We start from the raw sequence: 123217 nt of genomic DNA on the forward strand, positions 1-123217 counted from the left end.
TTAAATTTTCAAGTATTTATTATTCTTTTATTTTATTTTAAAATTATTCTCCTTTTAAGATTTACATTGTTTGAATATAAAGAAAAAGTGAAAAAAATAGAGAAAATTTTAAAACTTAAATGGAAAGAAAAAACGAAGAAGTAAAGTTGCATATAATAATTCAAATATAAACTCGGTCATCAAAGTAAAAAAAAAATAGTGCTAGTATTTACCTCTTTTATTATTTGCTATTTCTTTTAATTAAATTTTCATTAGTTAATTTAGTGTAATGATAATTAAAGTGTTATTTTTCTGTTTATTGCTAGAGAAAAAAAATCAATTTAATTTTTACAAGACGTTTATGTTTTTTGTTTAATTATCGTTGTTGGCCTATATTTTAGACTTTGATTTGTTTTTGGTTTAATATTTTTTTCAATTAAGTTTTATTATATGTTAAATTAATGTTAATGTTGTTTGAAAAATAATAATATTGAAGTAAAATAAAAGGTTTAACTAGTATTTTGGTCCTATATTTTTTATATTAAGACAATTTGATCCATTTTTTGTCAATCTTGTATTTTATAGATCTTGGGAACGGATCAAAAGTCATAAATGAGTTTATGTGTTCATTTTCGATGAAAATATTATATTTGTGATTTTAAATCTAAAGAAATCAATCATGGATATGAAAGAGATAATTTAGGTGAGATTGTATCAACAGAAAAAAAGGAGTTAGAGATGGAGAAGATAATTTAGACTCAAACTTTTTAAGATTGTTAACATTGATTTTACCAAACTAACCACAATATCTTTTTCTAACCAATTTTGGAACTCAATTGAGTCCAAAAAAAAATATAGCCTAATTAATGACTAAATTTTTTATGGACACATGGTCATTTTTTGAATGACTTAAAGAAAAGAAGTTACATCGAGTCGATTTAACACATAAAAGATTTAATCGAACAAAAATAAATATTAGCATAAAAAATAATAATCAAGCTTTTTTTTTTAACTGTATTTCAAAGTTTATTTTAGACCTAAATGTATGTTAACTTTCTTTTGTTTTCACTTTATTCTCCCTCTTCCTTGTATATTGTTTTCTCCAAACAAACAAAAGAAAATGTATATTTATTAGTAGTTTCTTTGGTTTATATTTTTCCCTCCCGATTAAGCGTACCATAAGTCATATCTTAAATATTTGATACTGAACGTTTTTTTTCTTAATAAATCATAAGATAAAGTTTACCAAACGTGTTTCTACCTTGCTTTATAAAGTTTCCTGGAGTTTATGATTATGTTCTTATATGATGAGAGTTTATTACTAATTAAACTACTTATTTAAACAAGCTCTTATGTTATTTACCCAACCTGAAGAGGGAGATGTTTTTCTTTAATCATAGTTGCCTCCGATACCCGGTGCATATGGTTCATTTTAATGTCAATTACCTCAACTAAAAGCAAGGTTTAAACAGACACCAGTATTGCTTTTCTGTTCATATTAAGATGACATGTTCAATATAATCGAAGAAGTCATTTTATTTTTATTTCTTAAAAATTAAAGATATTATTTCATCAAAATAAACTTATCTTAACAACTAAGCTCTGCACCATGTATAACGAAATTACTTTTCGACCAGAACAATTCCCATGTTGAAGACCGCAGATGCCAAACGTTAAACGTAACTACGATTTATATGCCTACAATTGAATCAAAACGGAAGTCAAGAACATCTCCTGAGTACTATTTTAATTAATAAAGCCCAACAAAACGAAGTTTTTTCAGTTAAATAGGCTGACCAAGTTATTATCAAAATATTAAAATGATAAACATAAACAGTGACTACGTTTAAATTAAATCCTCAATTTACCTAGCACCAAATCTCATTAAATAGTATTTGTTTGATTTATTTGACGTGAAAACGGTACCATTTATTCACTTTATCAAATTAAGCAATACAACTCTCTTTAGCTAAATTAGAACGTCACTTCAATGTTATTCTATTTCACTTTACAAATATTTTATTTTTAAAATTATTATACATTTTCCTCGGTGACATCTAGAAATTACCAAAAGTGGCAATTAGGGGATTAAAGTTAGTCTATTAGAGTTATCAAAATCAAATGACGGTTTCAATTTTTTTTTGTTCTTAAAAGTATTTGTTCACATATCGTGTTGTGAAAAGTACTCAAACGAAAGACACTTTCTAAAAAGAAGAAAAAACAAGAAAACTTTATCTACTAAGTGAGGCTACGATATATGACCAATCACTAGGGACTAGTTCACAAACACTGATCTTCTGTAATTAGTGCTAAACACCAGTAATGTAGCCATGCCCACGAGTCTCGAATTGGTTATTGCGAGCAACCGCCCTCTCTAAGTAGATCACCCCACGCCTAAAAACAACTCTATATAATTTGCCTAACCTCTTCGTATATCTACTTTTCCCTATGATCCTATACATATTACTAATGTAAAAATTAATTTTGGTGAAAAATTTCTCACGTATCTTTGTTAAATTCTTATCTGTAACTCGAGCACAAATTATTTTTTATACTTTCTCTTAGAAATATTTTTAGAGAAGTTCGTTAAAACATATCCAAAAGTTAAAATTATAAGATAGTTTTCTGAAAAGAGACTCGCGAAGATTCCGGTTAAACTCTAACAAAGCAACTATGTTCCAAGACTGGTACTGGGACCCCATTAAATATGGGTATCGTACTGATAGATAATGGGTATGAAACATCGATGGCAGTGCATCCGCAGAACGAACAAAAAAAAAAAAAAACTCAGTGCACTTACACTCAGTAAAGGACCACAGGATGGGCAACAAAATTCTGCTGGATTTATAAAACATAGGTATAGTGCATATGTACTTTAGCAGTGCAGTTTGCACTTCTTTCCTTTTTACATTCTTTCTCCACACCCCTTTGTCTCCCCTATTATACAGTTCCCATGGGGTAGTATAGAAGAAAGAAAATTTTGATATACCTTTTGAACGGCTTTACGTACAAGCAAACTAATAAAAGAATTACACCCATTATAGCATGGAGTATATTAACTCAATGGGATACCTGCAAAGATTAGAAAACCGAAAAGGGGAATAGTTAATATTTTACTCATTTTGATGCAGTTCACAATAATATTGTAAAAGATAAATGGTAGGACCTCTGTTATGTAAAAGCAAAAATCCTATCTGTAATATTTGTGCGGCATATTGGACACTCAGAACATGCAAGTGAACAAGATTTACACACTGCAAGATCAAACGAGAGGCTATAAGTATTCTGACAAAAATTGTATACACAAAATAAAATCACCAACAAAAGTTAGACTAACAGATTCAGACAAGATAGGAAAAGACTTACAACAAAAATGTCGGCATGGAAGTAGAATTGCTGCAGTTGGGGATTCAAAACATACTTTACAAACATGGGAATTGGCGTCGCCATTCCCATGGTACTTGAGTTCTTTTTCCTTCATTTCTTGCATGCGCGCCTGAAATCATAAATTCTACCAACCTTATTAACATAACTCATTTAAGTCTCAGAAATGAGTTGCATAACAAATTTTAGAAAATGAAAATCTCTCAAATGATGTCCACGTGCACTAAGAATACAACTAATATTGAGTTAGTGTTTTTATCATTATTTTTGTTCAATTATAATTTGTTTTCTTTTAGTCATGCATTACAAAAATAAAAGAGAACAAACAAGCTATGATCAGAAGTCATATTTGAATAATTTCTCAATCAAGAAATATAGTAAAATCTATTCAACAAGATCTTACTCATTTTCACGATGAAGGTCCAATGCATTGATTATTAAGAACTAAAATAAATGTGGTTGACTTTCTGTAAGTTACAGAAAGTAGTTCATTGCAGATCGCAATTTAAATACTGAGAAATTTCGTTTCTTTTTATAACTACAAGTTTGCAAGAGATATTCTTTCATTTGGCTTTCTCGAGACGATCATTATGATATATAAACAAAATAAGTTATTTAATTAAATATAAAATTACAGACAATTTTCTTTTGTCAGATTTGTATGTCTTCCTACATAAGATTAGGCCTACTTAATGGACTGTTTCGGTGTATTTTCAACGAAAGAATAGAAGTATAATAATGCTCAGTTAAGCTTGCTACTCTGAACTAATAGAAGGAGAAAGTTGTAACCCCTAATCAAATTTATGGTAATCACTCTATAGACTCGGAAGAGATAAATATTAATGAGAATGGTCTATATAAAGACAGCACATACAAGTTAGTTTGCAAAAATAGTGTTGAAATTTAAACCGATAAACTATAAATAGATACATAAAAATATTGGGTCCGTATTTTTTTTTATCAAAATCAAATCAAATTTGATTTAATATCCATTATTCATTGTCTTTATTCTTTATTTTCCTTATTCCCGACCAGACTCAATAATTTCAAAACTAACTGAAAATCAGTTCAAAATTTTCTGAGACGAAGAAAAATTTAAATAATTCCATAATAGGGTTACCTTGAGGCGAACAACCAATGGCTCTTCTTTGGGAATTTCATCATCTGTTTTTGGTGCATCAAAAAGCTGCTCCTTGGGAAATATATTACTTTCAATGTCATTAACTTTTGTACCATTTAAGTGTTGCGCACCATCATTTTCTTTATCCATGTTCGATTCTGGAACAGCATCCCCTTCTTTTTTCAACTTGGCAACAAGGATCCACATATTTGCTAGATCATTCTCCAAGGCCTCTTCTCTTTTCTTGGCCTCTTCAGCTTTTTTCCTGTACTGTTCCTCTACAAATTCCTTCTCGGCTAATGCAGCCTCCAGAGCTGCCTCTCTTTGTTTCCTAGCCTGTAGTTCCAACTTCAAATCATCAGCATCAAGATTCCATGACTCAAAATCATCCACAATAGCTCCTGAAATTTCATTAGCACGGCTCGAAATCCTCCCCTTTCTTCCAGATCTTGCATCACCGAACTTGCGGTTAATACCGTTAACTGTTTGCACAACAGCACCACGAGAGTTGACCAGATCTCGCGTAGCCATCAATTCTTTTTCCAACTTTGCATTCTGCAATGAAAGTTTTGTCACTTCCCCAGCCAAATTTTTCAGCTCCACAGCAGCAGCAGAGGCCAGTTCTTTGGCATAAGAAGCTTCTTCAGAGAGTTTCTGATTCTGAACACGCAACCCACTATTATCTTCTGACAAGTGAACTTGCTCTAGTTTTAGCTTTTCATTTTCAATTTCCTGAAAATAGGGAAGAGAAATGGCCATTTAGTATAGGATGAAACACTGAAGCCTTAAATTACTTTAAATATCAATCTTCACACGGAATTTCATTAATAAGATGGGAATACAAAATTATATAAAACGAAGGAAAAAACAACAAAAACAAAGTAAATAGAATATCGGTGGGACATAATTTTATCAAATAACACTCATACACATACAGTGGAAACAAGAGGAAGAGAGTGCTTCTACTCAATATATTTCAATCTAAAATTGATGCATTACTCTTGGTTCAAGATTAGCCTTTTATAGGCTTTACAAAACATTATAATATTAATTTTTTTAGACAATCCACTCAAGAAGGAATTGTCAATAAATATCCTTTCAACTTATGACTCTAATTGAATGGTGCTTACAATTTTGTGCAATTTTGTGCGGTGCCTACAATTAACTTTACTAGTGTAACTACCTTTATGCTTTCCAATAAAGTTACATAGCTTTCTATAAGGTAAGTTTTGGTCCAATCAATCATTTTCTATCCGGTCAAAGTTTTCAACTTTTGCAGCTTGATTTAATTACTGACAAAAAAGCATATAAAATATTCAACTATACTACTACAAAAGAAAAGCTACCTGGGATTGTATTTTCTTTTTCAACTCATCAGCGTGTTCTCCTGATGCACACTGTTCAGAAGACGTTAACAATGTACCACTAGGAGCTGTTGCAAGTTGCTGCTCTAGCTGCTTCACCTTTTCTTGCAGCTCTCGGTTTTCAGAACACTGTTAAGAAAAGAAAAAACTGAAGAGGAAGACTACCAACACAAACTTGTATTCTGATAAAGTTATATCATCCTTAATTTCAGGTAGGGAAAAAAAAAAGGTTTGGCATAAGGATCCAAGTAGCTTAGCTCAAAAGTGGAAAGAAAAGGCCAAAAAGTAAGAAAGCAGTAAGACTAATAAAAGCAAGTACCTTATCATTTAGCTGTTCCTGAAGGACACGGTTGTCTGCAGATTTTAGCTACAGATATTTTAAAAACACATTAATTTTTTGAAAGAGTGGCCATCGTTGATCACAGACTATGCTAAAACGTATAATGCAATTGCTAAATACTCGAGGGAGGGGGGACACAATATTGGAAATAAAATGACAGCTCAATAACACCCGAACAAAGCTAAAATACTACTCACCTCCAACTCAAAGGCCTTTTCATTACATTGAGTCATTAACCTTGTCACTGTCTGTAACAACAAAACCATGAAGAAAAAGCATATATGACCTTTTTCATAGCATTTACATAAATTTCCAGGCTTCAAATCTATATTTGTTAAATTTCAATACCAACAATATCTCTAACCTGCTGCATTTCAACTAGTGACGAATTAGACACTGGAGAATCTCCGGTCTCAATTTCAATTAATCTTTGCTCTAACACCTTCATTTGCTTCCTTTTTTCTTGGATCTCACGTTCCAAGTTCTCAATCTGTAATTGAGACAGCATTTTAAAGAACACAAGCATTTCAGTTAGGAATGAAGATAGTAACTTTTGTTATAATTTTATCAATCGATTAAAAATGGCATGTCAAGTACTAAGGATTACAGAAAAATGTGAGGGGAATCAAAACAATACCAGAGTGTTGTTTGGCATCAGTAAATGCATCAAACAAACTCGATTGATATTGTTAGAACGTGTATTTGGAGACATCATTATTGACGAATAAAAAATATTAGAGAGAAAGTTAATGCGACATTGTCTGAAAACAAAGCAAAATACCTGAATTTTGGAGCCTTCAGGGTCATTTACAGATTGCTCCATCAACCGCTTCAGAGTGCTAGTACTTAAAGCAACATCTCCAGCTAGCATTTTGACTTGTTCAACCAGAAGATCCTTCTGATCTGACGCTGTCATCCCACCCTACAATTCAATTAGCAGTCCCGAGTCACAATTTTAAAGCATACAGCAACAAACTACTTAAATAATGATTGCATAAATAAGAAAGAAAAAGGTAAAAGAAGTTTAGGACCATGGGACCCAATTGAACACATTCTGTCATGAATAAAGCTATGGAGATCATTGGCCTAAATTATTAATTTTTAATTTTGAAAAATTTGTTCTAGAATTAGAGAGGAAAATTCAAGTAGAAATTTGTTCTAGACACGTTTTACATCTTATTTTAGAATTCCAAAATAGCACCCAAAAGCAAGAATGTTAATAGAAATCCATCATAGACTATATACAAGACCAATTATAGTATATAAATGGAGACAATCCTCACCTTAAAACTTCTTAATATGAATATCAAAATTTGTCCTAAAAAGGATCGTTGAGCTATCATGCCATCTACTATTGGACCGCTTACCCATAAGTATCCAACCCCACGCATAAAATGTCCTAGTTAGATAAATGCCCTCCCAAGGATGCTCTAGTACACGCCTCAATCACTCTGGCCATTGACATCGGAAAAAAAAAAAAAAAAAAAAAAAACTTGTCCTAGATATATACTTTTTTAAGTTTCTGATCCCATCCTAATACCGCATCATCTATCTGAAAAACTTATTTAAAAGCATAAATTGAAGTGTGAAAAAATAAAAAATAACACGTTGTTACAGACAAATTTTTAGTTTACCATTGTCAATTTTGTTCTACTGATCAGTTCACCAGCCTGTGTTGATTCAGTTATAGTACTGCTAGCTGGGGAGAACTCTTCATTCCATCTACTAGAAGATCTTTTATGTCTAACGTCATGAAACAGATCAGATGACACCACAGAAATATCTTTCTGACTCTCATTTTCAATCAACACACCATCAGGCGAGGCATCAACTTTCTGAAAAATAAAAGAAAAAAAAAACACGTTGTAGGGTCTTTGCCACCTGGTCCATAAAGTCCATAATGAAAGTCTAATTTTAACATAAGGGCTTTCAGGAATGGTTTACATGAAAGCCCCTGTGCATGTCCAACAAGGAATGATTTATTAAATTAGTGACAGAAGAAACAATCACTTGAAATTAAAATTGAAAACGAAATTTTAAAGAAAAAAAAAATTGCTGTAATTAACTGAAGTATGCTCACATCATCCTCGCCAACAGAATGACTTCGTTGATGGTTGGGAACATCAGTTAGATATCCAGGAATTGCATTCTTTGACGAAACCAGAATGAGTTTGGTTAGCCTCTGGATCCTACTCATAAGAGCAGCTTTGGCTTCCTCCTCTTCCTCCAATCTTGATTGCATTTTCACTTGACCTTCTTCCAACTACGCATATAACAGTACAAAATAATTAAAAAAGCAAAGATGGTTACAAATCACATGTAGCGTGTGTAAAAAGTAAAAACTAACAGTAGAAATGAATATCAGGAAAGCTAAAAACCTTTTGCTTTAAGGTCAAAATTTCCTCATGATTGACACCAACTAGCATCCCCTTCTTTAGTTGATCGAGTTCTAGTTTCAGGACAGAAATTTCTCTCTGGTACTTCTTAATTAGAGATTTCTCATCAATAATCTGTTAACAAATAATTCCACAATGAATAAGAAAACTTTCATGCTTAAGGCATGCATAGATATCACAAGCTTGAGCCAACCTTATTGCGGGAAGCATATATTTCTACTCGTTTTGCCCTGCTGGCAAACTTCAAGGTATTATGAGTTTCCTCCATATTGCTGGACGCCGGAGTTACTGTGCATATAAGCTGAAATTTTCACATTACAAGAAATTTTAATGCGGTGACTATACACAGACAATCTAACAGTGCAGGGACAAAATGCAAGAAAGAAACCAGAATACCCATCCCTAACTAAAGAATCACATTCAAATAGAATAATAACTCTACGGAATACAAGAGACAGAAAATATACTTAAAGCATATAATAATTGAAAATGCTGTAGAACCCAAAACTCACTGAAACATGCCCATGTCCACTAAGAGAAGATTGCAAGAGGCGGGTCAGCTTTGAATCTCGATAAGGAACATGAGATGCCTTCCCCTCGCTCAATTTTCCGATAACCTTCACAATGAAATCACAAAATCAAGACAAAACCTAAGACCCCCCACCCACTCCCAAAAACAATACAAAAATAATATATAAGATTTCATCTATTCCTGCTAAAACAAAAAGTGAAGCCTTGGCACGGCCTAATAGATACTTGTTTTTTATCAAGATATAACAGAATTAGATATATTGCTAATAAAATAATTTCTAGCTGCTTCATTACCCAATAAAATTTTCAAAAAAGAATTCATTTCAACCAGTTATAACCATATCTTTTAACAAAGATATTGCAAGTCAGCTCACGTACAAACAAATTCTCACAGCTGCTCCCTTGTAATAAAAACATAGAGATTATAAACAGTGATCTGACGTACAAAAATAATGCATAACCAACTACTACATTGACAAACAAATTTTGTAACACCTACAGTTCCAAGTGTCAGAAGACTTTTGTTGATGTAAGATCCTTCCTTTCTTCTTAATCCAGTTGTTTCAGTTTTTGAGCTCTCAGATCCAGCCAAATCAATCAAGTTCTGAAGAAGAAAACGGGAAAAAAAAAAGTTAAAAAACAATGTCCGATCAGTAGTATAAACTGAAATATTTTGGGAAGCCATAAAAAAGTTTTACGTACTAGCTGAGAGAAGATGACTCCATCATAATCATCACCATGGGCACTGCTCTCTATCATCTGCAAATGTATTGGAAAACATTAACAAGAGAGCTCGGTTGTTTTTTTTAAAAATAAAAATAATAATAAAAAAAAAAAAAACTGGCCTAAAGAGATTCATGTCAGACAGAAAGCAAAAATACATTACCTATATAATCACTAAACATATTTTCAGCAATCATCAATCAGGTTTAAGATGTATGCAGAAAAGACAAGTACAGCAATCCGCACAAGTATATACATTTGGCAAGTTAGCATTTTTTGAAACTACAAAGCCTCAGGCCTGAGTCAGGTATTTTTTATACAATTGCAGCAACTACCATATCAAGCATGCTTACCAGTGTAAATATTGTGTGACTCCGGCTGCTAAAGAGATTAAAATTGTTCGATCCAACATGACGGTGCTCTGCCGTGTTAAAAAAAAAAATTGTCAACAAATGTTTCTGAACCAACCATTAGTCAAGATTCTGGTAATATATGACACATACAATTTTGAAAAGGAATGGGCAGAATCGTGCCACTATCATTCTCAAGATAATTACCTTCTCCAGCAGCAATAAAGGAAAGTGCATGTCCAGGAGATAAAACAACTTCTTCCTTTATACCCTCCACATAAGTTCCCTGGAAAACAAATCACAATAAAAAATAAAGTACGTTCCAATTAGACTAGAGAAAGAAAACATAACGTATCAAGTTCAAATTTAATTCCTAAATTTTCCTTGAATTACAAATGCTGTCATTTTATTTCTTTAATGGAAAGTATAATACATGATTCCAACTTAGAAGCTAATCCTTTAATATACAAACATAAAAACAACAAAAACATAGATATTCTTACATGAACATGGTCAAAATTACATTGTAATACATTGTAAGTGTAGCAAAAAAAAAAAAAAAAAGTGGAAAAAATAATAATACTCAAATATCAGAATTCACCAGAGAACCAATTTAGTATCAACAACAGCACCAAAGTAGTTTTACTCTCAGATTAAAAGTTCATACATAATACATGCACTTCATTCCAAGATGACTAGAAATATCAGTATTGATGTATATGAAAGCCAAATGAAAACAGATCAAGAGACCTGTCATTTACAGATAGAATAAAAATAGTAGATCAAGTACTCTAAACAGAATTCAATTGAGAAGAAATAGTAACACAAGAAACCTGTGCATCTTCTCTAACTCGTAAATTTTGGCCAGTTGGATCAAGTAAATCATTTATCACCTGATACCAAAAAGAAACAACCAAAATATTTTCATTATACCAAACATTAACGCACAAACAATATAACAAGCAAGAAGGAGACAATCAATGACAGAGGCAGGATGGAAAATTTAAGGCAAGAAAAAAAGCGTAACTGTACAAGGGCTGAATTGTGTTCAGCACAAAAATGATGGTACAAGGGATGTTTTGTCATTTACCTCGTTGTATATTTCTAGATATGACACTCGGAGTAAGAATTCTCTTCCCGGGGTCTGCAGTAAAAATACAGTTAGGCACTCCAAGCAAGATGAGAGTAAAATAAAATTAAGATGGAATACTTTGGTAATCAATTCAAGTCAAGTTGAATTAGCAACTATTAACTATTATGAATCAGAACCTAGAGCTCAAGTAGTCTTGCAGGTAATCCTTTGAAAGTAACTACAAGGAGCACCTAGATGACTATGTAGAGAACAAAGCAAGAGACTGACACACATGATAGATACAGACACAAATAACAAAAGATATAGCCGCCACACATGATTTAAAAGCATAAACTATAATGAACAACGACGGCATGATGCGGAATGTGTGGTTTAAATAATCAACAACTACTGAGCTAGGAAAATAATCTTACATCTTGGATCATACTGAATACATCCTTTATAGCCAGGGGTATAATACCAGGTGAATTTTGGTCTCCCTGCACATTGTTATTGGAAACAAAATCATAGCTTAGAGACATAACTGGAGAGATCATGTCTATACAGAAAAGAATATATTACAAAATGCATTTCAAAGGCATTAAATACTTTGAAAACGAAGCAAGAAACATGACAACGTCAAATGTGGTAAGAACTACAAGTTAATCAAGCATTGGCAAGCCAAAGCAAGCTACAACCAAATTTTAAACTTCTACAGTGGACATGCTAATAGGATCGTTATACAAATGGCTGCAACTTACAATAAGTAAGCATAACATGTTACCATCTTTTATATGCCCGATATAAAATGCATATAAGGAGCAGTATCAGTCACCCAAGAAGATTTCTTATTGTTACTTTTGCATAAAGGACATAGTAGATCAGATCATGGTTACAAACTTTCACAGAGACCAAATCACTTGATAATGTCATACTTTCTATAATTCAACCAGTGGGAGAGAAATTGACGGTCTGAACGTAAGGCTATGTTAAATGGGTAGCAAGCATATGCTATCAAAACTACTTTTAGTGGATGGAAATAAAAAGCTTCAACGACTGCATTAATGTATGTGATTTTCATAACTAAATCACATTAGACTACAAAACTCCTATACTTAGCTTAGTTCTTTTAAAGTAATCTTGATATGTATGCGTGCACACATACCTTTTGAACTTGAACTGAACCATAGTTTCATGTATGCATTGTCAGCACTGCCTATATAAAGTTTTCCATTTTCCACCGAAAATGACCCTAACCCTAAAAGTTGTTTCATGTGTAATTGATCGTCCTACATCAGTCATAAAAGTGCTCATCGGTAGTTTACCAGATTCTGCTACACAAAAATACTAGTTAACTGTTTATCCTGTCCAGAAAATTAAGTCAACCATAAGTGGATCAAAACCCCCCTTTAAACACAACCCAGAAAATAATCTTCTAAGAAATTATTCATTAGTTGTACAACAGATATATATAAGCCACACTTCAAGAATTGAAACAAGCAGTACGGCACTTCTAAACAGTCCTTAGCCACCGGAATGTCTAAGAACAGCAGGAATAATATTACATTCTATATTTTTCACAAAAAAAAAAGTATACCACGTGAATGTTTACACGTACTACATATCATATGGCATATGTGCTGCCGTGTTCAAAAATATAAACCAATACAGCATCACTATCTTGTTAACACGGACCTTGTCTGACAATAACCAACTCTAAGAAAAAGAAAACTGCAAAATATGGACGACACGCAAGTTGCAAATTTGGGACATGGTGATTGACGAAAGGCGATACACGAAACATGGATTTGAAGAAAAAAAGCGTAAAATGAAAACAAAAAGGAAAATCAAATCAGTAATTTAAAAAATGACACTTACATGCATAGTATGTGTCTTACCACTACTTGTCACTCCATAGGCAAACACAGTTCCTGCAATATGCAGAAAAAAAAAAATCATCTTCAAGCAACCAATTGATGAACAACAAAGAAGACGACTTCGAAATTTAACACTATACCAGAATACAATTAACCGGTTCCACCTAGTCATTCAAGGAGACACTAAACCAGTATACAACCATAACAGTTTTCCTCAATCCATTAAAATAACTTGATAGTACCAAAATTAGACTCTGCTCGTATCACATTGTCATTTTGTATCGAATCCAAAATTAACACTCCATACCGTTCACGCCCTCCATGGCAGCCTTCACCACAGGTTTTGCCGCTACTTCATACACTTCATCAGAATTTGTATGAGGTCCAAAAACTCTATCTGCCACAAATTAAAACAGAATTCTAAATTTAGCATCCGCAGTTTCTCCTCTGGCATCAAAATCAAAGTCAATTTTCCAGTAGAAGCCTCATTGACTGATAAAAAATCAATCAACACGAATAACCACAACACGCACGAGGAAGACATAAAGCAATACCAAATGCATAGGCAGTAGCTAGATTATACTCGTTTCTGACAATCTTCTCGCCATCCGCATACCACGCGATCTCGTCCCCTCTCTGATACTCCCTTTCACTGCAACCGAAAATTCAATCTCAGATAACACAAATGGAAAAACCGGACGATTCAATCGCGCAGCGAATGGATCTGAAACCACAACCTCAGATCTAAGCATTACCTCAACGGCCTAAACCGAATCGTGACCGAAATACTATCGCCGGACTTTGACGAATCCACCGGCTCCGCAATCAGGTCCTCCTCCCCGAACGCCACCGGAGAACGGCCGGCGTAACCTCGAGAGCCGTTGTACGTTGACTCGCTGCGACCACGATTCGGCGTCATGGATCGGCCACCGGAGTTGAAAAACGAGGACGTAGAGGAAGAGCCGGAGCGCGGCATTAACCTTCCGTTGGTGAAGGAAGAGGAGGAAGAAGTGGATGAATAAGGAGTGGAAGGTTTACGGTAAGAAAACGGCGAGCTACTCCTTCCGCGCGAGGAGGAAGCCATTGATTTCACTCTCACCGAGCTGGTGACACAGTAGAAACCAATGACGCAGCGAGGGGAAGAGAATGTGTCACAAGTCTCACATGGATATGCAGAGAAAAGGGATCAGAATTTGGTTCTCCTGGCTTTTCATTTTCTTTTCTCCGTTGCTTCCTTTAGATGGTTTGGGATATTATTGTATGAGACAAACAAAGAGAGGAAAACACGCAAGCACGCATGCAGCACGCGCACGGAGACACAGATTGTTTCGTCTTCTTTAGTACAGAGGAAGTAGCTCTAGCCGTGAGTGAAGATGAATGGGAGCAGAGAAAACGGAGAAGATGCTCATCGTTGTCACAGTTCAAATTTAATTTCCTTTTTTAATATTTTAGTTTTGAATGAGAAAAGTTTAAATTGAATTTTTTATTTTATTATGAAATTTAAATTTAATTTTTAATTTAAGTTTACCAGGACAATAATGAAGTGGGTGAAACGAAAGGGTTTAAATTGAATTAAAGTGTTTGGAAGGACCCGCGCCGCGCACGATAAAATAGAGTGCTGACGGAATGAATGACTTTCAAAAATAGGATGCGAAGTTGAGCGGGAATAACTGCGCCCGCCGATCACCAATAATTCTATTTCATTCCATCATCAATAATAAGACAACATTGTAATTTTATTTTATAATAATTATTATTATTTTAGACTTTTTATTCATCTCATAAAGAATGAACGAAACGAATCTCCTAAAACAAGACTTTTTATTTAAACTTTTAAGCATTTACTAAATCAACTATATGGAAAGTAAGCTTTAATTTAATCCAATGGTTCCTTCTACCGTGTTTGAATTTTATTTCTATAAATAAAAACCTAATATATGTAAAATAAAAATCTAGTTAGGAAATATTTAGTTAATAAGTGTGTTGTTAACACTAGTCAATGCATTTCTTGAAAAACATGAATAATACGATGTAATAAATGGGAGTTGTTAACATTAATCAATCCACAAAAGGTAAAGGTTCTGAATTTTCAAAGACAAGTATGTAATAAACGGCATTGTTAACATTAACAACTAATGAATGCATCACAAGAAAATAATTTGAATTTTGGATTCTACGTTTTGGGGGGCATTATGGTAATCTGACGTTTGAATTCAATTTGTTTACTTTGTGACTTTTTTTTTACATTGTGAAGCTTTTGGGATGAATTGCGTTGAAATTGGGAACACGTTCCGTTGGCTTTTGGGTGCTGACGTTACGTTTTGCTGTGTTGGCAGAACCACAAAATGCTCAAACGCAAAAGGAAGAGAGACTCTTGACCAGTAAAACAATATGAATAAAATAATTTAGTAATGAGTGGTTATTATTAGGGTTAGCGCTACAAAACAAATAAGGCATGATAAAAATAAGACAAAAAGTATAAGGATAATTAAGAATGACTAAAGAGAAGAAGAAATTAAGAATAATTGTCATATCAATTTAGACAATAACATAAAAAATTAAAATCTTATAAGAATTAAAATCTTTGATTAAGACTCTTATAAATTAATAAGTGATATAATTGAAAGTATTTAGTTCATAGTTATAATTTTGTTTAGAGTATAATTTTTTTATACTTGCTTTGGTTCATTAAATAGCGTGTTCATCGAAAATGAGTTTCATGCTCATTCTTGTAATCCAACCTTAACACATTTATGAAATTAAATGTTATAAGACTAGTTTAAATTGAATGTGATATATATATGAAATTGAAATATGATGTTTTGAATTTATATACAAAATTTTAAATTGGTTCCAACTTGTTGGAATTATGGAGGAGGTTACTGGGAAAATAAACATCAATGAGACCTGAGTCCAACCACACAAGGTATTGACACCGCTTTCAACCAAAAACCTTAAAACGATAGGTTTATGAGTCTTTATTGTTATATAATACTCTACTTTCTCATCTCTAATCAATGTGAGACTTAGAATCACACATGAATTTCTATCATAACCCAATCTAATGTTATGCATTTATCGAAAGATGGGTTGAAAGACAAAGATGAGATGGAGTAAATTAAAAACAAAGAAAAGAAAATAAAAGGGTAAAAAAAGGTGTGTGATGGGGATTGCAAGTACTGAGAAATTATTAGGTTTTGCTTCCAAATTAAAAGACTATCTATCCCAATCGAAACCTAAAAAAGTTTTTTGAGTGATGGTGATTTGTAAACTTGAAATTAAGAGAAAAGGAGTAAGATATAATTGTGGGGTCGTCTTAGAGGAAAACAAGCCTGAAAGATGTGTTAGTTCCAACTAACCAACAACAATGGAAGCATTAGAACCAAAACAAAAAAAGAAAAACATGTAAAAACAAATCCATCTATCAGGATTTGTTGCTATTGTGTTGTAAGATTAATGGGAATTGTTCCAAATTTGTGAGTAAAAATTTATACAGAATTTTGTAAAGGTTAAATATGTGGTTTTCTTATGCACTATTTTTTTAATTTATTTATTTTTTTGATGTAACAATAAAAATACATTTATTTATATTTATATGAATATGCAATGAAATATAAAATATGTAGTGTGGTCCATGGTTGTAAGTGTGATGAGAAGTTAGCTATAGAAGGTGTCACCTCCACACTCAACCGTTCTAGTGGCTCACGTGTAAATGGGGCACTTTTGTTGTGTGGGTTCCAATTTTTATTTCGAGGGTTGGAATTAGAAGGCAACGCTCCACCACATTTCAGAATACGGATCCTTTACCTCCCTCAATCTTATAAAAATCTAAAATAAAAATGTCTTTAATTTTGGTAGGAGCGAAAATATTTAAAGAAAAACGTATTTAATATTTTAATAATTTTATTTAAAATTTAAATCAATACATATTTTACTCTTTCGTTTAAATCAATACATTGTCATCGAGCGTTTCTTTATTGTTGAAAGGTTAAATATGTTTTTTATTACTTAAGTTGAAATTTAGAATTAGTCTTTTTTCAAAAATTTTAATCAATTTAGTCATTTATCTTTAAAAATGCATGAATTTAGTTCTTTTAACAAAATTTTGTTAAGTTTATATGACGTTTCAAACGTATCTCATAATAGTATTTGAATTATTTACACCGTTTGACACATTTTTTGCTTCAATATTAACTCAAATATTATTATAAAATGCGTTTAAAATATCAAATAAACTTAATAACATTTGATAAGAAGGACTAAATCCACATATTTCTAAAGATGAAGAACTAAATTAATATAAAGTTTCGAAGAATAAATAATTCCAAAATTTACTGAAATTTGAAAGATCACAAACATATTTAACTTTATTAAAATTAATTTTGTGTAGACCCACCAAAATAAACAAATAAATAATTTAGGGTATGACTTCTAAATTTCACATCTTTACCTTTCTCCCCAATTAAAATAATAAACACCAAAAGAAATAAAAAATAAATAAAAATTAACAAGTTGAGGTCCTCATTAGGTCGCAGTCCATGATCTGTGGAAAGTTGACAAAGAAAAAAAGTTTGTGAAGGCATATTGTATCATGGTTGGCACAACTTCAGTAGTTCACCTACCATACTTTGTCCTTCTAGCATAGTTATCATAAAATTTGTATGTTTTACTATTAATAGCAATTCAATGTGAAATCATAATATTTTATTCACAGTTAATATATTTAAATAATTTTTGAAAAAATATTTCTCCGAGTGTGGACAAAAGATTGGGTTATATCGTAAAAGACAATGATTGGCAAGATAACCCGTTGTGATACTGTTAAATAATTTAAATTAATGTTTTGTGTTTTACAGAAAAATATAACTCAGTTCAATTTTCTTAATTTTTACTATTTTAACATCTGTCTTCTTAATTATTTTATTTAAATTGTCTTTAATGTATAATTATTCAAAGGAGAAATGGTGTATAACATTAATATAGCATTGTTTCTATATTTTATGAAACCTGAATTTTGATTTATATTCCTTTTCGTAATTTAATCTCTTAATATTTAGCTATCTGTACTTTTTATCAGCAATTTTGTTATACAATTGTGATTTTTTTTAATATCGAATTCTTCATTTTTAACTTAATTATTCTCAAATTTTTTGTTACTTCTAACATGATATGGTGATATCAAGAAAAATGCACAATATTCTAGATTAAAAATAAAACTAAGACTTTTACTAAATATGTTTAGGGTTTACTAAACAGTGATTCAATATATTTTTAAAACTATAAAAAAAACACAGTTATGGATAATTAAATATTAAGAGATTACAAATTACACATGAAAAACAAGAACAAAAATCAGGACTCTTAAAAAATTAAAGGAATAAAATCACAAATAAAAATTGATAACTAAAATTTCATATTTTGTTGAATATTGAAGCAAAAATAATCTTAAACTATACTTTTCTCTAGACAAAATCAATGAAAGATTCAACATTGAGAAACATTTAAACTTGAGAAATAGGTGTGTGTGTGTGTGTATATATATATATATATATATATATATATATATATATATATATATTGTAGAATACACAATGAGTTCAAATAGGATCTGATCGAAAAAAAATTGAAAAACTATTCGGTATGACTTCAAATCAACCCAATTGACTTATTCTATAAGTCACATGACTTTAAATAGAATTATAGGCATGCTGATCCTTTCCACAGTAAAAAAAAAAGTTAAATACAACTTAAAAATGAAAGTTATAAAACTCAGTAATAAAGTTAAAAGAAAGTGGGAGAAGTTGTGAATTGAACTTCCTCCACTGACACTTGGAGTTATTCATTCAAACATGGATTTAACTACGAATCTTTTTCCCTAAACAGGGGTGAGAGCATAAATATTTTAATACTTAAATGAAATCATAGCTACAAATGATTTTAATACTACATAAATAATCTGATAATCAGAAGAAAAGAAGTTGTCATCATCTCTATATCACAAATCGATTGGTGTATCCATGAAGCACAAACCAAAACATACACACATACAAAACCCTTGGGGGAAGAAACCACCAATTCAACCTTGCTCAGCAGAAAAATAATCAAAACACTTCAGCCACCTTGCTTGCAAGGACTCGCTCCCTTCTTTCAATGTAACCAAATGGAAACCAACCTGCTTTCCCTTTGCATTCGCCCTCAGCCCATCCATTGTTGGTCACCTGTCAATCAGAGTCATATTAGGAACAATTTAAAGTGATTTTAGGGAAATCTGTCCCTACCAGCACCACAACCAAAGTTTCTTTTAAATATAACGGGAATGTTATAAATAAGAGATACAAGCTCTTTCAGGACCGTAATTCCTTTATAGCCAAGACAAGTATGTCATGACATAAGGTACAAGCAAATGACCAAATAATCATTGTAGTGTTGAATCATTCATTCATAACTGACAACTTAAACAACTGCTTTCCGATATCATATTAGATTGACTGTTACACTTTGGTATACATGTAGTTTACTGCCTTTTTCACTAGTCAAATTTCAAAATTTTGATTTTACAGGTTTGTAAATACCAAAACAAGCCAAATATAAAGCACCCTCCCCCCAGGAAAAAAAAAATCCAAATCAGATCTTCTGCAGCAAGTTGTCTACAGCCAAATCTCAGCCGTTGATCAGTTGGTATATAGTACTTAAAGAAACAGAGAAAATGTAAATAAATGGTTCAGATTTTGGCCGCAGAGAACATGGTGCTGGAGATATGAGGTAGAGGATCCTGGTTTGATTCCTTCAAATAAAATGACATCCTTTGGTTCACCAAAAGATGTAATGATAGACTTGGTAAGTGACAAACCTTTCTAACAACGATATAATCCCCAACTGAGAGATTCAATTCAACTTCTGACTCCGCATGGTAGGGAAACAAAACCTGCATGAGTAAACAGCAGAAAATAAAGTAAGCAATCACTTATTTTTTAACAGAATATCTAATTTTTGTTCGAGAAAAAATCTAACCTCTCCTAAGAAGTAACCCATACTATCTGTTGAGCCATTATGTGCTTGAGAAGCATATACACCATTTACTTCTTCATATGATGGAGGTGGTGGCATATTATCCACACTCGGTGGAGGAGGGGCTTCAATCCGCTGTCGTTCTGATATCATCTATTATTCAAATATTAAGTATGTCATACAATCATATGATGATACTGAAAGAGAATGATGTAACTTTTTGATGGCATATTTGACTTATATATTGAGAGTATGATGAAAAAATGACCAACGGATACAGTAGCTGACCTCTCCCTCTAGCTGATCAAGTATTTGGAGTACTCTTTGATGATAGGCTCGCTCTGCTTCAACCTTAATATTAGAAATAGAACATTGAATTTAAGCAGGAATAATAATTTGTGATAACTCAGATCCAAGGTTTTAAAACACAAAAACTGCAGCATCATCATATGGTAAAACTGCAATACCATAGCTATAAGACGCTGGAGGGTTAACCTCTGTTGCTGCGCTTCAACAGCGGCCATTGCAGCAGCTGCTTCTTTTCCCAATATGGCCATGTTTGTCTTCAGGTCTTGCAGCTTAACTTCAGCTGCTTCCAGTTTCATTGCATTCTCAGTATTGCCTGGTGTTTCTCTTACTTTTGCCTGGCGTTTGGAAACTTCAATAGCCTGTCTAGGTTTAAAAGAAATTGTGATAACAAAGTACACAGAAAAAACCATTGATGAAATATTTACTTATTTGGACATTTACCAAAATGTAAGCTGGTGACAAATGAAACATAAATTTACAGGTACCTGGGCTTCGGCTTCCTGCCGCATTCTGTCATATCGTTGAGCAAGATGCCGGGCATCCTCCAACGGTGCTCCCATCACCATTGCTCTTAAGGGCTCCGCAACCTAAGCATCAACCAAAACTGAAAATGTTGAGTCTCCGAGAGATTAGGTCAATAAGCAACAAAGACTAACGTGGTGAATGTATGTGTCAACCATTAAATTCAATTAAAGGTAGGACTAGACCTAGCCTAGATTAAATAAATTTTAACATTTGTGGCCATTCAAAATCAATAAAATAGTTCAGTAATACGGAATCCAAGCATTAAATCAGTGATGCTGAATCTAAACATCTACAAAAATGTATGAGACTCCCAACTAACATGGTTTGCCAGGGAAGGATATATGTACATAATTTATCGTTGCAATTGGAGATGGGGCTTCCTTGGATTTGAACCTGTAGCCTAGGTCACAAAGCCTCAATGTTATTGCAGTAACAAGGCTCTCTCTCTCTCATTTAAAAATCTATAACTCTGTATCTTAATCATTTTAGATAAAAATTAAAATAGTTCAGATACGGGTAAATCCAAGAATTACAAGTACATGTACGAAGCCAAATCAGAACCCTTCATCATAAAATTATCAATGGCTGTATGATGGACTCATGCATAAACTGAAGACGTCGGTGAATGTCATAAAGCCCTATTATTACTACTCATCTTTATCAGGCACAATAATGGTGTGCAACATGTATAATATAACAGAAGCTAAAAGATATAATATCTCGAAAGGAAAATGGTAGAAATGTATACAGTAAAAAATAAATATCAATATTTAAATTTCAAGTTAATAAACTACTTAGAGGATTCAAGAAACTGCTTGATATTAAACAGCTTCGCCAGGGACAGTGGAGCCCGGATATAAAATAAGGCAGCAAAACCGGAAAATATGTAGTATCCATCCAAACAGTGCCAATATATAACTAGGCTTGTGTTTTAAGATCCTTTGGTCCACAATACTTTAGCACAAAAATCACATGTACCGGCACGAAACATTTTAATGTATGAGTGTGCATGTGCTAGGGAATCTTTTACCTGCGTTCCAAGTGCTTTTAGTAAGCTCCCACGCTCCTTCTCCATTTGTGCACGGGCACGTGAATAGTTTAGTGCTGCTCTTGATAAGGTACTACCACTGGTACATGTATTATCTGCACCATATTTCCTGCTATCTTCTGATAACTTCGTTCCTGTTAGATAACAAGTATGGTGGTAACTCAATAACAATACTCATAGGAGGTGGTATTTAAATTGAACTACAGTTGAACTCATGAAGAAAATCTCCATTACAGGGATAAACAGCTCAACATATGGAAACTCATGCCAGGAAAAAAAAATGCAGAAATATGAGATAACAACCATAGCTGATTATACCCTCCCTAGACTAAGCTACCAACTTACTCCCAAAAATTATGTTCTGCCTTGCCATTATTTCCCACTCCTGCTCATTCACATTTTCATTCCTCTCCCATTATTGCACAGTTATCCTCTTCAATAGCTTTAGTCTAGTATACATTATATTACCTCTCCTATCATTGTTCTCTCATTCCTTCTAGCAGCACTCCAATTTCTCTAATTATAAACACAAAATTTCCATCCCACCCTCTTCTTTCTTCTCTTACACAATGTCATACACTCTGTTCCAAAAACAAATACAAACAAAATTTCACCAACCAAACTTACAGACCTATTTCAACTTGTTTGGATCCAGTTACAATATAACCTTCCACACCACGGACAATATCCCTTTGATAATGCTGAAAAACAATATATTTCATATCAGCCAATGTGGGAGCGTATAAGTGGAGATAAGAAAATGAACAAAAATAAAGTATTGGTACAGAAAAACCAAGTAACCTTTCCAGCCCGTGTTGATATGTAAAGCTTCTCAAGTTTCTGATGTTGTTGAAGTTCAACCTCATCGGTAACCATATTATCTGAGCCTCCATATCCCCCAGCCCCAAACTGTTTAAGCACAGCCTAAATAGCAATAATTGTGGTTAAAACCTAAATAGCGGAAGAAAGCAAAACTAAGGAACATTGGTGAGCAGGTAAACAAAAAGGAGCTAGAGATTAATCAAATCTTAGTATAAAAAACAACACAAGAAAATTCATGATAGAAAGGAGAATAAGAACAACCATGAGGGAGGATATGGTATTATCTAAAGAAAAAAATCAACTGTTTTCTAATATATATGTGTGTGTGCACACAAACACATACACACACTCACCTCGTGGTAATCGTCATATTTCAGACCACCACAGCCAAATAAATGAAACCACTTTAATTAAGTGTTCCAATGTCTAACAGGGACAGGTTTCTGATATTGTAAAACAGTATTGGGTGTAAACTATTTTTCTTTATTTCAAACTTTACTTCCTTTTACTTTCCTGTTTGGGGTAGGAGGAGCCAAGGCCATATCTATGGATCCAATTAATATTCATCCCAGCATCATGACTTAAGAGGGCAGTAAATTGCATGGCAGTGTACCTTTGTTGGATTAATCTCTGCGTAGGATACAAATAGTAGTGCATCAAAGATTATCTAATATTTTCTAGATTTTTGCTGAGAAATGCATTCAGTCAGATGCTAATACATAACAAATTGGCCTTTAAACACAAGGACATGTTTGTACCCTTCTACCTTTTGGAATGAACATAATATAGAATTAAAATATAACACTGATTTTTTACATTACATGTGTATAATTAATAGGCTCAAATACAGCACTTAGTATAGTAGAATTGCTAGACACGTCTACCGGCACCATCATATTAGCAAGTGACCATCCTGCGGTGGATGCTTGTCACATAATCACTAGTAACTAACAACAACTTTTTAGACCACTAAATCCAAATTAAACCATATATTTAGGGATTAAAATGCATTTTACCCTAAACAACGTACTTGATTACCAAGCTCGTAGCCAATCAAAAACCATTGCAATTCCAAGCAACTTACCAAATATTCAAGCCACCTTCCCTTCGGAACATCACCAGATCAATACAAAAAAAATCTCTAAGTTCAGTTATTTCAAAAAGCTTATTTCACGTAGAAACTTAAAGTAACTGAATGAATTGCTAATTCACCAACTGAGTTCTAATCTATGCAGTGTCTCCGAAATCGGCGACCGAGCAGCTTATTATTTTAAGAATTTGGTGAATCAAACATTACAAGACTTCTTAACCATTTCCGCAAAGCAAGTGTACAACAAGGTTGGTCAGAACTCGGAATTATAGATGCGAAGTAAATTATAATCCTAATCGAATTTAAGAGGAGTGTATTCGTATTGATCTCTGGGCAGAGATGCATTTGCGGTGATCGGAGAAAGATCTGGCAATTGAAATAGGTTTATTCAGAGAGAGAAAGAGAGAGGAAACCTGTTGCTGGCGAGCGACCTGTTCTCGAAGTTTGGAGGCTTGCTTTCTGATAGCTTCCATTCAGAATCCCTTTTTGATCGAACCTTCCACCGCCGCGTACACTGCTGATTTGTTTTCAACCGAAACAGCAGCAACGGTGTTTGAATATCACACAGAACAAAGAAAAGGGAGAGACTCAGAGACACAGACAGAGGTTTTTCAAATTGCGTTGGAAATTATTATTACATTCTATATGTCATACACAGGGGCTTTGGTTGTTCCTTCCCCTGGACACCTTGCTTGCATTTTTATATATTATAAATTATATTTTGATTAAATAGCTATTTTAATTTTTTTCAAATTTTCTGTAATTTTGGTCTGAGATTCTTAAAATTCTACATGTTTGATTCATTTGTCAAATTTACATGCTTGTTTTTATTGTGTAAATTTAATTCGTTAGATTCTTTCTTTTTAGTATTTAAAATAAATATGTTAAACAAAACATATACAAAATTTGTATTTTTTTTAAACATATAAGCTTAAACTGTAAAAGAAAAATTCGTATTACAAATTAAGAAAATATAATTTAAACCTTTTTTTTCTCTTACTTTTCTCCCTTTCTCAAAGTGGTACAAAATAATAACTGCATTTGAATGAGTGAACGTGTCAACCTACTACAAGCCTCTTCACGCTTTCACGTGTTTACAATTTATTGAATTTGTAATAAATATTATATACATATTTTTAAGAATAGTTATGATTTAATTAGTGTATTTTGACATTTAATCGTATTTTTGGAACGATTTTTGGAACGATATTTTTAGTTAAATTAATAAATTTCCTATGAATGATGCAAATTTAAGTCCAATTTTATTAAGTTTGAAATAATTTATTAGGATCAATCAGCAATTATTTGTTTCATTAGTTGTGTAATTTTCCGCGAGGATGTATTTCTTTAAATACTTACAAGTAATGTTTTTTATGATTAGTAAATATATCTTTGAACTCAATGATCACTAACATTATAAGATTTTTGTCAATTCAAAAAAATAATGACATCAGAGAATTTAATACTCAGTATTTTTTTTCCAAAATTAAAAATAATAATAAATATCTATAACAAGTTATATTACACAAGTGTTAGTGGAATAGAGTACTTGGAAGGAGGTGTAGAGAGAAAAGCATAAATACAGAAAATAAAAGGAAAATAAAGGAATGGGCCTGTTGGGCCGGGCTCTCACACTATAACCCGTCCAATAATAGCAATCATCTTACGAAGTCTTGAGATATCTTGCATTCATCAATGATGGCTTCAGATTTGAAGGTACAACATGACATGGTCCTCGAGTTTCACCAAAGTCTGTGCAAGAAGAAAACTGAAGTCATTATCAAAATCCTCGAGTTTGGCCCCATCTTTCTAATGTCATCAGATTTAGTTAAGTTCAATGTTCTTTAAGCTACTTTTACGTCAGAACCAAGCCTACAAATTAAATACTTACCAATCAAATCTACCACAGAACTTGACAACTAGGCCTTCATCATAACTTAATTACTTTATTTTATTCATCAATATACATTTATTTTATTTCAAATCAATATAAAATCATTAAAAATATAACGAAATATCATTAGAGAGAACAAACATCAATAAATTTAAATTCAACCAGTTATCGATATCATTTTCGATCTAAAACGTTAAAGTAATGAATTGATAAATTTCAATTTTTATATAATACTTAACTTTCTATTTTCACTCAATGTAAAATTTAAAATCAGATTACATTTCAAGGACTGCATCATCTCTTATTTCCACGTAGCATTATTCAAAAAAGCCGTAAACTCGGCTTACCAATTTAATAGACCAAGAGTTGAATATTGTTGATAGTAGGAGACAGTGTACAGCATAAATACTGAAATTGAAATTCATTTGAAGTTCCTACGACACTATATTGGGACTGTCTTGTCGTTTGTTCATTTTTTTTTTTTCTTTTTGTTTCTTCCTGTTCCTATTAAACCTTTGTCTGACTTTAGCCTTTCTTGGTAAGCTATATAATAAATTTAGCAGAAAAAAAATATATAGTGGAATTAATGAGGCCAAAATGAAAAAAAAAATATGTATATATATTTTCATTTACCAGTTCAAATTTTAATTATAAATCAATCATGCTGTTCTAAGTTGTTTACTGTATTCATATTGAATTGTTTCGGTGCATTTATTAAAGATCAAAATAAATAGAAAATAAGGCGATGATTTGTTATTAGAAAATGAAAACAACCAAAATGTTTTTTAGAAAAATAATTCGATTTCGAATTATAAATAATCTTTTTATTAAATGACGTTATAAAAACTTTCTTTACATTAGCTATGCGTAGCAATTAAATTCAACCAAACTTACAATTAATGCAGCGGTGTCTATAAAGTAAAATCTAATTTCATAACTTTTATGAAGTGGTGTTTAAGGTTTTACTTTTTTGTATATTTTTGGTTTTGTTTTAAAAATGCTCACACCATTGCATGTGTTATTATTTGTTTATAAAGCCCAATTCAAAATGTTGTTCTTGCACCCGTGCAAAGATATATGGTAAGTGTATCGTTACATTGTCGACTTAATATTTATAAAAAAATAATAATGGTTTTGTTACTTGTAAAAAAATGAAAAAAAAAATGTATAATCTGAAAGACAGTGTGATTACAAGCAAATTATCACATACATTGTTAATTATTACATCTAAAAATATCCGAAGAGTCAAACAAATCATTAACCATAACAAACATTTATAATGTGGTTACTTGTGTAGTTTAGAAGAAAAGTGTTTATTGTTCGGGGGGAGATGGATAGAGAAGAAAATAAGTTCATTAAATATATTTGTAAATTTTACTTACAAGGTTTTATTAAATATTTTGATGGATATAATTCATTAATATTAGAAAATTTATGAGTTTACATATAGATTATTAACAAGAATCACATGATAAAGTTATTGACAAATCGCAAAAACCGATAATAATTGTCGACAACTACAAATATTTAGGAAATGTATTCTTTTTCATCCACGACTGACAATTTATCAATAAAATATTTATGAGGAATACAAATTTTAATTTACTAATGAATTTGGTCAATAAATCTTACTAACAATTTAATTACTTATAAAAATATGTGTTAATAATTTAAATAATAAAATTTGTCAAAAAAAATTGGATTTACCAATGAAATTATATCTAAACCAACCCAAAAATATATTTTTTATACTTTTTATAAATATATTTACATCTAAGACGACTCAAAAATATTATAATATATATATATATATATATATATTAAATATTTACGGTTTCTATTCTTGACCATTGTTTGTAGACCCTACAAAATTTAATTGTTATTTAATTATTAAAAATACGAAAACTATTTAGTATTGTTTAATGGGAAAATTTTGAATTGTTATTAAATGACTTCTATTGAGCAATCATAATCTTATTAGTTTTGTACAGTTCTCACAAAACCTGTTAGGATCATTTTGCGCCATAAATTCGAACAATCAATGGTACGATATTTTGAAAATCTCATATTCTTACAACAATATTTATTTGAATATAATTCCATTAATTTGAAATGCGATACCAGAATAAAATATAAAATAAAGCCTCCCAAACGAGCAGCACCATCCACGTATCAATGTTGTTTACACGCGTTTGCTTGCCACTTTCCCTCGTCATTGCCGCCATCTGACGCTATTGTGTTTCGTCTCAACATCTGTTTCTTCAAATCAAAATTAAAATCACTATTTTACTTCAAGATCAGGTATGACCAGTCTGAATTTTATTATTTCCCCCAAAATTATTTATTTTTATCTTTATCTCAAATTTAATGATGATAAATTTTCTTTTTACTATTTTAAATATTAATTAATTAAATAAATTTATTTGTTATCTTTAATTCAAATAAACTTAACTCTAATGTATTACTAGTTTTCATTTTTCTTACATGGATATGCATTACTTAATAAGATACAGAGATTGAAATTCTGTTATATTTAAAATTTAAATTATTTTTTATTCTCAAATTTCAAAAATAAATGAATGTAACTATTTTAGTATAATTATGTTAAATTTTATTTACATATTAAATATGTTTTACGTTAACATCTAAGTATTTATATTATTTTATACTAGAGCGGTCAAAATGGATGATCTGGTCTGACTGGCTAAACTCATCACAGGTTGATAATTTAGTAAGTCAATCTAACCCGACTCATTTTTTAGCGAGTCAAAAAATTCGAATCTGACTCGACTCACCACGGGTTGGCAGGTTAAATGGGTTGGCTTACGGATTCACTTAATTAAAAAAATACATTTTTTTCAGTCAAAACTAAATTATAATTCTAATTAAAATCTAAATAAATTTTAATACAATCCAAATACAAATTAAAATAAAAAAATACAAATTATTTGTGTTGACTAAAAAAATAACCTAACATGACCCAAATGTAAAACTCAACTTAATAAAAAACACTTGTGTGACCCTTTTATTTGTGAGTTTGTGAGCCAACCACCCGACTCACCATGGGTTCAATCCAGATGAGCCGGGTCAAACATCAACCTGTATTGAAATTTGTAAAAAAATTTTAACCGAATCAGTGATAAGCCAAGTTGATTCGCAGATTCCAACTTATTTTAACAGCTCTATTTGGTATATTTTAAGTTAAAATAATTATATATATTAATTTAAATATTAAAATATATTAAAGTTTTGATATAGACAAATTCTAATTTTTTTTATACAAATGGTAAGGAAGGAAAATTATATTTAATACTCGTATCTTTTTCTGTTATCAACCAAGTATTCTGAGTCTCCGTTGTTAGACGTGTGGACAGATTTGTAGTTGATGAAAAGGTTTATTGAAACTAAGAAAATGAAATAATGATCCACAATCGATTGAAAGTAAACTAAGCTTTATGATATTGTGGAAGTGGACAAAGAAGGTGACTCGAAAAATGTAAAATAGTTAATATTTTGAAATGAGATAGTGTGGGTATAAAATAAAGAGTGGTTAGAATTTTGATACCAAGTAGAACACAAGATGGTGCCAAAAAAACGGATTGTTAACTTTTTTTTATTAGAATTATTAATTTAAACATAAAATGTAATGATTAAACTAACGTGACTAATTTTCAGTTTGGGGTGTTTTAAATTCAACTTTGTTTTATTTATCTTTGTTCTTTACCACACAAACAGAACACAAATGTTTTACCACGTCTTTTACATTTGTAAAAAGGTTCAATTCCTCGAAATAGGACATGACAAACAAAAACATTGACAGCAGCACAAATAAATCATATATTATTTTATTTCAAGAACAAAACTAAAGTATTTTCTTTGCGTAATTAATATATATTCTGCTAAATAAGACTTGTTATTTCATAAACTACAAAGAAGCCACTTTATCTTTTATTTAAAGAAGAAATCAAAAGTGTTTTATTTATGTAATTAATATGTTCAAACATTCTGCAAATAAGATTCATAATTTCTTATACAGAATTCACAACTTGTTATCTCCTTTCAAGCTATATAAAAGGTCTAAATCCATAAATTTTGAAAAAAGATATAAATCATGTAATGTGTAACTTGATATCTTGTGAAATATTTAAATTACAATAGTTAGAGTGACTTTGAATGTTACATCATTTTACGAGGCAACAACATGAGTAATATATGAGAAAATAATAGCTATAAATATACTATTTTGATGTTTTGAATCTTAAGTGACGGTTTTACTTATTTTTTATATAATTTATTCGTAGTTTATTATTGACGATTCTCTTCCAAGTTTAAGAACTCAACAAATAACGTGATAAACACATAAAAAAATGTAGAATCATTAAATTAACTTGGTTATAGAATTTAAATAATATAAATAAGATGCTGATGTCAAAATTTACAATTGACATGTTGTAAGAAAATAGTTTTTTGATTAATTAACTTAATTGTTGGAAATTTTGGATATATATATATATATATATACATATATATATATATATATATATATATATATATATATATATATATATATATATATATATATAACGTGCCAAAAAGAGTCCTTCGATTAGTTATGATATCATAAATAAAATTTGTAATAATTCAGCGTATTAAAAAAAATACTGGTCTCATGTATAGAACAAAATGTGACTACTTTAAAATTTTTAGATTCAACTATTAATAAGAAGAGTTAAAAAAAAATACAGTTGAGTTTATGTGATGAAAGTGAGACTTGAAGCAAGAGATCTATAAATTTATATTTATTCAAGAAAAAGTAGATTTATTAATGCACGTTAAATAATAAATATAAGTATAAATTGATATTTATAAATATAAATATATTTATTCAAGAAAAGTACATTAATATAAATATAAACATATATTCATAAAATTTCGACTAATGTACATTAAATAATTATATTAAGAAAAACAATTAGTTGCGAAACAAGTTCAAATATACTAGAGTAAAAGTTAAGTATTATTTAGAAAATATGTAACAATGTACTATACAAATTATCATATATGAAGTATATAAATATTTTCGTATTTTATTTTTAACATCCCGCTAACTCATAATAATAATAAATACTAAAACTATAAAATAAATTTAAATAATAGTAAAGGAAAAAATAGTAAACAAACTGTACCACAAAAAAAAAGCTACTATTCTATTTAGAGATAAATAAAATATAATATAAAATTAAAATTAATATACAATATGAAAATTTAACTCATTAAAATAAAATAATGCAATAAAAAGAATATCAAACACGTAAAAATGACAACACTGATTAGTTTGTCAATCTCATATCATTAATGTGTCATAATTTAACTATTAAATGAACGTATCAAACTTATAAATTCATATCACTCTATTTAGTTTAGTGTTGAAGAATTAATTATAGGAAAATTGATTATAGGTGAATCCATTTTCCAATGCAAAAGAGACAATTTAACATACATTTTTTACCTTTTAATTTAATTGATTTTTGAAAACTAAATACATAGTTGAGGAATTGATTCTAAGTGAATTAATTTTTTAATGCAAAAACAACAATTTAACGTGAATTTTTTAGTCTTTAATTAATTTTAGAAACTAACACGTACTAATTAGGTATTAGAAAGTCAATTCTAACCATTCCTATATCACTTTGATGCAAAACTGAACACTTAATTAATTAAATGTTTAAATTAACATAATTAATCCACTATCTATTCTTAAAATTATTTACCTTAAAAGTTTATAGTAACATATTCTTGTAATAGATTGACAATGTAAAAAATTTATTACCAATAACGTATGGAAATTAAACTTTATGTAATTGATATTATTATTAAAATTTAAACATTGGGTGTGGTGGTGGTATTTATGTGAAGAAGAGATTGGGATTGAAATTGAATTGTAATAATTGGGTTAATAATTGAGAAGAAAACAATATTTGGGTTTGGGATGACAGCTAAGAGGGGATAATTGAGAAAAGAAACGCGCGTTTGGATGTTGAAGACAGTAAGTAATGCGTAAAGTTGAGGTATGAATCAAAGCGCCTCATCACACTGTTAAAAGTCAATACACAATCTAAACCTTCACGCGCCTCTCTGACGTGGCGCATCCTTCGTCTGCATGTCTTTCATTCCACCAATCACACGCTCGCGAACAACAAAGCATGCGATGTGAACTAAGGAAGAAAAATAACATCTATTATCCACGGTGTTAAGTAACCACGCCACGTCACTGCCCGAGATCAACGCGCCCAACCAAACCAATTACACTCCCTCTCATTTTTTCAAAACGCGCTTCCGCGCACCGTTAACGGAACACCCTCAGCCTGCCCTGCGATTGTAACAGTCAAAACCGGCGTTTGATTTTAACGTTTTTGTTTTTATGCGGTTACATTGGACCAGTTTCGGTTTTTTTTTTTTTAATCCTAGGTTCGGTCAAAAATAAGAATCATCGAGGGCACAGCTTTTGAATTTACGGAGCCATCAAAGAACGATCCATTCAAATTTATTTAAAAGAAAATTAAAATTAAAAGGAGGGAGAAGAAGTAATAATAGTGAAGCCCCACCACGTGACCAAATATCACACGCTTGCCACTATCACACCCTCTCCTCCAAACTCTTACAACCAAGATTTGGTACTCTGAACATATATTTCTATTTTTTTTATTATTTATTTATTCAAATTGAAAAAGGGTGCAGGAACAGAGATCCTGATAAGAGAGAGAGGACGGAAAGAGAGATAAAGTTAAAGAAATTAAATAGCACCAATTTCACCGAGAAACCCTCTCTCTCTCTCTTCATCTCGTTTCTTGTTCCTTCAAAGTTCAAACCTTCAAAACCCTCTCTTCAGTTTTCCCCTTCCCTCTCCCTTGTTCCTCTTCTTTACAGGTAACTTAAACTATAATAATTAATTAGCGACCAAATAAAATAAAAAAGTAAACTTTCACGTTCTTTCCCCTTTAACACAGTTGAGCTCTGGTTCAGTTTGTCGTAGAAATGGAGGTAGCTGTGGCCAAAGCGTTGAAACCGAGTTTAAGGAGGGAGTTCATCGTTCAGCAAACGCACTGCGAGGATTTTTTTTGCCTCAACGCCAACAACGTTGCCGGCGGCGACGATTTCTTCGTCGACGACCTATTTGACTTTTCAGACGGCTCTCTTCACCACGAACCACAAGAATACGTGGAAGAAAAAAAGAGTTTATCGGCCTCGTCGCAGTCAAAGGACCGTGGAGAAGACGATAGCAACTCTAATTCCACCGGAGTTTCTTATGACTCACTTTTCTCCGCCGAACTCGCCGTTCCGGTAACTCTCTCTCTCTCTGTGTTTTTTGTTTGTTACCTGTTTTTCTAACCCTGCTTTAGCTTTTTATTGTTAACTTATGTTTTCTGATAATTGAAATTGTGTAGGCCGGTGATTTGGAGGACCTAGAGTGGGTTTCACACTTTGTTGACGATTCTCTCCCGGAGCTGTCTCTTTTATACCCGGTTCGTCCGGAGGAGGTGAACCGGCGAGTCGAACCGGAACCCTCAGCGAAGAAAACGCCTCGTTTTCCGTGTGAAATGAAGATAGCGACCAAGACGAGAACGGTAAGGAATAGAAAACCCAACGCTCGCGTGTGGTCGTTGGGCCCGTTGCTCTCCCTCCCGTCCTCGCCGTCTTCGTGCTCTTCTTCCGCGACGGAGCCGCCCGCGAAGAAGCAGAAGAAGCGGGCCGAGGCCCAGCCCGTTGGGGCCCAGGTTCAGCGGCGGTGCAGTCACTGTCAGGTGCAGAAGACGCCGCAGTGGAGGACGGGCCCACTGGGCGCAAAAACCCTCTGCAACGCGTGCGGGGTCCGCTACAAATCGGGTCGGCTTTTTTCGGAGTACAGACCGGCCTGTAGCCCAACCTTCTGCAGCGATATTCACTCCAATAGCCACCGGAAAGTGTTGGAGATTCGCAAGAAGAAAGGGGTGTCTGGGCCGGACACCGGTCCGGCCCATCCCCAGGCCCAAATGGTTCCCACCTGCTGATATTTTTAGACTAGGAAGAGACATGGCAGATTAGGTATACAGAAACCGGTTTGAACCGGTTTGATTTTTTTTTTTTTGTATGATATTTATTTAGTGTTTTTTTCGTTATAGTTAGTGGTAGGGCTTAGTTAGGTGAGGGATATTACTATGAGAAATAGGAATTAGGCATTGATTGTTTGTAGCAGCGATGTATCCCATTTTCCTTAGCATCTTGATTTTATTTAAAGTTCAGTGAATTGTGAAGATAAACAAAGTTTTTTGTTTTATTATTATATATTTGAGTGAGTGTTAGTGGGAAATAGAGGTGGATTTGGTTTTCCATTATTATTAGAAGAAGATAGAGAGTGGTGGTGGTAGTGCAGTGGAGAATTGTTTTTAAGTGTGTGTTTATTGCAATATATGTAACGTGCGTGCATGTGGGTGAAGTTGTAGTTGGTGGTGGGACACGTAATTATTTGCAACAACCATTCCATCGATAACGTGCATCCCATGGAGGAGGATCTTTCCACTCAACAAGTGGAACAAAACCAAAACCCTTCACACCACTCATAATGTTTAATAAATACTTATTTTTAGGTCTTATAATAATAATAATACCTCTCTTCTAAAAAATAAATCTACAAACTCATGAGTTCTTATGAACTTCTTCACAAGTTGACCTTTGTGACTTTAGATATTATGAGTCAAGTGATTATTATAGCTTCTCGGTCAAATAAAAAGAAAGAAACCAAACCTTTTCAATGGTCCTCACTCACTGCGTAACTCTCTCCGCAATTTATTTATAATCAATGCGTTTGCAAGGTGCAAGGAATAATGGTGCTACAAGTACCAAAACGCTATTACGATCTTCACCTAAAATAACAATTCTAGTATCTCACTCCATTACCCTTCTTCACCCAAATCCAAAAACTATACAAGTAAAGCCTTTTCTTCAAATGTGGGTTAGTTTTAGATGTAAATTATAAAATAAAAAAGGGTTGATTGATGCTTAAACTATAGATATAGATGAAGTCGTGCTGATGTACGACAACTTTTGAAGTAATTGTAAAATCGTTACATATCTGATTAATTTCTTTGAACATTTTTTCTATAAGACAAAGTCGTCATCTATCATGACTAACTTCATATTCTTAACCGTTTGAGTTTGTTTAGTTAAAAGTTATTACATTAAAATCGTCATGATACATAATAACTTCACTTTTTTAAAAAATTATAATGAAACTGTTATTATACCTTACAATTTTATTCTATATATTATCATGGATCAGTACCACTTCATCCATATTTATAATTTAATGGTCAATTAACCCTTTTGTGTAATTTAAGCCTCAAAGTAACCCACATTTGAAAAAAAGCCTAAAACAATTTAATTATGTTTCGAATCCAAATGAACTTTCAACTAATTCTCTAATAATTTTTTGTAGTATATTAAGTTTTCAAAATATTAAAAATTTTCAATTATATTTTACTATCAACTATTTGATACGATAGTTCACTCTTAATCGTCCTGCCAACAACATAAACAAAATCAAAAAGTATCGTCCAAGAGACAAAGCACGAGACGAGGAAGTGCGAACAGTGAATAGCAAGTAAATTTGGTGGAAATAGTTTGAAGCACTCAACATTGGCTCCTAAAAAAGCAAAAGGTATCCTCAAAACAAATAGTGACGTTGAAACGGTTTGTGGCTTGCATCACTGACTCATATTCACAAGATTTTGGTGGATAAGGACCCAGTCTAACTCTGGTTAACTTCAATCACTGAAATCACCATACTTTTTTTTCTTTTCTTTTGGCAAATTTTAAGAAAAAAAAAAAAAGAAGATCCGGCCCTCCTTCTTGTTGGGTTATGTTTCATATGTTATGGTTATACCTTAGACACCACTTTTACACAAAAACCTTAAGATAATATTGTTATGGGTCTTTATTCTTATATAGCGTTTAACTTTGTCTATTATATCCAATGTGGGACTTTGACTCACACTTGGACTATTCTCAACACTTCTATACGTATAAATAAAAATCTCATTTCATGGAATTTGATATGAAGACTTTTACAGAACTATTCAAAACCTTCAAATTGAAACACTCAATGTTTGATTAGTAGGTTGAATCTTTAGACTATTCCATGCTTTGCTTACAACAGACTCAACAACACGACTTGGCTCAAACTTACAACACAAAGGGCCCTCCACCATTATAATATCTTGGTTTTAACATGGTGTACAAAACTTGCCAACTGCAAATATTATAAAAATATATATTTTGTGCAACTTAAAAAAAAAACAATTGTTTTACAATTAATTTAAATAATATAATAATATACATTTGTAATTTAGGTTAAAGATTACAAAAATACATAATATGTGAATTTTTAAGTGGTTGTTTTAAATTAGTCCTTTGTTAAAATATCACTTCCACCGGTTATTAGAAAAACTATATTATTGTGTCCAACCTTTCAAGAACTTCCACATGCCAATGGCTGCTACAAGAATTTGGTTCTACTTGATTTAATTTGATAAAACTGGTACAATTCAAAGCTTCACTAATATAAACCACTTTTTTTTAACTTGTACTTGGTTTTATTTAAGTTTCAAATAAGTCAGTAAGTATCGATTTATTCAATTCCATGAACTAGTCAAAATAATTTACATTTACAACCTTCAAATTCACTATTAGTAGCTTCTAGATAATGAATATTATATATATAGTAGTATTAAATCATTTTCACAATTGTTTTAAGTGTTATTTTTTAATTAAATATCTTTATTTTTTAGTAAATTGTAGTAATGTTATCGATGTTCAAATAATGGTAGTTTTTTATTGGTTGATGTCAAAATATTACCTTTTTTTCCCTTCACTTTGTAAATAGCTAGAAAATAGAAGGTTGCGTAGTTTAGTTTTATTGTCAACTGGGTTTTTTCTACCCCAAACTTGAATCCATTATTCTCTCTTACAGAAACCCACATAATCTTTTTTTGGATATAAAATGAGAATCACACGCGGAGCATTTAGATATAATCATCACTATATTTGTTTGCTCTTAAAAAAGTGATTGCTAAAAAAATGTTTATTTTTGAATGAATTTGATATAAATAGTATATATAATATATTTATGATAAAAAAATATTTTAATTCAAAGTTTTTCTTTGTGTTTCTTATGAGAAGCAACTACAGGTTGTTAAGAAAAAAAAAATCAGAAAACTACTTTTATCCCTCTACTGTTTCCCTAATAATAAGTGATCATTTTTTATTAGGAATATTTATTTTTATATTAATTCTAAAAAAACTCAATCCAACACACAAAAAATAAAAAATAAAGAATTCTAGGTTGACCCTGACTATAGTGGAGAAATCCTTGATTGAAACAGCAATAACAATTAACTTCCGTTTACTTTTAATCTTTTAGAATTAATATACGGTATTAACTCCCATGTCATAATTATACTCGTTTATTTAATTTTGATATTTCACTCTATATTTTTTTAGTTGTCTTTAATCGTTTTGCAAGACCAAAGAAATGCTTTAAATTGATTGATTTCAGTAAAATAAAGTAAAATAATTACGTTATCTCTTTTTCTGTTCAATAAACACACACGCACATACATATAATTTAAAAATGGACAGATACATAATTAATCTAACGTTGAACTTCACACTGATAAATAATTATATTTATAAGTATAAGCATTGGAAAAATGAAATTCTACATTAATGATGTTGAGATATAACGAAGACTTAATTCATTACGTAAATATGGAGTCTTACCAAACAAATAAAAGTGGTTATAATCTAACTCGAGTTGGTCAATTTACGACGGCAAAGAAGTCATTGCTCAATTTGCTTCTGACGACAAATCTAGAATTTTGGTTGTTTCAGAAAGCTGAGATATTGTGATAACACAATCTCTCATAAGAGGCTTGGCCATGGAAATAGTAGGAATGAAAGCTAAAACAAAAGCAGAAAAGGAGAACCACATGCAGAAACAAAAGGAGCAAAATGAACATGAAGACAAATGTTTAAAGCAACAAGAAAAAGAAAAAAAAAAAAAACCACTTCTTTTCTTTCTGATATATAAAAAAGGTTCATTCTTTTAGAACGGACCAGCCTAAGAAAGCATCGAAAGCAACACAAAGGAGGCACTTATTCTAATATTTTGTTCAAGAGTGAAACAAATTGCAATTGCTAAAAAATCCTTCCATTGTTTTGGCCCATCATCACAAAAAGGATCAGCCTTGGTCAAAAGTGGAGTCCAGTTCCCGGTAATATATATATATATATATATATATATATATATATATATATATATATATATATAGAAAGAGAGAGAGCTGGACCCGGTTCGGCCCACCACGGGTTGATGATTTAGTGAGTCAACCCAACCCGACTCACTTTTTAGCGAGCCAAAAAAATTCGAACCCGGCCCAACTCACCATGGATTGGCAGGTTAAACGGGTTAACTCATAGATTCACTTAATTAAAAAAAATATATTATTTTTTTTAATTTTTTTTTCAGTCAAAACTAAATTGTAATTCTAATTAAAATCTAAATAAACTTTAATAGAATCCAAATACAAACCAAAATAAAAAAAATACAAATTATTTATGCATTGGATAAAAAAACAACCTAACATACCCAAATGTAAAGTCCAATTTAATAAAAATAAATAAAAACACTTGTGTGATCCTTTTATATGCGGGTTGGTGAGCCAACCTGTATTGAGCCGTATTGAAATTTGTAAAAAAATTTCAACCCAACTCGACCCGAACCCGTGGTGAGCCGGATTGGCTCGCGGGTTCCAACCCATTTTGACAGCTATATATATATATATATATATATATATTAATTTTGGTAATATTATAATGATGTAATAGGGTTACTTGTAATTTTTTACTAAGATAACTAAAACTTATTGTAAATATTTTTCACCCATCATAAAGTCAATAAAGGTGGTTGTATTTGGAAGGGGAAAGACAATAAAAATGTATATAAAAAAGTTGTTGGTATAAATTTTACTAGTTAGTATAGATTATGGATAAGCAAAAGGAAGGTTAAGAAAGGTTAACAAAGTATATTTTAACACGTTTTTCATCACTGTTTGAAATTTATTGAAAATCACACAATTATTGAGTTCCACTTTTTATATATGAATTTGAGATGGTTTTTTTAAATTGTAGAATATGGTATTAGACATGTTTCAATGAAAATATGCATGTGCGGATGTCATTCGTACGACAAATCTTGCAACAATGACAGGAAAAAAATTACAAAATTTATTGTATTTTTAGTTTATGTATTCTAATGGTTCAAATTAAGTTTATCACCCTAAATTTCATTCAATAATTAAACGAAGTGTAATAGAGGTTTGATATATTATTAATTTTTGTATAGAATTACAAAGGATGATTTATAGAATAATCAAATAAAAATAAAAATGAACTGTTACATTCTGTTTCTGAAAATGTTTTTGTTAGCTTGTGTAAACTAATGATATTGTGTTACCATTTTTTAAACTATTAATGTAATTTTAAGAGGGTTGACTTAATTTGAATAATTGAGAAGGTGCAAAACTGTATTTTGCTGTAAATAAATATCCAATTCCAAAGCACGGTTAATTGAAGCAATTAGGACCAAAAGAATTAAAAAGAAAAAAGAAAAAACTAAAATGTGATAACAAAAAATGCAAGTCAAATTTAAAAAATAGAAATGGAATGTTAGAGGTGTAAAGGAGAAAAATCTTACACCAATCACGAAATTGCAAAAAGAGAAAAACAAAAACAAAACGAATTTAAACAAGGACATGACGGCTACCGAACAAAGTAGGTCTGTGCGAAAATTCTTACCCACCTTGTGTAAGTAACGTTAAAGCTTAAGGTTGCAACAAAGAATAATCCTCGTTCTTGATCTTATCAAAAACGTTTACTTTTTTTTTGGTTCAACTTTTTTTAAAAACACATTCACTTTTTTGTATCAATTTATTATTAAAAGATTCAAATATAGGTAATTATTTCTCCAAATTATTACCTACCATACATCCTAGAATGCTAAATATAGATGTGGCTTTTGGCATACCTTCTTTACTGGGGGAGCAGACTCTGAACCTCCGACCTTAAGCCACCACCACAAGAATTCTCTGACACAAGGACATAAAGATAGTTTAACTTATTTTTTTTTATTCACTTTTAATCTATTTCTTCAATCATTATTAAATAATTTATTTTAATTCTTTTAAATGATATAATATGATGATTTAATGGTAATTGAAATAGTAAGTTAAAAATAAATCAAAAAAAATAGATTAAAGTATCATTTTCATAGAAAAAATATCATGTTGGGAGACGACAATACTCTGTCCTCTCACTTCATCAAATCTCAAATGTCGCTCCCAGAATCAAACCCATCGAATCTTCCATGATTCTGTGTACTGTTTCTTTTGGCAGGGCTTGTAAAAATATCGCTGAGGACCATTGAAATCAGTAACTACATTTTAAACAAAAAAAGAAATTCAACATCGAGCCTTAAGGAACAGTGCATCCTTTGGCATTCCATGTATAACAACGTCGTTTCCATTCCTTCCGTTAGTCTTCTTATTTAACCTACAATAACCCGTTTCCAATCGGATGGAGCAATTCAATCCCAGCAACTTTTTTTGGGGTCACGAATCCTAACCTAGCCATCGAATTCTATACAATTTAACATTCTGTTTCGGGAGTGTGGGTAGAAAATATTGCACGTAGGGATGTCAACGGGACGTATAGATACAGTTAGTAGTTTTCCCTACTCTACTCGCTGGATAAATATTCATTATGTACTCGTACCATATCCATTGGGTATCTGTTATGCAGGTATCCGCCTATTTTTTTTTTCATATCCACGAGTATCCATAGGTACTTGCGGGTATTTCCAAAAGTATTTTAAAAAACAAATATTTAACCATAATTAATGTTTGGATCAACAAACTTACTTCAATTGATTTCTGAAAAACAAACAAATAAAAAATCACTAACAAAATAAAATATTAAAGAAATTACTAACTTCATCAATGTCTACATCTTGCAATATTGTATAAAGTTTCATGTTGTCCAATTTTAATCTAAAAGAGTTTGAAAACATAAGAAGTTCAGCGGGCACGGGTATCCACGGATACGGATACTATGATACTCATACCTGCCCCGTTAACATGCGATTATCAAAATTACCCATATCCACGGATAGCTGGTATCCATTTTTAATATTTATTTTTTACCCATTGCGTGTTTTCTCAACGGATATCCGTAGGTATGGATTTTTTCTGACATCCCTAATTGCACGTCTAGTGAAGGGTGGAATTTTGAAAAAACTTTAGTCTTGTGGAAGCAATGGAAAAAAAATGGGTGATCCTTGTATTTTACGGAATTGCTCAGAAAAAAGGTAAACAGAGACGTCAATACAAATAGTACTATTCACCTCCACTCAATTTACGGAAGACTATAATATGATGCGGATTACAGCGAGACCCACTGCGGATATGGAAACAAGAGTACCTATGCAGTATTTGATCACATCATACTTTGCAGCTTCTACATGGGCTCTTAGTTCATGAATTTCCTGAAAGAAATATCCCACTTCAGATTCCAGTCGAAGCTCAACATTCTCCAATAAAAACTAAAATGATCATAAACTCACCCGATCGAGTTTGTTTGTCAAACTGGAGGTTTCAGCGTTCTGATTAGCAAGCTCATCTCGTATGCGTCTGTGTTTTTTAAAGATATATAAATAAATGAGAGAGTAACATTAGCTTAAGCCACGTCAAGAGTACCAAAAACTTAGAATTGCGATCAGTGCAGTTTATTTTTAAAGAAAATGATAGATTTGAATAGCTTCAAGGGGAAAATGGTATTCCCCAAAACGAATCTGTTTAAAAACATCTCATAAGTTTTCATAATTTCACTTACCCTCTTTCAAGATTCAGGTCTAGACGTTGTCCAGCAGTGACTTTGTCAATCTCGTATCTGTAACAGATAATAGAAGACATTGAACTAATATTTGTGAAAGTGGAAATTAAATTTATTCAGTTGGAAGAATATTTTTGATTAATACTCCGTGGTGCGGACCTCATTTCGCTTCTCATCTTCTCAATGTCACCACGAAGCTTCTCAGTCTCACGTTGCAACAGAGAAAAATGATGCTCCTGCATCACCAATCACTGAAAATGAGTTTTAACAATTACACTTTTCGCCCAAAATGATTCATCTCTAACTCTTAGTTCAATCTTTCTTTGAGCTCTTTCATTTCATATTTATATTGGTTGATTATAAGCATATCATCTACATACAAGAGAAAGAACAACACACTCTTTTTTTCTCTTTTCAAGATGTAGACACTTATCAAAATTGCTCCTCTAAAACCCTGTCTGCCTCGGTAAATCATCAAACCTTTTGTATCACTTTCTTAGACTCTGTTTCAAGTCGTACATGATTTCCACAAGAGACACACCTTTCCTTGATCTCCAACAAACTCCTCAAGCTGCTACATATGGTTCTTTCAGAAAAGTTGTTTTATCATCCAATTGTTACAACACCAGATTTTACTAGTTAACAATTTACATCAAAATCCTTATCCAACAGTGTTGTACAATAGGTGACAGTGTTTGCAGCTTCAAGCACCCTTTACCAAATAGTCTATTTAGTTAAAATCTCTAATGCACCAATACTTTAATTTATATCACATATCGAACGACACTCTAGGATACTTCACCGATGCATATCCATGAAGTATATTGGAATTTATGCAGCTCAAATAACTCCATAATAACACAGATTTATAATTTATAATTTTGGCAATGTCTAAATGTGATTTAAATTTGGATACACACACTTGCAATTATCATGTTTAAATATCTTTTTATAGATTTTTAAATGTGTATTTGTCACATATCTTATCCACTTAATTTTAAACATAAGAATATCATCATATTGGATAGCATGCATAGTTGGCTAAAATATTTAGCAAAGGTAAATAGAGAGGTCCATGCAAACATAATGCAGCAAATGCCTAAGAGGATTTCTAACCATGGGTTAGCATTATGGCTCAGGCATTTCATTTTTTAAATTCTATACATTGACAGAATAAATAACCTCACACACAAGGGTGCTTTATTTATCTCCCACAGATTGAGATTTCAGACTTTTGGTTGTCTGCCCAATATGTCAAACCTCAGCATTCCATCCTTCACCCTACACGTTCTCTTTGTTATATGATCAAAAGGGAACTCTAATCCTATTTCAAAATATAAAATTTATTGCATGTTCATAAAACTTGATTGAAATTATTGGTCTCTTAACACAGGCCACCTTATTTGTGCCACCATATTTGTCTTTCGAGAATACCGAGAGGAGTGTGTAATCCACTGAATAAATTGACTAGGTACTCAAAGCACTTAATTACTGTTAATTTGGACATTATTTTGCTTGCTTTTGGCTTTTAGTTATTGCAGACTGGGATTTTGAGTTTGGCAAATGTTAACAGGTGACCTTAGGGGATAAAGCATTTGTTGAAGATTAAAAAACAAAAGAAGTATTAATTAGATATTATACTTTTTACCTTTGTCTATGGTCCACACCTGGTCCTAAGCCTGGATAAAGGTGGAGGATCGTGTTAAGCCTTTGGCAGCCAATGCAAAAGTTGTCAATATGACGTCCTGTGATCTATGTAGTCAACTGTACCTGGTGAGATAAGACTTTGTTGTTGCTGTTGTCTAAATATCATACTTTTCATCAACTATATTTTATTTGATATTCCTTAACAAGGGACAGGGGTACTTGTTAGCTGAACCCTTCATGCTACGGTGGTTCTAATTCTTACAATCCTCACTAACAAACGTTTTCCATGGGAATAACCAACTGCAATAGTGGCTATACACGAATTTCAATCTATAATAGCTATATAGCTAACCAGAGTGAAATCTGCTTCTGAATATGCACTAATAACTAAACGGATTTTAAATTTACAATGTCACCAAATCATAAGATTTCATATATAGCAAGTCTTGCAATAACTAATTCATACCAAACATGACGGAAAGAAATACCTGAGAACTTTGCACTTCAGACTTGAACTTGGACAGACTCGATTCTTGAAGCACTTCAGACTGCGAAACTCCAGAGGAAAACATATGCAAATCAATTATAGCTCCAAATTCAGAACTCTTATTTCAAGAAAAATAAATAAAGAAAAACAAGAAAACCCACTCACCTTTTGCATCTCGATTTTTGAAACAAAAGAGTGAGCTACATTTTCCAAACTATCATTCAGAACTTCGGTGATTGCAGCAGTTATCGCTTCGGCTTGTTTGGACGGAACTCCTTTGGCCTCTAAACCCCTTACCTAGGGCAATATAATTTGTCTCACAAGCCAAACAATGAAAGTTGAATCAAAAAAGTAATTGAAATCTACCAGCGCAAGTGTGTCGACCAGGAACGCGCGCTTTAGGTTGGAGTTCATGACCTGCGAAAGGTGCCTGCTACTCTGCAACGTCAAAGAAGGGAGTAAGTAGTCGAGGTCGCGGTACTTGGCCAGAAAGAGACGATGATTGGAACACAGATGAAAAGCGCGTTTGCACAAAGCCATTCAAAGTCCAGAGATGTGAACTGCAAAGTTGGAATATGGAGATTTGGGCAAAGAGAGAAAAAAAGAGAAGTGCAGTCTGCAGAGGCGGGCACGAATTAAACGCCTCTTTGTCCAAGATTGTTGGTCAGCAACGCCACTAACAACCTTTTACCTTATGATAATCAAAAATAGGTTTAAATATTTTTTTTCGACTTCATTTCATTTTTGTAGGGTTTATTGTGGAGGGTGTTTATTTTGGGAGAATATTTAAAATGGTCCTCATTTTTGTATTTTGTGTTTTATTTTGTCATTTTATGTGATACCATTTAAATGAGTAACGGAACACCTGACATGATTTGTATTTGCATTGGAGTATGTTATGTGTACTATACAGATGACTAATTAAGGTTAACTTCTCAATTTGAGAAAAATTTTGCAATTAGGGAAATTTCTTCATATTCGTCTTTCTTGAGCTCAGATTTGAAGAGGAAGCCGCTAATACTTATCATTTGATTGTTGGATTGCAGTTTCATTCTTCATTTCAATTTTCCGATTAATCATCATCAACGAGGTAGGTAGGTTTAGGGTTTTCTGGGTTGTATTTGCTCGTGGGTTAGGGTTTTCGTAATTCTATTATGGGGTTTGTTTGTACTTGGATTGTTGTGATGTTTTGCATGGTTTCTAAATTACTTTTATGATTTTGTGTAGTTTGTGTCTGTAAGTGGGGCTCAGTGGGATATTATTTTAGTTCGTTTATTTGTCGGTTGTCAGTGTAATGGTTCTCATTATTTTATTTGTAATTGATCGTAGCAGTGGTTCCCATTGCGTTAAAATAGGCTTAATAATACATCTTTTTTATCTGTTTAATTTACTTAAGGACAATAAGTGATGATAGGTTCAATGTTGTTGTCCACCACGGTGGTGAAGTAAAGTTCCATGAAGAGGCGGCTGAAATAGAGGTTGGGGATGCCAGTGGTTTGAATTGACCATGTTGAGGGTCCAGGGTTTGTGGACGTGGATTTGAATGTAGCTAGTGATGTTGAAGTGGAAGGTATGTTTAAGATAAATGACGTAAGACAAAGGGCTTTTAGAAAATGGAATACATATGTGTCAATATCAACAGCTCGTAAAACAAGAACAATGGCTGCAAATATAGGGTCATTTAAAGAGCAATATAAAAGAATCTACGACTATGCACATGAACTACTAAAATGTAATCCTGGATCAACTATAAAAATCCAAATGGAAAATGATAATGATGAAGCAATTTTTCAAAGGTTTTACTTCTGTTTAAAAGCATGTATGTAAAGATTTCTTTGTCTTTTGTAGACCCATCATAGGTTTGGATGGTTGTTTTTTAAAAGGAAAATACATAGGTGAGTTGTTGAGTGTTGTGGATAGAGATGTTAATTATTAGTTACTACCTTAGCGTATGCTGTTGTGGAAGTTGAAAACAAATAAACTTGGACATGGTTCTTGAAATTGCTTATTGGTGATCTTTGAGGTATTGACGTGTGTGAGACAATGACCTTTATGTCAGACCAACAAAAGGTATGTTTAATATATGTTCATTTTATTAATTTTTATTTAATGTTGTAAATACTAATAATCTTATCATTGCACATTAGTGCCTGTCATTCAGGATTTATTACCACTGCTGAGTACAGGTTTTGCATGAGGCATCTGTATACAAAATTCGGAAAAAAAAAATTCTCTAGCCAAAAATTAAAGATACTCATGTGGAAGGCTGCTAGGAGCACACACCCAGCAGCTTGGGAAAGAGTGTTGTTAACCATTAAAGAGCTCAATATTGACGCTTACAGATACCTTATTGTTATACCTCCAAGGTATCTCTAGTGTACAAATACCTGATTTATGTACTATTTCTGTACAAATATCTAATTTTTGTACAAATACCTGATTTTTGTACAAATACCTAATTTTTGTACAAATACTTGATATTAATACTGATGCTATTATTCATGCATGTTCTGGTCCAAGTCTAGATTTAGTGGTCAAGCCATATACGACACAATTATCAACAATATAAGTGAAGCGTGTCATAAGAGAAGACCATGATAGGAGCTACAAACGTCTAAATTATTATTTTTTGGAATGTGAACCGCAAAGTTGGAATATGGAGATTTGGGCAAAGAGAGAAAAACGGAGAAGCTGCAGTCTGCAGAGGCAAACACGAATTAACCTCTTTGTCCAAGATTACTTGTCAGTAACGCTAGTAACAACCTTTTACATTATATTATGATAATAAAAAATAAAAAATAATTTTACTAATTATTATAAAATAAAATAAAAATATTACTAAATTTATAAAACTTATATTTTAACAAATAATTATAAAACAAACAGTTATAAAATTAAAATAATAAAATAGTTTATAATAGAAAAAGTAAAATCAAGAATAAAAATATGTATACTAACAAAATTACTAAATATATAAAAAATACTTGTCTTCATTAATTGTTATGTGTTATTATTTTATTATTATTAAAATAAAATCTTAATAATGTTTTAGTTCGTCTTCATTAATTATCACGTATTAATATTATTAATATTATTATTTATATAAAAATAAAATCTTAATAGTGCTTTCAATCCTAAAATTTGAGATAAGTTTTTTAATAATTAATGAAAATAAAAATATACGTTTTAAAGTTTGAGTGACTAAGACATTTTTTTTAATTTGAAAAAATAAATAATTATTGAATGGAGTATATTTAGGTTTATACGAAATGCAGTACTGTTTAAATTATTTATCAAAATTTAGAATACATCATATATTTAATATTAAGGTTTCTACTAAATCGGTTAGACACTTTTATATTATAGATATTTCGGTCTCTAATCTTTAACTTCTTCGATATAAATGATTTTTTGTTGTCCAATCCATTTGAGTTTGAGATGTACTGTAAAAGATATTTTGATGTTTAAGTCAACATTTGTTTAAATACATGTTGTATTGAATGTTGTAAGTATAGAGTCCTGTTATCTCATATAAATTCATTATTTACACTACTCCTAACGAGTTTTTACTTATCATTGACCTAATTATCAATACAATACAAATGACTTTAGACAGCACTAAACAAGACTGTGTAACAATGTGGTTTAAACATATTTAAAGACAACATTTTGTTTAGACGTGACTTAAAAACTATCTTAAACAATATTTATACAAGTATTGCTTGTAAAAAGTGTGGGTTAATTTATAAAAATATGGTCTAAAATACACTAAAAATTAAAGCTTTTAGATTATAATTATTATCTTCCTCCTTTTGTGACTGAAAACGCAAAACTTAAATTCAAAAACGCAAAATTTGAATTTCTTCCATTTTTTGATGTTAGACTGAAAAAACCAATAGCTCGCTATGTTGAAAATGTGAAATTTTAAAAAACACATAGATCAAAATCGTTGTCTTTTATGAGGATTTCAAGCAAAGATTTTAAAATTGTTATCGTACTGAAAACCATAACCTATTACCTTCAACTACACTCACCTAGACTATGTTTCAAAAATTATTATCTAAACTTTAACCCACATTTTTTGTGATTTAAATAAATATTTTGTATCATTGCCTAAAACGATTTTTGTTGTAGTGTATAGTCCAAACATGTATTTTGTATGTTGTTTGTTTAGTTGTTTCCTAATATATATTTACTGAGCAAAATTTATGTTGATTAATTGTATTGAACTCTCAACCTTCTCATTCGGAATAACTATAGTCAAACATACCTTAATTTTGTTTCCTATGTTATCTTTCCTAAGACACATTTAAGTTGGTTAATTGGATTGGATTATCAACCTTGTCTGTCCAATTGATCATATATCTCCAACAGTAGATCACATTGTTCGATGAACTTTAGACTAGTCAATATTTGACCAAAGGTTCATACTATAAATATAATTTTATAAAATTAAAGTCAAAATTCACTTGTTAATTGTATTTTAACTTCTTATTTAAAGTTATGCATGAATAAATTTGAATCTAAATATTTATAATCTATTTCCTAATTTAAATATCACATGAAATTTAAGTTTAAAAAATTAAAATAATAAGACATGATAGACATAAAAAATAATAAAAATTAACATAGATAGATTTTTATTAAATAAAAAGTTATGTAATACTTTTAACAAATCACTATATAAAATAATATATATATATATATATATATATAATATTTTTTGTGTTTATATTTGTTTTCTAATTTTATCATTGAAATAAAAGAATTTTAAGTTAAAATAATTATTTATCAAATTTATTATTTAAGTATTTTTTTGAAATTTAATTATTTTGTTTTATTTGGCCCTTGTTTATTTAACATCTTTTAAATTGTGAAACTATCTAAAAAATATGAAAAATGTTTATAACATTATTTATATGTAAGTTTATAATTATTTATACCAAAATATATAAAAAGATATTAACAATAATAATTTTATTATTTTTATTATTACGTGTTTTCGTAATATATAATATAAAATTTATGAACGCAACTTTTATATATAGATTTTAATTATAAATTATAAAATTCATAAGACTGTAAGTAATTTTTATTATTAACCAAATTAAACTAAGAGAATCGGAGGAGGGAGACATGCATGGTGACTGACGTAATACTATTTATGTGTATTCTACCTGACTCCAATATAGAACAAAAGAAACCCTTGCGGCTGCTCTGTTTTAAACAAAACAAATAATCAAATTAAAAAATTTAATAGGTGTTACACCTTTTTAAATCAAAGTCATGTTAGGGTTAGATGATTCTAAACTGGAATCGTATGGGGTTAACGATCGTAATTAATTACAGAATTAATTAAGAAGATGCAAAAATTCAAATTGAAAATAGTGGGAGGACAACATTTTTTATATTAGAAAATATGTGGGATGTGACATTTATTATTATTTGTAGTTGCACCTCATGTTCCTTTCCAAAAGCCATCAAGAATTTTATTTGTGGTAGATGAATAACACATGTGCACAAAATATTTTACTTCATTTTTTAATTGAAATAATAAAAAAATGATATGATTCAATCTCAAACTCATTTGAATGTAGCGGATAACAGCGGAGCACGTGAACTGATGTGTATTCGAATCTTAGGAACTAGTAATGGACGATATGCTTATATTGGCGACATTGTTGCTATCTTATTGAAGGTCATCATAGGGGTCCTTAATCATTGTTAATATGGACATTAGTCCACAGTAGGGTCTGATATATGGTTAGGACTTGTATAGTTTGACCAATAGTACACATGTGTCATTCATGTATCACAAATAAAGTTGCTGAATGACTTTTGAAAGAAAAAATGAAGGTGCAACTAGAAATAGTAGAAAATGTTACATTGCCACACGTTTTGTAATAAAGAAAATAACGTTGTCCCCCACACTTTTATCATTTTGAATTTGTGCATCTCCTTAATCAATTTCGTTATCGATTACGAACACTTTGTAATCGATTATAATATAAATTTTTAACCCGCGCACGATTTCAACTTGAAATCGTCTAACTCCAACACGATTTTGATTTAAAAACATGTAACATTTACACAATTTCTTCATTTGATTATTTGACCACCCGATTCAAAGAAAAACGTATGAGAAATGTACAATTTGTCTTTTAGAAAATATGTGAATTTCACAATTTGTCTATTTTTATAATTTTTTTAAAATTTTTCTATATTCATAATAATAGAGACAAATTTGCTTACAATTGAAAAAAAAGCATAAATTAATTTCGGATGAGTGACAAATAATTTAACCACGAATTTCATCGAGTGTTTTGACTGTAGTTTTTGGGTGAATCTGTCCCACATCACCTTAAGTACGTGTACGTGCCACAAGCTAACGAATTTTTAAGCTCTTGTCGAATGTTTTTTTTTTTTTTTTCTTTTTTTCGAATCAATTTATATGATCGATCTTAAATTGTCACCTTTGTATGTGTATCACACAAAAACTAGCCTTGCAGGATAGATTTAAGTGAAAAATAATTTTGAAATTAACCTTGTACATAATACATAAGTGTAGTTTCTATTTGACAATGAAAAAAAAAACATAGCAATTTATTTTGATGTAGATACATTTAGATTGGTTAAATATTTTTTATATTTGACGAAGATGTTTCAATCTAAATTTATAAAATTAAAGTCAAGATCAAATGTTAATTATATCTTACTTCAGATTTATTTAATAAATTTGGATATGAATTTTTAAAATTTATTTTTTAATTTAAATATCATATGAAATTTAAGTTTGGAAAATTAGAAAAAATAAGATATGATACATATATAAAAATACTAAAAATTAAAACAGATAGATTTTTATTAAATAAAAAGTTTTATATACCTTTCTAACATATCACACATACTATTAAATTATATATATATATATATATATATATATATATATATATATATATATATATATAAAGTTTTATTTTGTGTGTTTATAATTACTTATTTTTAATTTATTTTTTATAATATAATTTTATTTATTTATTTTAAAAATTAAAAATTATTTTTACTTGTTTTTTATAAAACTATTTTAATAAATTTTTTTATTCATTAATAATTTTTTTTATTGATTTTACTCTGTTTTTAACAAATACAAATTTATTTTTTATATAAATTTAATAATATTATAATATCATTACTAATATAATATTATATATAAATATATATATATATATATATATATATATATATATATATATATATATATATATTTAAAAATTGATATGCACTACCACATGTAAGTGTGTGTTTGTAATATAATAATAATAATAATATATTTTTTATGTTATATTTGTTTTTTAATTTTATTATTTAAATAAAAGTATTTGAAGTTAAAATAATTATTTTATCAAATTTTATTATTTAAGTTATTTTTTTAATGTTAATTATTTTGTTAGATTTAACTTATTTATTTAAACATTTTCAAATTATGAAATTATCTAAATATTGTAATAAAATTATAAAATATATTTATATTTAATTTTATAATTATTTATAATTATATATAAAAAAAATAATAACAAAATAAGAATTTTTTATTTTTATTATTATTATAAAAGAAGTAAACACAAATAACTCATGTGTCTTCCTAGTATATAAATTAAAATTTATGAACACAATTTTTCACATATAGATTTTAGTTATAAATTACAAAAATCATAAAAACAGGGAATAATCTTTATGATTAATAAAATTAACTAGAAATAAAACAGTAAGTAATTTTTATGATTAATAAAATATTAACTAAGAAATAAACAGTAAGTACTTTTTATGATTTATAAAAACTAACTAAGAAATAAAACAGTAAGTAAGTTTTATGATTAATCAAAAATTAACTAAGAAATAAAACAGTAAGTAATTTTTATGATTAACCAAAATTTAACTAAGAAAAGAGGAGGAGGAAGACCATGCATTGTGACTGACGTGATACTATTTATATGCATCCTTCCTAACTCCAACATAAAACAAAAGAAACCCTTGCGGCTGCTCTGTTTCAAATAGAGGCTACATAAATCAACTTCATCAAATAGAGTTGCAGATAACTAACCACGGCGGATTCCATATAGCGTATCCACCGTAGCTCTTTCAGGTTCTTCCCTTAATCCCTCTCTACTTTCGCTTTATTAATATTTATTCAGTTCGATGTGACTCTAGATTAGGGTTAGCGCTAAATTAAATCTGCTTCTGATTCATCGTACGTCTTCCGATTCGGGGTACGATTTCCTCGTTTTTACCCCATTCCCTGGTATCGATGCTTGGGGTTTCGTTTTTCCTTATTCCCTGTGATGTGACCCGTTATCTGATTTTCTCAGGCTTTCGATTTCGAATCAGTAATTTGTATTAGGTTTGAACGTGAATGATTTATGGGGTTTGTTGTGTGTTTTTCCGGTAATGGTTGATGATGTGTGTGTAAGATTGAACGGCTATCCTTTCCTGGTGCTGGAAAACAACTTTGCTATCCTTTCCTGGTGCTGGAAAACAACTTTGCTTGGATGTATGCACGTGATGGTTTTTCTGCTTTGAATTTTTTGATTGTGTGTAGAAAAAAGAATGACAATCAAGTTAAAAGTTTAATTAATGCTTTTGATTGTGAGAAATTAATTTCAAGCTGTGGTGGATTGTGGGAACTGGTAAGGGGAATTCCAGGGAGGAAATGTTTTACTTCTGGAGCTGATGGATTTTGGAATAATATTTTATTTGGAATCACTAACCTAGGACATTTAATTTGTAGATGTCCTATGTTACTTGCACTCAAATGTATAGTGTGTTGTGTGAATTTTTATCTTTCTGTACATTTCTCTGCATGTTTGTGTCCCACTCTTTTATTACATCTAACAAACAATATCATGACATTATGATAATTTTGTTAGATATTTAGATGGAATATGGAACATAGTTTGAAATTTATAGTCTCTTCATGAGGTTTGGTTGTTATTTCCTGCACAGTCCTTTCATGTAACATAGAGAATTTAACAAGGAAATAGAGTCACACCATACTGTGGTCCAACTGTTCCCTTCACTGTGCCAAATCTGAACATGCCCAGATGTACAATATCGGATGCCTTTGTAAAATACTATGGATTTTGAGGATTTTAATTTGTGAGAAATAATGAGTCCTATACACTATGGCAAGTCCATTGATATGTATAAAAATATTTCTGAAAAACTGATTCCCATCTCAATTTTATGTCTAGTACATACACCAACAAGGCAAAAACTCCCATAGTTGCAATGGTTTCTCCAGCAGTGTAACTGAATATTTCCTATTGCCACACAATTAGTTTATGTTATTGCAGCTTAAGTTATTGTTATAGTTGTTGATTCATGATGTAGTATCAGAGACTCTATGACCATGTTGTCAGCTCAGTGGTCCTAAGCAGCCCCTTTCTTCTAAATAAAATTCAAAGGTTTGCACAAGGTTGGATGAGTTCTGGAGCATTACCCATATTCAAGATGGAGAATCTCTTGCCTTAGCGGGCATATTGGACATATCAAAACAATTCACACGCTTTTATCCAACACCTTAAGTCTTTTGGAAGCTAGTTCATGACAACCTGAACCTTCTAGGGAACGATTTGTGCATTTTTCGCTTTAAATATGGTGGTGATGCAAATAATTTGTAAGTGTAATGTTGGATGGGGTTCACCTGGTCCCATATGACTCCTAATCAACATGGGGATGATTGTTCTTGTTAGTAGGGAAGTCTGCTGAAGAACTTATTTTCATTTTAAAGGCACCCGTATTTTTCTGTTAGCAAGATGTAGCTGTCTATAACCATGAGTCTCCTTTCTTTCTCAGTGGTCGTTTTCTTTATTCTATTCCTGCATTGCCTTTACAGGATAATAGTATTTCACCATTCACCAAACCAAAACAATGCCTCCAGATGCCTTTCTTTGTGAATCAAATTTTTACCTTATCCCTCTACTCTATTGGGTCAGCTTCGCCGAAAGATGAAGTGATGTGCTTTCTGTTGTTTTTTCAAAGGTAGAGTGATGTTATGTTGGGAATATATTATTTGTGAGAAGCACGTGAATATTATGAAGAATGGTGACCAGGGGCTTGCTATCAATTTTTTTGGTGCTGAGTGCAGTGGTATTTGATTGATGTGAATGTGAGATGGATTGCATGTTGAAAATTTCATGTTCTATACTGTTGGAATTTGCGGTTTTTATATTTTGAAGGGGAGGTAGGGGGTTTGCCTTGGCTAGTTGGCTTAAGGATGATATTGGATGTTGGTTGTGATATGGACAGGAAGGAGGCGGTGGCTGGTGGTGTTGGTTGTGGTGGAGGTGGTTTTGCTGATCAGTTGTGGTTGAGGGTAGGAAAGAAAAAAGGTGAAAATGAGTTCAGACAGCCGCAGCAGGAGCCGGAGCAGAAGCAGGAGCCCAATGGACCGTAAGATCCGATCTGATCGATTTTCCTACCGTGATGCACCTTACAGGAGAGATTCACGTCGGGGTTTCAGGTTTTCTTTTGGAATTTAACTATTTATTTGCTGTATTGCTTTTCTGCTTAAATGTATTGGTAGGGGGAGTCGAAGAAGATTGGAGTATGCTTTTGATAGAAGAGGCTTTGAATCTTTGTTATTCTTTTGTAAAACCCTAATTCTATCCCATTTATTTTCTGTTCTTGTGGTATGCATTCTTCGTTCTGGCTGCTGCTTTGATTAATTTGGAACTTAAGTGATAGGCTTTTGACTGTCAAGCAGAAGGGTGTGTATTTACACAGCATTTTAGGATTTGAAACATGAGCATGCATTTCTCACAGTTGAAGAAGATTGGAATATGCTTTTGGTAGAAGAGGCTCTGAATCTTTATTATGCTGTTTGTAAAACCCTAATTATGTCCCATTTATTTTATTTTCTTGTGATATGCATTCTGGTTCTGGCTGCTTCTTTGATTAGTTTGGAACTTAAGTGACAGGCTTTTGACTGTCAAGAAGAAGGGGTTATTTACACAGCCTTTTAGGATTTCAAACACGAGCATGCATTTCTTACAGTGGCAACACTAATTTGATATTTTTGTCAGCCGAGACAATCTGTGCAAGAACTGCAAGAGGCCTGGTCATTATGCAAGGGAATGCCCTAATGTTGCAATCTGCCACAACTGTGGCCTCCCTGGGTATGAAATTCGTTCAGTGTTTCTTAAAAATTGAGTATTCAGATTTCAATTAACATGATTATGCTTTAGTCACACTTCTTATGCTGATAATTCTGCAGTGAAATTTGTTTACCTGGCAGCAATAGTTTTCTTCTTGCTCTTAATTTGACTGGTTAACTTTCAGCAATTTATGCCTATTATCATTCATCTTCTGTTTATTTTTATTTATACGTTAGGACAATGTGGTTTCACTTTTGTTCCTAAAGTTCAATTTCTCCTTTTTTTTCTACATTTATCTTCTTTCCAAGGATGACACTGAACTTCATTTCAAGAATCTTTTTTCTGTATATTGTCGAAGCATTGGAACTTTCAGTGTCTGTTATGTTGTCTGATTTTTTTTAAAAAGTTATTTCCTTAATTCACCTGTTAGGTTCCATCGCACAATGGCATCTTTTAATTCGAGGTGTTCATCCGTAAACTATTGTATTGTATTAGTTCTATCCAAATTTATATTGCAACTATGTGCCATGTTCTTTGTGTTTTCTGTGGGTGGAAATAATTTTGCTTCCGGCATCGGATGGTGATATGTGCGTGAGCGTCTTAGTGTTGCCATGATGACTTTTTGTTGGTCATTCTAATGGTGCTTCTGCTACTCCATGTAGCCAGACTCTCTTTTCCTTTACCTGCTCTTTGATACGTTTTTGAAACTTTTGTTGTTTGACTTTACAACTTTCAAATCCGAATTTTTAAAAAAAGGTCATCTTTTTGCTTATCTTAGTTCTATCGGATTTTGTGAACTCAAATTGTCAATTATACCATATCTGGTGATTGGGGCTTACTTTTCTGGATTTAAATGTTTGATCAGGCACATTGCTTCTGAATGTACCACAAAGTCACTCTGCTGGAACTGTAAAGAACCTGGCCACATGGCCAGTAATTGTCCAAATGAGGGAATTTGCCATACCTGTGGTAAAGCTGGACACCGTGCTAGGGAATGCACCGCTCCTCCAATGCCTCCAGGAGATTTAAGGTTGTGCAACAACTGTTATAAGCAGGGCCACATAGCAGCTGAATGTACGAATGAGAAGGCATGCAACAACTGTAGGAAGACAGGCCACTTGGCACGTGATTGTCCTAACGATCCTATTTGTAACTTGTGCAATGTTTCTGGGCATGTGGCTAGACAGTGTCCAAAAGCCAATGTGATTGGAGATCGCAGTGGTGGTGCCGGAGGCGGTGCAGCTCGTGGTGGTGGGGGTGGGGGTGGTTACCGAGATGTTATTTGCAGGAACTGCCAGCAATTAGGTCACATGAGTAGGGATTGCATGGGCCCCTTGATGATTTGCCACAATTGTGGAGGTCGTGGTCACCTGGCATACGAGTGCCCTTCAGGTCGGTTTATGGATCGCTACCCCAGGAGGTATTGATGGATGGAAATTTATATGCGTTCAGTAATATGGATGTTTTTTCTATGTTTTTCTCGCCAAAGACAGATTCATTAGTCCTGGTAGAGTATGTGTTTGGCTTTTTATTATTTTTAACTTGCTAGAGAGACATGACAATGATGCCAATTTATCGGCCATTTATAGTTTATGATATCGTGCTTGTGCTAGGAATAAGAATTTGCTACTCCTGGTAAGACCTGTTATTGTATGCATTCAGAGTTACCTACCTGATGACGTTACCTTTTATCGGTTTTACATGTATTTAATCGGTGCTTATATTTATTTATTGCCATTAGATTTATAATTTTTATAAATTAGCATAAGCAATGAGTACTGCTGCTATGTTTGGATTAATTAATGTCATACAATAAGTTTCACTATTTATATTATTTAAAACAATATAAAATGAAATAGTTGTTTTTACTTTTCAATTTGATGTAATAATGAAATAAATTTTTAATTTCCTTTAGACATTTTGTCTTTTGACATTATATATATTTCTAGATTGCACGAGGCCTTTATTGGACGTCGTTTTAAACTTTGTACTTAGTGGTGATAACTATTCTGATTTTAAATTATCTGAGTGATTTATCAGTAGATTTTACAACTATAAATTGTTCCATAAATTGCTAAAGAGGTTCTAACAATAAATAACCACGCGTCACTTATCAATCCCTGAAGTTCTGGTGCATGAAATTAGATATTAAACAAAACGACTTAACTTGTACATCTAAACTACTTTAAGGACACAAATCAGTCCCCTTTTTTTTTTCAGTTAATGTTGGTTACAAGGGATAGCTTTTGAATCATTTTCTGGTTAGGTTTTACTTTTTAACCGATTGATGTGTATTGGAAAAAAATCATTAGCTTTTGAATTATTTTTTACAAATAAAGATTAATTTTAATTTTTTTTCTTTTTCAGAATAGAAGAAAATCTTGATATTCTTCCTTTTTATTTTTATTGACACAAACGATACATGTCGTCATTTGAAAAAATAGGGATATATTAACGAAGCTTCGCGAGGGTCAATAGCGACGGCCGAAGACATCATAAAATCGAGTCATTCCCAAGTTCATTGCGTTAACCTTTCTATCCGCAGAACATTACCAGTTATGGCCGAATCGGGTGTGGTAGAGATAGCTGGTACACCCGTTCAAGAATTGGTGTTGAATCGTGAAAATGTTCCAAAAAATTACATTTACGAGGAAGGTGGTTCTGGATTTCGAGATGCTCTTTTTCCATCACAGGATGATGATATTCCTGTGATCGATCTCCATCGCCTCTCATCTCCATCCACAGCACAACAAGAACTTGTCAAACTCCATAACGCACTTCATTCATGGGGCTGTTTTCAGGTACCCTTTTCTAATAATCTAAACACAATCTCCTTCAATCATCACAACACTCCAGAAGAAAGAAACAGAGTATAACTAATTAAACTCAGATACCCATTTTTTAACGATTTATTGAATAATTTTTATTTAAAGCTGCAAAATTACAAGAAATGTTCGTTTTATGGTAAAGTGTACTGGGGAGTAAACTTAGAATTTGGTAATTTCAGGTTATTGCTAAATTTAGTTTGAGTTGATTTCTTCATGAGTTTGTAAAATCATACAATGTCAAAGAAAATATTAGAGTAGACAAATGAAGTTAGGGATGACATTATTTTCTGTTATTCTCGATTATTTTGTGGGATTCAGGCAATAAACCATGGAATGGAAAGCACGTTTCTGGACAAGGTGAGAGAAGTTTCATTGCAGTTCTTTCAACTTCCAAAAGAAGAAAAGAAAAAATGTGCAAGGGAACCAAACGATATCGAAGGATATGGTAATGATACAATATATTCAAAAAAGCAAAGGCTTGATTGGACTGACAGAGTATACCTAAAGGTTCTACCCGAAGATCAGAGGCAGTTCAAATTTTGGCCTCAAAGCCCTAATGATTTCAGGTATACATTCTTATTTATATAAAAAAAATGTATGTATGTATGAATTGGTTTTAACTTATGATAAGCATCATTCTTTCATTTTATTTTCATAAAATTGAATACTAAGTTTATCTGATTAAATTAAACATTCTCTCCTATTAATCACACTGGGTGTCTCAATGCAGGAGTACTGTTCTACAATATACCGAAAGCCTGAGGCTGCTAAGTGAAGTAATCCTTAAGGCCATGGCTAAATCATTGAATTTGGAAGAAAATTGCTTCCTAAATGAAATTGGAGAGAGATCAAATATGTTTCTGAGGTTCAACTATTACCCTCCATGTCCAATGCCTGATCATGTTCTCGGCACCAAGCCACATGCAGATGGATCCACCATTACTTTTCTGTTGCAAGATAAAGCAGTAGAAGGTCTTCAAGTCCTCAAAGATGATCAGTGGTTTAAAGTTCCAATCATCCCTGATGCTCTCTTGATTAATGTTGGTGATCAAATAGAGGTACGTAATAACTTAAGTTTCTTATTCTACTTAGACTTTTGTGATTATCATTGGTTAAATGCGTATTTAGTCTCTAATTTTAATACATTTTGGTCTTAAATATTAAAAATAATAAATATAGTCCTTTTAACCCAATAATATTATGTTGTTTTGGATTTGTTAATAGTGTTTCACACTAGCATTTGAACCGGAAGGTGTCAAATGTATAAAAAGTTCAAATCCTAATCTGAAACGTGTCTGACATGTAAAAAAAAGTAAAGATTAAAAAGAGTATATTCATTCATTTTTAAATTTTGAGAACCAAAATATATCTAAGTTTGAGACAGAGACAGAGAAGAATTCCAATTTCAACGCAGAGACTTAGAAATATATTTAATCCTTCCGTTTAACTTTCATCATTTAATTCTTGCAAAGAGCAAACCTGTAAATAGATTTGATTGATACAACAGAAAAGCTTGTTTATGCTAAGATGTGAGAAAGGAAGGATTGAGTGAGAATTGTTTTGAATGTGACTAACAACAGATAATGAGCAATGGAATTTTCCGGAGTCCTGTGCACAGGGTAGTGATAAATAAAGAGAAGGAAAGGCTAACAGCAGCAATGTTCTGCATCCCGGATCCAGAAAAAGTGATTAAACCGTTGGATAAGCTTGTGGACGAGTCAAGGCCAATATTATACAGACCTGTCAAAAATTATGTTGAAATCTATTTCCAATATTACCAGCAAGGGAAGAGACCAATGGAAGCTTCAAAGATTTAGTTAGTTTTGATTAAGCCCAATGTTTCTCATGATTTGGTTAAATAAAACAGAACAAAGATGCAGCCAAATTTCAAGTTATGATCCCTTTATAAACTGCATTCTTGTTTAGTTGTTAGTACAAGTTTTGTTATCTGATAAAATATATAATCTTGCAATTTTTTAATGCAAAAATGATTATATATTTCCTCAACTTAAAGAAATAAATAAACAATTGGCTATTTTTTACTTTTCATTTTTTATCATGTTATTTTAATAGAATAAAAAATAAATCTACGTAAAAGAATGTGTTTTCACTTGTTAAAAACATAAGGATTTTTCACTTGGTGTAATAAGAACTAAATTAAATATTTACTTAGTCTTTACCGGTATAAAAACATAGTTTACTTCTTAATAGATAAGGAAAACATATTTTTTCTTAATGCATATAGTTTTAATATCTGTTCACATATCTTATTTTTATAAATAATATATTTTAAAATTTTCTTTATAAGTATAATCAATAATCATAACCTAATAAATTAAAAAAAAAACGTGTAGAGATTAAAATAGATGTTTTAAATAAATAAGAACCGAAAAAGAAATTTTTGTAATTAAGCAATACAAATCTAATAGTGAATATATGATATTTCTGACAAAGGTTAACTTTTGGTAAATCTAGCGCATCCTTTTAGTAGGAATCAATAACAAATGTGTTTCTTTTTAAACTTTCATTTAATTCAACATATTAATTGGTAGATATAATAATATAAACATATATACATTAATCAACGTGATATTTATACCATAAAATAAAACATTTCCTTTTTTATTTAATTGATGTATGTTGAAACCAAAAGCCAAAAATTGGTGTTAAAAGAATCATTACTTGATTTAGAAAAGAAGAATTAATGAAAATAAAACGACATGACTCTTGACTATGCATATTTAGGACAATGATATTTAAATAAATAAATTTTGACAATTTTTTTTTATAATTAAATTGACATCTTTTGAATAAAAAAATAAAAAAATAAAAACTACTTAAGAAATTACACCTCCACCTCAAGTTGTTAAGATTTACCCGTTAAAAAATCATTTTTCATTTTCCCATTAGTAATTGAAGGTGCAATAGAAAAAAACATACAAAAACATAAAACCATGCTTCTTTAGGCAAGTTCATCCCGTTGACCTTTTCATTCCTACAAACACTTTGCAGGTGTTATGGCAGAATCCGGTGTGGTAGAGATAATTGGCAAACCCGTCCAAGAACTGCTGTTGAATCCTCAAAATCTGCTAAAAAATTACATGTACGAGGAAGGTGGTGCTGGATTTCGCGATGCTCTTGTTCCATCACAAGATGATGAACATGTTCCCGTGCTTGATCTTCTTCTTCTCTCATCTCCATCTACAGCACAACAAGAACTTGCTAAACTCCGCCATGCGCTTCATTCATGGGGCTGCTTTCAGGTATCCCTTTTAATTACTTCATGTCATAACACACTGAATTTAGAGAACCTGCAGATACAAATTGGAAAAATAATGTTGCAGATTTTATTACCAAAGAAATATATATTAGAATGAATGTTGAAGTTGGTAATGATAATTTTCTGGTGCAATTATTTTGTGTGGGATTCTCAGGCCATAAACCATGGAATGGAAAGCTCGTTTCTGGATAAAGTGAGAGAAGTTTCAAAACAATTCTTTCAACTTCCGGAGGAAGAAAAGCAAAAATGTGCTAGGGAACCGAAAGATGCTGAAGGGTATGGCAATGATATAATATATTCGGCAAATCAAAGGCTTGATTGGACTGACAGAATATACCTAAAGGTGCTGCCTGAAGATCAGAGGAAATTCAAATTTTGGCCTCAAAAACCCCATGATTTCAGGTATTCAACTTCTAGCCTTTGTAACTCTCAACCGATTTCTAATCGATCTGGGATCTCCAACGATCTCCTCTTGCACCAAGATACATATATCTTGTTATGTTGTCAAAGAGTTTTGAACAATGAAAAATGGATGATTAGTGTCTGATATAATTGATCAGATTATGTAAGAACAAGGTTCAAAAGTGATTATGTAAGAACAAGGTTCAAAAGTCTAACGGTCTGTTACGATACCTCCTTCAACTCCATATATCACTACATATTTACTTGACACCTATCACTAATTAGAAACAGCTCGTCTTGTCGTGATTTTTCCTTGAGTTCTCAAAACTTCTTTCGTTCCATCTTTGTTGAGGCAGAGAACCCATCGTTGTTTGTCTTAGTTGTACTGTTTGTTCAATAGCAGGTGACACGATAAATTTCACAACAAATCTTGTTAAGATGAACATTAAATGGTTTTGATATATACCATCTTAAAAGATGAACTTTTAAACTTAATTCAAATTTACAAAACCAACTCGTAAGTTATTTGGACTCATTTACGTATTTTAAATTTGTCTTATTTCTAATGGGATGATAGAGTTTTCTAAAGGAAGATTGTTAAAAATTAGACTATATTTAAAGTTGAAGCAAGCATAGGAGTTTACTTAATTTCTCTTTTGGTAGTGACACAATTATTTGGATTGCGTATTTGCATAATGCAGGAGTACTGTTGTACATTATACTGAAAGCATAAAGCTGCTAAGTGAAGTAATTCTTAAAGTCATGGCAAAGTCACTGAACTTGGAAGAAGATTGCTTCCTCAATGAATGTGGAGAGAGAGGAGATACTTTTCTGAGATTGAACCACTACCCTCCATGTCCATTGCCTGATCATGTTCTCGGTTTGAAGACTCATGCAGATGGATCCACCATAACATTTCTGTTGCAAGACAAAGAAGTAGAAGGCTTCCAAGTCCTCAAAGATCATAAGTGGTTTAAAGTTCCAATCATCCCTGATGCTCTTGTCATTAATGTCGGTGATCAGATAGAGGTAATAACTAGATTTCTTAAGTCTTGTTGTTTAAGTTTTTACATCAACTACAATAGATAAGACAAATACACCGTATATAATAAGTTGCAAATCTCACCTTACAAGTTAATTTGGATCATACGGTCTTTGTGCCAGCGATAGATCATTCAAATTTCTATCCTATCTCGATGGTAGGATAGTGACCTACCATGGTGGTGACAAGTGAAGGAGAATTAGGATTTGATTTCGAAGAAGGAGTCTGAGAAACGACTACCATGTCCAAAAAAGGCAGCAGACGCACAAATTACCCAATCCTATCAGAGTAATCCAAAAATTATTTTAACGAGATTTATTATTTGTTGGACCTGTCATATTACCTATCGAGAACCTCTGACCACCCGTTCATCTCGATGTCAACTTATGAAAAATGAAAAATAAATTACAGTAAGCTCACATGTCTAAAATTATATAGAATCAACAGTTTAAGTTAATCAAAAGTTTATATAAATGTGGTGTTGTACTTAGATTCATGTGATGAATACAAAGTTGTGATGATGATACCAGATAATGAGCAATGGAATCTTCCGGAGTCCAATACACAGGGCAGTGGTAAATGCAGAAAAGGAAAGGCTGACAGTGGCAATGTTCTTGGTTCCAGACTCAGAGAAAGAGATTAAACCAGTGGATAAGCTCGTGAAGGAGTCAAGAACAGCTTTATATAAACCAGTGAAAAATTATGTTGAGATATATCTCCAGTATTATCAGCAAGGCAAAAGGGCAATTGAAGCTTTCAAAATTTGATTTTAGTATGATAATATTTTAAAGTCTAGTATTCATTAATTAATTACAAACATAATGTAAAAATTAATAACATTTTTTTTTTGTAATTTTGGTTCTGTGAAATTTAGCCATATTAGATCTTCAAATCAAGCAAATTTACTATAATTCAGTTGTTAATCATGAATGTTAATGTATATGTTATAGTAATATGAAGGTTTGTTCTTAAACCTCATTATTAATATATTATATGAATATGGGTAATAGATGTTATGGATTTATTGGATTCTTTAACCTTTTCAACTAAACTTTTTATTTGTTTTATGAAAAAAGTAAAAATGAAAGTCTAGTATGCAGTGAAACGTATGATATTATTGAAGTTTGAATATATTTTTATTATGTCCTACTCATTACAAAGTTATATTTTGTCCTGGTTTTAAATGTTTGGTATTTTTGAATTTTTTTGATACCGACAATAATTAGTATAACTAAAAAAAGGTATTAATTAATATAATTAAACTCACAAAGAATATACAAGTCTTATAAACACTATCCTGTGTTGCTCCCTTTCAAATTAAATTATTGTTAGGTTTAAATATTTGACAATTTATTGGTCTTCTTTTTAGTGCTTGTTAGTAATTATGAACATAATTAATTTAGTATCGATATAAATGCTAATTAAAAAAAATCAAACTTTAGTTAAAATGAAGTAAAATATTTAATATATTCATAAATAAGATAACCACCTATAACTTAGTCAACCTTTTAAAAAATCATCATACTATGTACAATAACTATTATTTTAGTTTAAATACTAATTTTTTGTTAGTGCGGTAAAAAAAAATAATGCAGCTTAGAAATAAGTCAGATGATCTAAACTAATTTTTTGTTCAATTTGGATGGACTAATTTTTAGTGTACTAAAAGTTTTAATACTGTAGTTAGAGATCTCAAATAGGTTTCAATTTGTGAGCTAATTCGGCTCATTACAAGTTTGAGCTGGGTTAGGTCGAGAAAAAAATTATTTTTTTTAAAAATGGATTGAATTGAACCTGACTTATTTAACCTACAGATTAAACGGGTTCAAATCGGGTTGAAGGTGAATTAATCCACTTACCAACATTTTTTATAATTTCTTTTAAATTTTTATTTATTATAAATATTTTATATTTTTAATTATATAGGTTCACAATTTCATATATTTTTGTGCAGGACAACTAAATAAATTATGTTTATCTCTACAATATGTAAATAATTATATAATAAAAAACAAAATAAAATTAAAATTTGTGTACACAAAAATAACAAAAATAGATATTCTCTTTATATATATTGATATTTTTTTAATTTATTTAATAATTATATCATAAATGATAAATAAAAAAATTGTGTAAAAGAAGTATTCTCATTATAAAATAAATATTGATTACATTTAATCATCTCTTTGTTATATGTCGTAGACTGGTATTTATGATCTTTGTACCATTATTGGATAAATTACGAAAAGCAATGTAACTAATTTTCACAATAGTCAAAGCGTAATTAAAATGTTATTTCGGTTATCACGAGGAGCAGCTTATCTTCAAGTCACTCAAGAAATGTGAACAGAGTAGCATATTAATGATGTATTTGTTAAAATTAAATTAGATTTTGTATTTAGATATAATATTTCATTAAAAGGAAGAATTGTATAATAAACAAAAATTTAATTCAAAATAATCTAAAGTAATATTAAAGATTCAAACATATCGTAAGGAAAACATTTGAAAATAAAAAAAAGCTACTGAACATTTCATTAAGTGATTTTAAAAATATATTGAAGAAGTTAACAAAGGAAAACTTGAATAAATATCTTTCTGAGAAAATATTTGTATAAACACATGGTAGGAAGGTGCGAATAGAAAACGAAAGGAAAAAGTGTTTTGAGAAACGGTAGCAAAAAGCAAGCTGAGGCCAAGTTATCGGGCCAAAGGTGGTGGACTTATTGGTATTGTGATTGCTAGGGCACGGCGCAGGAAGATGGTGATTCTGAGCAGGAATGAAGGATAGTTTGGTCTTTGGGAAACACACGACACAGAACCACTTCGCTTTGCATTCGCACCCTTCTCCATCCCATTCTCATTCCCTTTCTGTTACCTTCTTCTATATACCCTCTCCACGCACCCTAAATCTCTTCATTTTTCTCAATTTTATTTAATTTACTCATAAATTAAACATTCAAATTGCTGTTCCTGGAATCCCTATTCTGTTCTCCATGGACGCCGAAGATGACGAAGCTTCACTCCAATCACACTCTGATGCACAATGCCACACCGACATGCAAGATATCCCCTACGCCGCCGCGGAAGTCCCTGAGCCCGATACCGTGGGGGAGCTGAGCGCCGCCGCCGCCGTGCATGAGGTCGCCGCTGTTGAACCAGATGCGACGATGGAGGCGGCGGTTGAGTCCGACGAGGGCGTCGGAGCGCAAGTGATGGACGAGGTAATTGAGGAGAAGGGGAATGAGGTCACCGATGTGGACGACGTGGCGTTGGAGATGGAGAACGTCGAAGAGGAAGCGAATTTGGCAATTGATGCGGAAGAGGACGAAATTGGGGACGATGACGCAAACGAAGACGCTTTGATGGAAGACGAAGAAGACGAACAGCAACAAGGAGAGGAGGAGGAGGAGGAGGATGGGGAGGAGGGGGAGGAGGAAGAAAAACAACAGCACGGAGTGGATGAGGAAGAAGATGAACAGCAACAAGGTGAAGAGGAGGAGGAGGAGGAAGAAGAAGAAGAAGAACAGCAACAGGGAGAAGAAGATGCTGATGCTGGAATGGCAAAAACAGAAGATACAGAGGAGAAGGAGGAGAAGAGTGTGAGTAGTGGGAAGAGGAAGCGTGGGGCTGGGAAGAATGCTAAGACTACAGGGAGAGTTGCGTCCAGGAAAAAGACGGAAGAGGATGTTTGTTTCATTTGCTTTGATGGAGGTGACCTTGTGCTCTGTGACCGCAGGTGACTCTGAGTTTTGTACTTGTGGCCGCATTTTTCTTATTTTTCTACTTGTATCCATTGTTTTTACGTTTGTTGTGGAAATTCCTTGCCATCTCTTTGATGTTCAACAGGGGATGTCCCAAGGCTTACCATCCTTCCTGCGTTAATCGTGATGAGGCATTCTTTCGAGCAAAGGGAAAGTGGAATTGCGGTATGTTTCATACCTTATTCTGTATTGTCTCAGCGTTGTAGTTGTGGTTGTTCAATTTCTCTTTTTTCTACGGTCAGTCAGTTCGATGTTCGCTGTCATGTGCTAATTGTGTTGTAGCCTTGTCATTCTTTGAAATCTTTTAAGGGTTGGAGAGATCAAACTTACAGCTGGCTTGGAGTTTGAATATTTGTTGGTGTCATGTAGGTGATACGTAAGATTTGAAGCTGTGAAGTTACTTTGAAGATTTTAAGATGAATTATTTTCTATATACTGTTGGCCTAAAACACCCAATAGGAATTTACTTTATCGCCATCACATTAATGAATAAAATCATATCGTCAAACTGTCAAATATTGTTGGATGCATGTGTAAAATATGTTTTGCATCGGTACTATATATAAATTAAATTTGAGGTTTTAAAAACATAGCTCACAACTGCAATTTTGGCTAGGCTTTTAGGGTACCAGTGCCTGCTACACAGTAGTCAATAGTGTTGTATAGTGGGTAGCAAAGCGGAGCTGCCATAGGATTCAAAGATTGGAGGAGTTTCTGATACCATCTTTTTTCGTGCCACAGCGGCCTTGCCATGATATAGGGTTCAAAATCCATTTTACACCTGGAACATAGTTGTTAGGTAAAATATTCCACAAAAAGTATGAAACAGTGTCCTTTTTTTGAGCTGAGCATGATCTCAATAAGATAGAAGGTTTTTTTTGTGGAGTAACCTTCTCCCACTAGGTGTTATTATCTATATGAACTCAGTTAGTTCCATTGCACTCTATCAAATAACATTTTTTCTATAAAATCTGGGATCCATTAATGGTTTCTTTTAATGATTTTAAGGTTTTCCTCTACCCTTTTTTTGTTAAACTATCTTCCATTTGACACACTTTTTGCACTCGAGTGTCTATTAGTTTTATTTTCACATGATCAACCGACCACAAATCCGTTTCTGAACTCATTTTGTTGATCAACCAAGTACAATTCATGAAACAATCCATACTGTTTATGTTTGTTTATACACGGTTTTTGAGTCCTAGATGTCCTTAGGTAAATGTCCAAACAGTTCTCATTTTAGAATTTGTTTCGTTACATGGATTATTTTAAGGGCGGCATGGGATCAAATTTGCATGAATTCCTCATGTCTTGGTTATTGATATTTGCTATTTGGGTTGCAAGGTGTATTACTAGTATCACTATCAATTCTTTAAGACGGTTTCTGTTATTGTGCTATGCTAATTCTATTTCTTTTTGTATTTGATTGGACAAGTTAGAAAGATTCTAAATCACTAAATTATGATCAATTCTGTGGCAAATTTCTCTCATCAGTACACTTTATCTTTGGAGTGTAATTGTTAAACTTCAATGCACTTTAATGAATGGTCACGCTTCTCCCCTTTTTTATTATTTGTTTTGACAACCTTGTTTGGCAGGAACAGTTATTGATATTAAATTTTGTATGTTTTTTTCTAAGCATAATTGAACTTATTTTGAATCCTAGGGTATCAGACTTGCAAATCATCTTTGCAATACATTGCTTTACTGTATCTGACTTCGCATATGTTTGATCTTCACATGACCCCAGGTTGGCATCTTTGCAGCAACTGTGAGAAGAATGCAAACTATATGTGCTATACATGTACTTTTTCTCTGTGCAAGGGATGCATCAAAGACGCTGTTATCTTATGTGTCAGGGGAAACAAGGGATTTTGTGAGACATGCATGAGAACTGTAATGTTGATTGAACAGAATGTGCAGGGAAGCAATGTGGTACAACATCCCTTCCTACCTCTCTTTCTTGTTATTTGAAAATATGACAAGTTTTTATCTTTGTGCCATGCTTCATGCAGTTTCAAAGTGGTATTGTCTGTTATTTTAGTATTTACTCCTACTGTTGCTAACTTCTCTCCCTGGTTTTATCTTGGGTTACACTTTAGAATTTTCGCACATTCCTGTACTTGCATATTAACATGGCAATATTGTGCAATACAAGGCTCACATAATGGAGTGGATTTCAGTAAAGGCTATCACAGCAGCAATCATGGCCAAAATTGCAGCATTTTATGTGCTATAGTTGTGCAACCATGATGGGTTTTAGACACCTTTTCCAAAGCGATGTTTTACTAACCTATCAAATTCTCCTTAGCTGTGGCCAAAATTGCTTCATAAAGTATGTTTTATCATTCAAACTTCTTAATTCCTAACCAATCAGGTTGCTATATGCAATGCTCTCCTTCCTGTTTCAACACAAACCTACTAATACCCAAATGCTCACTGTTTTTTTGCCACCCAAGCTCCGCAACTTTTGCAAAGCCTTGGCATACCCGCCTCTATATTTTCCCACTTCTGTTCTGTCAATTGGTAACTCATTCTCTATTCTTTTCTCTCGAGTTCTCACAGAAGTCTAGGACAGGTTCATGGATTTGCCCTGCCTCTGTTATATCACTCATCCTTCTGTTTCTTTTGTGTATCCAAGTCCTCATTCTGTTCAACTGATGGCCCCCTTCTATTGTGATTGTCCTTTTTTTGTACGACTTCATTTGTAACACTTGAAGTTGTCTTAGTTTCATCCACTTGGAGGCTTACGATTGTTTAATTGTTTTAATTACTTATTTAGTCCCTATAGTTACAAAACATCCTTTTTTTTGTCCCTGCTTATAATTTTTAATCCGTTTAGTCCTCGTGTGAGATTAAAATGATATGTCTAAGGCCTATAAGGGATTACAGATGATATGTATAGAGACTAAAAAAAGATGTTAAGTATGGGTACTGAGGAGGAAAAAATTTTGTAATTGAAGTGATCAAATGAGTAATCAAACCCATATATTTTTTTTATTATTCACATGTATGTTTTGTTTAAGAACGTGAATTCTAATTGTTAATTATAAATACATCTTTCACTTTCCTTATTTTTCCAATAGGCTTAAATATAGTTTTACTTCCTGAAAAAAATGAGTGAGTTCTGGTATTGATCCATTCAAAATTGAAAATTACGTTTGATTCACACTGTTATATGACACTAACTAACTACTTATGTCTTGAACAAAAAGATGAATCATCTTCCAAGTCACAAATGCTAGTGTTGTAATATAGTGTCGACATCTGTCATCTAAAAAACTCTTAAAAGTTCGTGAAATAAATGTCTCATCTATCTTAAAATGAATATTATGAACTGAAAACAGTTATTGATAAGTTTGGTGGGATGAAAATCGAAGATTTTTTTTTTTCTGGTGCTAAAACTAAAATTCACACATTTTATACGAACTAAAAGGAGTGATTTCAAATTTTATAGGAATGTAAACTTTTTAGGGAGCAAAATCTAAACTCAATAACTTTTAGGAACAAAATACATATTTAAGTCTCTTTTTATATTTCTGAACATTTATGTGTAATATTAATTTAACTTGTATCTATAGTCTTCAGAATTATGGTAATTCGAATATCTGGTATCCAGTTATAGCATTTTTGGTGCTGGCTTCTATCTAATATTGATGACTATGGTGGTTAAAAACAGATGGATGCGGAGATCTTACTTTTTCCGTTTTATTGGGGGATTGGAGATCCATAATATAGAATTTAAATATTGATACATGGTTGAAAATTGCTTGGTTCAAAAAGATCTTTTTCTAATCGTATTAAAATGTGACTGTTTACTCTAATTGTTGGCGGTTTCCTATTTATGTTACAATATAGATTACAATACCGAATAATTTTGAGAAATAATACAATGTACGCATGAAGTATAAGAGTTTAAGACGTATGTGTTAAACCCTAACATTCCTCGCTATTTAGGAGCCTATATGTACCAAATTTGCAAACTTATTTATGAATGAAATAACTTGAAGTCATTTAAGGGGGATTTAATGAATATATCTTTTAGTTAACTGGTTGTTGGAGTCGACAAAGGCAAGGCTGTTCTTTTCAGTTGAATGAACCTTTCATTTCACAAAATGACTGTCAATCTCTATAGTTGTGATTATCTCAGGAAAGACTTTGGTTGTCTTGAAGCTCCTAAAACAACGACTTTTTCCACATATGTTGATGTTCAGTGGTTGATTCTTCCATGGTGTGGTACATGGCCTTTGCTTTGAATCTTTCAACAACTTTTTGCTCTTCTGATTTTCCATGACACCAAGTTTCTTTCAACAAGTTCACAATAACTGTCATCTTCATTCAGTATAGCCTGTAGCCCTTCACCTGATGCAGTCTTATTGTACCTAACAACATCCCCATAAGTCAATTGGAAGGAGCAAAAGTAATGTCTGGTGTAGTCATTGTAAAGTAGTTCCTTTTGCCAACTGGATGTTTATATACGCAAGGTCTGCTAGTGGCTACCCTAACTCAGTTAGAGTTTGATATGTAACTGGCTCCCCTGATTCAGTTAGAGTTTAACGTGTCACTGATGAGTAGTATATTTTATACATAAAATATAGATATATTATAAGGATTTTAAACCGGACATCTACCTTTTTATAGTAATAATTACTTTTCATGCTTGGTGCAGGGACAAGTAGATTTTGATGACAAAAACAGCTGGGAGTATCTCTTCAAGGACTACTACATAGATCTAAAAGAAAAACTATCTCTAACATTTGATGAAATCACTCAAGCTAAAAACCCTTGGAAGGGATCTGATATGCTTCATTCTAAGGAGGAATCACCGGATGAACTTTTTGATGCCACTAATGATAGAGGATCAGATTCTGATAGCTCCTATGAAAATGATTCGAATCGCCCTAAAAGAAGAAAGGCAAAGAAACGGGGTAGGCCCCGTTCCAAAGAAGGAAATTCGAATGGTGCCGTGACAGTGTCCGGTGCTGATGGGCCATCAGGAGATGACAGCTTTGAGTGGGCTTCAAAAGAGCTTCTGGAGTTTGTTATGCACATGAGAAATGGAGACAAATCTGTTTTATCTCAGTTTGATGTGCAGGCTCTTTTGCTTGAGTATATTAAAAGAAATAAGCTTCGAGATCCTCGCCGAAAAAGTCAGATTATATGTGATGCAAGACTTCAAAATCTTTTTGGTAAACCAAGAGTGGGACATTTCGAGATGTTAAAGCTTCTTGAGTCCCATTTCCTTCTGAAAGAGGATTCTCAGGCCGAAGATCTGCAGGGAAGTGTTGTTGACACTGAAATTAGTCATTTGGAAGGAGATGGGAATCCCAATTCATATATGAAAGCTGGTAAAGATAAGAAGCGTAAAAATCGCAAAAAGGGTGATGACAGAGGACTTCAAACTAATGTTGATGATTATGCAGCTATTGATAACCATAATATTAATTTAATTTATCTCCGACGAAATCTGGTTGAAGATCTACTTGAAGATACAGAGAAGTTTCACGATAAAGTTGTTGGTTCTTTTGTGAGAATAAGAATTTCTGGCAGTGGTCAGAAGCAAGACTTATATAGGCTGGTTCAGGTTGTAGGTAAATATCTAGATAACATTATTGCAATTGATATGTGCAATATAGAATAAACTTAATTTTTTTTTTTAATTATCTACGCGGTCAGGTACATGCAAAGCAGCAGAGCCATATAAAGTTGGTAAAAGGATGACAGATACGTTGCTAGAAATCTTAAATTTAAACAAGACAGAGATTGTATCTATTGATATTATCTCAAATCAGGAGTTCACAGAGGTGATTCAATAACAGCAGTTTTATCTTTCCATTTTTTTTTTAAGATATTCTGTTATGCTTAATTAAAATAATTTACTTTAAAAGTAGTATCTTACTCACTTTAAAACATGGCATGATAATGGTCATATGGACCCCCAAACTCTAGAACAATCTAATTGAATGAAGGGTGACATTCTATTTGATAATCAACTATACTTGCTGGTTGCTTCAATTGGTCAAAAGTAGGCTACAGGGACAATATTACAGCCATTCTTTTTAACCATGGAGTCAGTCTTTAAATTGGGTCTCAAAATGAGTGTGCCATAGTACTTTTTTGCAATAGAAACCTACACCAAGTTAGTCCCTTGAAAACACTTGATTTCTCCTTTTGTATCCACCACTTCAATCCTTCATAGTGATGAATGTGTTGATGCTTTAGATTTTTGGGGACTAATTTGCTGACAAAATCTGTAGGTGACTAATGAGGTGAAAGTGATAAACGAATCTTTGGATGACTAATTTGGTAGTAGAATCTTAACCATATGATGGTGGGAATTAATTATTTGTGTATTTTAGATTCTCTCAGAATTGATAATCTAAACAAATTAAACTTTTGCATAGATTAATTAATGTATTTCCTTCTTTAAGACATTGATTGGTTTTCTGTTAGGATGAATGCAAACGTCTCCGCCAAAGCATTAAGTGTGGTCTCATAAATCGGCTAACTGTGGTAATTTTATGTTCAATACACTCACTTTCAGGTATCAGATGTTATACTTTGTTCTGATGACTAAAATTTATTCTTCTAGGGTGACATACAGGACAAAGCACTGGTGCTTCAGGCAGTTAGAGTAAAAGATGTAAGTTGCTTTCTGTACACTTTATTTGGACCTGTGATGTGTTTTCTTACGCATCTTTTCTAAAATTTCTAATTTCTCAGTGTGTCGTTTATACCATGATTTGTTTGATGTATTCAAGAGAATGATTGTCAATTTAACAAATTCAGTTTTATCGATGTATAGTTTTCTTCTGTGAATATGCTAACTGTCATTAAATTAATGAGAACTCAATTCCTGTTTAACAAGACTGTTGAGAAAATCATCTGATCTGTCTCTGGTTACATCCTCCAATTTGCATCTGCATTTCATTTCTTAATGATATACTGTCTTTTACTCAACCTCTTATCTGTGAATTTTGAAATATATTTACTGGTATTTGTAATCTATTTCAACTGGTTATATTTGTAATACAGTGGCTAGAAACTGAGATAGTGCGGCTGAGTCATCTCCGTGATAGAGCCAGTGAGAAAGGACGCCGAAAAGAATATCCTTTTCTTTTATCTAATTTTCAAATACGTATAATGATATATCTGGCCGTATTTTGTCCTTGTTGCTTTTCGTTTCCTTGACGTATTTTGACTTCTAGTGTCATTGCTTGATTTCCTTTCCTCCAATTTAACGTTCGACTTTCAGTCTTGTTTATAACACCCATCCATGGCATTAACAGGATGTAGAGATAGAAATCTGTGGATTGTTTTTGTATGTCCCTTCTATAAATTTGTTGTTGCTACAGCTCCATATAAATTTGGAATGGATAATTCATAAATTCTTAGTAAAGTTCATCCGTAAATTATAAATTATTAACTGCTCTGTACTGGCTTGAGGAGCTTAACTTCCTGGTGAAACGTACGCAAAATAAATAAATTAAAGTTGATTTGTCTATTGTATATGAAGTCTAAAAACTTGTCTGGCTTTATTCAGTTAAATGGATGGTTGGTTGGATAAATGCTTTGAAAGAATTCTCTTGCAATTTTTGTGTTCGATGTGGTGATATTTAACAATTTCCACGTAAGGATTTTTCATTGTCTTTTTATGCTATCTTGGTCCAGTCTTTGGATTTAAATGGATAATAATCATTTTAAATTTTTTGTCCTACAGGTAATATTTGGTGCCCCTACTAGTTTATAATATAGTTATCATATTATTTGCAGCAAACATTTTTTTTTTGTAATTATGTTAAATTGACAAAATAGTTTAATTTTGGCTTGATCCTTGACCTAATGCTCTCACGCTTAGAGAATGTGTAGAGAAACTGCAGCTTTTGAAGACACCTGAAGAACGTCAACGTAGGTTAGAGGAAATTCCAGAGATACACGTGGATCCAAACATGGATCCCAGTTATGAATCTGAAGAAGACGAAGATGAAATGGACGATAAAAGACGAGGTAGTTGTTAGAACAGTTTGAACTTGTAGAATTCACCAAATAAAATTAAGTTTGGGCTTGAAAACTCCTTTTTTTTTCTACGTCTGCAGAAAACTTCATGAGACCTAGAGGGTCTACTTCCTTTGGAAGGAGGGGGAGAGATATTGCTTCTCCTAGAAGTGTTTCTATTTCAAATGATTCTTGGAGTGGAACGAGGAATTATTCAAATGCGAATCAGGAGCTTAGCAGAAATTTGTCCAATAAGGGTTTTTCAATCAAAGGTGAAAATGCTTCTAATGTTAACGAGGTACTGAATGATACTCATTTGCACCAGGGAAGAGATAGGGAATCACAACTATCTAATAGCTGGGAGAGGCAAAAACTCTCTTCAAGCTTGGAAAGTGGTGCTAAAAGTACCCAGTCATTGGTAACATCTGATTCTTTCTCTACTGCTGTATTGGAAGCTTCTGCAGCACCATCTTCCGCTGGAATAACTCCTTCAGCTTTGAAAATTAATGAAACTGAAAAGATGTGGCATTACCAGGATCCTTCTGGAAAAATTCAGGGACCATTTTCTATGGTGCAGTTACGTAAATGGAGCAACACAGGATACTTTCCCGCTGATTTGAGGGTTTGGAGAACCACTGAGAAGCAAGATGATTCTATACTCGTGACAGATGCCTTGGCAGGGAATTTTGCTAAAGAACCATCGATGGTGGAGAAGGCTCAAAAGGTGCATGATTTACATTACCCAGCCTCGTACTCTAGGAAGTCTGCACAGGGTATGGAAGGTCAAGCTGGAGAAAGACCAACATTTGATCAAAATAGTGGATCTCTGAATTCACATGGTACTCTGGGTTCTCCGGGACAAACAACAGTAGGAAGTTGGAGATCTAAAGATAATATGAATTCTATAGCAAGTAGAACCTCTCCATTGGCTGTTGAGGTCCCCAAGAACCCTGCAAACGGCTGGAGTTCTGATGCTGGTAGTAGAAATGAAACAACAAATCTTCCTTCACCTACACCTCAGACTACCCCTGGTGTGACTAAGGGGCAGGCTTTTGAAAATAAATGGTCACCAACACCTGTCCAGTTGCCTGGGTCTCTAGTAGGAAATTCATTCCCAGGCAATCATGGAGGTTTGCAGGCCTCTTTGGTAGTGCAAAATCCTGAAAAAGGCTCATCACAACCCGGTATTAGTTCAGCATCTTCAGATAATTCTAGGTTACATCCTCAACCAGCACCGGTGGCACCTGTTCTGCCTTCAGGGCTTGACCTCAAAATGGCAGGTACAAATATGCAAAACCAGGTTGTGCGTAGCCACAACTCTCATGCAGAAGCTCAAGGGTGGGGTTCTGCTGGGGCTCCAAGGCCAGAACTGCAGGCTTGGGGAGGTGTATCATCCCAACCAAACCCTGCTACTATGCCTGCCCAGCCAGCATCCCATGGCCCCTGGGTTGATGCTTCATCTGTGCAGAACACTGCCTCTTTTAACACTGGAAATCCATCTGCAGGTTTACCCACACCTGGATTTCTGGGCATGAATACACCCGAGCCTTGGAGACCACCAGCTTCAAGTAGTCAGCCAAACATCACAGCTCCTTCTCCAGCTCCACCCAATCTGCCTTGGGGGATGGCCATGCCAGGAAATCAGAATATGAACTGGGCTGCTGCCAATATGAACGCAAACTGGATGCCTGCGCAAGGGCCAGCACCAGGAAATTCAAATCCAGGATGGGCTGCCCCTAGTCAGGGGCTACCTCCAGTGAATGCAGCTGGCTGGGTTGGGCCTGGTCAAGGCCGTTCCCATGTAAATGTGAATGCAGGTTGGGCTGGGCCTGGTCAGGGTCTACCACCTGGAAATGCCAATCCTGTTTGGGTTCCACCAGCAGGGAATCCAGGCGTGTGGGTAAATGAGCAAAGTCATAATGGAGAGCGGTTCCCTAACCAAGGGGATCGAGGTACCCAAAGTAGAGATTCTGGTTATGGTGGTAAATCATGGAACAGGCAATCATCCTTTGGCAGAGGAGCTCCTTCCAGGCCTCCTTTCGGGGGACAACGAGGAGTTTGCAAGTATCATGAGAGTGGACATTGCAGGAAGGGGGATTCTTGTGATTTTCTACACAATTAGTTGTAGGGCTCTAATTAAATTAGTGTCAGAGAAACATCTCTTACTGTACAGTATTTTGCAATTTCATGGCTAAACGTTGTACAAGGATGCGTCATGTATGTAGAACTTGTGCATTGTAGTATCTTCTTTATTTGCCTTGCCTTGCCTATTGTCTTTTTGTGGCTGTGTTTCTTGGAGTTGCCTTATGAGAGAGTTAAGTAGTTGAAGAAGTTGAACTGGCATTTAGATTATTGATAATGAAACATAGTTGAGGACATTACGTTTTTCTTTTGCCAAAAATCGTTTTATTGCGGAAAAGCATTAGAACATGTTTTGACTTGGAATAGTTCTAAAGGCGATGGTCATCGATTTTAAAGGCTGACCTAACATTTAGACACAGATGTATTTTAAAATAGTGGTAAATATGTTTTTGATTACTTAGTTTTCACTTAAAATTGAAATTAGTTTTTTTTTTCATTGGAACAAATTTAAAAAAAGTAAAAGAAAATAAAAACATTTATAATTGCATGCTAGCTTTTATTAAAAGAAATTGCTTGATCTTTTGTTTTTTAAGTAATTTTTTCTAGTACATTAATTGATATTAGCTTAATAATAGAGAATTTAGTCAATTTAGGTAATGTTTTAAACTTCAACCCGACATAATCTATAACTATATTTGCAATGTCTTGATATTTTGAATAAGTATTATTTTGATAAGTTTAAAAGTTTCTATCATTTAAAAGTTTTTGTCAAAATCAACTTCTCACATGTCTTATAAAAGTTAAACTTGTGATGAATCTCTAAATTTTAAAATAAATAATATTTCAAATTCAGTCTTTGACTATAATAAAATTATTTAAACACACTTGAAGTTAAAATAATAATTTATAATACTTGTCAGAAATAGTCTAAATGTAAGTTAAAAGTCTCATATTAAATTTAATAAACAAAGTTAAACATTATATAAAAATAAAAACTCATAACACTCTTATCTTAAGATATCAGAAATAAAAATAATGTCAAATATCTTATATGTATAAAATCACCATAATATCTTAAATGAATATAACCGCACATATGAAAAATATAACCTAATAATACTATTATAAATCTTTTGTAATTAACAAACAGTATATAACTGTGATAATTAACTTTAATCATAATAACAATTTATAATATTTGTTATAAATAGTGAGTAATTATATGTTAACCGATATCTTTGATGGCGTGCATAACAATCATCTCTTCGTAAATAAATATGAAAACTACCATATTATGTCGCGTTGGTGTTACCTTTTATTTTGTGTTTATATAAAAAAAATACTATTTATTCCCTTGAAAATATAAATGCGTACAAATAACTGTTAGAAACAAATAAAATAATTCATGGTGAGAAATCTTAAAAAGGAAAAAAGAAGAAAAAAATGGTGGGGGTGCAACCTGGGTTCTAAAGTTACTAAAATTCTTTGAGTGCTGCAGCAAAATGAGAAGAACCAATTCCATTTTATTGCTATGTTCAGTGGCTTTTGGTTGAGAAGGATTAAATTAAAGAACCAAAAATAATGGGCATTGTCTCTTTCGGTTGTCTTGGATGAAGAGATAAGTATATTTTTGTCCCTTTGGAATCATCCTCTGCACCAAACGCACTAACTTCTTAACTTCTTTATCACAAAATCTACTCAACTTCAATTTAACTACTTCCATACATAATGTCTTATACAACATTCTTTACATATATGTTAACATTTGATGTTTACAATATTATTGCCTCTTGTATTTATAGGAGACATACTTAACACAGAATGTTTTTACGATAAATACTTTGTAGAATATTCACTCGTTTTTCATTGTCGGGTATAGAGGGATGAACCCCTAAGTTTCACTACTTTTCTTTATAGAGTTTTATCTTTTAAAGTTATTAAAATACTTCAAAAGTTAGAAACTTAACTATGGTAAGTAACTTTCATCAAATGTGCATAATAAGAAGACATGTGGACAACATTTTTCACTTATGAATTGAGTGAGATACACTTACTTAATTCACCCCATTCAAGTCATGAACTCGTAGATTAAGCAAACCATTATCACTCAAGTGAACTTAAGTCAATTGAGCGATAATTCAAACAATCATTTAAATGTTAACTACTAGTGAAAAAAAATAAATGTTGTCATTACTGGAGTCACCATATTTACACTGACTTAAAAATACAGTAAAATATATTTTATTTTCATAAATAAAATGAAATATATTTAATTTTTGGAAATAAAATGAAAATATATATCATGTTTGGAAATAATATATTAGGTCATTGAAAATTCTTTATGATTACAATAAATGTATACAATTTTGAACGGTAAAGTATTCAATGATAATGACTCTGGTGTTGAGAAAGTTGCGTTTATACAGTAAATAGGTATCCGGATTACCATTATATATATATTGAATGTGTATACATGAACCTTTGTTTTTAATGTTATATTACATTTATTTCTTTTCAAGAAATAAATGTAGGAGAATGTAACAGAAGGAGCGTAATTAAGATGGATGCAGAGAATAGAAAATGAAAAAAAAAAAAGTTTATATGATACATTTGAATTCTATTCTATTATCATTCCACAATTTTTATCGAGGTAAAATATTTTAACAACATTTACTTTTATATTTAAAAAAATAATGAGAAATAATATAAAATAAATGTAAAAAAAAATTCTAGTACTAATATATCATTTAAAAAAAATTAGGAAGAGACAAGAGAGAAGTGGGTTAATGCATGAAGAGATTCCTGTTTAAGAATAAAAGTGAATTAAAAAAAGAAAAAAAAAATGGAAAGGGACCCACCAGAAATAAAAGCTCCCACACCTCTCTTCTCTTCTTCTCCCCAGTACTGTTTCTGTTTGCATGTGACCTCACTGACACTCTCTACTTTCACTGTCGGCGCTCTCAACGCACACATACATACTCTTCTTCTTCTTCTTCTTCTTCCCTCCAAATTTCTCTCTCTCTCTCTCTCTCTCTCTCTCTCTCTCTCTCTTACTCTGTTCCTTTCTCCAAACTTTGCTTTCAAGTTTTCACCCCGTGACTCCCTCTCTACCACCTCTGCATTATAAATAACACCCACTTCCCACGGTTAACTAACCATCGCACCCAACAATGGCACTTTCCAACCTTTTCCCATTTCTTCTTCTTCTTCTCCTTCTCCCCTCTCTCTCCGTCACTGCTCACGATTACCAGCAGGCATTGTCCAAGGCAATCCTCTTCTTCGAGGGGCAACGCTCCGGATTCTTGCCGCAGGACCAGAGAATGCAGTGGCGCGCCAATTCGGGTCTCGGCGACGGCTGGACCTACAACGTCGACCTCACCGGCGGCTACTACGACGCCGGCGACAACGTCAAGTTCGGCTTTCCGATGGCATTCACCACCACAATGCTCTCCTGGAGTGTCATCGAATTCGGAGACATGATGCCTCCCGACGAGCACAGAAACGCGCTGGTCGCAATCCGTTGGGCTACCGATTATCTGCTCAAAACCGTTTCTCAGCCCAACCGCATTTTCGTTCAGGTAACTAACTAAATCAACAAACCTCCATTTTACTTTATTTCATTTCTGCCCAACGTTTTATGCCAATGGCTGTTTCGTAAATTCTCCTTATTCGTAATGGGTCCATGGATCACGGGCGCATGTATGGATGGGTGCCCCTTCCATCTCCTTCTTTTTACCAATTCATAATGTACTTTATTAATCTATTTATTTATTTTTACCTATTTAATATAATCCATATTTTATTTTAACGAGTGTCAGTTTTCGTTCTTTCTCGTTACATAATCGATAGTTTATGTAAATATATATTCACGAGTCTTCAGTATCTAAACTTTTAAAATGTAGTTTTACGTCATAATCATTTGCACGCTTAGGAGTAGCATTTTGTTGATAGGATTTCAGGCTCATGTATTTTTTATGGGTTGATACTGTGATATCTATAAGATTATTTGTTAGTTAGTTATGATCACGACAAGTGTTACGAAGAGACATTAGAAGAATACTTTTATTATTGAGATAAAAAAAAGAATAGTGCTAGTATCACTCTCTCTTAAATCACCCTGCACTTATTTATTTCTATCTGCTCATTTCAGTTGATTCAGTAATGGCTTCACTTTTCATTTTGTTTGTTTATTTATAATCAAATTCACCACTTGTTATAGAAATATTGATCACTTTTCTATTTACCAAAGTATGGTAAACTTCAGCACTACGCTTGAAAATATATTGTTTTAGATAATATATTTACTTTATTAAAAATATTAATCATTAAATTATTGATTAAGTGAAATTTATATTGATTTTTCGTAAACTAAATGGTGTGTTTGGGAGGTTGTGGGGGAAGATAATGCAAGAACTTTTCGCGGTGTCCGTTTCATTTTTATTTTTCTCACGTAAGATTTCATAGAATAACATTAAAAAGTAGGAGTATTATTTGTTAATTATTTGTCTTTGTCTTTTTGGTGATGCACGAGTGCACCGTTTCTCGAAGTCCGTGAGTTTCACGGCTTATCAACTGTCCTCTCCTGAATTCATAACGCCAAATTTAATTAATTAATTTATTTTTCTTGAAAGAATATTAGTGTGTTCAATTCCCGTGAACTAACGAGTAACTAAAAATAAAGAACCGACTAATGAGAGTTAATTAAGAATGTATGTATGCATGTGTGGGTGTAGGTAGGTGATCCAATCTCTGATCACAACTGTTGGGAAAGACCAGAGGACATGGACACAAGAAGGACTGTGTACGCTGTTGATGCACCGAACCCAGCCTCAGATGTGGCTGGTGAAACTGCTGCGGCACTAGCTGCTTCGTCCATGGCGTTTCGTTCATCGGATCCTGCTTATTCAGAGACTTTGCTACGAAATGCTGTCAAGGCATTTCAACTTGCAGATAACTATAGAGGTGCCTACAGTGACAATGCTGATGTTAGGGATGGTGTCTGCCCATATTATTGCGACTTCGATGGATATCAGGTAATTAATTCACTTGTTACTTTCAATGGCTTTGCCTTTTCCTTTTAGATGCAATGGATCATAATAATTATTGTTTGCAAGTTTCGGCCCACAAGGCTATGAAAACAATTTATCCACAATTCACATATATTTATTTACACAGGACAATCAAAAGATTAAGACAATTCACATCTAATTCTGTGCTAATTCTTTGTTCATTTGTTGGTCCCCATCAGTGTTAAAAACTAAATCCATTTTAACTTTATTTAATAACTAAAAATTACTTGTTTGCTCTTAACATGGGTCATGACAATCTTTGGGACGGCTTCAAAGGGACATGCTGTGACCACTTTTCAGTCAGCATGAAACTATATTGGGCAAATATCATACTATTTATAAGCAATATCTGTGTATTTATTATATGCATGTATTGTGACAAATTGAGTGATTGGAATCAGTGGGATTTTGACATGTCAATTGTGATATACTTAACAAGAACAGGACGAATTGTTATGGGGAGCCGCATGGCTAAGAAGGGCCACTCAAGACGACAATTTCCTGAATTACATTCAAAGCAATGGCAAAACGCTCGGTGCTGAAGAAAATATAAATGAGTTCGGTTGGGACAACAAGCATGCCGGCCTTAATGTTCTTGTCTCTAAGGTCAGTCTCCCATTTACCCTTGCAATAAATACAATTACTCTTCAAATGACAAATTATAAATTCTGATATATATCATTCCCACAATATTCGCATTCAAGTAAATGCTAATTATGTCTCTTCACTAACAAAAATTCCCAATTTTAGGAAGTTCTAGAAGGAAATGTACTATCTCTTGATTCCTACAAGACTTCGGCAGAGAGTTTTCTGTGCACGCTGATACCCGAAACATCAAGCTCACACATAGAGTACACTCCCGGTGGACTCATATACAGACCAGGGGGTAGCAACTTGCAGCATGCAACCTCAATTGCTTTCCTTGAATTGGTTTACGCTAATTACCTATCACGCACTTCACAAACCATCAATTGTGGGAACATGTATGTTAATGCACAAACACTTCGCCAACTTGCTAAGAAGCAAGTTGATTACATTTTGGGCGATAACCCAATGGGTATGTCGTACATGGTTGGGTATGGCAGCAAGTATCCACAGCGTATTCACCATCGTGGCTCCTCTTTACCCTCCATCAAGGACCATCCTCAAGTCATTGCCTGCAAAGAAGGCTCAATCTACTTCAACTCCTCCAATCCTAATCCTAATGTTCTGGTGGGAGCCATTGTTGGAGGACCAGGAGAAGATGATCTCTATGGGGATGATAGGGCTGATTTTAGGAAGTCCGAACCAACCACATACATTAATGCACCATTCGTTGGGATCTTAGCATACTTTGTTGCTAATCCCAATCCATGATTCCTAACTATAATTGCTACCTTTTTTGTAAATAACAAAAGATATACAGAAAAGATGTCTCTCATCTTTAGAAAAGCAAGAGTGAAGAGGCTTGCCTTGTGTTGGATACATAGGAGGAAAATGTTACACAATTTTAAGTCCCAGAAGCTGTTCCTGACTTTTTCGCCGGGATGGATGAAGAGCAAAACGCTCGACAACTGCAATCTGTTTTTCTTTTCTTTTTTTCTCTTATTTCTTGCTTTTACCAAGAAATACGAGTGAGTTTGTCATACTATGGATTTTTCTTTCTTGGTTTTTTTTTTTTTTTCTCAACACATAACAATGTATGGGTTTATGATTTCTGATCATGATTATTTGGAAAATCATACGCGTGGCTTCATTTACAGTGATTTTGTGGATTCCTCTGTACTGAGAGCCCTCCAAAATAGTTAACGCGATTCAACAATTACGCATCCACTAAACTATGAACTGTAACATAAATGGATTCATTCACCAGTTCAAATCCAAAATAGTTACTCACCAACAATTACGCGTGTATGTTTTTCACAATACATAGGTCATTGCGTCTATACTTTTAAGACTTAATTATATTTTTAGTTTCTGAAAATTAAAATATTTATTGTATATCATGATTAAAAAAATTGTTAATCTCTAAAATTTAGTATTAGAAACTAAAATGAACTTTTTAAATTACAGATTGAGAAAAGAATTCAATAGACTAAAAACATAATTAAATCACATTTTTAATTTGATTATAATCTGTCAAGTTTTTTTTTTAAAGAACTGTGAAATCAGCTGTGCGTTCTATTTAAAGTGAACTTTTGACAATCACACTTGAAAAAAAAAACAGAATTTACACATTTTATTGAGTTTAATGATTAAATTTATTAATATAAAAATATGAGAAATAAGAGCAAGTGTGATAAAAAAAATATAGGAATTAAAAATATATTTAAAAAAATATAAATACCAAAATCAAATAAGTTTTTGGTTACAGGTCTAAAACGAGAGTTTGAAGCACCTTTTTTTTTCTACCTTGACATGACCAAGAATTAAGTCTAATATAAAAAATTGGGCTTGTTTTAGTGGGCCACACAACCCAAAGAGTATTTGAGCGATGTTTTTTAAACATTGATATGATAATCAATATTAGTTATATAAACCATCACATACTTAGTTCTTTATTAAAATATTTTTTACTGATTGAGGTATTATTATTATTATTATGTTATTACAAAAAGGTTGCTAAGTGAAAAAAAAAAAGAGTTCTGAATTTATTATTTCTCATTTTGTTATGGAGAAAAAAAAAAGTGAAGAGAAATTAGGATGCTCCTAAGCCCTCCCAGCGCCACACAGCTTTTCTATTCTAGCATTCCTGTCTTCTTCAAAACGTGATGACAAATTAGGAAAAACAATCTTCCTCTCTATAACTCTTCTTCCATTCCAACATCAAAAAGCCTGAAATCGACCCCTTCACTTTCTTCCCAATGTTATTCAAAGGCTCCAATTCTTTTGACGCACTCTCTCACGTTTAACATTTTTATAATTACTGCTAAACAAAAGAAAACAATTGTCACTCTCCTAATATGAACGATGGAAAAGGAACGATGGAGTCGTTGAATCTGCACCACTGCACAGAAAGCACCAAGGTTTTGTGAAATCGAAAGAGGACAAGAGCAGAAAATATCTCGGCGTTTGGAGGTGAGAAAAAAAGCATGCATCTGAACCACGTAGGGGGAAGCGATGTGAGCAGAGATTATCATCCACGTGTCAAGCGAGGAGCCTCACCTCAAAAGAGAGATGAATTCCACACTTATAAAAGCAGAGAGAGGGATTTGATGTGTGGTAGAAAGGTTGGTGGTGGCTGAGATAAGATTGTAGTAGCACACATTCAACAATGGCCTCTGCTTCCGCCACTCTTCTCAAGTCATCTCCGGTTATCGACAAGTGCGAGTGGGTCAAAGCTCAGACCCTCCGCCACACTCCGCCGCTATCGGTTCTCAGATGCAACCCCGCTTTCACCGTCAGAGCTTCCTACGCCGATGAGCTCGTCAAAACCGCGGTATATTATATATAAATTACACATTACGTTACCAATATCTAATCTAACTTGATTGTTATTAGTTGTGTTGAGTAATAACGGTTTTGATTGATGATGATGTGAGTGTAGAAAACAGTGGCCTCGCCGGGGCGTGGAATTTTGGCGATGGATGAGTCAAATGCAACCTGCGGGAAGCGTTTGGCGTCGATTGGGTTGGAGAACACCGAGGCTAACCGTCAAGCGTACCGTACCCTACTTGTCACAGCACCCGGTCTTGGTCAATACATCTCCGGCGCCATTCTCTTCGAAGAAACTCTCTACCAATCCACCGTTGACGGAGACAAGATCGTAGACGTTCTTCTTCAACAGAACATCGTTCCCGGTATCAAGGTCGATAAGGTAACCAACTTCAACTTCAAGTTAATCTCACTCTTATTCACTTTACCAGTGTGTGTATGAATGTTAATATATTAGTGGTTTCATCATGTAGGGTCTGGTGCCTCTGGCTGGTTCCAACGATGAGTCATGGTGCCAAGGTCTGGATGGTCTTGCGTCTCGCTCAGCTGCATACTACACTCAAGGTGCCCGTTTCGCCAAATGGTGAGTGTTTATCGTCCTTGACAATTTCCACATCTCACTGTTAGAAAACCTATGCTACTACTCAAAGAAACAGAGTGAGTGGAGAATGAAAATACTAAAAACCGAAAATGAAAAGATAATGCTGCTACCATTAACAAACTAACAGAATACCAAAACAGACAAATAAAATCATCAGATTCTAACACTCGCTAAACTTTAATTTAATTTGTGTTTAATCTCTTACACTATAGGCGTACTGTTGTGAGCATCCCCAACGGCCCCTCTGCTTTGGCAGTGAAGGAAGCTGCCTGGGGTCTAGCTCGCTATGCTGCCATTTCACAGGTAACAAACAAAATCATTCAAATATTTGATAATTATGAGAGGTATTCTATTTCGGTGTACCTTGTGTTATTATTCTTGTAATTAGAGTGATTGATTTGTTTTTTGTGTAATGCGATGAATTAGGAGAACGGGTTGGTCCCCATTGTAGAGCCAGAGATCTTGCTTGATGGTGAACATGGCATTGACAGGACATTCGAAGTAGCGCAAAAGGTGTGGGCTGAGGTTTTCTTCTACCTTGCTGAGAACAATGTGCTGTTTGAGGGTATTCTCTTGAAGCCCAGCATGGTTACTCCAGGAGCTGAGTCCAAGGATAGGGCCACTCCTGAGCAAGTTTCTGACTACACCCTCAAGCTCCTTCACAGGAGAATCCCACCTGCTGTCCCTGGAATCATGGTAAGAGCTGAAAAACAAAAACATTGGATGTTATGTTGGTAAAAAAAAACATTGGTTCATGCAGTAACCAAAGTTGTGTTGTGCAGTTTTTGTCCGGTGGACAGTCTGAGGTTGAAGCAACGTTGAACTTGAACGCGATGAACCAGTCTCCGAACCCATGGCACGTGTCGTTCTCCTACGCCAGAGCACTCCAAAACACGTGCTTGAAGACATGGGGAGGGCGTCCAGAGAACGTTAAAGCAGCACAAGACGCACTTCTTTTCCGTGCCAAGTCCAACTCTCTCGCTCAGCTTGGAAAGTACACAGGAGAAGGTGAAACCGATGAAGCCGCTAAGGGGATGTTCGTCAAAGGCTACGTCTACTAAGATTGTCATACACATTAATCTCTCTAAATTGTGTTGTGCTTTTTATGGTCTTGAACACTATTTTTATTCATATTGATTACTCGTACCTTTTCAACTTAATGAATGAACTTCTCGCCATCCAAATTCGAATCTTGCACTTCGACGTCCCCCATTCAAATATGTCTTCCGTCTGTACAAATCTAATTATACTATTTTATTTTTGATTTTCATCATCTTATTATAAATCGTTAATTAATATACTATTATTTTTTATTTAAAAGAATCAATTAATCACGTTAAATTACATTAATGTATCACTATTTATTTTTTAAAGAATCAATCACTCACACTATTTTAGATCAGAAAATAAAAGACGAAAATTATCACTATTTATTTTCTAAAGAATCAATCACTCACACTATTTTAGATCAGAAAACAAAAGATGAAAATTAAGAAATGGGAGTAAAATTTTTCTTTTCAAATAAATGAAACATATACTTACATGAGCAATTGTTTTTATTTGAAACGACAACTTATTAAAACTTATAAGAGCAAGTTGTACAAGAAATTTGTCCCCTGTGATTTTCCAAATGCACCATCATCTGCACTCATTCAAACAAATTCATTATGTACTTTTTACTTAACTCTGAATTGGGCAATCAAACCAATTGCGCCATCATATAAATCTGAATTTTCTGTCCTAGTTAAAAGAAAGAACAACTTTTATGTCAGTATCTTTTTTACATTTTAACCTCTGAGATTGAAAAAATATATTTTACAAGTAGAAGAACTAGAGTTTCTAGATCTCTATCTTGTAATCTCATTGTTCTCCATTTACAGTTTTTAGCAACCATGCATCAACCTAACGAATGAGAAGTTGCAACAACATTTTAATCAGCTTGTTGGGCTTATTGGACCTGCATGAACAAACAAACAAAGAATAGAGTAATGGTAAGAACACTTAAAAGAAGACATGAAAAGTGACAAATGAAGAAAGAGATTACGAAATGGTTAATTTCGCAATCTTTCAATTAATTTCAAAAATCTTGTTTTTAGTTTATTTGATAGAACAAGATAAAAATGTTTGCTTTTTTAGCAAAGAGAATGCATTTTATTTGTTATAATTTTTAAAACGCAAATAATTTGTTTATAATGATGATAGCATTTTACAATTTTAATTTAAAATTATGATGAAATACTTGTAGATTGCTAATATCATACAAGGCCGAAAGGAAGGAAACATAATGAAATAAATTTGCCACTTAAATTGCCTATTAATTATTTGATAATGGCCCAAAATGAAGCAAAAGTTACGTAATTTACGCAATAACTAATGGAATGGAATGGAATGGAAGTGGACCTTTTTCAAAGTCTCTTTATATTAAGTTTTACACTTTATTATTATCTTAAGCCATGACACTTTTGCATGTGGTGCAGGAAGGGATGTTAATTATGGATTCATTAACAAGCTACTCAGATACTTAATTAGTAATTAAACTTCTTCAAACAAGGTAACTGCAACAGGTAGATACAAGGTCAATTTCTTTATGTTATTGTCCCAACCAAATGGACTATTACTGCAAAGGGACTACCCACCCACACATACACACAAATTATGACCTTCGATACTTTCATTTAATCATATCTAATTTATACTTATATCTAAAAAAATTATTTTTGAATACATTTTTATTTTTATTTTATCCTTTATAATATAATTATTAGTTGTTAAAATAGTTATTTTAAAATATTTTGTTTAAATTTGACATAAATTTATATTTTTTGTTTCTTTATTATATTTATAGTTTATAATGCTAACATTCACATATCATTTGTTAGGTTTAGAGAGGGAGTTTCACTCGAAAGATACTACATCAATGACACCTGAACCCAACCATATCAGATATTGACATCACTCTCAACCCAAAACTTTAAGACTATGATTGTATGGGTCTTTATCCTTATATAGTGCTCTACTCTCTCATTTCTATCCAATGTGAAACTTAGACTCACACTTAGATTCCTAACAATATATATATATATATGATAAATTTATTAAGTTTGGTAGTTTGGTATTTAAGTATGTGTGCAGTTATATTTTTTCTTTTTATAAGTAATTTCTGAAATTTTAGTAAAATCATATAGTATTATTTAATAAATTATTTTCATGTTTTATTATTACATCTAAAGGTGTATTCTAAACTTGGCTAATCGACGGCATTCATATAGTATTATCATTGATTTCATAGATGATGGATGGATTTAGGGTTCCATGAAAGAAGTTTCATAAATTTTTGGTGGGTCTGTCAGTATTACAGAAAACATATTTTCATTCTCTCTACACATTTTAAGCCATAGTCTTAATTAGAGTATAAACATTTTCTTTTTCTAATGGTTACTAGCTATTGAAAAAAAGGTGGGAGCAGCATATTACTCTTTTCTCTCAGAGCGAAAGTATCTACTCAGCAAGTGAGAGATTAATCTTTTGAAATCATACTAAACGGTAAGATTAAGGGCCATCTAACACTCACTAAAGTATATTCTATCTCATAACCATTGGTTTGAAAAAAAAACTTTTAATTGTGGAAAAAATTTATCAACTTTTTTTTATAATATGAAAGGAAACAAAAAATAATGTGAATAATGTATAAGGTTAAAGATAGTCTAAATTCATATAAGATTTTAGATTTTCTTTTTATCTTTTATACTTGGGTGGAAAAAAAATTACACGATTAATACATCATAAATAATTGTTAGTATATTTTCAAAATAGTTACTACAAAATTTAACAAATAATGTGTAGCCCATTTTATTAATTTTTTTCATCTATTTTTAGTTTCTGTTTTATTTTCCATCATTTATATTAATATTTGAGGTTTAATTCTTTCGTTCATTTTTTTTTTATTTTTGGTTTAATTACTCTTTTGGTCTTTGTTATTGTCTAAAAATATCAAATTGATCGTATAATATTTTTAAATTTTAACTTGGTCTCGATCGATGCAGTGTGATACTTTTCGTTAAATTTCTTCAAACATATCAAAGATTTTTATTTTTTATCAAAATTAAAGTTGTAAAATTCAAAATCAAATTAAAATTTAAAAAAAAAATGAAGGACCAAGTTTTTGTATTCTTGCCGGATCCATGGCTGCAAGATAGGGTGTGGTAACTTTTTCATTTTTTATTTTTCTTCCATACTATTATTATTTTTTTAATATATTTATGTAACTTTTAATTTTAGTTTCATTAACTTGTTTATGCTCCTCTGCTCTGAAACAGTAATATAGTTGTGTAATTGATTATGTGTGTTAACTGTGTTAGGAAAAAAGGCGACTGCGCCTACATATATCGTGAACTCATTTCCTCACTCACTGGAAAGTAGAAAGTAAAAAGAAGAAATGCGTGCTCCTTCCATCCATACAAATACAAACCTTTTCTAACTACTAAACATTACGCCACACCCATCTTCGATCATTCACGCCACTTTTTCAATAACCGTTATGCATTTAAACACACTGTTCAAAAGAAAATAAATATATAAATTTAGGACTTCAAAACAAAATCTAATGACATGTAAGAACAATGCTAGAATGAGTTGATGTAAAACCAACATAAATATATTTATGTGCCGGGAATAATACAAGTGTAAGTCAAAAATTTTACATTAGATAGAATAGACAAAATTAAATACTATATAATAAAAAATGATTTTTTGATTATTAAATTTTAACTATTTTCTCTTACAACATAATGTGTTTGAAATATTGAAAATAAGAAAATGAAAAAATGGAGAAGCACTTAAAAAATGTCACTCAAGTTGTAAGAGAAAATTATCAAAATTAGTAATCAAAATATCATTATAGAATAAGAATCCAGACTCGTACCATCATTATTTTAAGATTAAAAAATAATGCCAAAAATCTTACACATGTAATACTAATATCATCTGACCATACCGTAACACTGGAGCGACCATGAACGTTACTAAACCAAACCAAACCAATGAGAAGAAACCGACCACATTGTCTCTCTCTTTCATACACATGGTTTGGAGTTTCCTTTTTGAGATCGTGGGTCGTTAAACTGGTGCAATTTTTCATTTTTCTGTTTTCACCCCTTACTCGGTTATTCTATTTACAATCTCATTCACAAAAATGAAAAAAACAAAAAACAGAACAAAGCTTCATACTCCACCTTTTCTCCTTTTCTGTAACAAAAATGTAAACTTGGACGCTACGTTAGTATGATCTATATACTATGGGTTTTTGGTGACACTAGTTTACTCAAAGCACTAAACTTTGAACTCTGAGGAAGTTACTTGTGTTGTTGAGTAAGCGGCACTGAGGTGCCATGTAGCGAAATCTGAATAGAGAGATCAATGCGTGCGTTGATTTTAGTTTGTTTTACTCTTGGGATGTTCGTGACTTATTGATTCGCATTTGTGGTTAAGCTTTCGGTTGCGGTTCGCTCACCGTCAGAGGAAGACGTTAAAGGACAGAAAAAAGCTGAAGGTAATTTAATCGGGTCGTGAAACATTAATTTCTACAAGAATATGAGACCGTACGTGTTTGTTGGAAAGAAGAAAAAGTGGGGGGAGTGAAAGGGATGGTCTTGTTTGTTGGGACCAGTTCTCCGTGTAACAAACGAAAGGATTCATGGTCTTGTCTTGTTGAACTTCGTTCTCAGGTCTCAGGCGTTAAGTGGTTGCCACGATCAAAGTTTTTTTTTTTTTTATTCTCGAAGGATTAAAATATTTTTTTATTTCATCATCACGTTCATCTTCTCTCTAGATGATGGTTCATCATCTACCTTTGTTGCTTTACTTTCTTTCTCTTTCTGTTTTTATCTAATTGATTGAAGAGAAGCTCTTGTGAGAAATCATTGATGATTAAATAGTAATTAGTTAGTATTCTGTTTATTTTGGTCTTTCTAAAGTTAGCTTGTTGTTGGTGTTATTGCCTATTTATTTATGAGCTTAAGTTAATGGGTTGTTGTCTTCTCATTCATGGTTTGCTTCCCGTGGATAATGCTCAAATAGAAGGGCTTGGTATTTTTGTGAACTGCCAGCTGTTTTCCTATAACTATCTTGCATTTTTTGGAAAGAAATACTAATTTTTATGATTAACCACATCACTTGTTTTCACTTTTAAAAGTGAGAAATGGGAGCTGTTACTGGAGAAGAGTTGGTTAAATGGGAGAAGATGGGAGGAATGGGAGGCCATGAAGAGAAGATTCTGGTGTTAGTGAGGTTGAGGCCTTTGAATCAGAAAGAAGTTGATGCGAATGAAGTAGCAGATTGGGAATGCATCAATGACACTACCATCTTATACCGGAACACCCTTCGGGAAGGTTCCACGTTCCCAAGCGCCTATACCTTTGGTAAGCAAACGTGTAATGATTGTGTTTGGAAGCATTGTTGAGGAAGTTTGAGACATAATGTATCAGTGTATGGACAAAATGTTTCTTAGTTTTTACTATGATTTGGTTGTAGACAGAGTATTTCGGGGTGACTGTTCCACAAAGCAGGTATATGAAGAAGGGGTCAAAGCAATTGCTCTTTCAGTTGTTGGTGGAATCAATTGTAAGCACATAACTTTTTCTGATGACTCACTTCTATTCAGAATCCTTACTTGGACTCAAATACCTATTTATAATTCTTTCAGCAAGTATTTTTGCGTATGGGCAAACAAGTAGTGGAAAGACATATACGATGATTGGAATAACTGAATATGCTGTAGCAGATATTTTTGACTATATAAGAAAGGTAGTCGGAGAGAAAATTTATTGATCTGGATTCTAGCTGTTTAATTCTTCATTGTCACTTTTCACAAGCTTGCTGATACAAGATTACTGTGATTTTTTTAGCATGAAGAAAGAGCATTTGTATTGAAGTTCTCAGCAATTGAAATTTACAACGAAAATATTAGGGACCTCCTCAGCAGTGAGAACACACCACTAAGGCTGCGTGATGATCCTGAGGTGAATGAGTATGTTATTGAATTGAAATAAATGACGTTGTTTATTTATCTGTTTCGTGATTTTTCAGAGAGGACCTATTATAGAGAAACTTATAGAAGAGACTCTGCGGGACTGGACGCATTTGAAAGAGCTTCTATTATTCTGTGAAGGTAAAAGAAAATTGCACAACGTTCTTGATATACAGGTTGGTCTATAACATTACAGTTCCAACCATGTTCTTGCAGCACAGAGACAGGTAGGAGAGACATACCTCAATGACAAGAGTTCTCGATCTCACCAAATCATCAGACTGGTGCGTGTGCCTTCTCCCTTGCTGTTTAGAATGTTATGTTTTTTACATTGTACGTGTAGAACTCTATTATTGGAATTGGAATTGTGTAGACAATTGAAAGTTCTGCCAGAGAATTCATGGGTAAAAGCAGCTCAACCACCCTAGCTGCTACTGTGGTATGTTTAAATCTTTAAATTCTTCGTTTCGTTCAACATAAAATGTTTATAAGATTTTACTGTTGTTTTGTTTCTTTTTCTCTGCAGAATTTTGTTGATTTGGCAGGGAGTGAGCGTGCATCTCAGGCATTATCTGCTGGGTCCAGATTGAAAGAAGGCTGTCATATAAATCGGAGTTTACTCACTCTTGGAACAGTCATTCGTAAACTTAGGTTGTCCCCTTCTTTTATAAACTTGAATAATGTCCAGTAAACACAAATTTTTGTGAAGAAGAAAACCACGTGTTTTGTAGCTTCTGTTGTGACTAAATAGAGAGCTTCTCACTGGAAAACCTATCTGTATGTTCAAAATTTGTCTAATGGACTACACATTATATGAAGCTGTTCAAATATTAAAGTTAGTAGTTTCTGTTGGCTAACATTATGAGCTTGAATGCAGTAAGGGAAGACAAGGACACATTAATTACAGAGATTCTAAGCTGACACGCATATTGCAGCCTTCCTTAGGTGGGAATTCTAGAACAGCCATCATTTGCACTTTGAGCCCCGCACGTTGTCATGTTGAGCAAACTAGAAACACCCTTCTTTTTGCTTGTTGTGCAAAACAAGTGACCACTAAAGCACAGGTTAATGTAGTGATGTCTGATAAAGTATTGGTCAAGCAGCTGCAAAAAGAGGTAGCCAGATTGGAGAGTGAGTTGAGAACTCCTTGTCCACCTTCAACAAATTGTGATTGTGCAGCAATTATGAGAAAGAAAAATCTCCGAATAGAAAAGGTCATAATTCTTTTTTTCAATTCATACGATGTTCATCCTGTGTTAATTGTTGTCATGTCTAGACAAGGAACTTTGAAGATATTGATTTAGAACTTTTTGTCTCTTACCCTCTCTTTTCTGGTTAATTGTCTGTTTGTCTTAAAGAACAATACTTATGTCCTAATAACTAAAATTCGTCTCATCGACTTTGGTTCTAGATTCCACATACATCTTTTACCCTTGTGCACGTTACACTTTTGTTACTCCTTGATGGTGATAACGTGGGTTTCGAACTTTGAATTATTCAGATGGAGAGGGAGATTCAGGAGCTAATTAAGCAACGTGATCTTGCTCAATCTCAGGTTGAGGATTTGCTGCGCATGGTTGGAAATGATCAAAACTCTAAAAAAGTAATTTCATTCTTCTAATTAGTAAACTGATATAAGAAATTAGGCCTCTGAATTTTGTTTCTTCTCTTGTTATAATTCAGCCTAACATTAACAATCGTTTTTAATATGTAGGAAAGGGTCGACACCTGGGAAGATGAAGATTCAATATCAGAATCATCAAGCATTTATCCTTCTGATTTACGGATTGGAGAATTCAACAATCCTCACTACATCAATGAAAACGGTGAAAGTAGTCCTGATAGTAAGTTCCTTCCTCCCTTTGTCAAGATAGAAGTTCATAGTAAATAACATTTAAGAGTAGAACCGAACCATGTGTAACCATTTGACAACTTGTGTTTGTACAGAACATCCTGATGAATACTGCACTGAAATTCAAAGTGTTGGATTGGAGGAATCGAGTAAAGATGGCTTGGAATATCCTGACCCGGTGTTGGCATTAACATGGTATGCAGATGAAAATGTAACAAGTCAGGAGATTCTGACTCCTGTGGCTGAAGATAGTGAAGAGAGACTGAACCAAGACAATGCAACAGATGGTGTTTTGGAGCAGAGTAATGATTCTCCTCTGTCTATGTCAGGAACAGTGTCAAATTGTAGGAATCTTAAATTAACAAGGAGCTGGAGTTGTAGAGAATTCTATACGACTGGTTCTCCTGGGAATGTGGGAGAAATTGTGAGGACTCCGGCCAGTAGTTTTGAAAAATGCTTCCCTGGAAGACCAGATGGATTACCGAGAAAGTTCCTTCCATTAACTTATAGTGCTTCCACAAAATTCTCAATGAATGGCTCTCCGCCTTCAATTGGAACTCCTTCTACGGATGATTTAAGAACCAACAGCACAAGAACATCCACTAATGAAGATATTACTAGCCTCCAAACTTTTGTTGCAGGGATGAAGGAAATGGTCAAACTTGAGTATGAGAAGCGTCTTGTTGACGATGATCAGGTGCAAATGAGAGTAATTTCTTAAAATTTAAGCAAAAAAGTTCACACCTTTTATCAATTTTCTTTGGAATGACTGAACTGTTGATACGGTTCTTCCATTGCAGGTTAAGGAGGCAGAGACAACATATTTCAGATTTGAAAAGAACATGAAGGATGTCGGCGTGGATTCAACGTTAGAGGCAGGTGGAGGTCCTGTGGAATGGCCTCTACAATTCAAGCAGCAGCAGACAGAAATATTGGAACTGTGGGAAGCCTGCAATGTATCGTTGTTCCACAGGACTTACTTTTTTCTTTTGTTCAGGGGTGATCCGACAGACTCTATTTACATGGAGGTGGAGCGAAGAAGATTATGTTTTCTGAAAGGAACATTTGGCGGCGGAAATCAGTGGGTGAAGGATGGTCCCACAGTTACACTGGCTTCAAGGTTGTTCTCTGGGCCTGTAACATTCATGTTATTGGTGATGATTGGTTAACGTTGAGTTTGACTGACATAAATAAATGTGTTTGTGTTGGGGAAACAGTGCAAAGGGTGTGGAGAGGGAGAGAGAGACGCTGGTGAAGCTTATGAAGAGAAGGCTATCAGAGGAAGAGAGACAGAAGGTTTTCGGGAAATGGGGCATTGCATTGGATTCAAAGCGCCGGAGGAAGCAACTGGCGAATCGCGTATGGAGCAACACCGATATGAAGCATGTGATGGAGAGTGCTGCGGTTGTTGCCAAGTTAGTGAGGTTCACTTGGCAGGGTGATAATGCCCTTAAGGAGATGTTTGCGCTTAGCTTCTCACCTCATCGAATGTCATGTTCCTCCAAGACTCTTTTCTAGGCCTTCTTCAACCATTTATTTATCTACTGCTACATTACATTATTGTAACTATCATTCACGCTCCTTTCGTCGTTGCAATGCAAATGGAACCACCTTATACAATTATATCTTATATTTCTTTTATCTTTATGATTTTTATAAATTCTTAATACTTATAATATCTTATATTATAATTATATAACTCTTAATTTTTTATATTTTAGTATAATTTTTAAAATTTCATAAATCGATATTTCAATTAAATCAGTATCAAATTCTCAAATCAAAATACATATTTCACTTAAACAAATATTTACTCGATAAAATTTATATTTTAAATTTATAAGTTTGTTGTAGATGACCTTTTCGATACTCTATTATCAACTTGTCACCTTGAAAGATGAAATCACACCAGTATATCTCAAATTTCGTTTCCATCCTAAAATATTTAAAGTAATAATTTTAAAATATTGAAATTATTTATCATTTTAAAGAAGTTTGCTTATATTGAAAAGGATTAAAGTATAGTTTACATTTATTTATTTGTTGGAGAAAGTGTATATTTTAAAATAAAAAATGGGAGAGCATAATTTACATAATGTGATGTTTGGCTTTTTTGTATTTTAGGTTCTGTTAGAAGGTAAATTTGTAAACATGGATTCGTTGATTTTTTTTTTGCCAAACAAGATCAAGTCGTCATGGTGGAGGACGACATTAGCCGGTTTCTCTCTTTTTTTGTAAAAAAAAAAACAATGTCGTCATTGGAAAGTACGATTTATGTTAAAAGGAAAAAGTGAAGTCGTCCTCATGACGACTTCACTTTTTTAGTTTTTTTTTAATGAATAAAAACTAAAAATAAAAAAAAGGAAAAAATAATTAAAATTGAAAAATTTTGAAAAAAAAGAAAAATAATTAAAACTGATAAGTTTGAGAAAAAAGAAAAATAATTAAAACTCAAAAAAATTTGAAAAGAAAAGGAAAAATAATTAAAACTCAAAAATTGGAAAAAAAAGAAAAATAATTAAAACTAAAAATTTTGAAAAAAAAGTAAAAATAATTAAAACTGAACATTTTGAAAAAAAACATAATGAAATCTGAAAAATTTGAAAAAAAAAATAATGAAAACTTAATATTTTGAAATAAAAGGAAAAAAATTAAAAACCGAAAACTTTGAAAAAAAAATCTGAAAAGTGAAGTAGTCATGTTAGAGGACGACTTCACTTTTCAATTAATATAAACTGTAGTGTCTAATGACGACATTGAGTTTTTTCTAAAAAAAAAAATAGAAATGGATGACGATTTCACCTGGAATGTCGTCCTCCACTATAACGACTTAATCTGTTTGACAAAATAAAAATCTAACAGATCCATATTTATAAATTTACATTCTGCCGGACCTTAAGATACAAAAAAGCGTGTGTGATGTTTACTTTCTTTTTCTTATGGTGGATTTGTTTGGTTGGATTTTTAATGCATAACGGAGGTGCAGGGAAATAAAATAGAAATTGGACCGAACCATGAAGGATATAAATTTATAATTTATTTTTATTTTTATTTTTTTAAGGATGTAACGGTCTTCAGTCAAACTTGAAGGTGCAGGAAGAAAAATTGGGAGTGCAGGAAGAAAAACCCTGAAAATGAAGATGGAAAGCCCAGTATAGAAAACGAGAGAAGGCCCAATGCTGAGATGGTCTGGTCCAATTGTGATACGACGTGACGTCTTTTGCCATTTTCCCAATCCCTGGAACTAACTGGGAAGAAGTGAAGTGAAAAAACAGAGAGAAGAGAAGAGAACAGAAAGTCGCATGGCATCGACGGCAGCGTACCTTGCTCGGCGCGCGGCGCAGAAGGAGAGGGTTCGGATCTTGTACCGCCGCGCCCTCAAAGACACTCTTAATTGGGCCGTGCATCGCCACCTCTTCTACGACGACGTATATTAATTTATTCATTCACTCCTTTCCCATTTTTCACAATTTCACTTCTGATCTCGTTTTTTCTTTCGCTTTCTCCAGGCTGCAAACCTCCGCGACAGGTTTGAGGAAAACAAACACGTGGTTCGTTTTCCCCTTCCATGAATGCTATAATTTTTACTTCCCCTTACCGTTCATTGGCTGCATTTTCTTTGTTTATTGCTAGGAGCTGTGTAACACAATTCTGATCCGCACATTCCATAATTCCTTACTATTTGCTTTTTGGACTATTATCTTGTGATTAGGGATTTGTGTATCGGTTTAATCGTTGCATTATTTCTCGTTTATTTTCTCATTCTGTTGAGCTTGCTCTGTGTTGGTTCGATTTCATATACAGGAAGATCCTGATACAATTGATAGACTCATAGCGGATGCGGAAGCCTCCTACAACAAGTGGCGTCATCCAGATCCATACATAGGTAAATATGTCACGCATCTCATCTCATCTCTATGCCAACACTGATCCTAGGCTATAATATTACATCCACCGCAAGATATTATTACCGTGAATGTTTTCCTATTTCATAGTGTTTCGAATGATGGGTAAAGAGATATTGTTGAGAATGTTTTGTTGATGTCTTTAATTGTAAATAAGCACGATTGCTTTAAACATAGCTTCACCATTAAAAGTATCTCCTTTTTGTTTGGTGAGGGGCATATTGAAAGTGCTCATGACAGTTGAGATAGACGGGACTGCCATTATAAGATTATTATCTATATTCTTCGTGATTAGTATCTTTGCTGCAATCCAACTGTTAAACTTGCCAGGAAAAAAATATGTTATTTTGAATGATTAATTAACCTAAGCTACAGTATGCCTTGGACAATAAGCACAGAGGCAGGTATTGCCCATACTTTAGTTTTCTAGCGTTGGGTTGTAGATTTATCTGCACAAGTTACTCCTCTCATCGGTTCTTCTCTTTCCTGTTATTTTATCCAGTCCATCTCAGATATTGACCCATTTTACTCTTATTTTCTGTGTATAATAGTTCCTTGGGCTCCTGGTGGTTCCAAATTTACTCGCAACCCAGTTCCACCTCAAGGGGTAAGTTGTTATGGTTATACAGTAGGTCTATCTTTTCCATTATTTTGTTGGACCCTCTTATTTACCTTGCTACTTTCATGGACATCACTAAGATTTTGTTTCGATCATCGGTTAAATACTTATCAAATTGTATATATGTAGTTATGTGTGGTGGATTTCTGGATAAGTTCATTTGATGAGAGATATACACAATGTCTGGTGCAGCAGGCCTAAAATACCTGCATAAGGCCACAGACTTTTCTTTTATCACGGGGCATTGTGTCCATACCTCTCAAAACACTCATCAGATGATCCAGTTGGCTCATCGTATTTGTTGTGTTGAGGATATAACAAAATGATTCATAGCTCTCTCTCTCTCTCTCTCTCTCTCTCTGTATATTTAGTCACTTTATACATTTTGTGGTCTTTTTGTTTGGAAAATGCGCTGAACTCATGATTAATAGGTGATTTCTCTGGTCTGTGCTCGTAGTTGGGAATGAATGTGTCTCATCTCTGCATTATATATTCAATGTGTGTGTATGTTAATTTTAGAAGTTAACAATGCATCTTACGCCCTACCATGCATTGTTCTGCTATGATTACAATTGGTGGATTGGTAATTTTCACTTTTGAATAAGTGATGGAATGGAATGTTCAAGACTGGATAATTGAGATCTCAGGTGGTCGTAATAATCTTATCGTGAAAATGATGAATTCATTCTGCTAGGAATTTCATTTCTTGTGCATGGCCAGCTTCCGTAGTTAGGCCTTTTAAACCATTCATCCTATCGTTTTATAATATACTGTTTGGATAGTCACTCCCCCTGTGCAAGAATATCAAGGTCTTCCATATGTCGGTGAAGTTGTATGAGATAGGGTAATATGCTTAAAATGTGATGAGGGATAGGAGAGGATGTTCTTCATTTGTGGTTAGAGGGTTCCTTTCTAGGCTTTTTTTTATGTTCGTCATTGCTTCATTTTGTATGAGATCCCCAAAGTTGTTCCAATTTATTGATTTGGAATATACTTATTTCTGACTGACTTGGAATAATGTTTTTGATGCAGATTGAGATCGTTTACGATTATGGCCGTGAAGATAATAACTGAAATTTGAATTTTTCTTTAGAACCTTTGCAATGAATAAAGGTCTCTGCAATCAAACTTTTCTGTGGGTTGTAGATTAAAAATCACCCTCATTTCCCCTCATGTGATGAGCATAAGCTGATACAGATTTAGTCCACCCTTGTCTATGATGTTGAAAAATTTGACCACCTCCGAAACAGATGGTACTTGGATCATTGAATGTTTTAAGATTCTGTCATTGATACATGTTAATGTGAGTTTGGAGTTTTCATTTGCATAACTCATCTATCATTGCAACCATATTATAACTTCTGTGCTGCACATTCAATGGTTAATGAAAGCTGGCTTACTTCCAATCAGAGTTGGGAACATTATTTTGATTTAAAGGTTTCTATTATTGAAACGAGAACAATATAATACATAATTTATGCAAAGAAATTTACTATATAAGAAAATTCTGGCTCCGTAGCTAGTGCAGTATCACATACGACTAGAATAATAGAATTGATCATGCAAAGAATGCGTGACAATGTAGAATTGATATCTATTCAGTTGTCTATAATCAAACTGGTGGGAGTGCTGCAGCCCATTCAACCAGCTATTAAATACATTATCAACGATATTTTAATTTTCATTTGCGATTTTTTAATTTTTTTTTTCTCCTTTCTGTTGGTGTATAGTTTTTAACTGGAGCAATTTGAAGTTAGTCATGTTTTTGAGTTTGGTTTTTTTAGTTTGGTTTGACGAACTAGAAGGAGACCAGTTCCCCTCTTCTAATTCGTTTTGGGGTGAGTTAAAGTCCTAATTTTAGTCAAGATAATAAATGTTTAAACCCTATGAGATAAATGAGATAAACTCTTGCTATATCTTGTTAGCATTGAAGATGGGTAATTATTATTATTATTATTTGTTCACACATTAGTCAGATGAGAAAAAAATAATCTATAATTCACTATGGTATTTTCAAAAAATTGCTCAATAACTATGGTAAACAATTATTTTAAAGGCTCTGAATTAGTTACAAGTATCTTATTAATAAAGGGTATGAATTAGTTTAAAAAATTGAAGTTATTTAAGCGGCAGAAGCATGTATTACAAACGTTAAAACTATTTAAAAGTTAAGAAATTTACTTCAAAATATTAAAAAAAGAGCAAACTATGATAAACATTTTCGTATTATTATAATTAATCACGTAATTCAGTATTCAAATTTTAGTAGTATCATTTAAGTATGAGATAAATCAAATTAAAAGAGGTACCTACTGATTTTTGTTCAAGATTCCTAACAATATTGATTATCATTTGAGGACTTACATATCATTATTAAGAAAATTAAATAAAAACTTAAGTAGACCGAGCTTTTCGGGTTGAGTTTTGAATGTTATCTGTGTTGAAGATATATCCTATGACGAATAGATAGATGTTTGCATATTAAATTATCTCTAATTTCCCATCCCAATACAATGTTCAATCCATTTTTTGGTGTTAAACGCTACTAACTTCATTTAACATATTCAGTGAACTCCACAAAAATACCTTCACAAACAAAGTTGTATGACTTTGCTTCAGTAAATAAATATAATTGATAGGCCTCCACCAAACACAATATATTTAGTTCAGACAAAGACTATATCTCAACTCCACAACTTTGTGTTCATTTGCGTCAAGAAATTATTCACATAAAAGACTTTCTTGCCAAAACAGAGAGAAGTATCAACAGTGATCAACTAAATCTCTTTTTGTTTAAATAAGATCACAACTTTTCTGGGTTATTTACACTGGAATTAGTAATAAACCAATCAGAGTGAGCAAACCCTGTTATTAAAATAAAATGCTAAAACACTTATTGACAGGGTTGTTATTCATAATTTGTGATAAAATGCTATCCAATTACGGTGCGGTCATTCTCATATGTTCACAAACAAGAAAGAAATCTCGTTTGGTATAAAACTAGACAGAAAATCCAAATGGGATTAAAACTAATCCACACTTCTTCTAGAGTCCTCCATAAGCGATTGAAGTAGTAATGCATTCTAATCTCTCAAGAAAAGCTGCAACTCAGAAATCAAAGTTTTCTAAAGAAATCAAATCCAAAAATAAGACTTTCCCACAATCAAATCCAACGCAGTATCTGCATATACAAAGTGTCCTATATCTCTCACAGCAAATCCTAAATACGATTATTTGACCATTTGCATAATTAACGGAAGAACATGTCTATTACAAACCCACCAGCATTAGAATTACTTTTAGTTTGGGAGGGATTTTTAGATATGAAACCCTAATCAAATAAAATTAATAGAATGGGGAAGCCAAGATTAAAGAAAAGTATTGAATAGAAAATAGTAGTGAAAGTACATATATGAGTTGCAAACCCTAAAATGAAATTGAAATCAGATTAGCTTGAAAGGAAGAGGCCAAGGGGTAGACCTGGGAACTTCCACCTTGTCCTTTATGCGCTCTATCATCTTCTCTTTCTTCGGCCGAGCGTTACCGTACGATCCCTTGAATCTCTTCCCTTTCTTTGTCTTCTTGTCCCCGCGCCCACACAATTGGGGCGCCGCCGCACTCTCCGCCTTCATGAACCACCGCGCAGCCACGCTGCACCGCTGCATCATGCTCACACCATTCGTAGCCATAGTAACTCTCATCTGCACCCGTTATTGCTTTTCCAATAACAACCCATCTTGCAACATCATATGGGCCGGGCTACTTTACCTGCATTTCTTTTTCATCTCATAGTTTGCTTTTTGCACCCCATAGAAATTAAAATTTTCAAGAAAATATATTTTTGTATGGTGGAATCGAAAATTTAATTTTTTAAGTAAAAAATTTAGATGTTGAAACTTATCTCGTAGTTTGCAGATTGTGTAATTTTTGAAAAACTTTAGTGATTGAAACTTATTTAGTATTTTGCATAATAAAAAAAGTTATATTAAAATTAAAAAAATTGTTTTCATATTTACACTGTGCAATTAAGATGCTTTTTAAACTTCTAAATTACACACAATTAATTAATTCATAACATGATATATAGACAAGGGAAAGACCCCGATGATGACAATAGAACACTGTCAGCAAAGAATACAAATAATAAAAGGAGCAATTTGATACTTTAACTACTCCCATAATGCAATGAAACTACTGAGTGCAGAAAATAATAGCACCTCAAGATCTTATTGAATTGAGATAGTATAATTATTATGTTTTAATTTAAGTAATGTTTAAACATCTAATAAAAAATATTTCAGAACATAAAAGAAAATTTTAATTAAATCATTATAAATATAACTAAGTAGTTAATTATTAATTACAGCAGGTTTTAATTACATGAGAGTGTAACAATAATTTAAATTTTATTTGAATTAAACCATTAATATAATAGATCAAATTCAAAACATAAATTGAAAATAATAAAAAATGAAGTCTCTTTAAGTTTACTCATTTTTCATTAGATTAAATATGTTTTTAATTTTTAAACTTTGACGTGAAATAAGAATCTATTTATATCCCAAAATTTAATATATTTTAGTCTTAAACTTTAAAAATAAATGAATATAATCTTTTTAATCTAAATAATTTTTTTGTGTCCAACATGTTTTTCCATAGACATTAAAACAAAAATATGATGTAAACAACACAAATACTAGCATGAAATACATTTATCATATAAAAAAAAATAAACTAGTTGAGTTAAAAGAACTATATCTATTTATTTTAAAACTAAAAACATATTTAACCATTTTCAGTACTACTTAAACCAAATTCATTAGAATGATAGGACTAGACATATCATTTTGTTTCAGCTCAATTAAATTAAATTGCTTTTATTGAAACGAGCGAGGATTTATCTTTTTTATTTAACAATCAAATCCAATTGAGCCCTATTATATTTTTGTTGCAAAGTCAAGTGATTAAAAATATCTTTACAACCCTTTTAACTTTTAACAAAAAATATAGTATAGATTATCAGCACATTAGCCATGTCTGACAAAGAAATATGACAACATTCCTAACAATCGATGTCACATTCAGCCAAAACAAGAAGCCTGATATTCATTAGCAATGGACATTACGCTGATAACTTACTACTATTATATCCTCTATTTATTATAAAACTAGTACACAACACACTAGTTATTGATTTACAAAAGTTATTATGCACCTAATCTTGAATGTAACATTCTCCTATTTCCTTTAACTTTTGATTACCAAAGGCAACTCCAATGCTCAGTTCGTTGTTTTAATCGGTTCATACAGGGCCAGCTTAGCAAATTACAATCTATGGTTTGATTTCATGTCACTCAACCCCTCAGGGAATACTTCCTCCCAATGAAAGGCTGAAATTTTGGTTGCTTCTGCTGGGATGGTTCTTGTTTTGGCTCGATCTCTTCCTGCAATAAATAGGACAATGATGCTAACTGGCACTGATATAATTGCTATCGAAAAGGGAAAATTGTAAGAGTCAAAATTCTTTACTAAGTTTTTAAGTGATATGATGTTGTTCTTTGTCAGACATTAAAATTTACAGAAAAACAACACTGAAAAATTCAACCGAGAATTCAAATTGAAGGCATTGATGAGAAGCAGCTGAATTACCTTTCCTGTTTCTTTTGTACGGTAAAAGTTTGATCCAAATACTAGCTTTCCCCCGGATGGAGATGTTGTCGAAGACAGTGCATTTACATTTGGAACATCTTTGTTTTTATGCCGTGATGAATAAACAGCAGGAATTGGTTTTCCATCCAAGCGTCTGGCAGTCCCAAAAAATGGATTGAACTTACCTGTGAGGAGAATCCAAAAGTCAAGTAAGATTCTGAGGGAAAATAACTTCGATCATACGAAAAAAGCGACAAACTAAGAACATGAATACACCTTTGTTTTGTGTTTTGTCTGCAATATTAGGCTTTCCAAGATCCTTGTAATCCAAGGAAGGAGCAAAGTCCACCTCACAGTCTGTCTCGATGATGCTTATAGCTTTAGCAGGCTTTGTTTCTATAATATCCAAGTAATACCTTTTGTTGTTGTATGTCACCATGATAGTATCCCCAGTAGTCAAGCATGAAAATTTTCTCAAAGTCGTCTCTAATCTGCATTGTAAAATATGATCAAAGTCTAATAAATATATATAAGTATAGAACAAATTGAAGTGCTTACAAGTTCTTTCTGCCTTATATAGGTGTATAACTTTCGATATAATGAAATACTCTGTGCAAGGTCCTATTGACTTGTCCTTTCTGTCAAACACCTTGTGTGCTAGTTTCTTTCTCTTCCTTATGATTTTCATATTGCATACATGGTAACAATGTCTATAGAATGAACAATATTACACTAACGAAGGCAACATTTTTACTTTATAATGAGCATTAAGTCAATTTCTTGTTTGCATCTAAAATATTTCGATCATCGAGAACTCACATAGCTTTTGGATTGGAGATATCAAAGAAGTCCTTTGTGTGGGGTTGCAACTTAACGTATGTTCCCTTTGGTAGTGATGCATATTTAACTCTTACGGTGTCTCCCTCTTGCAAAAGCATATTCTGCATCATCTGTATACAACATCTCATTAAAAACTGTGCATTAAAGTTTCAGTTGTTATGGACTATGGTTCCTACCCAGTATGGCATATATATAGTTCCTTCATCTGCAGTGAACTCCAGAACCCCACAATGAGAAACCCGCTCAGAAGCACCATTTGTGAGTTCAAACATCATAGGATAATCGATGCGTAAAAATGCTGCAAGATTACTCTTGATTCTTGTTATTTTTCAGTTGAACATCAACATCAGTGGAAAGAAAATACACCAAATATACATTTAGAGCTGAAAAACTTACCTAGATGATCAAGGGCTGAAGCAGGCATTATAACTAAGCAGCAACAATCATAACTTATTCAGTTCATTAGATGAGTAACAAAGAGTATACATTATTAAACCAAACATGGCCTATGTGGAAACTTACTTTTATCACCATTTTCGATTTCGGGCTGCAGAATTCATGAAGAAAAATGACAGTTAGAATAACTTTCTGTAAGATACATTTGAAGCGGGTACTGAACTTTTGAAACTCAAAATAACTACGTAATTTAGATTCATAAACAGGGTAAAAGTAATGATAACAGTGGTAATTAGCATGAACATTAATGATTAAACGTAATTAAGAAAGTGTGACCTTTTCAATAAATGAAGCAGAGTAACATCGATATGTCTGGTGAAATGATGAAGTCGTGTGATATCCGTCAAAAAACTGCAAATATACCAAAAACTGCATCATGCCACTGTTTCACTGTCTATGTAAACTAGAGAGTTAAAACGGGTTAAAGAAAGCATGCTCGTTAATTAAACTGTAAAAAAGAAAGCAGTAGTTAAAATGAAGACGTAATGATTAAAGAAATTTTGTTACAAAGTTGAAATGAATATTATATATACACAGAGAATACCATTTTGTTTGAAGCTTGGAAATTGAGGTATTCTACGAAAGACACGAAATTGAATTGAGTTTGGTTGCAGAAGTAGAAAACTATGGTTGTTGAAGGTCAAGAACATGTGAAGTAGAAAACTGTGTCTATCTGCATCGTATATGTTCTTAGCGTCCTCACTGTACTGCTTAACAAGTACGCAAGAACAACCGTAGATTCCAAGATGCTTGGTAATGAGATTATGTGTATGATTGATTCAACAAAAGGAAGCGACGTTGACGATAAGGGTTAAAGTCTGCATAAATTCCTTTCACACAAACAATCAAACACACGCACCTAACAATAATGTTCCAATCAAACATAGGTTTTATACCAAAATTTAAATTTATTACATGTAAAATCAAGGATGGTCACTCCTACCTAACCCAATCCTTATCTCATTCTCTTCTTCCTCTAATACCATTTCTTCCTTCGACCTTTTTTTTTTCTCATTAATAACAATAGATAATGAAATTTTTTTTTTTCTACATTTCAAAATATCAATTTTACCCTTTAAAATATAATTATTTATTATATTTTTAAAAATTGATCGTTATTTTTACAAATTTTTTTATAGAATTGTTTATCTCTACTCTTCTCTTCTTCCCTATTTATCAACAGTTATTCTCTCATCTTTTCATATATATTTCGCTTTATTTTTAATAAATATAATTTTATTTTATATATTTAACTTAATAACATTACATTATCATCACATAATCATATAATATCACGTATATTTAAAAAATGTGTACACACAGGTAGAGCTGTCAAAACGGGTAACTCGGTCTGACCCAGCTCGACCCACCACGGGTTGATAATTTAGTGAGCCAACCCAACCCGACTCACTTCTTAACGAGCCAAAAAAATTCGAACATGGCTCGGCCCACTACGGGTTGGTGGGTTAAATAGATTGGCTTATGGGTTCACTTAATTAAAAAAAATATTTTATTTTTTTTATTTTTTTCGGTCAAAACTAAATTGTAATTCTAATTAAAATCTAAATAAACTTTAATACAATCCAAACACAAAATAAAATAAAAAAATATATAAATTATTTATGTGTTGGATAAAAAAACAACTTAACATGACCCAAATGTAAAGCTCAACTTAATACAAAATAAATAAAAAAACTTGTGTGACCTTTTTATCTGCGGGTTGATGAGTCAACCCGGCTCACCACGGGTTCAATCCAGATGAGCCAGGTTCTAAATGAACCGAGTCAAAAATCAACCCGTATTAAAATTTGTAAAAAAAATTTAACCCACCCCAGCCCGAACCCGTGGTGAGCCGAATTGGCTTGTAGGTTCCAACCTATTTTGACAGCTCTACACACATGCCCCTGTATGTACACCGGTGTTAACTTAAATGCATTTGGAGTATGTTTTGACAAACTTATCCGTAATAATCTCTTCCAATTCCAAATAATGTTTATTAATTTTTTTTTTAAATGTGGAATCACTCTTTTACGTAATTGAAATGTAAAGATAAGTTCCAAATAACTGGGAAAAGAAATCTAAGTACAACGAATTATGATGAATTAACAACTTGATTTTGCAAGAAATATAATGTAACAATTAAAATAATAATGCCGATTACTTTCCCTATAAATAAATTCGAAGATATTATATAAGGATAAAGAATATTAATACTCTTAAAGATTCTAATGGAGTCACTTAAATATATATATTCTTATTTTCTCATTTTTTTAAAAAAATATTAAGATGAGATGAAACCTTGCCTAGTAAAGTAGTTCTTTGACTATTGTGTGTGTCACTTTGGTATAAAAAATGAAGAGTAACATGGCAACATTTGATAACTGTTAACCAATTGAAATTGTAGAAAGTGGAATCTGATCCTCGTCCGGTGTTTCAGTTAAAATTGGGCACTTTCAAACCTTTGAAAAGTGGGTAAAGTAAAAGTCTTATTACTGTTAAACATTGACGAAAAGAGAAGAGAAGAAAAGAAGAAGAAAGATGTAGCATGTGCATGCATAATATACAAAGAATATTCAGAAAGCAGTTTATGGGAAATTAACTCACCGCCATAAACAGCATAACAGATTAAAAGATTCTTTGGGTTTAACTTTAATTTTGTCAACTCAATGAATGGTTCCATAAAGTTGTTATTCATCTTCCAAGCCACCATGCATAATGGTAAAGATAAACACACTAATATGCCTATTCCTGTGGTGTATGCAGAACATGGAACATATCTCTTCCATTCATATTCCAAACCTATTATTATTATTCCTTTAAAATCTTGAACGTTCCCGTGGCTAATGCCTCTAAACAATTGCATCTCATGTGCTTCTAAAATCTTCAAAAAGAAATATTATCTACAAAAGGAATTATTGGCTTCATCTTTTTGTGCTTTAAGAAAAAAAAAATGTGCATTTTTTAGTTTAAGATATGTTTAAGAACTTGTATAATTCTTGAATACATTTGGAAAACAAATAAAAAGTAAAGACGTCTAAAGAACTTACTTTTGAAACTTTTAAGAAGCGAAAGTGATACATCCACATACACTAGAGAAATTCACGTTCATGTATATGAGTTAGAAAAAGAAAACTAATAACTTTATGAATTACCTTTATTTTAAAAACATTCCACAAATTCACATGCTTTTAACATCAACTAAATTATAAATTTAACTTCTATCCTAGTTTTCAATATTTTAAAAATTGATTAATCAAAATAATAACATGCCACACTATTATATATCGCAAATTGAAAAATATAAATCATATCTTAAAGATTATTGATATAATACTAATTATTCATAATGATCGAAACTTCAATTAGTAAAAAAAATAATAAGTAAATAAATAAATAAATAAAGCAGTATTAACTTTTATTTGATTTGAGTATATATTTCTTTTTATCAAATATCATAATATTTTTATTTAAATTTATTTAAATTTTGAAAATAAAAAATATAAGGTTAAATTGCGAGTCAAAAACAAACTCGAATATATTATATATGTGAAAGTAAGGTAGTGAATAAAAAATCTTTTAATCTCTAATAAAAATATAAAATCTGTATAGGGATTACATAATAAATATATTAATTGAAAACCCTGATTAATGTATCACTTTCTATGGAGCTTCTGCATGATCTTTTGATGGCAATCTCTTTGTCTTGTGATGGAGATATTTCGTGAGCTGTTGCTTTTAAGAAGACTAAGCATAGTGTTGAAGTCCGATGCATGGACCGGAAAGAACATAATAAACAACACAAAACACGTGGATAAAACAAAGGACCAAGTGTGAAGTGTGTGTGTGTGCACAACAAACCTTAAACTCTGGATAAGCCCTTCATTCTTACCCAATGCATACTAAACTAATCAACAAACAAAAAATAGTGGCATTCCATTTCTGAATGAACAATTTGAATCACCGGGAGCATTTGTAAATCTTCCCCGACAACACAAATTTAAGAACATGGGAACATTCGTGTCGCAGTAGTGAAAAAAAAATGGTACAAGGATTTATGTAGTTGAGTTTTAATTTTCAGTTTCAAATAATTTTTTTGGAATTCTTTTTTAATATTATAAAATGTGGGTAGCAACATTGGCATGTGATTTGTGTCGGAAGCCTGATAAAGTTTTTTGAACGTTGCTTGTTGAGAGAAGCAGATAAAAGAAGCGGCATAACTATATTTGTTGTAGTAGCAGTACAGTGTTTTCTTCATTATGTGATTCATGCAGTACCAATAATACTTTGATTTTATGTGGATGAAGCCTTGGGGAATACTTTTTCGTGGGTTGTTTCTAAAGGATTGATTGACTGGGTTTTTTCATACATTGAATGGAGCAAAGTCCTTCTCAAATATTCCGTTTCAATGAGCAGGGTTTGCTTTTGCAGTATTGTGGTGGTAGGTCACTGTCATGGTACCATAACCGTTAGTGAAGTAGGGGGAAATCTTTCAAAGTGGTAACGAAACAACAATGAAAATATCTGCAATGAGTTAGTGCATGGTAAATTGCCAACACAACTTACGTCTTCCAGTTTCTTTACGATTCAATCTTATCACTTTTCAACGCGTAAGACTAGGAGATTATATGTCTTCTAAGTAGCTTGTCAACCAAACATATATAATCGAGTTTCTTCCACCTCAACGCTAAGAATTGTGGGATTGTGTATCTTCTGCTCTACACTGGGTCAACAATTCAACCTGTCAACATACATTGTATTTTTTTAATTATATATTGTCACATCTAGATATAACACTCCAATATCATAAATACATTTATCTCTTAAGGAAACCATGCAAGTAAATTAAATCAATTCCAAACTTTCCTTCTTTTTTTCTGAACAAAAACGTAGTATTGGGTGTAAACGAATGAAAAGCAAACAAAATATGATAAGACAATCTGCTAGTACCTTTAGTATATCAACTAAGTAACTATTATGTGATTCTTTTTTTTTTAATATGTTCGTAAATGATCTTTTGAACAAACGCTGTTACTGACTTTTAGGGCATGGTTAACACTAAATGCAATAAATGGTTATAGGAAATTGAAATTGATGTTTTCCCGTCCTAGAAAGAAAGAAGTCTGATTGAGGTCAACCTTGTACAAGTTGACGTAGTGCACTTTGAATAAAGTGAAAAATAATGGGGGCAAGAATGAAGGATTATGATGAACTGTCCGTTAAAAACATTGGAACCTTTCTTATTATACAGCAAGTTATAAGACTACGCTACAGAAACAGACATAATGTAACAGTAACATGTGAACGATAATGTTTTTATAAGAAAATCCAAACAACCCCAAAGCTCTACGCCTAGCATCCAATCAACCCCACACGCAAAGAATTCAACAAACGCAGCACGGCACCCCAATCTTGAACGAAGGAGGTAACATGCAAATTTAGCCTTTCCTCACAGCACTCAATACACACACACACACACGATCAAGCCAGTTTAAACTCAAGCCACAAAACAAAAAATAAGCCAAAAAACCAAGGGAAAAGGAAAGGAAATTGTTCATAACAGAACATTTTTATTCTAAGTATAACAAGCAAGGCAACAATAAAATTTGTTACTCTAGAACTTGAGCGAAAGTAATAGACATTTGATTCGAAACAAAATGCAGAAAACAATAACTGACTGAACCTGTCCTTGTCCTGCATCCTGTGCTAAACTAAAAACAGGGAAAACTGAAGAAAAAAAATTGAAGTGCTCGACGACCACCACGAACGTACGAACGACAACAAACAAACAACACGAACAGACAGAAATGGATGAGAATGCGAAACCCATTTCAAGCAAACACGAGCCTAATAAGACCACTGGACGCCCTCGTCCTCATCGGAAGCGGGAAGGGCAGCTTCATCGAATGAAGACAGGGGAACCAGATAAGGCATCCTGTCAAAAGTGCGAGCAAGGCCAGAGGCCAGAACCGCCGCATTGTCTTGGCTGACATACTCATACGCGCGGTGCTTGAGAGTCTCGAACATGAGCTCGGGCTGGTGCTGCATCACTCGAAGAACATCTCCACATGATGGACCAGGCACGGCCCGCGTGACTGCGAAGCTGTGAGGACCGTCGCTCTGCGACACCCTCACAACGCTGGGACCGCCGAACAAGTTGTGGAATCCACCGAGCGCCTCCTCGTAGGCCCCACCCAAGAACATTCCCAAATAGTAACCACCTCCATCAACTTCATGCAGCGGCAGACTGGACTCCCCGTTGATAAATTTGTCAATCTTCCCATCACTGTCGCAAGTCAAATCGGAGAGAATACCCCTCACTGAAGGCTTCTCGTCCAGACGATGAATGGGGATGATAGGAAACACCTGTTCAATGCCCCACGCGTCAGGAATGGAAGTGAAAACGGAAAGGTTGACGTGGTATCTCCGAACAGATTCCCCAGCTCCAACTGCCTTCCTCACCAACTCACACAACCCATCCACCGCTGCAAGTTGTTCCATGCACACCATCCCCTGTTTGAACTGCTCCACGCATCGCTCCTTCAACTCCTCCGTGTACACCAAACACCGTTCATAATCCCCTCCAAAAGCCGCCTCCGACAGAAAACGATAATCCTCCGACAGATCCCCCGCCAAATATGGGGAGGAGAATACGGAAGAGGCTCCGCCGACGGTGCTGCTAGTTCCGACCGCCTCAAAAACTAAGATCGACTGATGAGACACAATGGCCCTTCCACTCTCGCTGCAGATAACAGGGTTCTTGACAGACCTTCGATCGCACACACACTTAACCGCGTGAACAACCGCGGCAGCATACTCCTCCAGACTGTACCCGACTGAAATATCAGAGTCACACGACTTGGAACCGTCGTAATCAATGCCCAGTCCACCTCCAATATCGATGACCCGCATGTTCGCCCCGAGCCGAACCAGTTCGCAGTAGATCTGCGCGGCCTCTCCAACGCCATCAGCAAGCAACGCTGTCGAAGGAATCTGAGAACCAATATGAAAATGCAGCAGCTGCAAACAATCCAGCATGCCAGCTAGGTCCAGCTTCTTCACAACCCTAAGAATCTGAGCGGTTGTCAGACCAAACTTGCCCTTCTCGCCTGAAGTCCCACCAAAATGGCCAGAATGCTTGGTTCGGAGCTTCGCACGCAACCCAATCACGGGCTTAATGCAAAGCTTCTTGCTCAAATCAACGATTAAATCAACCTCCTCCTCTTGCTCCAGAACAATCACGGTGTTGAGAGCCAGCTTGTTGGCGACCAGGGCAAGAGAAATGTACTCCGCGTCTTTGAAGCCGTTGCATATTAGCAACGCGTCAGGGTTGCCTTTGCACAAACAGCTCATAGCCAGAAGGAGTTCCGGCTTGGACCCTGCCTCGAGACCGAACCGGAAAGGAGAACCGAATTTGACGATATCCTCGACCACGAACCGGTCCTGGTTGCATTTCACCGGGTAAACTCCTTGGTAATGAGAACCGTAACCCTCGGACTGGATTGCGTAATCAAACGCCGACTGAAGGCACTCCAAGCGGTTCTTGAGAACGTCAGGGAAACGGACAATGAGGGGAAGCTGAAGGCCCAGACCACCGAGAGATTTGGGATCGGAGGCCTTCTTCACAATCTTCAGCAAATCGATCTCCTGGTGCGACAGGGTGGCAGACCCGTGGGAGCGCACCGAGATGTTTCCGGCTGCGTTGACGGCAAAGTAGGGACCGCCCCATCCGTCGACGTTGTAGAGAGCGGCGGAGAGGGACGGCGACCAATGGCTGGTGTTGTCGTCTGTCGTAGACAGAGGAACGTCGGTAAACGCGACCGGCGCCGGAAAAGAGATGTCACCGGCAAATGCATAGCCGGGGGGTGCTGCAGCATCCACGCAACAAGCCAGGGCAGGCATCTCTTGTGGCGGCGACGATCAAAATGAATTAGAAAATTAATATAAAAAAGGGGAAAAAAAGAAAAGAATACGGTTAGGGTTTTGTTGATAGGGCTGTGAAGGTGGGGGCTTTGATAGCCGCCGAGGCCGAGGCCCCGGCTTCCCCCTCAAAAGAAGACAGTGGAAGATCTATTGAAAATGGAGAGTCCCCTCTCTTCCTTCCCGAAAAGACTCCGGTATCCCCACGCCTACCTCTCAGAAGCAAGATTCACACAATTGGTGAGCACAACCCACCCCTTGCACCAGATCTGGTGCGAGAGAGAGATCTAAAACTGTAATGCAGAAAATAGGGGAGTGAATACCGCAAACGGGGGAGGGACACAGACTACAAAGCTGAAACAGTATTTGAAGGAGTTACAGATTAGGAACGTAGAGAGAGGAAAAATAAGGCTTCTACGAAGGTGCGACTGGGCGAGAATTGCATGAACGTAATCTCCATTTTATAGAGTCTGTGAACGAGGGAAGCAACTAGGAAGACGGGTGGGTTTGTTAGGGAAGCGACGTAATGGGCTTTTGGGCCATGGGCCTTACCAATATTCAGTTTCCGTGTCTATCACGCTGCCACTCACAAATAAATAAATAAATTATCCATTTTCCTTTCAACTAAATCAACTAAATTTAAATTAAATGTAGTTACTATGTTTTTGGAGTTTAGAAGGATTCTGCATCGTAATTGCGATTATCATCGTCGAGTTGCCGCGTGGCTTCAACACTGTGGGACCTCTCTCCTAAACCCTTTTCTTTCTCGCCATTTCCATTTCCAGCTACTATTTCTCCTGCATTTCATCTTCTCCTATAATCTTACTCCAAAAATAAATTTTTCTCCTCCTACAATATTCCAATTTCTTTTTATTTTTAAATCATTTAACTTCGTCCACTGTTTTTCTTACAAAACTCTCAAAGACATGCTCATGTTTCGTTGTATAATTAATAACGTAATCAATAACACATTAATTAAATAATTAATTAAACACTTCTAAAATAAATTAAATTAGCTTAACTTGGTAATTGCATTTATACATCTTAATCTGCAATGAGCTAAATTTTTGTTTCAGTTAAAAATATATTTTGTAAGTATTTATAATTTATTTACAAGTTATAACAATTTACAAAATGTATAAAGATATCAAAACAAAATTATGTTTATACGTTTATACGTTTATACAGTTTAATTTATATTTAGTCAGTTTATAAACTAAACTCAATATTTAAATACTGTTAACGTAACGTGTAATCGAAGTGACGGCCTAGATTGACGCACGTCACCATCTGCTGCTATATGTGATATATGAAACAACACGTAGGTGTATTTATTTGACTACTTCACTAGAAACCCCGTAAGTTCTCACCAGATAACATTTAAAAATCAAACAGCTTTTTCAACAATTTATTTAATAATTTTAAAAAAAAAACTTTAGAGATTGAAGATTATTACTATGTTAAAACTAGTTTTCATTTCCAAATATTACTGCGTAAAATAATTCGCTGTTGGTTTTTTCCCTTTTTTTTCAAAAAATATAAACCTCTTCCTTAACGAAAATATATGATTTTCTTTTGATAAAGAATGATTCTGTTAGAGAACATAAGTATAATAACTTCATTTATTCCATGTAACAAGAACACTCAATAACAATTATACGGCACAATAATTTTAGTGTCATAAAACTTTATCTTTTCAACTTTACAGGAAAAACGAATAATATTTGTTTTCTTTTTCAATAACGGCGCCGTATTTTAAAAACAGAATATAATGTTTTCAAAATTCAAGAAAAAATAACTGACAAATATTTAAAAGAAATCTTACAGATCAAGAAGTTGTTTTAAAAATGTGAGTTGGTTCGATGTATTTAGGTTTGATTTGTATTTGGTTTACACATGAGTTTGTTTTACATAAATATGGATATGTGAGTTGTTTTTCTTTAAAAAAAAATGTTTCAATAAAGTTTTCGATGTTCAATAAATTAAAAATTTTAACAAGTTCATAAAATTAAGTAAAGAAATTTTGGAAGTTTGATCATAAATTAATAATTTAACATTTTTATCATATTTATACTTTGACATAAACGATGTATTATTTAAATTTTAGCACATGCAAAATATACATAATATTTATTATTTTCATTTATACAAGAATTTAAAACAACCGTAATGCAAAAGTACAGAAAAAAAATAACTGATATACACAAATACAAGTCCTTTTTAATACAGGTCGTGGGTCATCTCCGTAGACTGCAAACTTCTACAAACCAACAAACTCAATATCCTGATCCGCTCGCAGTTTTTTATTATTCTACAAATCAGTTCACCAAAGCCAGATCCATATTGTCGTACCCTTAAATTATTTATAGTTAACCATTAATTTTATAAATTGAATCTAAGTTCATAATTTTGTGCGGCAACCATCAGAAATTTCCCCCTTTGTCATATACTATCTTTTAAAGATTTTGATCAGTCATTTCTAAGTAGAATTTCGTTTTCTTTCATATTGTTCTTTCATTTACGTCGTTAATAAAATTGAATTTCTCAACCAATAATATATATATATATATATATATATATATATATATATAATCACTCGAACTAAATATTTAAATTATTTTATTTATTTTTATAAAAATAAAAAATTCAAGTGTAACAAAATATAAGTATAAAATAAAATAACTTGAGTAATCATAGGGTAAATTGATGTATAGATGACAACAAATTATTTTAGTATATACATATAAGTTGTAATTATGTTTAATTATTAATTTAGTCTTAAGGTGAATATGACAAAATTTGATCATTTAAAGAAACATTAAATGAACTAAATAGAATCAAAACTTTAAATAGAGAGATTACATTTGAAAACAACTAATACTATATTATATTGACTTATGACAGAATCATGACGGGCACGTGGCAGTTTATATTTTTTTAAGTTAAAAAAATTAAAAAAAATCACAAATTGACATATAGTATGTATGTTAATGTAAAAAGAACTAATTAAATTTTTTTTAAAAATTAGAAGATCAAATTGAATTCAAAAATAATAAGATGGTCAAAATAAATCAAACCAACAAACTAAATGACTAAATCACTAATTAATCCAAAAGAAATAAAAAAAACATGTAATATTAAAAAGAATTCTACTAGCAATGGATAAAATGAGTCGAAATAAATAAATTATGAGATGAAATATTGCATGAGTTTATAATAAATAAATGAATTAAATATAATCTTATATATATATATATAAGTTTAATATTATTTTTGTCTCGAAATTTGTTGAAATTATAAAATATAATTTATTGAATATTTTTATTTTATTAATAATTTTATATTGACATCACATGGGTGTGAATGACATGTTTTAATGAAAGAAATTGATTTCTAATTAACTAACTAAAAATTAATTATTTTGGTAGTCAAGTTTTTTATAATTAATGTTAGTGATTAATTAAAAAATTGATTTATAGATCAATGATACATTTTTATTCATAGTAAAAACTATTTAAGTATCAAAAAAATGTGTAGTTTATAAATCTATATCCACATCAATTACAATAATGATTAATTGTTTTTATCATTAAAATTAATTATTATTTAAATTTTTTTTTCCTGTAGTTAAGATGTCAAATAGAAGGAGGAGGAGGATGAGTTGGAGACGGAGGTAGTGATGCAATAATGTGTGGTCAACAAAAAAATGGGATAACAAATTAAATTATAAGGAAGAGGAAAAGAAAGAAAAATTCAATTATATATTTTATTAACGAATGTTATGGATTATCAAAATTTATTAATACTTACCAACAAATATGTGATCGTGAATAATTACCAACAAATTTTGTTATTTGTAGATAAAATTTATGGTCAAACATTTTATTAATGAAGAGATAAAAGCTTACGTTTGATGAGTGCTATTTGAAACTACATATAATTATTATTTTTTAATAAATAAAGAAGATAACGAATACAATATATGTTTTACATATGATATAAAAAAATTTACTAGATAAGGAAGAATAAAATGAGAAACGTATTAAACGGAATTATTTGAAATGAAAATACATGTATACCAAGTTTTCCATGAAAAACTCATCACAGAAATATTGTTGTTACAAACTTACAGTAATTCGTACAAATTCTGTAATTAAGGCAAAAGGATTTAAGTTGAGATAGTAAGATTCTTTCAAGTACATTCAATTAAGTAATAAATTTATTATATAAGACAAATACAATAATTATATAATGTCTTCTTAAATTCTAATAATTACTTTGAAATTATATGTAAAATCTACTATTTAAGGTACATTTAAGGAACACTATAATTTTATTAAAAAGTTACAATTTTTATGGATGTTTATAATTTATTATAAACTTAATTATGTTTTGAAGTCTTGATAAATTTGAGAATTCTTTATTAAGTTTGGTTTTGATGGTTTACTAAGTACTTAATACATTTCATTTTTTTCAATTGAGTCACAGATATTAACGTTTTTTTATTTATTGATGATGTAACTATTAAGTGAATGACATTATTATTATCTTGCATGTTATCTTGTTGAGCTATCATCACTTATCCTTTTATTATTGTAAAATGGTATAATTTATGATTTTATAATTTTTAAATTTTTATAATTGCACAATTTTTATATTTTTATTATTTTAATTCAAAATTATATAATTATAAATTATGATTAAAACTAAAAATTGAAAATATATCACAACTTTATATTTCATTATAAGAAACATAAAATAATACAAACCAAATACCACTCATAGAGTCTTATTAACAAATATGACATTGTGGTGCGGAACAAAGATGGTGTTGGAGTTGTGCGTGAAGGTCATGGAAGACAATGAAAACGAGATTTGGGAATTTGGAATCACAAAAATATCATCTTATAATTATTGGGTCTGAATACGCTCTAATTGGTTTAGAGTTTTTATGATGTTTTTTTAGGATATATAAGATTATGATATACTTTAAATTATAAAATCACAATTTTATAACTATATAATTTTGAATTAAAATATTATAGTTTCATAATTATAAAAATTTAAATTATACATTTATAAATCTATAAAATTATAAAATTTAAAAATAATAAAATAATATGGGACGATTTAGTTAACCACGTCAGTGGAGGCTTAATTAAATTAAATTTATTTAATACTCAATAGACTACCAAAATTTATCATAAATTTGATTAAAAATTCCAAAACTTTTGAAGAATTTAGAAGTCTTTATTATAATTATTATATATGTATATATATTTATATATTAATTTTGATATCATAATTATCAATGATCGTAAAATCATGTATTTCCTATCATAATAAACATCGGTTTTATAACTAAAAAATAAAATATTTTTCATAGTTTAATAATTACATTATACGAAAAGTACATATAAAATCATTATTACTTTTTAATGTTATATGATATAAAAATAATTTTATTTTATTTTATTTGTAATATATTAATATAATTTGCACGAACATTATTTAAATATAAAATAATAAAGTGTATAATTATAAAAAAATCAATCCAATTCTTTTGATGTTATGTTTTCCGTAACAGTTAATCATCGTGCATATAATATATTATTTATTTTAGAGACTATTCCTCACAATCTTATATTTATAAAATGTCTCAAAAAATAAGATGAAAAATAAATATTTCAATTGTCTTTGACATCAATTTTTAAGTATCATAACACTGTTAGAAACACCAATAATTCTGTTTAAGAAAATTAGTCACAAATAAAAATTAATTCTTATCATCCCATTCAACACATTCCACTCGAAAAACAAATAAAAAGACTTTGCATGTGTCGCACTAAGAAATTGCAAAAAACAATTAACGTGTTCAAGGAAGTCAACATTGATCCACTACATATTTTTCTTCTTTTTTTTTTTTCCTTTTCTTTATCCATTTAAAATTAAAATCATTTTGTTGTATGACTGTAATGTATCATTTTTGTTGGTCAAAATGTATGACTTTTAGTTCATGTAGGTTTAACATAGTCAACAATGTTACGTTTTACATTGGCACATAAAACTTGACCTTTTTTCTGTTATTTAAATTTTAGTATTTTGAAGTCCATTGTCATTTTAAGTATATCATGTGAATTTTACTATATATGTGGTACAGCTTTCAGAGAAAAAATTTCCACAAATAATATTGAGTTTCCAAATATCTCATAAAAAGGATAGTTGAAATATCACTTAACGCGAGGTTAACTTTTTCACACAAAATTTCACACATATATATATATATATATATATATATATATATATATATATATATATATATATATATATATATATATATATATATATATATATATATATCATACACGTGTTATGAGTGAGATACATTCAACAACAAAAATGCAAGTTGTAATCATGAAGAATAGATTTTTATCTCTTAAGGTTGCATTAAATTTTGTTTTTTCTTTTTGTTATGATACTTAAAATATATATTTAAGTTATCTAAAATTAATATAATTTAATATATTATACAGAGAAAATACTATATTAAATATTTTTATATGGTACATATTTTATAACATTTTCTTTGTATGTAATTATTTGAGCCTGGGTAATAGTGATGCACTTCTAATTTCGAGTTTCAATAGTATGCATGTTTCAAGTTTTTATTAAAAATAATTTATTATTTTTTAACATTATGCATACATATACATGCATACGTATGCATTTTATTATTATGGTAATATTTTATTATATATACGAGTGAAAATATAAATGTATTCACTTTTTGTATGATAATAAAAAATAATAAAATTATTATTATAATTATACAATTAGATCTAAATGAAATTTAGAATTAATTATGTTTTTAGTCTCTTAAGTCTCAGTGAAATTTAGAATTATTTCATCTTCAAAACTCTTAATCTTTAAAAATGTGTTAATTTAATTATTTTAACCAAATTTTGTTAAGTTTATCTGACGTTTCAAGCGCATTTCATGATAATATTTAAATTGTTTACACCGTTTGACACATTTTCGTTTCAATGTAAACTCAAATATTATCATCAAATGTGTTTAAAATGTCAAATAAACTTAACAAAATTTGGTAAGAATGACTAAATTCACGCATTTCTAAAGATGAAGACTAAATTGGTATAAAGTTTCAAAAAGAAATTAATTCAAAAATTCACTGGAACTTTAGGGACCAAAAACATATTTAACTCTAAAATTTACAATGATTTTGTTATAAATAGTTTTATTTATTTTATATGTAATTTTCTAATAAAATATTGTTAGATTTAGAAAATTTTTAAACAAAAAAACAGTTAAATTTAAATAAAAAGACTTAAAAAATAATATTAATAATAAAATTGAAAAATAAGTACGAATACTAATTTTTAATTTTAAAATCATAATTTTAACTTTATCTTTCGTAATATTGTTAACTAATTTTTAAACTGTCATATGAACTTCATTCATTTTTTCTTTTTTGTTTCTTCATATTTATAGGTTCTACACTAAAATTCATGTACTTTTTACTATTATTTTCAATCTTTTATTTTTTTAAACTTAAAAAATCCAAACACAGAGGTATGATAGCACCTTTGAGTATCTGCTAGTGGTGAGATAAAAACGATATTATTATTTGCATCTTAATTTTATTTTTTTTCACTAAAAGGAACTACATATGACATTTAAAATGCATAGGTATTTGAATGAATTGTTTATATTTTAAATTTACAAATACGTCGAATGAATGAAAAAATTATGTGTAAATATTTGTATTTAAAAATGACTACTCAATATTTTTTGACTGGTAAGATGATTAAGTAATATTATTTTTACAAATAATGAAAGTATGGCCAACCAAATAAAATGACTAATGATAATCTGTCAAATAAGATATATTAATTTTAAAAACTGACATAAAAATAGGTTAATAAATAATTTTAATTTCTTTACTTAGTTAATGAGAATTTTCGTTATCTTCATAGTTAATAAGTATATGATTTCTTGTCTTAATCTCTGCAAATATTTAATTTTAATTACGACTGAGAAATAAAATTTGAAAATTTTAAGCTTAAAAGCATACATTTTATTACATATAATATAAAAATTAAAATCAAATAAAGTATAAAATTAAAATACCTGGTATTTTTGAGGATGAAAATGCACCAACAATAACACAGTGGTTAAACGAAGTATGCATGGGGATGAAGTTAGGTGGAGACATTTCTCACATATTTTGGCTGCAAAACGTGGTTCATTTGATATTATCACTTATTATTGCTATTTTTATTATTAAGTCTCGTGAACTATATTTCTTGCATTATTTCTAAGACTTCGATATATAACTATTGTTAAAGTGTGATATTATTAATGGATGCTTAAATTTTCAAAATTATTTTATTGAAACATTAAAAAATAGAATCGAAGTTAAAACATATAACATAGTGAATTGGAAAAAAAGCCACGTTCACTTGCTTTAAAAAAATGTGCTTTAGAATTCAAATTCTCATTAAATTGTTAAGTGAATTTAAAGTGTTTCATTGTATTAACAGAAGAAAAATATATACAAACTCATATTTCTGTTTGTGATTGAACTATGTGAGACTTTCTGATATAAATTAGGAATTATCTTTTTTTTTTTCTTATTTGAATATACAGCACTAATATTTTGACTTTAGACTATTCAATGTCATCATAGTTATTATGTTTAATAACTTTTACGTGTTAATTATTAGCACTAATATTTTCTTAAACGGTGGGCGCTGCTTTTAACTAAGTAATAATGATATAATTTACTTTTTTTTATTAATGCAATGATAGGTGAAAATTTGTATTATCGTAAAAGTACGATGATTAATATTTTATGTACTTTTAACTCTAAATTTAACACTTATTTAAAATTTTAAAATATAAGTACATATAATTTTAAATAATTTTTATATAACGTTCTTAATACTAATATTTTTAAGAATCTGATTCTAGTTAATTCAACTTTGTTTATATAAAATCTTATTATTTAAAACAATATATATATAAGTATGTTTAATATGAAGGAGATAATGTTTTTAAGAATGCGAGTATTGTTAAGTCGTATACCTTTATATGTAAAAATATACAAGTTTATTAACACATTCTGATAAGTTTTAATAAAATTATTTTACATTTTATTAAATTAAAATAATTGTATTATTATACAATACAATTTATAATCACTTTTTTAGTGTTTTTTATTATAAGATTAATTTACCTATAAACAATTATATTATGTGATAAAACAAATAAAGATAAAATATTTATCTAATCATAGTTTCAAATTTCAAAATTTAATTATTTAAGTTACACAATTTCTTATAAATACGTTTTTTTTCT

At 32.2% G+C, this 123217-nt stretch overlaps 15 protein-coding genes across 20 annotated transcripts; 9 read left to right on the top strand and 6 right to left on the bottom strand.

The window, feature by feature from the left end:
* Positions 1-2800: 2800 nt before the first annotated feature.
* Positions 2801-14566, bottom strand: LOC114163276 (kinesin-like protein KIN-7D, mitochondrial). Its single transcript, XM_028047491.1, has 25 exons — positions 13892-14566; positions 13691-13788; positions 13444-13533; positions 13138-13190; positions 11694-11759; positions 11278-11331; positions 11021-11080; positions 10395-10473; positions 10191-10258; positions 9817-9873; positions 9614-9718; positions 9096-9200; positions 8777-8884; positions 8566-8697; positions 8268-8450; positions 7822-8022; positions 6969-7109; positions 6552-6677; positions 6385-6435; positions 6167-6214; positions 5830-5976; positions 4484-5215; positions 3346-3475; positions 3146-3233; positions 2801-3051 (listed from the first exon to the last, which is right to left on the bottom strand). The coding sequence occupies exons 1-24, from the start codon at positions 14218-14220 to the stop codon at positions 3151-3153; spliced, it is 3246 nt and encodes a 1081-aa protein (XP_027903292.1). The 5' UTR covers positions 14221-14566; the 3' UTR covers positions 2801-3051; positions 3146-3150.
* A 4405-nt stretch (positions 14567-18971) lies between these two features.
* On the bottom strand, positions 18972-24606 carry LOC114196016 (SH3 domain-containing protein 2). The gene is made up of 10 exons (XM_028086503.1): positions 24352-24606; positions 22828-22950; positions 22658-22727; positions 22009-22160; positions 20939-21040; positions 20612-20812; positions 20433-20495; positions 20148-20297; positions 19987-20061; positions 18972-19354 (listed from the first exon to the last, which is right to left on the bottom strand). Exons 1-10 carry the CDS (start codon positions 24409-24411, stop codon positions 19238-19240), a joined length of 1113 nt encoding a protein of 370 aa, XP_027942304.1. The 5' UTR covers positions 24412-24606; the 3' UTR covers positions 18972-19237.
* Positions 24607-32477: 7871 nt separating this feature from the next.
* Positions 32478-34152, top strand: LOC114164173 (GATA transcription factor 7-like). Of its 3 annotated transcripts, none has more exons than XM_028048733.1 (3): positions 32478-32759; positions 32856-33173; positions 33278-34152. In XM_028048733.1, the coding sequence occupies exons 2-3, from the start codon at positions 32868-32870 to the stop codon at positions 33878-33880; spliced, it is 909 nt and encodes a 302-aa protein (XP_027904534.1). In that variant the 5' UTR covers positions 32478-32759; positions 32856-32867; the 3' UTR covers positions 33881-34152. The 3 variants fall into 3 exon arrangements, with proteins under 3 accessions (XP_027904534.1, XP_027904537.1, XP_027904536.1); XM_028048736.1 differs by having other exon boundaries at positions 32550-32759; positions 32840-33173; XM_028048735.1 differs by having other exon boundaries at positions 32564-33173.
* Positions 34153-41238: 7086 nt separating this feature from the next.
* LOC114162429 (protein FMP32, mitochondrial-like) lies at positions 41239-44625 on the bottom strand. The gene is made up of 7 exons (XM_028046315.1): positions 44314-44625; positions 44113-44244; positions 43949-44008; positions 41973-42049; positions 41814-41870; positions 41545-41611; positions 41239-41466 (listed from the first exon to the last, which is right to left on the bottom strand). The coding sequence occupies exons 1-7, from the start codon at positions 44485-44487 to the stop codon at positions 41347-41349; spliced, it is 687 nt and encodes a 228-aa protein (XP_027902116.1). The 5' UTR covers positions 44488-44625; the 3' UTR covers positions 41239-41346.
* A 7286-nt stretch (positions 44626-51911) lies between these two features.
* On the top strand, positions 51912-56827 carry LOC114163877 (zinc finger protein GIS2). Of its 2 annotated transcripts, XM_028048253.1 has the most exons (5): positions 51938-52090; positions 53840-53985; positions 54253-54466; positions 55029-55121; positions 55966-56827. In XM_028048253.1, exons 3-5 carry the CDS (start codon positions 54342-54344, stop codon positions 56525-56527), a joined length of 780 nt encoding a protein of 259 aa, XP_027904054.1. In that variant the 5' UTR covers positions 51938-52090; positions 53840-53985; positions 54253-54341; the 3' UTR covers positions 56528-56827. The 2 variants fall into 2 exon arrangements, with proteins under 2 accessions (XP_027904053.1, XP_027904054.1); XM_028048252.1 differs by lacking the exon at positions 53840-53985 and having other exon boundaries at positions 51912-52090.
* Positions 56828-57492: 665 nt separating this feature from the next.
* LOC114163876 (protein SRG1-like) lies at positions 57493-59885 on the top strand. The gene is made up of 4 exons (XM_028048250.1): positions 57493-57901; positions 58247-58494; positions 58659-58986; positions 59509-59885. Exons 1-4 carry the CDS (start codon positions 57659-57661, stop codon positions 59743-59745), a joined length of 1056 nt encoding a protein of 351 aa, XP_027904051.1. The 5' UTR covers positions 57493-57658; the 3' UTR covers positions 59746-59885.
* A 965-nt stretch (positions 59886-60850) lies between these two features.
* Positions 60851-63563, top strand: LOC114163875 (codeine O-demethylase-like). Its single transcript, XM_028048249.1, has 4 exons — positions 60851-61191; positions 61363-61610; positions 62312-62639; positions 63183-63563. Exons 1-4 carry the CDS (start codon positions 60946-60948, stop codon positions 63417-63419), a joined length of 1059 nt encoding a protein of 352 aa, XP_027904050.1. The 5' UTR covers positions 60851-60945; the 3' UTR covers positions 63420-63563.
* Positions 63564-65333: 1770 nt separating this feature from the next.
* Positions 65334-76763, top strand: LOC114163874 (zinc finger CCCH domain-containing protein 19-like). 2 transcript variants are annotated; one of them, XM_028048248.1, is made up of 11 exons: positions 65334-66391; positions 66502-66581; positions 68167-68351; positions 71086-72007; positions 72093-72220; positions 72870-72929; positions 73009-73059; positions 73452-73522; positions 74269-74423; positions 74513-75691; positions 75917-76763. In XM_028048248.1, the coding sequence occupies exons 1-11, from the start codon at positions 65649-65651 to the stop codon at positions 76531-76533; spliced, it is 4191 nt and encodes a 1396-aa protein (XP_027904049.1). In that variant the 5' UTR covers positions 65334-65648; the 3' UTR covers positions 76534-76763. The 2 variants fall into 2 exon arrangements, with proteins under 2 accessions (XP_027904049.1, XP_027904048.1); XM_028048247.1 differs by having other exon boundaries at positions 65335-66391; positions 74513-76763.
* Positions 76764-79424: 2661 nt separating this feature from the next.
* On the top strand, positions 79425-83316 carry LOC114162379 (endoglucanase 24-like). The gene is made up of 4 exons (XM_028046250.1): positions 79425-80071; positions 81227-81526; positions 82007-82168; positions 82313-83316. Exons 1-4 carry the CDS (start codon positions 79664-79666, stop codon positions 82916-82918), a joined length of 1476 nt encoding a protein of 491 aa, XP_027902051.1. The 5' UTR covers positions 79425-79663; the 3' UTR covers positions 82919-83316.
* Positions 83317-84732: 1416 nt separating this feature from the next.
* On the top strand, positions 84733-86761 carry LOC114162136 (fructose-bisphosphate aldolase 1, chloroplastic-like). The gene is made up of 6 exons (XM_028045922.1): positions 84733-84980; positions 85089-85358; positions 85450-85559; positions 85790-85880; positions 86004-86273; positions 86360-86761. Exons 1-6 carry the CDS (start codon positions 84816-84818, stop codon positions 86636-86638), a joined length of 1185 nt encoding a protein of 394 aa, XP_027901723.1. The 5' UTR covers positions 84733-84815; the 3' UTR covers positions 86639-86761.
* Positions 86762-90865: 4104 nt separating this feature from the next.
* LOC114162193 (kinesin-like protein KIN-7E) lies at positions 90866-96073 on the top strand. Of its 2 annotated transcripts, none has more exons than XM_028046000.1 (15): positions 90866-91125; positions 91768-91993; positions 92106-92195; positions 92278-92378; positions 92480-92593; positions 92661-92742; positions 92818-92885; positions 92975-93040; positions 93128-93252; positions 93479-93815; positions 94103-94204; positions 94316-94445; positions 94549-95150; positions 95254-95573; positions 95671-96073. In XM_028046000.1, the coding sequence occupies exons 2-15, from the start codon at positions 91774-91776 to the stop codon at positions 95969-95971; spliced, it is 2658 nt and encodes an 885-aa protein (XP_027901801.1). In that variant the 5' UTR covers positions 90866-91125; positions 91768-91773; the 3' UTR covers positions 95972-96073. The 2 variants fall into 2 exon arrangements, with proteins under 2 accessions (XP_027901801.1, XP_027901802.1); XM_028046001.1 differs by lacking the exon at positions 90866-91125 and adding an exon at positions 91585-91661.
* Positions 96074-97673: 1600 nt separating this feature from the next.
* LOC114196113 (NADH dehydrogenase [ubiquinone] 1 beta subcomplex subunit 9) lies at positions 97674-100327 on the top strand. Its single transcript, XM_028086645.1, has 5 exons — positions 97674-97881; positions 97963-98004; positions 98258-98339; positions 98910-98965; positions 100010-100327. The coding sequence occupies exons 1-5, from the start codon at positions 97756-97758 to the stop codon at positions 100049-100051; spliced, it is 348 nt and encodes a 115-aa protein (XP_027942446.1). The 5' UTR covers positions 97674-97755; the 3' UTR covers positions 100052-100327.
* A 1784-nt stretch (positions 100328-102111) lies between these two features.
* Positions 102112-102697, bottom strand: LOC114162680 (30S ribosomal protein S31, mitochondrial). Its single transcript, XM_028046636.1, has one exon. It carries the CDS (start codon positions 102676-102678, stop codon positions 102421-102423), a length of 258 nt encoding a protein of 85 aa, XP_027902437.1. The 5' UTR covers positions 102679-102697; the 3' UTR covers positions 102112-102420.
* Positions 102698-104015: 1318 nt separating this feature from the next.
* LOC114162486 (ubiquitin recognition factor in ER-associated degradation protein 1-like) lies at positions 104016-106766 on the bottom strand. Its single transcript, XM_028046398.1, has 9 exons — positions 106467-106766; positions 106199-106273; positions 105989-106013; positions 105863-105895; positions 105643-105764; positions 105446-105576; positions 104903-105117; positions 104627-104811; positions 104016-104421 (listed from the first exon to the last, which is right to left on the bottom strand). Exons 1-9 carry the CDS (start codon positions 106467-106469, stop codon positions 104332-104334), a joined length of 879 nt encoding a protein of 292 aa, XP_027902199.1. The 5' UTR covers positions 106470-106766; the 3' UTR covers positions 104016-104331.
* Positions 106767-111455: 4689 nt separating this feature from the next.
* Positions 111456-114292, bottom strand: LOC114164567 (arginine decarboxylase). Its single transcript, XM_028049287.1, has one exon. It carries the CDS (start codon positions 113819-113821, stop codon positions 111767-111769), a length of 2055 nt encoding a protein of 684 aa, XP_027905088.1. The 5' UTR covers positions 113822-114292; the 3' UTR covers positions 111456-111766.
* Between the last annotated feature and the right edge of the window lie 8925 nt (positions 114293-123217).

The sequence above is a fragment of the Vigna unguiculata genome, chromosome 9 (assembly GCF_004118075.2).
Source record: "Vigna unguiculata cultivar IT97K-499-35 chromosome 9, ASM411807v1, whole genome shotgun sequence".
NCBI lineage: Eukaryota > Viridiplantae > Streptophyta > Magnoliopsida > Fabales > Fabaceae > Vigna > Vigna unguiculata.

What these genes read in the sequence shown, in the direction of transcription:
- LOC114162379 (XM_028046250.1), top strand. Translation starts at nt 79,664, where the DNA reads ATGGCACTTTCCAACCTTTTCCCATTTCTTCTTCTTCTTCTCCTTCTC. An exon ending in CCAACCGCATTTTCGTTCAG is followed by an intron (nt 80,072 to 81,226) that starts GTAACTAACTAA and finishes GTGTGGGTGTAG; the next exon opens with GTAGGTGATCCAATCTCTGA. An exon ending in GCGACTTCGATGGATATCAG is followed by an intron (nt 81,527 to 82,006) that starts GTAATTAATTCA and finishes TAACAAGAACAG; the next exon opens with GACGAATTGTTATGGGGAGC.
- LOC114162680 (XM_028046636.1), bottom strand. Translation starts at nt 102,678, where the DNA reads ATGAGAGTTACTATGGCTACGAATGGTGTGAGCATGATGCAGCGGTGC.
- LOC114164173 (XM_028048733.1), top strand. Translation starts at nt 32,868, where the DNA reads ATGGAGGTAGCTGTGGCCAAAGCGTTGAAACCGAGTTTAAGGAGGGAG. An exon ending in CCGCCGAACTCGCCGTTCCG is followed by an intron (nt 33,174 to 33,277) that starts GTAACTCTCTCT and finishes GAAATTGTGTAG; the next exon opens with GCCGGTGATTTGGAGGACCT.
- LOC114163875 (XM_028048249.1), top strand. Translation starts at nt 60,946, where the DNA reads ATGGCAGAATCCGGTGTGGTAGAGATAATTGGCAAACCCGTCCAAGAA. An exon ending in ATTCATGGGGCTGCTTTCAG is followed by an intron (nt 61,192 to 61,362) that starts GTATCCCTTTTA and finishes TGGGATTCTCAG; the next exon opens with GCCATAAACCATGGAATGGA. An exon ending in ATGTCGGTGATCAGATAGAG is followed by an intron (nt 62,640 to 63,182) that starts GTAATAACTAGA and finishes TGATGATACCAG; the next exon opens with ATAATGAGCAATGGAATCTT.
- LOC114162193 (XM_028046000.1), top strand. Translation starts at nt 91,774, where the DNA reads ATGGGAGCTGTTACTGGAGAAGAGTTGGTTAAATGGGAGAAGATGGGA. An exon ending in AAAATCTCCGAATAGAAAAG is followed by an intron (nt 93,816 to 94,102) that starts GTCATAATTCTT and finishes TGAATTATTCAG; the next exon opens with ATGGAGAGGGAGATTCAGGA. An exon ending in ATGATCAAAACTCTAAAAAA is followed by an intron (nt 94,205 to 94,315) that starts GTAATTTCATTC and finishes TTTAATATGTAG; the next exon opens with GAAAGGGTCGACACCTGGGA.
- LOC114163876 (XM_028048250.1), top strand. Translation starts at nt 57,659, where the DNA reads ATGGCCGAATCGGGTGTGGTAGAGATAGCTGGTACACCCGTTCAAGAA. An exon ending in ATTCATGGGGCTGTTTTCAG is followed by an intron (nt 57,902 to 58,246) that starts GTACCCTTTTCT and finishes TGTGGGATTCAG; the next exon opens with GCAATAAACCATGGAATGGA. An exon ending in ATGTTGGTGATCAAATAGAG is followed by an intron (nt 58,987 to 59,508) that starts GTACGTAATAAC and finishes GACTAACAACAG; the next exon opens with ATAATGAGCAATGGAATTTT.
- LOC114162429 (XM_028046315.1), bottom strand. Translation starts at nt 44,487, where the DNA reads ATGGCTTTGTGCAAACGCGCTTTTCATCTGTGTTCCAATCATCGTCTC. An exon ending in CAAAAATCGAGATGCAAAAG is followed by an intron (nt 44,009 to 44,112) that starts GTGAGTGGGTTT and finishes GGAGTTTCGCAG; the next exon opens with TCTGAAGTGCTTCAAGAATC. An exon ending in TGACAAACAAACTCGATCGG is followed by an intron (nt 41,467 to 41,544) that starts GTGAGTTTATGA and finishes TATTTCTTTCAG; the next exon opens with GAAATTCATGAACTAAGAGC.
- LOC114164567 (XM_028049287.1), bottom strand. Translation starts at nt 113,821, where the DNA reads ATGCCTGCCCTGGCTTGTTGCGTGGATGCTGCAGCACCCCCCGGCTAT.
- LOC114196016 (XM_028086503.1), bottom strand. Translation starts at nt 24,411, where the DNA reads ATGGAAGCTATCAGAAAGCAAGCCTCCAAACTTCGAGAACAGGTCGCT. An exon ending in GGCAGGAAGCCGAAGCCCAG is followed by an intron (nt 20,813 to 20,938) that starts GTACCTGTAAAT and finishes AAACCTAGACAG; the next exon opens with GCTATTGAAGTTTCCAAACG. An exon ending in TCCAGCGTCTTATAGCTATG is followed by an intron (nt 20,496 to 20,611) that starts GTATTGCAGTTT and finishes TCTAATATTAAG; the next exon opens with GTTGAAGCAGAGCGAGCCTA.
- LOC114163874 (XM_028048247.1), top strand. Translation starts at nt 65,649, where the DNA reads ATGGACGCCGAAGATGACGAAGCTTCACTCCAATCACACTCTGATGCA. An exon ending in CTTGTGCTCTGTGACCGCAG is followed by an intron (nt 66,392 to 66,501) that starts GTGACTCTGAGT and finishes GATGTTCAACAG; the next exon opens with GGGATGTCCCAAGGCTTACC. An exon ending in ATGTGCAGGGAAGCAATGTG is followed by an intron (nt 68,352 to 71,085) that starts GTACAACATCCC and finishes TGCTTGGTGCAG; the next exon opens with GGACAAGTAGATTTTGATGA.
- LOC114162486 (XM_028046398.1), bottom strand. An exon ending in CTATATATATGCCATACTGG is followed by an intron (nt 105,577 to 105,642) that starts GTAGGAACCATA and finishes TGTTGTATACAG; the next exon opens with ATGATGCAGAATATGCTTTT. An exon ending in AGACAAAACACAAAACAAAG is followed by an intron (nt 104,812 to 104,902) that starts GTGTATTCATGT and finishes TTCTCCTCACAG; the next exon opens with GTAAGTTCAATCCATTTTTT.
- LOC114163276 (XM_028047491.1), bottom strand. Translation starts at nt 14,220, where the DNA reads ATGGCTTCCTCCTCGCGCGGAAGGAGTAGCTCGCCGTTTTCTTACCGT. An exon ending in GTCTTCTGACACTTGGAACT is followed by an intron (nt 9,201 to 9,613) that starts GTAGGTGTTACA and finishes TTCATTGTGAAG; the next exon opens with GTTATCGGAAAATTGAGCGA. An exon ending in AAAAGGCCTTTGAGTTGGAG is followed by an intron (nt 6,215 to 6,384) that starts GTGAGTAGTATT and finishes AAATATCTGTAG; the next exon opens with CTAAAATCTGCAGACAACCG.
- LOC114163877 (XM_028048252.1), top strand. Translation starts at nt 54,342, where the DNA reads ATGAGTTCAGACAGCCGCAGCAGGAGCCGGAGCAGAAGCAGGAGCCCA. An exon ending in GATTCACGTCGGGGTTTCAG is followed by an intron (nt 54,467 to 55,028) that starts GTTTTCTTTTGG and finishes TATTTTTGTCAG; the next exon opens with CCGAGACAATCTGTGCAAGA. An exon ending in CACAACTGTGGCCTCCCTGG is followed by an intron (nt 55,122 to 55,965) that starts GTATGAAATTCG and finishes ATGTTTGATCAG; the next exon opens with GCACATTGCTTCTGAATGTA.
- LOC114162136 (XM_028045922.1), top strand. Translation starts at nt 84,816, where the DNA reads ATGGCCTCTGCTTCCGCCACTCTTCTCAAGTCATCTCCGGTTATCGAC. An exon ending in CCGGTATCAAGGTCGATAAG is followed by an intron (nt 85,359 to 85,449) that starts GTAACCAACTTC and finishes TTCATCATGTAG; the next exon opens with GGTCTGGTGCCTCTGGCTGG. An exon ending in GCTATGCTGCCATTTCACAG is followed by an intron (nt 85,881 to 86,003) that starts GTAACAAACAAA and finishes GCGATGAATTAG; the next exon opens with GAGAACGGGTTGGTCCCCAT.
- LOC114196113 (XM_028086645.1), top strand. Translation starts at nt 97,756, where the DNA reads ATGGCATCGACGGCAGCGTACCTTGCTCGGCGCGCGGCGCAGAAGGAG. An exon ending in GCCACCTCTTCTACGACGAC is followed by an intron (nt 97,882 to 97,962) that starts GTATATTAATTT and finishes CGCTTTCTCCAG; the next exon opens with GCTGCAAACCTCCGCGACAG. An exon ending in TCATCCAGATCCATACATAG is followed by an intron (nt 98,340 to 98,909) that starts GTAAATATGTCA and finishes TGTGTATAATAG; the next exon opens with TTCCTTGGGCTCCTGGTGGT.